The following is a 144179-nucleotide window of genomic DNA, read 5'->3' as shown; positions in this document are numbered from 1 at the left end:
TACCTCCCTCTCTCTGTGTACGTTACACCCCCCCCCCCCCCTCCCCCCCCCCCCTCCTCTCTCTCTCCATCCTTCTCACTGCTTCACTTGTTTTGTTTCTCAGATGCAGCTCGGATGGACTCTGCCCTGATTTATGGATAGAAAAGTCCACAGTGTAGTCATGGTGATCTCTCTCTCTCTCTCTCTCTCTCTCTCTCTCTCTCTCTCTCTCACACACACACACACACACACACACACACACACACACACACAAAGCACATGTCTGTTCCTTCATTCCACTGCATACCGTCTCAATCTGTGTGTGTGTTCTGAGCACACACACCCTCTCTGACTCTCAGCGAGGTGATGGCTGTCACACTGCTCAATGTTTCCTCTGAGTCAGCAAAAACAGGAAGAGGAGGAGAGTGATGGAGAGGCTGAAAGGAGGGAGAGAAAGAGAGGAGGAGGAGGAGGAGGAGGAGGAGGAGGAAAAAGGTATTAAGAGAAAATTTAAATTTGAGGTGAGAGCTGTGTTTCTCCCCCAAAAAAATTAATCACTAAGCAATTTAATTAGTTTTTGAAGTTGGTCAACAAAAGCACTACAGACAGATAGATAGCCAAACTTTAACGATCGTGGCGAGAAATGTAATGTCTTGAAGTAGCATGGCAAGGCGCTTTGGGTGAATTGCATAGACACTAGATCGTACACAAGCATACACAGGTGTGTGATATACAGGTGAGCAAGTGTATGAGAAAATATAGGAGCGGAATGTAAGTGACAACATGAAGGTTTAACATCTGTGCTGACAGATAATTTTATGGGACAGAAGTGTTTGAAATGATGTGTTGCAAGGAAACAAATGAAGATTTTAATAATTATATTTTTTGGAAAGAGGAAGGGGTATTAACTAAAATACACCTGTCTCTCTGGCTCTGTCACTCACACTTACACACACTTAGTGACTGTTATTCAAGCACCTAAAAGACTTGAAACAAATAAAACTATTACATTCAACAGTCTGGGGAGTCCTATACTAAGGTAATAGGTAATATAGAAAAATTATTATTTTTTACATCTCAGTTTGACACATTTTCGTGGCTGACATGTTAAAATTAAGTATTTAAAAATATTAAGATTACACACAGCTACAAACATCAACAGACTAAGTTCTTGCAGAAGAAATACTGTAACACTGACTTTAAAAAAAAATAAAAAAAAATATTGACATCTAACCGTCCACTGGCCGTCGCGTGCGTGACCCCGCAACACACACACTCTCAGTCACACACTCATTCACGGTGAGTTATGATATGTGTTTAAAGTGAGCCACCACCCACCGGGCCTGACACAGGCGGTGTCACATCAGCACCAACGCGGGGTGGCATCTGTCTCAAGCCGCGCTGGAGGAGGAAAAGGAGGAGTAGAGGAGAGACCACTTAATGCAGTTTAGGGCACGAGCGCGCGCACACACAAAGTGGACACCGAGGGTATCATCCGAAGCTGCCCTACGGACACGTTCAAAACACACAGAGAAAGAGAGTCTAGCTCATCTGCCTCGCTGTTCGGTGGTGGCACAGAGCAGGCCGGCCTCATCCATCCATCACCGGCTGATGGAGCGCGCAGAGGCCCGCTGGTGCTTCTCATACACAGACAAATTATAACCGAAAAATATTAAAAAATAAAAAGTCGCAGGAGGAAGAAAAAAATAATTAGAGAAAACACTAATGAAGGGATTGAAACGAAGCTGCATTTTGTTCTCCGCCTTTAAAAAATAATAACAACAATAATTATAATGTTAAAAATAAACATTCGCTGTAAAATCTTCATTACATTGTGATTTTTTGACACGCGTCAACATGGCTCGTTACAACTCATTATAAGGGATCGTTTATCATTATTTAATAAAATTCATTTGGTATATTAACATTATGCTGTTATCATTCTAATAGCCTATATATTTTAAAACCTATATATTTTTTACAAATCGTAAAAATGTTAGTTGATGCAGGTGAAACCCGTACCTGAGTCAAACTTCTTTTTTTATTTTTTTTATTTTAAATTTTCGTTCACAAATATGATCATCATTTAGTCTATCATAGTTAGTAATGTTATAAATAAAAAGTGTATTTAACGGGCTGTTGGGATGTGTGTTTTTAAAGCCGCATTGTTGCGACGGGGTTCAGCTGGCCTAAAATAAGAAACATATTCATGCCATTCTTACATAAAGCCAGAGCTTCAATAATTTAGAGGCAGGAAGCCTTCTTGTTTTGTTGTTTGTTTGTTTTTTCAAAATAAAACCTTTTTCTGCTAACAATGACGGCAGCGGCAGTCTGACAGATTTGGGACAGAACTTTTTATTAAACATTATGAAAACAAGATTCTCAACAACGTTCCACTTTGTAGGTTTTTCACTTGTTGACACGTTAGGACACGTTCATTGAATAAATATAGAAATTATATGTACAGATATACATTAACAGCACTGTGCAGAAGTTTACTTTCCTTTTTATCTCCTGTTTATTTGTCGCAGTCTTTAAAATCAAATTAGGATTTTTTAGGCTGTAATTGCTTTTGTAAAAATGACTAAAATTTGAGGTCATATCAAACCTAAAAAAATCAAATTAAAACAAAGTTACTGCAGGGAGACAGTGGGTGCCTAATTGTTTTAAAGAAAAGATTAATTTGCAGATGTGTTGCAAGATTCATTTTGATCGTTTTTGTTCTTTTGGCTCCCATAACAGATCGAGCATTTGGAGAGCAACAAATAAAAATATAAAATTCACATTTATTTTGCATTTTCAACATGTTTTTCTGATGCATTTGGATTTAAATGTTATAATCTCAGCCTCTCTCTTCCTGCAAGTTTTCGCCATCCAACAGGTAGTCTGAGCGTCGGACACTTCTGCACAATATTGCACATATATCTAGGCAGCAGAAAACACACGAACCAGGGATTTCTTGTTGACAGAATAATGCATCGAGTTACTCCAAGAACAGTAAGCTCTACCACAGGCAAAGTCTCCTCTTTTCAAACAATCAAGCATCCTCCTATCAAGATCTTATTATTAAGACACCGGGCTGCACAATAAAGCCGCAGGCCCTAAAAATTCTCGTCTACAAATAAAGTAAAAAACAAACAAAAAAAGAACCATGGAACTAAGTCTTTTTAATCATCAGGTTGGTGCATAGAGTTTTAGCAGCGAATGCAATCCTTGTCCATCTAATAAATGAAGCTTTCACCTCATCAAATTTACATCCAGGTTTTTAAAGAGTAACAGATCAAAGGTCCTATCGGTAGAAAACAAAACGTTTGTCCAGTTTGATCTCTTCTTAGTGCAGTATAGGCTTGCCTTTGACATTACACATGTTCAGGAGGAGGAGGATACCATAGACGATTTGCATGCTGTAACATACAAACATTTGTATTAAGACATTTCGAATAATCCAAGCAACAAAAGCAGTTTTCTTTAAAAAGAGAAAAAGGTAAAATAACACAGTTAACTGTTTTTTTTTCTCTACACATTATGTACAGGTGGAAATAAATACAGTCTAAAATCTGGCTCAGTTAATCTCTTTTTGTCGTTTTTCTTTTCTTTTTAAAACAATAGAAAAATTGATTGAAAATAGCAGTTAAAGACGCATCCATTTTTACGCAGTAGCAGATTGTTTTGCATTTTTGTCCGCAGTCCTTGCACCTCTCGGGGGGTCATGGGGGGGAACATTTGTGTGGCTTTTTGCATACCCAGGCCTTACTGATGGCAGAGGAGAAGGGAGGAGGAGGAAGAGGAGAAGCGTTAGAGGAGGAGAGAACCATGGGCCATGCTTTCCATACATGTGGAAGGATTCTGGGAGATGACTGGAGGTTACCATACATGTCCTGCATGCAGGGTTGCAAATAGGGATGGGAAACTATAGACTTGCAATATTGAAAGGTCTCTTCTCTGCATCACAGACCGCCTCGCTTTCACACAAACAGTCTGTTGAGTTTTCTGGAGCCAGAGGAGAGGCGGTGTATTGCTTTTTCTGCTTCTATTTCAGTCCAATCTGTCTCTTTTAAAAAAACATTCTTTCCCCCAGTTTTAAGACAAAACACAAAAAAGAAAAAAAAAAACACCCCTCACTCTGAATTATTAAGACAGTCATGTTATATGTGGTGTGATTGGTTCAATAAGACATCTGACCAGTTCTGTTGCACCAGAGAAAAGTCTACACGCTAAGTGATCCCATGTGCTCACCTGACAGGTTGTAGTGAGCGTACAGAAGTTTTGCCAAAACATCGTTAAGACTCAAAATGCACACACGGATTACGTTTGTGCGCGGCTAATGTGTATTTGTTTTTAAGTCTTTCTCGAGGGAATAACTGTAAACAAAATACAAACGCAGAAAAATATAAATTAATGTAACAAGGGTGTTAAAGTGGGGTTGTAATTCAGAGTCTATGCTACAAATCATCAGTCTCTCACATGAAGAACTCGTTGTTGGCCTGTTTCCCGGACGGATCTCTCGTGTTCGCGGGTCCACCGGCAGAGTAGGTCCGGCTGGCCAGCTTCTCATACTTCTCCTTGTAAAGATCCCTCTCCTTGGCAAGACGCACCACGTCCTGCTTCAGCTGCTCCACTTGGGTCTGCAGGGTGCACTTCTCGGTCTCCAGCATGTGCCTCTGTTGGACGCGTTTGAAGCGGCAGGACTGCGCGTAGCCTCGGTTCTTTAGGGTGCGTCTCTTCTGCTTCAGGCGGATCACCTCCTCCTTGCTGAAGCCCCGCAGCTGCCGGTTCAGCTCCCGCACCGTCATGCTGACCAGCTGCTCGTCCGAGAAGCGGTCTTCCAGGCGGGCGTGGTGGCCGTGGTGGTGGTGATGGTGGTGGTGATGGCCCTGGTGATGGTGCGCCGCCGAGGCCGCGGACAGGTCCTCCCCGACGTACTGCTGCCCGCGGAAGCCCTCGTAGGCCTGGTGGTGGTGGTGATGGTGGTGCGCGTTACCGATGAGGGCCTCCACCGCGTCCTCCGGGGTCAGGTTGAGCGCTTCGGGGTTGATGTGGTGCTGGTAACTGGGGATCCAGTACAGGTCCTCCAGCTGAGGCTTGCCCGCGTTGCTGTGATTGTTGTTGCCGCTGCTGTTGTTGCTGCTGCCGCTGCTGTTGACCCCGCTGGTGAGGCTCTGGTTGGGCTGCGCGCCCGGACTCGGAGCGCAGAAGCTCGGCGAGGAAGGCACGGAAGAGCAGGGTGTGCTGATCGGGGTGGAGGACAGAGAGCCCGACGGGAGGCGGTGGCAGTAGCGGTCGGCCTCCGGTGGCTCCTTCTTCACCTCAAACTTCATAAGGTCAAAGTCGTTGACGTATTCGATTGCCAGAGGGCTGTTTGGCAGCTCTGCGCTCATGGCGAGGTCGGTGGCCATGTCAGTCCATGCGACGACTCCTGCCCTCACAGCCAAACCGACGGCGGGCAGCCCTCTCGGATACAGATTGCGAAGAGCCTGTATGGTGTATATATAGACACGCGCACACGCCCGGTGCACAGAGCTGCTGCAGGGCCGGCGGGTGGGTGGAGAAACTTATTAAGGCTGCTCGCCCCTAAGACAACTTCTATATATAGTGGCGTGAATATACATATGCATGTAAATGAACTTGTACACCTGCCAGTTTGCCTCCGTTCGCTGCTCTTGTTGACAACTTATCCCAGGTCAAATGCAGGCTTTAATACCAGGAGCCCCCGGGGCGACTGAAACAGGAGCCCGGTGAATTTGGAGACACCAACCTGTCTTGTCCTCGCTTCACCTCTGCAGCCCACTTGCCTCCCTGTGATTTACTGTCCTCGGTTCTGCTCGATCAAGTAACAAGAACAGACTTCGTCTCCTCCGCTCGCTGTGTTATAAATATTTTCCAAGCATCCTTCTTCGCCTGCTGCTGTTTACAACTTGATCATGAAGTCCCAGGCTGTGTGCTGAAGTCACTGCAGCATGGCCCGGATTAAAAGTTTCTCACACAATCAGATCAGACAGTGTGACAGTCACAGTGCGCAGCGCAGGCGTGCGTAAAGGTGTGCCAAAAAGTCCCGGGAATCCAAAATGGAATGACACGTGCAGAAGTTTTCAAAGTTAATTTGCATCTGAGGTGAGTCTGAAGTTGCAGGTCCTACTTTGAGGGACAGGAGAGTCTGGTCCCTGTTGTTGTGGTCAGTCCAAATACTTTACACAACGGCAGATTACTGACAGCTTCGGTCCCCACGGTCCTGTCCCCCCACAGCGGGGCGCGCTGACCTTACGTGTTGACTGTGTCTAATGTTATGCAAGAGGTGATAAATTCCAGTTGGTTTTCTCTCTAACTGCCCTAAAATTGTTTCTAAGAGCCTCGCGGTGCAACCAGCAGTGTCACTGAGGCGCTGGAAGGCAATCTGCTCTTATAAAGACAGCGTGGCCCGCGACCCTCCCACACAGAGGTGTGACGGGCCAATGGGAGGAGATCATAGCAGTGTATTTGCATTCTCCTATAGACAAGCCTCCACACTGGCAGCGACCGGCCGAGTAGAGCCGAGCGGAGCCGAAGTGGAGCGGAGCGCGCAGGGAGAACAGGTGCAGCAGATTCCCCCCTCTAGTGACCGAGCAGATGCTACTGCACGGCGGAGCGGAGTAAGATGAGAGCTCCTGGAGTTTCTCAGAGAGAAAAAAGCTGTACTCGGAAGAGAGGAAAACACTTTTCATCATTTCAGAACTGCGTGTCAGTTATGTAATGAGGCTGTCAGCATGTGTTTAGATTCCACGAGGAAAGAACATCCAGGTTGTTAATTCGTGGTATTTATCAACTAATGCATTCATAAGGACTTAAAAGTGAATATTTTTAGACTTAATGATTTTATGCAACAGGGACCCCTTCTAATCCATATCAAATGCTTTTCTAAACGTTTTAATCGCCAACATATTCATATATGTGAGGAATTAATTGGTTTACATGTTATCATGGTCCACACTTAAACAAGTATTATACTTTGGCTCATGCAATATTTAATTTCTGCACGCCTAAGGAGATTTTCAGCGAGCTACAAACAAATTCCAGGGTGTTTTTTTTGCAGTTATATATTTTGGGTTGTGAGACCACTCAATTAAATCACAGTTACACCTTTGATCTGTGAAAAGGAACCATTGAGTTTACAGTATGATCAAGTTAACTGGCCAAAACTGCTGAAACATTGGAGGAATATGACTCTGGTAGCTGTGCTGTAGGAATAAAAGGATAAGGGTATGCACATCAAATATAAATTTGTTTTTAAACTTATTAAAAATTAACTACTTTATAGCTGAAAAAGAGAAACTATCAAACTACTACTATAACTACTATCAAACTATGAATACATGTTAAAGTGTTAGTGTATCCTGTGTATACAACATTGTGTCAGCCTGGTGTCAAATTGAACACAGAGCTTTAACTTATCTGAACTTATAAAGGCAAAAAATCAAATATGGCTAAAAAATCAAACACATTTTGCCCCATTAACTTTATTAAAAGCAGCTTAAGGTACCTGTTTGACTCGTTTAGGTCTCAGAGAGGAAGCCCGAGGACGCATCTGACACCACAAACTACCGAATCTATCAATACTGATCGATTTAAGGCCGCGCGCCCCTCTGCCAAAAAATCAATCCGCATTTCCGCGAGGCTCCGAGGAGGCCGCGCTGTGGCTGCGCGCGGGTTAAGTATGATTGGATGGTCCTGGCGGTGGTCTGCAGGGTTTTCATTCGCAATTAACCACAAATTGCATCCCGTCTCATCTCCGCGGATCGACGGATAATTAAGCCTCGCCACGTGCGTCTCCATTCTGGACACATACGTCTTTTAGGCTGGAATGAGACAGAGAGGTATCACGGAGGGGGGGAGCGGAAGGTTGGGCAGGATGGTGATGGTATCATGGGAGCGGGACTTTAACCCGGACACCGCTGCACCACCTGACCCGTTTAGCCTTTTCAGCAGCGGCCGCCCCCCGGGGTCCCATCTACCCACCGATATGTGAGTGATATATCTGCGGAAGAAAGTGCCTATCTGCGGGAAAATAAACAGGTGGTAGTAAGTTAAACTTGGTCAGATGTGCACAGGAAAACCTTGCACAGCTGCTGAGCTAAACTTCCAGTCCGAAATGGCCATGAAATACGCGCGCCCCCCCTGCCTCAAATCTGCTGGCGAGGATGAAAAGAAGAGTACGAGATGAAGGGATGGAAATCATATCAAGGTATTTTAAGTTTAGGTGCGCTAAGTCATTAGGAGAGGTTTTTTTTTTATCAAATAAGCAGGAACTGGCCCTCAAACGCCAAGCTAAGCAGTCTGCATTGAAATGGCACATTTAAGAAGATCTGCTGTGGTCCATTCATTGTCAGGGGAAGGGGAGTGTCTGCGGCCGAGGGCTTGAGACATAAATTTTTGAAGTCAGGGTTTTCATTGTGCCTTTGCATATTGGGACTTCGCTGCAAGTGCAGTTCTACCGATTTAAGCAAAATGGACATCAGCAAGGTGGAGGATCGACGGCGAGCTTTGAGCCAAGGTAGCCAGCATCCAGCCCAAAGAGAGCGGCTCCGGGAGGTGGCTCGGGGTTATCTGAGGCCCGGAGGTTTTTGTCACCGCCGTTAAGTCACTAATGCCGCTGTGGAGGAATCAGCTTTAATTGTGCAGGGATGTGACACGCACGCATGCATGTGCACAGGCAGTAGAAGTTAACAGGGAGGCTTACTTTAGAAATCAGGAGTTTCACCACATGTAGGAGGCCTCGCTTGTATAGAAATCATGTTTGATCACCGGCGTAATGAAAGGTTTGTGGTGTTAGAGATGCAGGAAGTGAGACAACACAGAGTCTGGGCTGAAATAGAAACTTAACCCAAAGGATAACTGGTTTGTTAGAAACTGGACACTGTACGCACCAAGGATCTGAGAACAGGCCTGAAGACTACGTGAAACCTGCAAAGACTGAACGAAGAAAACCTGATGTTTCCACAAACATACTCAGACTGTTTAGTCTTGATCACCATAAAGGAACACACACTAGTAAAGACAGAGAAAACACACCGGACGATTCGTAGATGGCTGCTGCTGAAACTGTGAAAACACAGAAACACATTAATCAAAAAGAGTTTATGCACTTGACTAAAAGAAGGTGAAATATGTGCAGGGTATGCAATAATTGGATGAGATGGTGGATGATGAGATGAGGATGACATCGATGGTAAACTGCAGAGAGCTGGAGGAGTGCTGTGAACTTCAGGTGAACTTTGACTCAAGTGTTTTTGGTCAGTTTTGATTTTACAAATGATGTTAAAGGTCCCGATTTTGAAGTATCATACATGTCTAAAATAACCTTAAGGCATGGCTGGATCAGAAGGAGTGGTGGTGTGGTAATGGGTCGGCACTGTGCTGGGTTGATGTGGGTTAACTCAGCTGTAGACTGAATCGACAGACAACCCAGTCACCATAAAATGTGTTTGCACTTTATGTTTCTGCAAACCACGCATATATGTGTAGCGGATGTGCTGAAACCTTATGTTTTATAGCGCTGTGGTTACTGTGTGGTCAGGTTTAGGCACAGAAACCATTTGGTTATGGTTAGGAACAGATGATGTTTGCTTTTAACAAATCTGGTTTTGGTGGCACAGTCACAGCTGGAGAAGCTGTCAATGTCTAGGTAAAAAACAACCACATTTTGTAGCAGTATCCTGGCAGGAAACAGTGATAACTTGGTGCTTTTCGTGGCACTATGCTTGGTGAAAAAAACAGTGATGGGTCACTAAGACACACCCATGTTTGGTGGCTAAAAAGCCGCTGGAAACATGGCGATGACTTGATAAAAGAAAACAACCCATTTTGTTGTTTGTTGGTCTTGCTGCAGCTTGACAGGTGTCTTGCACTGGTGAGATGTCATCCTTCATCTTGTTCTCCTCCTGAAGATAAAGTCAGCTTGTATACTGTCACATTAGAAAAAGTTGATATGATACATATGAAACCAACAAATATTAATGTACTGTATGTGGGGTTTGCTGAAGTGTAAAATGTCAACATTTTCTTCTGGTGACTGGGCTGCGACAGAACTAATCAGCACTGTCCTGAAGATGAAAATAGAAGGGGAAACAATAGTACTTATAAATCCTTTCAGCACTGTGTGATTATATCTCCCGACAGTCAACACTAACTTATACTGGAACATGCTTAGTCCAACTTGGTCAGATTAGTTGGTACAATCGACTCATATCTAGTTTTGACATGCAATTCATTAGACAAGGTTGTGGGGGAGAGAACCAGGAGGAAAGTTCAAACTGTGGTGTATCTTCAGTAGCTTAAAGTATGTAGATTGTCTGAACACAGATGCTTTGACACACCACAAAACATCTTAGGACTTTAATGTGCACAACTGGAAACTTATGAATGACTTGATATTTGCATGTTTTCTGTGATACTGAATGTGTTTTAAGGTATCCATCTATTCATCTAGATGAGTACAATGCTGTCATAAGCAACAGGAATGACTGCCAACATGCTGAGAATAATACACTGGAGTTATTCCCCAGGAGTAAAGCTCAAAAGGAGAATCCTCATAGAAAGACAAGAGGTTTCGAACACATGTAACACACACACACACAAACCACCTTTTCCAATCTCTAGAACACACACTCTCACACAAACACACACACACACACACGATGAAGAATCACAGTTGACCTTTCTTTTTGTCTCTCTGAGTCTACGTGGACAGATGATTTCTCTCCCTCTGTCTTCTCTCCGTCTCGTGCGCTTTTACTAAAAATTGAAATATTGATCTTAATTAGAGTTTGCCGAGCTCAGCAGCTCGCGTTGAGGGTTTTAGACAAGAGGCAGCAGACATCTGTCTAAGGCACTTACGTCTTCAGTGCAGGAGAGGAGCAACGTGGGTGAGGAGGAGGAGGAGGAAGGAGGGGGAAAAAAAACGTGTAGTGAGAAGAGAAGAGTGATGGCTCCCTGTCTCCTGCCTTTTCTGAGAAACATGTCGAGCTCTCCATCTCTGCTCCCTGCTGTCAATACATCTGAGAGAAAATCGAGTTGAACAGTCACACACACACACACACACACACACACACACACACACAAATCAAATATCCATCCTGACTAAATGTATTCAACTGACATACGTGAAAATCTGTATATGAAGTTAAGTTTTCCAACTTGGTGCACAATTATCAACCGATTGATCTCTGTCTTCTGTTTGTCATCAGGTTCAAACACAAAACATTTATTCTTTGATATCAGCTTTGTAAAAAGCCAGTGAGACTGGATACTTCCTAAAGCACTGTAAACTAGAATTACCGTCTCATGCTTGCAAGTGATTGTTGGATACAGTCCACGTTGGTAAATAAATTGGAAAATAAAATTGATTCTTACATTTGTTACACAATGCTGATTCACTGGGATACATCTTGTTTACTTTCACTTTTAAGTAGTGACACATCCTTTATTTAAATAGGAGTAAAATGCTGCAGCTTACTTTAAATCATATCAGATTATGTCACTTGCTGAGCACCAGTAAATATTCATGTTTCCCCAAATTCCTAATGAGGGCTACCCCCATTTCTGTCCCCCACTCAGTTCTAGACTCTAGACCATTCTGTGCTGACTAATTCCTGGCTAATAAATGTCTGATGAAAGATTGACAGTATTATCAATCTCATGTCTGTGCATTTAGTACAGAGCTGAGGCCACTTTATGAGTTAGACGGGCTTAGCATATAGACAGGAAGACAGGGAAAGAGCTAGCTCTGTCAAAAGGGAGAAAATACACCTACCACCACCTCTAAAGCTACGCCATGAACGCCAGATGTGCAAAAATTACAATCCGTGGAAACGAAAATCAGCTGTGTGCAGTGATTGTGTGCAGCTTCATTAAGGCACGTCGTCATAGCGATGTCACCAGGTTTGGTACCATCGTGCCTGAACAGAGACCACAACCAAAATTTCAGACAGACTGTATCTGGCAACTCGCTGTTGTTCATCAAGAAATGGTTACAGTACATAGTTTCTCCCAAAAGTCCTCCTGAAATTGTTTATAAATTCTATACATAAAGTTTATGTGCAGAAACACTAAACAGGTGGCCATTATAGAACTATTTCTTGTTTGCTGATTGAAAGAGAAGAAAGATAAAGAAATTAAACTTTGTTCATTGTTTTGGCGTTTTCCTATGAATGTCAAAAATGTGTGTGTATATATATATATATATATATATATATATATATATATATATATATATATATATATATGTATATGTATATATGTATATATATACATATACATATATATATGTATATGTATATATGTATATGTATACTTTTGGCCTGTACTGTATATATATATATATATATATATGTATATATGTATATATACATATATATATATACAGTACAGGCCAAAAGTTTGGACACACCTTCTCATTCAATGCGTTTTCTTTATTTTCATGACTATTTACATTGTAGATTCTCACTGAAGGCATCAAAACTATGAATGAACACATGTGGAGTTATATATATATATGTATGTATATATATATATATATATATATATATATATACAGTACAGGCCAAAAGTTTGGACACACCTTCTCATTCAATGCGTTTTCTTTATTTTCATGACTATTTACATTGTAGATTCTCACTGAAGGCATCAAAACTATGAATGAACACATGTGGAGTTATGTACTTAACAAAAAAAGGTGAAATAACTGAAAACATGTTTTATATTCTAGTTTCTTCAAAATAGCCACCCTTTGCTCTGATTACTGCTTTGCACACTCTTGGCATTCTCTCCATGAGCTTCAAGAGGTAGTCACCTGAAATGGTTTTCCAACAGTCTTGAAGGAGTTCCCAGAGGTGTTTAGCACTTGTTGGCCCCTTTGCCTTCACTCTGCGGTCCAGCTCACCCCAAACCATCTCGATTGGGTTCAGGTCCGGTGACTGTGGAGGCCAGGTCATCTGCCGCAGCACTCCATCACTCTCCTTCTTGGTCAAATAGCCCTTACACAGCCTGGAGGTGTGTTTGGGGTCATTGTCCTGTTGAAAAATAAATGCTCGTCCAACTAAACGCAAACCGGATGGGATGGCATGTCGCTGCAGGATGCTGTGGTAGCCATGCTGGTTCAGTGTGCCTTCAATTTTGAATAAATCCCCAACAGTGTCACCAGCAAAACACCCCCACACCATCACACCTCCTCCTCCATGCTTCACAGTGGGAACCAGGCATGTGGAATCCATCCGTTCACCTTTTCTGCGTCTCACAAAGACACGGCGGTTGGAACCAAAGATCTCAAATTTGGACTCATCAGACCAAAGCACAGATTTCCACTGGTCTAATGTCCATTCCTTGTGTTTCTTGGCCCAAACAAATCTCTTCTGCTTGTTGCCTCTCCTTAGCAGTGGTTTCCTAGCAGCTACTTGACCATGAAGGCCTGATTGGCGCAGTCTCCTCTTAACAGTTGTTCTAGAGATGGGTCTGCTGCTAGAACTCTGTGTGGCATTCATCTGGTCTCTGATCTGAGCTGCTGTTAACTTGCCATTTCTGAGGCTGGTGACTCGGATGAACTTATCCTCAGAAACAGAGGTGACTCTTGGTCTTCCTTTCCTGGGTCGGTCCTCATGTGTGCCAGTTTCGTTGTAGCGCTTGATGGTTTTTGCGACTCCACTTGGGGACACATTTAAAGTTTTTGCAATTTTCCGGACTGACTGACCTTCATTTCTTAAAGTAATGATGGCCACTCGTTTTTCTTTAGTTAGCTGATTGGTTCTTGCCATAATATGAATTTTAACAGTTGTCCAATAGGGCTGTCGGCTGTGTATTAACCTGACTTCTGCACAACACAACTGATGGTCCCAACCCCATTGATAAAGCAAGAAATTCCACTAATTAACCCTGATAAGGCACACCTGTGAAGTGGAAACCATTTCAGGTGACTACCTCTTGAAGCTCATGGAGAGAATGCCAAGAGTGTGCAAAGCAGTAATCAGAGCAAAGGGTGGCTATTTTGAAGAAACTAGAATATAAAACATGTTTTCAGTTATTTCACCTTTTTTTGTTAAGTACATAACTCCACATGTGTTCATTCATAGTTTTGATGCCTTCAGTGAGAATCTACAATGTAAATAGTCATGAAAATAAAGAAAACGCATTGAATGAGAAGGTGTGTCCAAACTTTTGGCCTGTACTGTATATATATGTGTATGTATACATGTGTTATATATATATATATATATATATATATATATATATACATATACATATACATACACACACACACACACATATATATATATATATATATATATATATATATATATATATATATATATATATATATATACACACACATATATATATATATATATATATATATATATATATATATATATATATATATATATATTAAGGATAGACCGATATGGATTTTTTAGGGCCGATGGCGATACCGATTTTTTTCCATCACCCTTAGCCGATGACCGATTATGGACTGCCGATTTTCTTGAGCCGATATTTGGGGCTGATACTGCTTTTACTCCCTCAATTTATCAGTCAATCAAAAAAATGACACAATGATAACAAATATTACAGGTCTCAAGTTTAAAATAAGAAACATTTATTGAACAGTAAAAAATACTAAAACAAGATGGAAAGTTAAGGTAGAACAGGTAGAATATTATGATTATTATTATTATTATACATTCAAATAAAAAAAAGAGTTCAGTGCTCTTAAATCGTCCAGTAATATCTTTATAAAATAAACAAATATTTAAGCTAAAGCATAAATAAAACAACAACTACTGTACACAGTAGGATTCGCTGCATGTGCGCTGCAGGGTCTTCCGGCAACACAGAGCTGCTCGTGGATGCCTGTCTGTAAATCATGCCAGGGAAAAATAAATCCGCGAACCCACACGCGTATCGGCCAATGCCGATACAAGTAAAAAACTCAAATATCGGCCTGATATATCGGCCGGCCGATGTATCGGTCTATCCTTAATATATATATATATATATATATATATATATATATATATATATGTATATATATATATATATGTATATGTGTATATATATATATATATATATATATATATATATATATATATATATATATATATACAGTACAGGCCAAAAGTTTGGACACACCTTCTCATTCAATTCGTTTTCTTTATTTTCATGACTATTTACATTGTAGATTCTCACTGAAGGCATCAAAACTATGAATGAACACATGTGGAGTTATGTACTTAACAAAAAAAGGTGAAATAACTGAAAACATGTTTTATATTCTAGTTTCTTCAAAATAGCCACCCTTTGCTCTGATTACTGCTTTGCACACTCTTGGCATTCTCTCCATGAGCTTCAAGAGGTAGTCACCTGAAATGGTTTTCCAACAGTCTTGAAGGAGTTCCCAGGGGTGTTTAGCACTTGTTGGCCCCTTTGCCTTCACTCTGCGGTCCAGCTCACCCCAAACCATCTCGATTGGGTTCAGGTCCGGTGACTGTGGAGGCCAGGTCATCTGCCGCAGCACTCCATCACTCTCCTTCTTGGTCAAATAGCCCTTACACAGCCTGGAGGCGTGTTTGGGGTCATTGTCCTGTTGAAAAATAAATGATCGTCCAACTACATGCAAACCGGATGGGATGGCATGTCGCTGCAGGATGCTGTGGTAGCCATGCTGGTTCAGTGTGCCTTCAATTTTGAATAAATCCCCAACAGTGTCACCAGCAAAACACCCCCACACCATCACACCTCCTCCTCCATGCTTCACAGTGGGAACCAGGCATGTGGAATCCATCCGTTCACCTTTTCTGCGTCTCACAAAGACACGGCGGTTGGAACCAAAGATCTCAAATTTGGACTCATCAGACCAAAGCACAGATTTCCACTGGTCTAATGTCCATTCCTTGTGTTTCTTGGCCCAAACAAAGCTCTTCTGCTTGTTGCCTCTCCTTAGCAGTGGTTTCCTAGCAGCTATTTGCCCATGAAGGCCTGATTGGCGCAGTCTCCTCTTAACAGTTGTTCTAGAGATGGGTCTGCTGCTAGAACTCTGTGTGGCATTCATCTGGTCTCTGATCTGAGCTGCTGTTAACTTGCGATTTCTGAGGCTGGTGACTCGGATGAACTTATCCTCAGAAGCAGAGGTGACTCTTGGTCTTCCTTTCCTGGGTCGGTCCTCATGTGTGCCAGTTTCGTTGTAGCGCTTGATGGTTTTTGCGACTCCACTTGGGGACACATTTAAAGTTTTTGCAATTTTCTGGACTGACTGACCTTCATTTCTTAAAGTAATGATGGCCACTCGTTTTTCTTTAGTTAGCTGATTGGTTCTTGCCATAATATGAATTTTAACAGTTGTCCAATAGGGCTGTCGGCTGTGTATTAACCTGACTTCTGCACAACACAACTGATGGTCCCAACGCCATTGATAAAGCAAGAAGTTCCACTAATTAACCCTGATAAGGCACACCTGTGAAGTGGAAACCATTTCAGGTGACTATCTCTTGAAGCTCATGGAGAGAATGCCAAGAGTGTGCAAAGCAGTAATCAGAGCAAAGGGTGGCTATTTTGAAGAAACTAGAATATAAAACATGTTTTCAGTTATTTCACCTTTTTTTGTTAAGTACATAACTCCACATGTGTTCATTCATAGTTTTGATGCCTTCAGTGAGAATCTACAATGTAAATAGTCATGAAAATAAAGAAAACGCACTGAATGAGGTGTGTCCAAACTTTTGGCCTGTACTGTATATATACACACATATACATATACACATATATAAATATATATATATATATATATATATATATATATATATATATATATATATATATATATATATATATATATATATATATATATATATACATACATACATATATATATATATATACATACATATATACAGTACAGGCCAAAAGTTTGGACACACCTTCTCATTCAATGCGTTTTCTTTATTTTCATGACTATTTACATTGTAGATTCTCACTGAAGGCATCAAAACTATGAATGAACACATGTGGAGTTATGTACTTAACAAAAAAAGGTGAAATAACTGAAAACATGTTTTATATTCTAGTTTCTTCAAAATAGCCACCCTTTGCTCTGATTACTGCTTTGCACACTCTTGGCATTCTCTCCATGAGCTTCAAGAGGTAGTCACCTGAAATGGTTTCCACTTCACAGGTGTGCCTTATCAGAGTTAATTAGTGGAATTTCTTGCTTTATCAATGGGGTTGGGACCATCAGTTGTGTTGTGCAGAAGTCAGGTTAATACACAGCCGACAGCCCTATTGGACAACTGTTAAAATTCATATTATGGCAAGAACCAATCAGCTAACTAAAGAAAAACGAGTGGCCATCATTACTTTAAGAAATGAAGGTCAGTCAGTCCGGAAAATTGCAAAAACTTTAAATGTGTCCCCAAGTGGAGTCGCAAAAACCATCAAGCGCTACAACGAAACTGGCACACATGAGGACCGACCCAGGAAAGGAAGACCAAGAGTCACCTCTGCTTCTGAGGATAAGTTCATCCGAGTCACCAGCCTCAGAAATCACAAGTTAACAGCAGCTCAGATCAGAGACCAGATGAATGCCACACAGAGTTCTAGCAGCAGACCCATCTCTAGAACAACTGTTAAGAGGAGACTGCGCCAATCAGGCCTTCATGGTCAAATAGCTGCTAGGAAACCACTGCTAAGGAGAGGCAACAAGCAGAAGAGATTTGTTTGGGCCAAGAAACACAAGGAATGGACATTAGACCAGTGGAAATCTGTGCTTTGGTCTGATGAGTCCAAATTTGAGATCTTTGGTTCCAACCGCCGTGTCTTTGTGAGACGCAGAAAAGGTGAACGGATGGATTCCACATGCCTGGTTCCCACTGTGAAGCATGGAGGAGGAGGTGTGATGGTGTGGGGGTGTTTTGCTGGTGACACTGTTGGGGATTTATTCAAAATTGAAGGCACACTGAACCAGCATGGCTACCACAGCATCCTGCAGCGACATGCCATCCCATCCGGTTTGCGTTTAGTTGGACGAGCATTTATTTTTCAACAGGACAATGACCCCAAACACACCTCCAGGCTGTGTAAGGGCTATTTGACCAAGAAGGAGAGTGATGGAGTGCTGCGGCAGATGACCTGGCCTCCACAGTCACCGGACCTGAACCCAATCGAGATGGTTTGGGGTGAGCTGGACCGCAGAGTGAAGGCAAAGGGGCCAACAAGTGCTAAACACCTCTGGGAACTCCTTCAAGACTGTTGGAAAACCATTTCAGGTGACTACCTCTTGAAGCTCATGGAGAGAATGCCAAGAGTGTGCAAAGCAGTAATCAGAGCAAAGGGTGGCTATTTTGAAGAAACTAGAATATAAAACATGTTTTCAGTTATTTCACCTTTTTTTGTTAAGTACATAACTCCACATGTGTTCATTCATAGTTTTGATGCCTTCAGTGAGAATCTACAATGTAAATAGTCATGAAAATAAAGAAAACGCATTGAATGAGAAGGTGTGTCCAAACTTTTGGCCTGTACTGTATATATACACACACACACACACACACACACATATATATATATATATATATATATATATATGGCCAGGGTGCACGTGGTCAAAATTTTTCTTCTATATTTCAAGCACTGTAACTTTTTAAATTTCAATCATGTAGAGTTTTAAAATAACAAATAAGGAAAAAGGGCCTGAAGCAAAAGTCTGGGCAACCTGACTGGTCTGTGCTCAGTAGCGCCCCCTTTGGCAATTATCACTGCCTCTAAACACTTTTTGTAACCAGCTCAGAGTCTTTCAGTTCTTGTTTGGGGGATTTTCACCCATTCTTCCTGCAAAGGGCTTCTAGCTCTGTGAGATTCTTGGGCTGTCTTGCATGCACTGCTCTTTTGAGGTCTATCTACGGATTTTTAATGATGTTTAGGTCGGGGGACTGTGAGGGCCATGGCTAAACCTTCAGCTTGAGCCTCTTGAGGTAGTCCATTGTGGATTTTGAAGTGTGTTTATGATCATTGTCCTGTTGTAGAAGCCATCCTCTCTTCATCTTCAGCTGTTTTACAGATGGTGACTACCTGTGAATTGTTCCCTGTGCCACTGGCTGCAATACAAGCCCAAAGCATGATCGATCCACCCCTGTGTTTCACAGTTGGACAGGTGTTCTTTTTATGAAATTCTGCATCCTTTTTTCTCCAAACACATCTTTGCTCATTGCCTCCAAAAAGTTCTATTTTAACTTCATCAGTCCACAAGACTTGTTTTTAAAAGCATCAGGCTGGTTTAGATGTTCCTTTGCAAACTTCTGTCGCTGAATTTCTGGTGAGGAAACAGGAAAGGTTTTCCTCTGATGACTCTTCCATGAAGGTCATATTTGTACAGGTGTCGCTTCACAGTAGAACAGTGCACCACCGCTCTGATAAATCTTTCTGCAGGTCTTTTGCAGTCAAAGGGTTGTTTGATTTGCCTTTCTAACAATACTATGAGCAGCTCTCTCAGAAAGTTTTCTTGGTCTTCCAGACGTCAACTTGACCTCCATAGTTCCTGTTAACTGCCATTTCTTAATTACATTATGTACTGAGGAAACAGCTTCCTGAAAACACTCTGCTATCTTCCTATAGTCTCCTCCTGCTTTGTGGGCATCAGGTACTTTAGTTTTCAGAGTGTTAGGCAGCTGTTTAGAGGAGCCCATGGCTGCTGATTGTTGGGACAAGGTTTCAGAAGTCAGAGTATTTATGAAGCTTTGAAATTTGTATCACCTGTCACTTCCTAATGGTTATTGTGAACAAGCCAGAGCCCTAACAAGCTAATTAAGGTCTGAGACCCTGGTAAAAGTTGTCTGAGAGCTCAAATGTCTTGGGGTGCCCAAACCTTTGCATTCTAAAATTGTACAAAACAAAAATAACACACTGATCCTGTTTAAAATGTTGAAAAGCATGTTTCATCTTTAACTTCATGCCTTTCTGAGATCAGTTCATATCTTACTTACTTAACTATTCACAGTAAACAAACTTTTAACCAGGGGTGCCCAAACTTTGACCGGCCACTGTACATGTTCAACTTTTGACATGGACTGACCCCAGACTGACGCATAAACTGTGTTTTCAAATTTCTATACACTAACATGGGCATAACATTGAGAAACCACAGAGGTCTCATGCACACACAGACTGTTTCTCTAAGCTGTCAGGGGCCCTTATCTTATTAACATGGAGGGATATAGGTTTGTGTGTGTGTGTGTACTGTGTCCTCTTAGCTGTGTATTAATGTCATGTTGCTCCCCTGAGTGTAACGCTGCTTGTTTGTCTCTGTGACAACGCCTCAGTTAAATAGCGTGGTAATGCTGCAAATATGAGGCTACACACTCTCTCTCTCTCTCTCACACACACACACACACACACACACACACACACACACACACAGCGTGTATTAATAGTTTTATTAGCAGAGCTCTGAACTCTGCAGAGCAGTGGATGAGTTACCCGTCTCAGCATCCTCTCTGTCCCACTCTACACTGACAGCCATGTCTATCAGCACAAACAGAGATGAAGAGATATAAATGACAGGGAAATGAGAAAAACAAAATGAAGGATAAAGGTAAGTGTGGAGAGGCATTAAGGTAAAGTTCTAAAGCCAAGTTCATGTGATGTGAATATATCTTTTAAGATGTCATGTCAAAGAGAATGGTGAGATTAGTCTCAACAGTTAAACACCAACACAACAGGAAACCTAGTAAATTGACCTTGAGTTAGTTTTCAAACTCAAGAATGAACTTCCATGCTTAATTATAAAAACAGTAAACTCGCTAAAGACTAAATAGTAGATTTTGGGTTACATCACATTAACAAACATGGCAATCGACATGTTTCATCCCTGTTTCTTTTTTTTTTTGTTATATATGGGACAAGAGTAAATCATATTAGGGCAATGTGGGTTAACAGGTGACAAACTGATATATGCCAATAAGTTAGCTAACACAACAGGTGTTTTCAAAGGTACCCACACTGAAGAGTGTTGGGAAAAATGTCAGTTTTAGGAAGGCGACTGATGTGCCAAGACCCATTCAGACTGGATTTATTTCTTTAGGGGACATGGGGTGATTTTAACATTAAATGCAGTGGTCAGTGATTTTAGCTTGGAATGAGTGTGATGAGTTGAGAGTTCTGTCTGATGTCAGGCAAGCAAAGTATACGTAACTTGAAAACTTTACCCTCTTGACATGTTTACAAGTATTTTAAACATAGTTTTTTTCAGTTAAGTGTTATTGCTTTTAAAAAGTGCAGTAATTTGCCAAGATTGTTTTAAGCCCCTGATTCCTGTGTGTTTGGTTGTGTTTTGACATGTTTTTTGGTGATGTTATCTGTCCCCTTTTCTACTTGTATTTGAATTTTGTTGCCCATTTGAACACGACTCACTGACAGAAGAGATTATGTATCTTAATGGGACATTTCTGGTTACACAAAAGGACAAATAAACCAATGCAGCTTGCATTGGTCAACCTGACCCCCATAGGGCTACAGTTTTTTTTTTTTTTTTTTCTTCCAGGGACCTCGCTTGGGAACAATTTGGGGTTCAGTATCTTGTCCAAGGTCACTACAACATGCGGACTGGAGGAGCGGGGAATCAAACCGCCGACCCACTCTACCTCTGAGCCAAAGCTGCCCCATCAGGACAGCAAGAGCCCATCAAATGTGCTGCTGTAATGTCAGCTACAGGTAGATACTGGTATGATCTGTGGACAGTCCTGCAGACTGTCCATGTCTATTACAGACCATACTCTGTAATTTTGTGATGGTTAAAAAACAAGCCTCCAGGAACAGCGCCAGGCTTGAAGCCAATTTGACACAGTCCCCAAACCATGGAATTACATCTTCCGGGTTAGTAACTTGACTCTGTGAGGCCCAAAAAGTATTTTTCCCAAAGACCAGCATTGTTAAAGAGAGTCATTTTTTGAGGTACATCAACTTCACAGTACAAATACTTTACGATCCAGTGTGCAGGATTTAGTAGCATCTAGTAGTGAGGTTGCAGATTGCAACCAACTGAAATTGCTGAGTATGTAGAACTAAGGTGGCTGATGCAAAAACACTAATGGGCCTTTCTAGAGCCAGTGTTTGGTTTTTCCGTTGTGGGCTACTGTAGAACAACATGGTGGACTACGTGGGAGAAGACCCACCCTGTATGTAGATATAAACAGCTCATCCTAAGATAATGGAAACACAATTCTTAGTTATAGGTGATTATAAACTAATTAAAACATAGTTGTGAATATTATATTCCATCTCTGACAGTATAGCCCCCTTATTCCAACACACTGGACCTTTAAATTGTTAAAATCTGTATGTCCTAAAACTTCTAGAATTTACAGCTGAATCCAGAGTTATTTTCCTACCTTCGTTGATGTGAGTAAGCCTGAGATCAAGTGGTTGGGAGGTGGGGTTAAAAGAAATGCTGGTGCACGTGCTCTTTGGGCCCATGAACGTGGAAGATCTGGGTAAAATTATACCCCCAAGTAAAATTTTTAGGGCTTGATGTGGCACTGAGCAACTTTTATAGGGATGAACTGGACCTCACCTCCAACACTGTATCCAGTTCTCTTTATGCATCCATGTTTAAGTGCTGTCTGTAATAATGAGTTAAAATACCTCCCTTTGTAATGTTACTACTATCCGAATTGGGGCTAAGGGTGACTGGAAGCAAAGGAGAGAATATCTGTTTTTAAATATACTGTATTGGATTCAATACATTTTTTTATATTGACAACACATATAAAAAGAATGGCATATATACATACATATAAATAATATATGCACTGCCTCTCCAGGAGGCATCACATCTTGATACAATTATGTCAAAAGGATAAAACACAAAAAAACCAAGAGTGATGTGTGTGTATGTCACTTTGTTGTTTTTGATACAGAGTAAAAAAGACACTAATCTCTGCGTATGTATGAATTTCCTCAAATCACACGCACACACACTCTCAGCATGGTGAGAATGAAGTCACCGTCCACTCATGTGTCCGGTCGTCCAGGCTTTTAAAGTGAGGGGCACTGCTGCTTCTGTCACCACCTTCCAAATGAAAACTCTCACAAACACTCGGGTCATGTGACGCCGCTCCCAAACAGAAACACACTCACAGCCTATAAACACTCTCACAGCGCTGACTTCACATGTCAAAAAGAGTCTATGAAACAACACACAGTAAGAGCTGATATTTTATTTGCCAGTTTAAAATTTACAAAACCTGATGAGTAAAAATCTGCACTGTAAACACCCAAATTGATATGTGAGATATGCGACAGGTTTATAGATCATAGTCAGTAAAACTTTCAGGCCCTGAGTGAAGAAATTCAAAGGGAGGGGACACCTGTTAGGACAAACCTGGAGAACAGAATTGATCGAGGGGTGCTTTTCAACTCTGGTGCTGCTGGTCTCTGTAGTCTCACAGCCGAGGCTTGATCTGCAGTTTTTTCTCTGCTGAAGAAAAACAGGAAATTAAAATGAAAAGAAGAGTATTGGCAGAAGTGAAATGACAAAACGACACGGTGTGTGTGTGTTCACTCATGTGTAACTGCCTCTGATCCTCTGTGTGTTGAATCCTGCTGAAATGCTGAGTGATGACATCTCAGCTGATGAGTAAATGAGGAAGAGAACAGGACAACAGGGATGAATGAAGGTGTGTGTATATAAGTGTGTGTGTGTGAGGTCGCAGTCTGGCAGTGATACATTGCGTCTGAGCTAATTTATGCAAAGTGAAGAGGAGCTTGTTTGGCTGAGTTCCACCTTTAATGAGGCTCTGGGCGGTGCAGTGTGTTGCTGAAGGACCGGAGTGTCATTAGTAATACTTAACAGCACAAACCAAGCGGACAGAGTGGGCGGAGGGACGGCAAAATGATCATGTGTGTGTGTTTGTGAGCATGTATCACAGGGAGAACATGCTAACTAAACAAAGAAAAACTGCGTGCTGCTTCTTACGTACATATTAGGTATTAATATTTTTCTGTCCTGTGAGCAGACGCACAATAACCAGAGAAAGGTGCATCATGTCATACTGTTGAATATAAATCTGTCTTATGCTGTCATCTCTGCTGGTACTTGGCCCAGAGAAGTGTTTCTCTAAAGTAGGAATCCAGCGTTCTGGCACACTTTGGTGGACTTTCACTTGGAATTTTGTTTTGCTTAGATTCAAAATGTTGCAGTGCACCTTTTGTTAAACTTGTGGCACGTTTGATTACTCATTCACAGAGCACACACTTTGCATCTTTATCGTTCAATCTTTTGAAGTATTTCCACAAAAAGCTGGCGGCAGACATCATGTTGTCAATGGTGGTGGATATAGTGAAAAATGTTGAGCAGTGTTTCCTAAGGCCTAAAATGATATCCTCTAATGTCTTGATTTGTCCGCAACCTAAAGAAATTCACTTCACTGTCATAGGGGAGTAAAGAAACCAGAAAATATTCACTTTTAAGAAACTGAATCAGATTTTTTTTTTCTGATTTTAAAAATCTGATTGATCTTAAACTGATTTTTTTCTGAAATTGATTATTAAATTAGTTTGCAAATAATTTAATACGTGATTATTAATACTTTAATCATTGATTAATCAATTAACCATTGCTGCTCTATTGTACTATACTAGGTCTTAGTTTGGATGTTTGCTCCTGGAAACCTGTATGTTGTACATTTACACACAAAGCAATATACAGAAACATGAAAATAAGTTCACAATTTAACACCTAACTTTCACAAAAGAAGTGTTTTCCTGTCCTGGAAAGTCTATAATTGCCTAGGTTTTACAGGATGTGAGGGAACCCTACTAGGAGACACCAGCTGCTGTGAAGAAACGAAAGACATCCTCCCATACTTGCTGGATATAGGCTACACAGTAGGCTGAAACACACACACTTAAATACATAAAAGAAGAAAAAACAAATGGAAACTGATGAGTAAACTTAAAAAAACATCTACTGTGACAGTGTTAGTAGAAATGTAGGCTGCGTGTACTACATGTGAGTGGAGAAGGTCAGAGGTCAAGATGACTGAGGTCAGGTCAAAGGTCCTGTTCATTTCCAAGCAGAGGGGAGTAAATATAAACCATGACAGAGGAGGAGGATTACCTAAGAACAGAAAAGTAACAGTGAGCAGAATAGTTTCTAACAAACTCTAATTTTGTCTTTGTTATTTATTTATTTAGAAACGGATGAGGTTTGGGAAACCCTGGGTTTGTTAACTCAATAATAAAACATTGAGACACTACAGTATTATTTACAAAATAAACAGATTTACTCTGGAAACATCAGCTAAGACTGACTGGAACAACAGTTTGGCAGTTAAGATGAGTTTGATGATCCGTGTCCAGCTTTTCCATCCAAGCAGATACAGCTGACACAAATTTGTTGTCTCTCAGCAGTTTAAGTCTCGTGGGACATTTTCATTTTGTTCATCAATAAAAACACCTCTGCCATCTCTTTAGCCAAGATAAAGTGTAGTCTTAAGCCCCTTTTACACTGCCTGGTCAAGCCTCGCCGTTTAGTACAACTGAAGAATGGGGGACAGATTTGTCTCACCTCTGAGCCGGGGATGGAAGTAGTAACAGCGCTTAAAGGATGTCTGTAATGGGACTGCCGGCAGGACCAAACCATGGGCAGCACGGGTGTGACGTTTTGGCATTGTGTTATGTGTGTGACCCACCATGGGAGATTTAAAAAGTAGCTGTTAGCAGTTAGCAGCTAACTCAAAGAAGAAGATCAGCAGCCAAAAACTACTGCAAATTAGAAAACAATGATGTCCCTGAGCTCCTTATCCTCCGAGCAGAGGACAAGATCAACTGCAATATAACAGTGACGTGACACTGAATGTTATTGCCATGTTAATGCCATTGTTGTTGTTTATACGCTGCTGACACATGTTAAATGTCACTCTAGAGGCCGAGGCTGTTGTGTTACACGTCACGTCCCTCACGCCTCTTTTGATTCCGCGATGCTGGTATGCTGTCTAAAATCACACACAGGAGTGGCATGATGTTCTGTGTAAACATGCAAAGGCGGCATGTAGGGATGTCCCAATCCAGCTTTTTCACTTCCAATATTACAGCCTTGAGTTTTGGCTGATACCGATACCGATCCGATCTAAGCGCGTATTATACATATTCACTTATTTTGTTGTCAGTCATGTTAGAAAAGGTTTGATCAAGCAATATTACTCTAACAAGAACAACTACTTAATCGGGTTAGTTAGAATGATCCACAACAGTTGGTATGAGAAACTGACCTGTTTATTGTTAACAGGGTTAAATAAACAAACTTTAAACTTGAACATTAACATTAAATAAAAAATACAGCTGGTTTGCTTTGGCTGCTTTGGCCCCTTAATAAATAGAAAATAAATCAACACAAGAAACCTTTAAAATGTCTAACATTGAAATTAAAATAGCAGCAAGACTCCAGAGTGCCAGTTTGGTGCTGCTGTTTCCTGTGTGTCTGCATGCTGGCCTGGTGGATTGATAGTTAAGTGCTGGAGCGGATCACTGGAATGGACTGCTTGAATCACGGAGTGCTGGGCTGGCCGGAAAACCTGGATCGGAACCTGGATTCCATGAAAAACTGGATCGGAGTTCTTGGATCGGCATTTTTCCATGCCGTCTGATCCGATGCCGATGCATGTTTTTTGCTAATATCGGTGGCCGATTCGGATCGGGACATCCCTAGCAGCATGTAGATGGGATTTCTTTATAGCGCGATGTCTGTTTATAAAGAGTTTTATAGACGAATTCGGCGAGCGATTTGTGTATGCCGTCATCTTGTGGCGGCGCCATTGCTGCGGTGACATGTGTCAGTCATCAATTCATGATGCTGTCATTGTGAACTGACTCTCTACAATGACAGCATCATGAATAGCTGGATTGATGATGTTAGACAGTGGCCTCCGGTAACTGATGAAGGTATCTTAAATGCGTACTGATATTAATATAGAAATTAATCATTTGTTTGAGCGATAAGCAGGAAAGATTAGAGTAATAGGAAGATAATAGACTGTATCATTAAACACTGTGTAATATAACATTAGCATACGTTACGTGTGCTGACGTTAGCAAGCTAGCAGTGTGACATTTAATCATTATGGACAGGCTACGTGACCATCACATCACATTGAAGGTGATGAATATTCATCGCCTTTAATATGATGTGATGGTCGTCTAAAAGGCGGTGTAAAATTTGCCTGACCCATCCGGAGCTCAGGTAATTTTGACCCTCAATCAGAGACCTGTAATTGCCGTTTTTCTGGTCATTGGAGGCCAGGCGATCAATAAAATATTCTTGAATACCTAAAACAAAACACAAACACGTGTTGTTGTTGTTTTTAGCCACGTAGTCTGTCCATAATGATTAAATGTCACGTTACAAATTGATATATTTTGACTGTTAATCAGCCAATGATTCACAATCAGTATGTGAGTATCTGGTGAAACACATGATAAAATAACTTTTTTTTTTTGTAAATTTAGTCAATAGAGAGAGAAAATCTGAAAAAGTTTGGTAAAGTGGTGCCCATTAAAACAGGTTGACCACAGGTGAAAGGGATTAAGTGTTGCTTTGCAATGCCAGCCAGCATGTGTGTGTGTGTGTCCAGCAGGCAGGGGCAGGTGGATGGTCGAGCCTAGTGGCAGGAGGAGGAGGATGGGGGAGGCAGCCTCTCTCCTAATCCTCTATCTGTCACGTCTGTCAACAGAGAGCTCAGCTGTGCCTCCGTCCAGCTCAAAACCTAAATATTATTACCTCTGTCCTCTGAGCATTATTACTCCTCCCCTGAGCATCATGGCACTCTGCAGCCCAGCTCTGATCATCATTATCTGTCTGCAGCTCAGACCAATCACCACTCCCCCGTTCGCCTGAACTCAGGAATGCTCCTGTGGCTTTCATGACAAACATGATCCTTCCACAAAACATCTCTGCACAATATGTCTGACAGTCAGCACTTTTACTTTTACACTAAGTAAAGTGCAGTTAGTCCTCTTAAGGAACATTGTGTTTTTTTGATAACTTAGATGTAATTTTTTCCCATAATTCCTGTTAATAAAAACATTTTACTTTCCAGAGCTGGAGATGGAGATGTGGGGTCCAACAAGGGAAGAAATTCAAGACAAGTTGTAAACAAACTACAGATGTTCCAAAACCATTTTAAATAAAGAAATAAAAGAATGAAAAAAACTAACCCTGTATGGATGTGAAATGATTGCTATTGTTGCTGTATGGCATTGCTCAAGTAAAATCCTATACAAAACATGGACATACAGAAAATGAATGCTGTGAAGCTTTCTTTTATTATCTAATCTGACATGTTGCTAATGGCTGACATTAAACTGGCTGCTGGAAATCAGTTTTTCTTTGTCGCTCTAAAACAGCTGTTGCCAGCCCAACTTGCTGTGTAGGTTACTGTTTAAAAGCGACAAAGAAGAACTGATTTCTGGGAAAACTCCCTTTTTAACCCATATAGGAAACTACTTTAAAGTTTATCAATATATTCCTTAGTATCAGATCGGTGCATAGACTTGCATGTACACTGATACCTGCTCCAGCATTTTAGGCAGTATTGGAGGCATTGCTTTTACTGCCATCAGTATTGGAACAACTCTAAAACAAACCACAGATTTACCAGATTATCTAAACCTCTTATTTAGAAGTGACAGGAAAGTTAATGGCTTTCCTGATGTCAGTAATAATCCCTCAAGTAAAGATAAAGTGTTTGAACAACCATGGTACGTTCAGTATGCCAAAGTTGAACTAGGAGGTTTGCAAAATCAGACAGAACAGACTGTACAAAAATTTAAACATTTGTTATTTTTCTCATAAAACTGGAACACTGTGTACTCCTGTGTACACTGTGAGACACTCTGAGGTGCTCTAGGTTTGTTAAGTCGTGTATTTTCATACCTTTAACCTGTGAGGTCTCAGCTGGCAGTGTGTCTGGTGTGTCTGCCTCCTCTGGGGAGCTGGAGAGGGAGATGTAGGATGGGAGTTCCAAAGAACCTTTGGTGGACGTCCTTGGAGCTGCCTGAGAGTCCTGCGGCATGACGACAGACAGGCGGGGCCTAGAGGACAGAAACAAATATTAAACACAACGTTAAAGGATGGTAAACTAGTACAGTGATTGAGCTCTGTACAATCTGCCTCCTTGACCTCTTTGAGGGCTCCTTGGTTCGGGCTCTCTTGGCTGGGGTGGAGGTGCTGCTGGTGCTTCTTTTGGCTGGTTGGCGGTGCTGCAGCTTGCAGCGGGCTCCTCGAGGGCAGGATCCCGTCTTAGAGAAGTCTGGACACACCAGAGTGTGTTTCTTCTTGCACTGATAGTTAGAGGAATAGAGACACAAAACCACAGGTTTTATTTGTATCAGCTAATACGAAGAAATTTAAGGCTGCAAGTCAATGGCTGCTTTCATGGTCTTTATAACTGCTGAGAGCTATGAGGCTGTTTACAGGTCCAGGTGCAAACAACAGAGCAAAATGATCATGATCATAGCTCTGTCAAAAAATACAAAAGAAACTCAAAATTGGTTTCACAATTAAAATGATGGATGTAGCGCCTTTTAAAGTCAAAGATCTAAACATGTTTAAACCTTATGGGAAGCTCTAGAATAGATAATGTTCTTTGTTTTTCCTCAAAGAGATGAAACTTTTCTGGCTTCATTAGTGCTCTGATAATTTCACCACAAACAAGGTCAGAACTTGTGTGACAGCATTTCAAATAAGCAAAGGGAAAGGGAGGAAATATTCTGACTAGGTACTTGATATTTTCTTCTGTTATTCCATCCACTCTTTTGTAAGCTACTACTTTTAAGAAACACCCTTTTCGTCACCCTCTCCTTTAACATGCAAGTTGAGCAAGTGGGTCACAGTTAGCGTCATTCTGGGGAGCATTGTGCATGAGAGAGCGAGCTTTCACATGCATGTTTGCAACTGAGTGTGTATGACAGTGTAATACGGGTGTAAATTGGTAGCTTCATTCTCCACGAGATCCGATCCCTCCCACCTGTCAGAAAAGCTAATTATATTCACTCTGGGGTGCAGGCTGCGAAGAGTGTGTGCGTCCGTGTGTGTGGAGGGGTGAGGAGTGCGGGACCAGGGAGCAGATTGGGTCTAGAAATAGAGTGTGTATCGGGGGACGAGTGTGTGTGTGTGTGTGTGTGTGTGTGTGTCTGTGGGGAGAGGGACTTGAGATCGATTTTCCATGAATGCAATGGACTCTTGGTTGACGTTCTCTGGAGCCCAGCAGTCCTGACTCGCTGCCACCAGAGCCCCTCTCATCGCCCTCACACCCATGTTCCTGCACCCCTGGGTGCCAGGGCGACCCAGGGTCAGCTCGCTGTCAAATGTTTCTTTGGATCATCTTATAGGGCTACGGTTTTGACACAACATTTCGCTCAACAAATCAGATCTGCTGCTGGTGTCAGTAATGTTCATCTTTTTATATTTGGTATCTGACATCACCCGCCAGCTCCATACAGGGCTGAGAAATACACTCATATACGTACATCACTTATTGTTTTCATTGTGCTGTGTACATTTTCTTAAAGTTATGAATTGTTATGCATGATTTTAGGGCTGTAACACCATGTTTTTCTTAGAGATGGACAATATTGGATTTTTTGCTGATATCTGACATGCCAATATGCATTTCATATTAAAGCCGATATTTGCTGATGCCAATGATGTACTGATATTATCAGCATGTTGGACAATGCTGATATTTCATTTTATAGCCAATATCAGCTGATGATGACTGCAATCCTGACTTTTGCTTATAATTTCACTTTACAGCTTCTGAGGTGTATTAAACTGAGCATTTCCTATCAGCAGGTAAACTGCCTGACCAATCACCCTCACCATCCTGACACTTTGAGCACTCTCTGATCATAGCTGTGGCTGCAGACTAGGCCTGCAAGATAATGGTCAAAATTAAAATCACATTTAAGTAAATAGAGTTCTGCTTTCACTTCCATCTCGTGCTATATTCATGTTTATGTACAAATCTTTGCCTCAAAATAAAACTGGTCCTTATTCACAGCGCATCTTCTTGAAGCAAAATTAAAATTGTACCAAAACTTTTTATCTGATATTAAATCAACAGAGCACTGTTTTCACTTTCACTTTATGCTACATTACGGCTAATTCACAAATCTTTGACTCTAAATAAGGTTCTTCTTCATCAGAGTTTAGTGCATCTCTGAGAAGCCAAATATAAATTAAACTGTATCAAAAATATAGGCCAGGTAAAAATAAGTAGGATGCCGCTACAGAATGCTAGAAAATTAAAACAATGTTTGCTGGACATATCTTTTGCCAAATGCAATCTTGCATTCGTTATTCCATCTTTGGGAGCTGGATAAATACGGTGAGAATGTCTGATTTGACACTGGATGAAGGCGGGATTCATTGAGATAATAAAAGGTAACATTAAGGACGTTATTCTTCTCGGCCTTTAAGCATTCATCGTACTGCAGATTGTGGTGTTTTTTTTTTCAGGTGATTTATCTAGTTAGTTCTGTTGCTTTGTGGCAAAGACACGTCTAATACACCCTTGGCAATTGATTTGTTCTTTCCTGAATCCCAAACAATACTTCCAAACCATTCAAAATGAATGTTGATGAACAAATAATTTTCAAAAGTTTCTCCACAGGCTGCCGCTGCAGGGTGCGTGCATACTGGCATGACAGCTCTTCAAAAGGGAAGGCTGGCCGTTAGTTTAAGAAGTGCCTAATTTGATATGCAGCAAAGTTTTCTACAAGTGGAGCACACATTTAAAATGTTACTATCGCAGTTGATTGTACTCATTTAATTGTGGGTAGCCAAAGTTGTGACTGGGATTAATATTTGATTAATTGTGCAGCCCTACTGCAAACCTGCAAATGTTACTGCGTTCTCTATGGAAGGATATATCCTTTAGGGGCCGTACACATGCCGCGTTTTTAACTGCCTGGAAAACACAAGGTCAGGCTCTGCACGCTTATTTACTTGAAATCATGAGTGCAGAGCTGATCTTCGTCCGTTAGACAGATGTAAAGCTCTGGGTAGCCCAGCACCAAAATGATCAACATTACCATATTTACCACAGACTGATATTTACGGAAGAAGGGAAAGATATCTGTTGGTTGTGATTGCTTGTCCCTTGTCACATGACGTAGTGTGCGCTGCTGCGTTCAAAAAGTTGAACTGTTGAACTGTTTATCTTAGAGTGCAGCTGTCGCACCCTGAAAAATGGGCGCTCTGGAACTCGTGCCCACAGCAACGGCATTTGAGCACGCCTATCGCATGTATACATTGAAAACAATGAATTTGAGGGTGAAAAAAACGCAGCATGTGTACGGCCCCTTATTTAGATTACAAGCTGATGTGTTATTATTATTATTATCATCATCAAATCTCCTTTAAGTCATGTATGTGTTGAAGGAGAAACATTTGATTTGATGTTCATTAAAACATCTGATGACTACGGAGCCCCTGAAGTCCCAAAAGGTTAAACTAATTATCTTGTGCACACATGATTAAAAAATCTGGCCTTTTGGCACTTTAGGGGTTCTGTAGATTGCACCCTTTCAAAGATGGATGTGGTTTACTGTGCTCTCAGTACTGTGCTGAACTGTTAGAATAACCATTTTACTGATAATTGTGCACGCAAAACCATGCAGTCCAATGTAAAGCATGACAACTACACAATATTACATGCAATACTGCATACATAAACACATATTGTGATATACTGTATAGCATCATCAGTAGTGCTTATCACATTTATTCTATCCCATTTCCCTCAAGAGCCTTCTGCTATGCACACACCTTAAATATTTACTTCAGAGTTGTGATTCAGAGAAGAGGAAAAGTGTGACGGGACAACAGGAGTTAACAAAGCCGAAGCACTTTCAGTGTGAGAAACAGAAAGTGTACGAGAAATTGACTGTAAAAGCTCAGTCCACTCCCCACAGCTCCATACATCCTCATTTTCATAAAAAGTCAGAGAGACAGAGAGAGAGAGACAGAGAGAAAGAGAGAGAGCAGGGAAATGGGAGGAAAAAGCTAAAGTGGACAGAACATCTTTATTCCACACCAAGTTAACAATTTTCCACTTGATTTAAGGAATGCTGGGATGTCTCTGGGGCCTATTAGAGAGCTCTCTGCTGGGCCAAAACCAGGAGGAGTCAGCACATTTACCAAGAGACCGAGAGAATGAGCAAAAGAAGCAAGAAAGAAAGAGAGAGAGAGAGAGAGAGAGAGAGAGAGAGAAAGAGAGAGAAAGAGAGAGGGTAGGAGATGGAAAAGACAGTAAAATATAAAAAAGGGACATCACATGCATTTACATCTTGGGCATTACGCCGACACTCCTCCAGAGCAACTTAACGTGAGTAGAACAGAACATTAAATGAGCTCAGGTTGCTCAAGTGGGAACATAGAGAGGGTAATGTTAAGAAAATTAAGGTTCACACTGTCAGTAGATCTTAGGTCATGTTCAGACTGACATTAGCACTGGATTAAAAAAACACAGCCTCCTTATTTCAATGAGACCAAAGTGTGGGTCAGAAGAGATGGGACACAGACGGCTCTTTTGCAAGGATGTAACATTGTGCAGCAAAGTGTTGAACCTGCCTCAACATTCACGGTAATGCAAAGCAAGGTCATCAGGGAATGTACTGTAACAGCCAATCAAGAACAGGTAACAGGTAGAATACTTTGTACCATGAAAGATGACCTGTTTACCGGAGGTTTACCAGGAGCTTCATACAGACAGTAAAAGTAGTCAAGGTATTTCAGCCAATGGCGTGTCAATTCAGGGAACAAATATGATAAGGTTCATGCTTTTCTGGAGATCCCAATGTTGGGAAATAGGGCAGTAGCCTATCCTGAGTAGGGTTTAAACAGTATGAGATTTTAACGGTATTTTCTGTCTCAGAATATATCACAGTTTAACTGTATATGGTTTTACACAATTATCAGAGGAAAGAAAACAGAAGAGTTTTTTGGTAAAAAATAAATAAATAGCATGTGATGTAACTATAACATGTTACATAAGGCATGTTAGTTTTCATGTTAGCAGCACTGTTGCATGTTCAAATAATAATGATAATCAATAAGTCTGTACTTCCTCCCACTCCTTTCTGGACATGTAAATCAATCATTATGTTGTTTTCAGTTTTCATGCTTCCTTCAGTAACCTGATTTTCTTTATGTCTGTTTACCACTGTATTACTATTTTGTTTATTTGCTATTTACATGTTTAAAATAAACTGCTACTAACTAACTGACTAAATTAACTACTAAATGAAAAATAAGCTTTAAACATAACGTCTTATAGTCATTAATAATAAGCATATACTGTGTGGGTGCACTTGGCACAGCCAGATTGCTCCCGTCTGTACCTTTAACTCACACACACGCACTCACTGATGTCAGCCCCTCGAGCATGCAGGGAAGTTCATATGTGTGTGTTTCTTTACAGGGTCAGATAGGGTCAGTGTGTGTACGTGCGTGTGTGTGTGTGTGTGTGTGTGTGTGTGTGTGTGTGTGTGTATGTGTAAGTCAGGGGTTACTTAAAGGACAGATAACACAGATGTAGCCTGGAAGCAGAATGAGGAAAATGATTTCAATGCGGCACTTTATGAGCAATGTTTAAATGTTGACATCTTTTCATTATGGATTACAGTTATAAACAGGACACATACTTTGCAAAGTAGATATCCATCCTCAAGGAAAAGCCCTTGTTCGTTTTGGGATATTCAAAGTAATCCCACACTGTGGGGGATGGATATTAGTGATATCAATTATTTAACAACTCAGTTCAGTTTTGCTTGGGGTGAAAAATAAAGAGAACTTCTTTAACATGGTGAAACCATAGATTCATTTGGCTAAACAGCTGATCAGACAGCTCTCTGTTACCGACTGCTGAATGAGCTGAATGGCCATTGATAAGAGCCAATAAGAGTTGACTATAGCCAGCCCCACAAAAACTATGGGTGACAGTTAGCCACAGACTTTTATATGGCCCACTGTCCACTTATCGTGAGCTAATGGAGAAAAAAAAAGGGAAATAATTAAAAACTGCTAAAAACTGATGCTGTGGAGTAAAGAAACGAGAGGGACAATTAGGAAGGCAGAGACAGATCCTGCGAGGTGGAGGGTGAGTGTGAGACAAAGCCAGGATGAGGCAGGACGAGGATGGAGGCGAGGAGCAGACTTAACCCCTGAGCTGCTGGAGTGTCTGCCTGCCTGGCCCAGAGTGCCATCCTCAGCAGTTTTCCCATCTATAATTACTGCCTGCTATCCATCATAGAGCCACCAGAGCCTCACAGCACAGCGCTCCATAAACACACACACGCACTCAGGCACAAACACACACACAAACACACACACACACACACACACACACACACACGGGGGAAAATCACAGACCTAAGCACTTCAGCTAATAGAATAAATATTAATATCCCTTTTGTTTTCTATATCCTCATTTCCCCATGCACTATTTAAATGAGGTCTGACAGTGTGAAAAAGCATCTGTTTCACACTCGACGCTCAGAAACAAGCAGAGAAAGGAGGAGAGGAGGAGAGAGAGGGGGAGACAAAAGGGAGGTAAAAACACAGGAGGGGGAGGAGGGGAGGGTGTGTGTGAGTGGACGTAGGGACAGTATGTGTGTATGTGGGAGGGGGTGCTCGGGTGTCTCCAGTCATGTGTAGGTGGCTCTCTGTTACTCATCAGGCCCGCAATGTGTCACTCAGACACTACAGTTATGCCATTATGGACCACCACCCCCTGCAGCTGTTGCTGCCTGTGTGTCACTGTGTGTGTGTGTGTGTGTGTGTGCAAGTAAGCTTGGTTACCAAACTACTTGTTTACCTAAGCCTCAGTTTAACTTTGGTGGAACTTTATACATGTTGTACAATATAATTATACATTAAAATGCACAACAAAGCTTAGACAAAGAACTTTACAGTCAGTAATAGCATCAACGCTGTGCTAAATAAAATCTAGTGAGATCAAACCAGTGATGCAGTTGTTGGCGGTCTATCTGAACGGGTCAACAGGCGTTGGCTGAGCAGTGTCCACGATCCCAGTCTGACCTGGGCTGAACACTGGTCAGATGCTGCCTGGCTTTGGTGAACAGGTGTCTGTAATTGGGATAGACTTCTTTTGAAGATATTGATGCTAAAGTGTAAGTTAACTAAATCTGAGAGACGAAAGAGAGAAAAAGTGAAGGACATATGACCACGGGCAACAGCAAGACAACAAAGGAAGCAGAGTGAAGTGAAAGTGAAAGCTTATTTTATTTGGTGTTTACTCTTTATTATTCTATATTGAAACAGAGCAACTTCGAGATCTACAATTGCAGATATGACAACCACAAGTTACCAAGACTGGGACGATGCGCTTATCTCTTCAATTCAATACTATCACAATACTTGGGTGCCGACTTGATATGTTTTGCTATTCTACAAGTATAGTGATTCAATATTAAGATTTACTGCAATTTTTGCTTACTTTTTTAACACTAGACCATGAAGAAAAGTTGAATCATACACTTCCAGCGACTGTATATCATGAGACATTTCCAAAAACAATGCACATCTCATGCAAGTCAGTCTTTTTGACTTTTATATGGCATAGAAAAGTGGTAAAAAAAAAACTCACTGTCTTTGTCGTCCCAGCACTTTGTGACCATGCTCTGTAAAATGTGCTATATTAAATATATTTTACCAAATTACACTGATTAGTCAAATTATTAGATTAAAACCGCTGACAGGTGAAGTAATAACTTTTGTTCCAATGCATTGTTCTGCTGGGAAACCTTTGGTTCTGGCATTCATCTGGATACCACCTGACATCACTGTTCGCTCTAAGCTGTTTTACTGTGCAATTGCGCACTGCTCCCCACCTCTTTGCGCAGATGACAAAAAAGTTGCGCGCTCAAATATCCCCGACCAGTTTTTACTGTTTTTTTTTTTCGCCTCACATGCGCTGTCTTGTGACTTGAACAGTAAATACGTACTCCACTGTGGGCATTTGTCTGTGCAATGAGTGACAGATGACAGTGAACTGTCAGCCAGTGATGATTAAAAAAACATGCCCACCAGGTGCTGCCCAGCCAATACCTGCAACGGCTGTTTAGCTTGACAGCCAATCAATGGCATTATGTTGGGTATTCACTGCTGTCGTATTTGTTGTTAGCCGCTAGCCATAGCATTGCAGCTATGGCTAAACATGTGGGCCGTGGCGCCTTGTCCTCTGGAAATCTTAAGAAAAAAACGCGTGTCGTTTAAGGTGGAGTGGCTGTCGGAGTACATACAAACAGACGAGCGAACCGGTGAACCTCGGCGATATTTTTTCTTTTTCAAGCGAGAATGGAGTTGTTTGCGAGACGTGCAAGATGTGAAGAAAAAGTACAAGGCGAGTTTACGCACGCACGAGCATGCACGTGCACGCACGCACACACACAGAATATGTTTGCACAAACACTTACAACATAAACATATTCTGATATTTTTCTGCAGGCCAGCAATGTGTTTTTGCCAGTAAAAACTTCATCTGTAGTAGTAGCTCTGCTACAATTTTTGTTTACAATGTATGTTTACATGCACTCATTGCAATGCCTGGCCACTAATATTTTTTGCCAGGAAAATGTTTTCATCCAGTACAGTGCCACTTGCTGGTCTGTAGTAGTACAACTACAATTTAAGTTTACATTTTGTTTTTGATCTAGCATATTATATTTGTTGCAGTTTAGAGGCTTAAAGTAGTTGGCAATTACTATTAAAGAGTGTTAGTTATTTTGTATTCCAAAGAGTTGTTTGTTCTTTGTGTTGTCATCACTCTTAAATGTTTGTGTATTGTCTCCAAGTGACTTTTATGGAGCACATTTTTCTCTTAATTGTTCACATTATGGCAATAAATGCAAAATCTATTTTGCTAAAACAGTGTTTTGTTATTGTTAATTGTAACTGACCTAGATATTCAGTAGTTCATGTTGTTAAAATAATCTTATTATTAATCTTTATAGTAATATTCACTTGTAATGATATTTGGGGTGGGAGAGGTGATGACATGGCACCACTATGTGGATGTAGTGTGTACGCGTCAGATGTCGCCCACAGTCGCTCAAGTAGGTGATCAGAGGAGGTGAATGTCTGCTCAGAAGTTTTCAAAATTAGAGGGAACATTTCCTGACATGTACCACTCACTCTAACACTGTTGCAGACCAAGTACCCCCCCTCATGGCAACAGTACTCCCCAGTGGCAGTGGCCACCCAGCAGAAAAAAGCAGCATGCCACACTGCAAAAACTGTTTAGAAATGGACTGTGGAGCATGACAAAAAGCTCAAGGTGTCAACCCAGCTTCCCAGGTCCCAATCTGCTAAAGGATTCTTGTGACTGTGCCGGTACCTCAGATGTACCCCTAATCCAAGGTAGGGCCTCCTTGGATCGGACTTGGCTCTGACCTGTTGAGGCATGGACACAGGATATCTGGAAGTGTCTTGTGGTGTCTGGCACCAGTGTGTTGGCGGCAGATCCATTTAGCCCAGTGAGTTGTGAGGTGAGTTAATGGCACGTGCCACAGATGCTCATTCAGATTGGGATCTGGGGAGTTTGGAGGCCAGGTTGACACTAAAACAAATAAATGATAAATTCTTTTTGGATGGGAGTTTGCACACCCATCTAAATGTGTTTTGTAGACTCGGAGAAGGCTTACAACTGTATCCCTAGGGGAGTCATGTGGGGGCTACTGTGGGATTACAAGGTACCGGGGTCCCTGCTACGAGTCATGCGGTCCCTGTAGGACCACAGCAAGAGCTGTGTCTGCATACTCGGCGTAAAGTCAAACACGTTCTCGGTGGGTGTTAGCCTCCGCCAGGGTTGTCCATCGTCACCAATCCTGTTTGTGATATTCATGGACAGGATCTCAAGGCACAGCTGGGGGGAGGAAGTGTCTGGTTTGGGAACCCCAGATTTGCATCTCTGCTTTTTGCAGATGATGTGGTTCTGTTGGCTTCATCACAATGTGACCTCCAGCATGCACTGTGGCAGTTTGCAGCAAAGTGTGAAGCAGTTGGGATGAGAGTCAGCACCTCCAAATCTGAGGCCATGGTTCTCTGTTGTAAAAATGGTGGATTGCCCCCTCTGGGTTGGGAGAGAGTTACTGCCCCAAGCAAGGGAGTTCAAGTATCTCCAGGTCTTGTTTACGAGTAGGGTAGAGTGGAGTGTGAGATGGACCAGCGGTTTGGCGCAGCATCTGCAGTGATGCAGGTGCTGTGCCGGACCGCCGTGGTGAAGAGGAAGATGTGCTGGAAGGCAAAGCTTACGATTTACTGGTCCATCTACATCCCAACCCTTACCTATGGTCATGCGCTCTGGGTAGTGACCAAAACAATGAGATAGCCGATACAAGCTGCCTAAATGATTTTCCCCCCGTGGGGTGGCTGGGCCTTAGAGATAGGGTGACGAGTACAGACATCCGGAGGGAGCTTGGAGTAGAGCCGCTGCTCCTTCACGTTGAAAAGGGTCAGTTAAGGTGATACGGACATCTGATTAGGATGCCCCCTGGGCGCCTCCCGTTAGAGGTGTTCTAGGCACGTCCCACTGATAGGAGGCCCCGGGGTAGAGCCAGAACACGCTGGAGGGATTACATAATTCGTCTGGCCTGGGAACGCCTTGGGTTCCCCAGGAGGAGCTGCAAAGTGTTGCTGGGGTGCTTTGCTTGGCCTGCTGCCCCCGTGACCTGGCCCCGGATAAGCAAAATAGATGGATGGATAGATATACTTTTTGAAATAAACTTAAACTGCTACATTCAGCTGTCCCTGCAGTGTTTCCCTGACACTGATTTATGTGTGGCAACTGCCACAATATTGACATTGACAGCCACTTATTGATTTTCTATTTCTTTAGTACTTAAAATGGGTAAAGTCGGATTCCACTGTAGAACAGTGCATTGATTAGCCCAGCCCCTTGCCCTGTTCTAGCTCTCTCTCTGTTTATCAGACCACAAATGAGACAAGAAGTAGCTTCCCACAGTCCCTCCGCCTCACTCCCTGCCGCTAGTAGACTATTTGCCGGGATGAGAGTGGCAGAAGCTCCGCAAACAGAAACAGTAGCAACTGAAGGAATTCGAATTTAGCTAGCACCAGGGCTCACAGCGGGCTGGGTCTATTCTGTGAAATGGCAGCAGAAAACTTGATGATCCAGCAGGGAAGTTTACACTGCGCTGCACTTTGAGTTGCTATTCAAGCAGCTGAAGGTCAGCGTCCTCAGACCATCTGCCATTTTCTGCTTTCTGGCTTCGGCTTTGTTTTTCTTAAAAGGAATATGGTGTTGTGTTATTCACAGACTACCACAGTAAAAGTTGAATTATATCATTTCAGGCTTTAAAATAAGAAAAAAATAGCAATACTTAGGTGAATCCATTTTTTTCTTACCCATAGAGGTTACCCTGTGAAAGCTCTTTCATATAAATTGGTTAATCCAGGTCAGCTCTCCAAATTGACCTTACATCCTATGCTTTATATTCAGACTTAAAGGAGTCATTTATCTCTTGCTTTATTCGTTTCTCTTTTATCCCTCTTTGTTCTTGTTGAGCTTTATTGTTCTGTACACCTTCTCTGTGAAGCGCTTTGTTGTCAATTTTTTTGCTCTGTTCATGAGGGGGAACTGGATGTTTGTGTTTGTTCTTGTGTTCATGTTTTTTCTTTGGCTGTATTTAAAAGAGTGCTCATACAGTATAGTCACAAAGAGCCTGCCTCATTGAATGTCTTTGGTGTGTTTGTGGTGTACCTTCTCTCCCTCTGGACAGTAGCCTTTGACAAAGTCCTCACACACTTCAGCTTTGCGGGACACGTAGACGTGACTGTAGGGACAATCACTGTTGTTGCAGATTCCCTTCAGGAAGTAGGAGCACACAGGCATCTAGAGAGAGTCCGACACAAATATGGAAGCCACGTGAATCTTAGAAACGGGGCACAGTACTTGACAATGACGGTGAAAAGAGGTGTTAAAAATAAAAATTACAAAACATTTAACAGAAACTTTGAAAGGAATCTTCTTCTGTTACATTGTATCAAAATGTAATGATTCGTCTGGCTTGTGTTAGCGAGGTTGAAGCTGCCCAAAACTTCCAGATTATTGGCAAAATGTCCAAAAAGAGATTAAATTGATTTTGGGTATCAATCTGATCCGACTGAATCAAGCACTTTTGATCCCTGGCATTCTTCCTGAAAACGTATCAGACAATAAGCTGGGATTTGCTTCTGATAGCAAAAAAAAAGTCCCAAGGTTCAAACTGTGGCTTTAAAATATGGGGCAATAAAAAGAAAGGGTTATGGTGGTGTATGTCATGGAGTGTATGACACCAACACATCAGTGACAAACAGTGTTGCTGTTTTCTTTCCCTGTGTCTATCGTTTTTTCCATTCTGTTTCTGTTCTTCATCAAGATTGTCTCCCCGTGAGCTGTCCAGTAAAGAAAGAAGCCAATGAAAATACAGAAAACAACAACGGAGAGTGAGCGGGGTGATGGGTGCATGAGATTACATGAAACTGTATGAGTTTGTTAACAGACATGTGGCTCTAAAACCACCATCATGAACAGTTCAGACATGTCCCATGTGCCAAGCAATCTGTCACACTGAGCAGTTAAATGACCTTAATTGCAGTTGACAGCGGCAGAGTGAGAGTGAATGTGTGTCTTGACAGCACGTGTGCTGGGCGTCTGTGTGTGTGTGGTTGTGTGTGCGCAGAGAGGTCTACTGTTTGGTGTGCGAGGGTGAGCCTGGTGGATGCCGGTCTAAATATACCTCTGAGGGGGTTCGGTGAAGAAAGATGGGAGGAGGGTGGGGGGGAGGCGGAGTGTGAGAGGGACTCCACCTTGTTGGGATGGGATCAGTTCTACCTAATTAACTGCTACAGAAATATTTATCCAGGCTGCAGCTTGTCCAGCTCATGATGTGTTTATGTGCTCTGGATGTGTGCACAGACTGGGCCAGTGGTGGAGGGAGGGTGGTGTCCCCGGGTGTGGTGGTGAGGGGGTAATGCTAGGCTCAGGGGTATCCAGTTTCGAGGTATTTGTGGTAGTGGGGGGACAGGGGGCGGGGTGCAGGATTCTAGATTCGGGCTCACCTATCAACACTAGCGCTCGGATCAGGTTCGGAGAGATGCTGGGCACATAACCCCGCACCCCCCCTTTAAATATCAACTCCACTTCTCCCCAAGAGCCCATACAGTCCTGTTTAAGGGGTTCACATGAAATCAGAGCAGTAGTATCCTGTGGAGGGATGGGCCAAAGGTTTGGGGGTGAGGGGGGCTGTTGGAGAGGTGGCATTACAAACAGACAGCTGGGCTCTCAGCACTTACAGGCAAGTAGTGTGACAACTAACACAGGTGCAGGGCATTGTGTGTGTGGTGTGTGTGCGTGGTGTGTGTGTGTGTGTGTGTTTGGAGGGTTAGGCATGGCACCTGTTGTAGGGTTGTTTGTCTATGGGAAAAAAAGGAAAAAAGAAAAACAGCTTTCCCTTTTTAAGTGGCTACACTTTCCCTTAGACGGTCAAGAATACCTACTAAAACATAAACACACTCACAAACAAATCCAGCTGATGTCGAGGCTTAGGCCAACTGTGGCTACAGCTAGCAGGTAAAATGATGGGATATGACAGAGTAAAAAATAACTAATACATCCAAATTATCAGATATATTATATTTACAGTTTTATTAAAGCTACATGCATACTTGTATTCAAACAAATGCAAAAACACAATCATTGTGATGGGCATGAATAGTTAATCAGCTGTCCTTCAGCAAGGGTGTCTACAGGCATCACACTCTTACATTTATGCTTTTCAAGATAATTCTAAATTAAATTTAAGTCTGTTTTTTTTTTTTTTTTGCCAAATATTTTTTTCCTATTCAAGCATTGTAAAGGTAAGTATATATGTTGTCCTGTGCAGGGGCAGGAATGTGCAGGAATATGGCTATTAGAGTGAATTGGGGTAATCTACATTTTGCCAACAGGTGTCAAATGTAGTATAAAGTAAAAAGGCAGTATTAGGTTCAGTGGTAGGTTTAAATATTTCTAAGATCAGAAATCTGGACTTTCACACAGATCAGCTTGGCTCATTTTGACAGAAATTAAGACCTCACAAATTCAAATTTGAGACTATTTAATGACTTTTAAAGGATAACTACGTAATCTTTTAACCTGGACCCTATTTTCCTGTGTGTATCTGTCTAGAAGACTGATGTGAATAACAATTTTAAAATTGGTCCAGTGTTGAGTGAGAGGGTAGCAGCCAGCAGCTGCATAACAGGCCACAATGTAAGCATATGGGGCAACCGAACACTGTCGCTGGATCTTGATTTAAGTAATTATTTTTTTCATAGACAGGCTCAGATTGTTATTATAAATTATATAATAAGTTATTATAAGTGGCTGAAGTGTCTCTTTACCTTTCACTTGATCTGGTCTGTTTGACATTATCTCATCAAGTGGAAGTCTTGTTCTGAATTCTCGAGATGTCACTTGTTGCAGGAAGACAGCAGTGGAAACGTGAGGGACATTTGGAGAGAGTAGTAAGGGGAATAGTTTCTTGTGTTGAGTACAGAAAACGTAGTTCAGTGTTATCTAAAAGATTTTCAATGTCATGGATGATTATTTTACCTGATTGTGGATGAGGCCTTTCAAATTCAGTCGCTACCCACATTTATTTCAGTCAGAGTATACGCATGAAGCGTGGACAAGGAGAGACAGAGAAAGACAACAGACAGCGAAGGGTGCACCAGCTGCTGCTGTGAAGGCTGAGAAGCTCAGGAGACTGGTGGTGTTTCTGTGGGTGATGTGACTCTACACCCACAGAGGAAGAATGCCTATGTTGTAAATAAATATTGGTTTGAATTCAATCACTTGAGTTAGTCTTTCAGCGTGGGCATTATTATTGCAATATCAATATTTCATTATTACAACAAGTGACATCTCGTGGGATTTCAGAGCCAGACTTCTGCTTGATGAGACAATTACACACAGACCGGATCAAGTGAACAATAAAGAGGAATTTAAGCCACTTATAATAATAATCTGAGCCTGTCTGTGTCAAAAATAACCACTTTTAATGAAGATACAGTGACAGTATTTAGTGGCCCCATATGCTTACAATGTTGCCCGTTATGTGGCTGCTGGCAGCTGCCCTCTCAATCAGTACTGGACCAATTTCAAAAACTGTTGTTCGCATCAGTCTCTTATGCCCAGTTTCCACCAAACACTTCCGGTATGGTACCTTTGGAACCAAAATTACCCCACAGACATGGTACCAAGACCCTGGCGTTTCCACTGCAAACCGTACCCTTAAATGTGGGCGGGGTTGTTGTCACTCACTGCTCTGTCCAGCACTCACTGTATTTCCTCATTATTGGTGACAAAGAGGAAAGTCTGCACCTCGTTTATCATCCACAGAACGAGGCTGCATGCCGACATTTTAAGAACAAAATAGAACGGGCCGCAGTGACACTCTCTAGATGGGATATTTAAAAATAACAGCTTTGTGCATTTAGTCCTTCTCAGGCAAGCACAGGGGTTTGGTGACCCTGCCGAAATTAATACATATAAACACTTGAAGATCCACTCATTACTAAAAGTTTATGTCATAAAAAACTTAAAGGAGCTATATGTAAGAAATCTAAAGAAAACAGTCGTAAAATCCTCCTAATATGTCACAGAGACTAAGGAATAATGTTCATATAACATACTGATCTCACCAACAACAATAGTACAGCCAGAATATTCGCAATTAAAAAAAAATATTTTACGGTCCGCAAATCATGTTTATGTTTTGAATTTGTTTTGGCCTGTTGCACCACCCACCGCCGTCTACCAGTCACGCAGTCAGTAGAGTCTCAGCATCAGTTACAGTTACGACTGAGCTACAGCAGCACGGCAAGCAGCATTAGCAGTGTCCCGGTACACAGCATTAGCAGTCTCCTCAGCTGTATCCCGGGAGCAGCATTAGCAGCAGAGAAGCCGGACTTGCTCGAACGGTCTGCTGGAACACCGAAGATCAAGGATGCGGTGACGCAGCCCTGCCACAGCAGCCGCCCATGGGCAAACAAATCAGTCTCCAGTGTGCCGCTCTCCAGCAACCTCGAATCTGTAGGGGAGGGGGGGGCGGACACGACTCGCGGCAGTATTTTGAATTTGAGTGCAGTAACGTTTTGGCCACATTCTTACATACAGCGCCTTTAAGTAATGGTCAGAGTTGTAATATAGAATATTCAAGGTGTATTGATTGAGTTACGTCATCAGCTCATGCATTTAGGAACATTACAATTTAATGTTCCACCTTAAAAATCCCGGCAGTCGGCCCAGTGAATTAAGTTATTTTTTCTCCAAATCCAGCAGCTGCAAGAGGCAGCAAAACATCCTTATATTTTATAGTTACAGTCTACTAATTAAATTCTCCACAATATGAACAGTGGTTACATGAGCCTCAAAGCCTTTGAAAAATTATTCTTATTAATATTTTTAGGGCTCCAACTAACACATATTTTTTTTTATTGATAATCTGACAATTATTTCCTTCAGTCAATGTACTGATGAATGATTCAGTTGTTTGTGAAAAGTGCCCATCATAATTTAAAGAGCCAAAGTTAATGTATAAAACTTTGGTCATTTTGGAAGTTTGAACTAACATTCAACATTTGATCAGTTACCACAGTTGTTCCTGACAAATTTTCTGTCCATAGGCTGAATATCATGATATTAATTTCAGTCATATTATCACATAGTCCTGGACTGACTGAGTTGCTGCTGCTCCTTAGCTGGATAAGGTGCATTACCAAAGGTCTTGGGTAAACACTGTGTTTCATGTTACTGCTGAGAGTAAGACACCCGTGCTTAATTCACATTGTTACTTCTTTGTTTTAGTTTTTTTCCAGCTGTATACACTCACAGTTATACACACTTAGTAGGAAGGAGGTGATGAGGAAGGAGAAAGCAATGCACACCTTGATTCATCTTGCTGGTCTGAAGATTGAACAGGTGACCCTCAGTCACAAGCTCTAACCTTTAGGCTGTTTATCTACCCATAAGCCCCTCCTTAAACCCCCCTTCAGGTGAAGTCCTCCACATTCCTTCATGTGTCATGGAAAGAGGAGCCGTGCCAAGAACGCAAATACGATCCACGACGACTGTACCCAATAGTGTGTCATCTTATAGCTGCACACTGTTCCCAACCCTGGCCTTTGCAATGAAAACCCATAAAACACTATGTTGTCCAACACCTCTTCATGTGTGAGTGTATGTTACCTTCTCTTTAGCCACCTTATGGGAGAATGGGCAGGTCCCATCTGCCTGCTTGCACGTTCCTCGTAGAAACCTGCACATACACAACGGGAACAGGTCTGAGAAGGCAGAAGCTAATAGAGATGCAAAGTGAGAGGAGCTGCTGGCTCTGGGAGTTTTTTTATACCCTATTGTAACTGGCCATTTGAAAGTTTTCTTTTAATGACTTACTTAATGTACCTCAACATAAAACAACAAAAATGCATAATGTAGCCTCAAATTTAAATACATTTTTAAGAAGAACAAATCAGACACAATTTTTATTTTTAAAGCAATCCCTTTGAGACATGTTTTGTGTTGACAGGCTCTTTTCTCCTAATAATTTATCAAGAAAAGTTTTTTTTTTCCTTCAAAATTTTAGGGGCTCTTTTTGATGCCTTCATTGGAAAGTGAAAGTTGAGCAAATGACAGGACATTAAAGACACCCTCTACAGTGAAAATCAAGTATTTAACCTTATATTCATATGGTGTTTTTATATGCTACAAGACACATCATCAACTAATTAAGCAGTTAACTGCAGTGTACAAATGACAGTCTTAAAAACACGTATTCTGACTTCCATGTTTTGTTACATTAAAAAACCTAAGGAACCAATCCCATTACTGCTGCAACGAAATAAGGGATGTCAGAACAGAAAGCTGTATTTTGCAAGCTAAGTTTCACTTTCACTTCAACTTGTCAGAGCTGGCAATCAGGAACAAGGTTGCCTAAAATAAGCAACACGTCATTAGCTATTTGGTAACGTAGTCAAGCCAAAGGCTCATGTTATCTATTACCATTTACAGGCCGTTGTGTGTTTGATGAGCAGAGTCAAAGGTGGCCAGCTATGATCAGACTGCAGGTGAGTGGCTGAGGTGTGGGGTTATTTTGCATGCTCATAGATCTGAGCCATTTTAAGGAACTGAAGGGATTTTTTTTTTCATGAAAAAAAATTGAAATTTTGATGAATAGTGATGAGTTCTTATGGACTTAATTAAGAAAGAGGACCTTTAAGGGGGAGAGATATGAAGAATGACATGCAGCAAAGATCCCCAGCTGACCTGTGGACATTGGATGAGGTCCAGAGAAGCCTCTAAGTTCTCCAAATGCCAGTTATCTAACACTGAGTATCAAAAAACAGACCTTATATCTGAACCCTTGACGCTAGGGGTGTGCCATAAACTGTTTATGATAATACCGGTACAATTTTAATATATGAAAAATTCATATTGTGATATTCACAGTATTTTGACTTGCTGACATATTGACGTCATACTGTTACGCACGGCAACAACAAGCATGGCTGAAAGCAAAATTATTACCGACTTTGCAGTGATTCCAAAGAGAGACGCAGCTTCAGTAGTGTGGAATAAAGTGTGGCGCTGTTAGGCCTGGGCGTCCTTAATGTTTTATGAACAGCCCCTGACATCTCAGACTCTATTAGCGAGATACAGCTCAGAGGGAACTCATTCAGTGGCTCCTTCGGCAGCAGCACAGCGTCTCTCCCTCTCCTGTCTTGCTGTGCGCACACGGGAGGCGGTGTTGTCAAGTGCTTTTGTCATAAACGTTTGGTAACGTAAACCTATGAGACGCTCGTGGCTCGACAAAAACCTACATATACTACCCTCTCATTTTTGCAAATATTTCATTATATCTTTTCATGGGACAACACTACAGAAATGACACTTTGATATAACTTAAAGTAGTCAGTGTACAGCTTGTATAGTAGTATAGATTTACCTTCCTCTGAAAATTACTCTAAACATAGCCATCAACATCTAAACAGCTGGCAACATAAGTGAGTACACCCCACAGTGAACATGTCCAAATTGTGCCTAACGTGTCAATATTTTGTGTGCCAACCATTATTATCTAGCACTGCCTTAACCCTTTTGGGCATGGAGTTCACCAGAGCTCACAGGTTGCTTCAGGAATCCACTCCCACTCCTCCATGATGACATCATGGAGCAGATGGATGTGAAGACACCTTGCGCTCCTCCACCTTCAGCTTGAGGATGGCCCACAGGTGCACAGGTGAGTTTAGGGCTGGATACATACTTGGCCAGTCCATCACCTTCACCTTCAGCTTCCTCAGCAAGGCAGTTGTCATCTACTAGGTGTGTTTGGGTCAATATCATGTTGGAAAACTGCATTGCACATGCTGAAAGAGCACCAAGACAACTGCCCCTTGCCTACAGTCAATGGTGGCAGCATCATGGTTTGGGGCTGCATGAGTGCTGCTGCCACCACTATACTTGACTGTAGGCAAGGGACAGTTGTCTTGGTGCTCTCTCAGCATGTGTGGCACCTTGGTGAAGAGCACCAAGACAACTGTCCCTTGCTTACAGTCAAGTATAGAGGTGGAAGCATCATGGTTTGGGGCTGCATGAGTGCTGCCGGCTCTGGGGAGCTCGGTTCATTTAGGGAAACATGAATTCCAAGCAGAGCATGATCGCCCCTCTTCAGAAACTGAGCTGCAAGTTTTCATTATCAAGTTTTCCAACATGATAATGACCCAAAACACACCTAGAAGATGACAACTGCCTTGCTGAAGAAGCTGAAAGTGAAGGTGATGGACTGGCCAAGTATGTATCCAGCCCTAAACTCACCTGTGCACCTGTGGGCCATCCTCAAGCTGAAGGTGGGGTAGCGCAAGGTGTCTTCACATCCATCTGCTCCATGATGTCATCATGGAGGAGTGGGAGAGGATTCCTGAAGCAACCTGTGAGCTCTGGTGAATTCCATGCCCAAAAGGGTTAAGGCAGTGCTAGGTAATAATGGTTGACACACAAAATATTAACACTTTAGGCACAATTTGGACATGTTCACTGTGGGGTGTACTCACTTATGTTGCCAGCTGTTTAGATGTTGATGGCTGTGTTTTGAGTAATTTTCAGAGGAAGGTAAATCTATACTACTATACAAGCTGTACATTGACTACTTTAAGTTATATCAAAGTGTCATTTCTATAGTGTTGTCCCATGACAAGATATAATGAAATATTTGCAAAAATGGGAGGAGTGTACTCACTTATGCGAGACACTGTATGTGAATGTGCAACAGTTATCGTAGCATAACAGCCTGTCACATTTTGCAGCGTGATGATAAGAGGAGAAATGGCAGAGCATAAAGTTTCACGTGGAAAAACAAACAAACAATGAATTATAGCTGCTGCGCAGCTATGGGTCGGGTCCGGGCATTTTAAGGCAATTCTGAGCAACCTCTGGAACCTACGACAGTCATCTACCACTCTGAGCTAATTGGCAAGTAGCAACTCAACAGTGGCTTCACAAATTGAGTAAGCCTCTCACTGTTGTGTAGGAAACCAGCCATCCGTGCATGGAAAGGCAGATTTGAAACCACTGTAAAAAATTCAGTTATTAAGACAAAAATCTGAAAATACACATATTGCATCTAGACAGCATGGAGATGTTGGTAATTTGTTTGTAACAATGATTGATTTGCTCCATAAGTGAAAAACTGATGTTTAAAATTGCAATTTTTACATTGACTCCAATTGTTCACATTAGAGCAAAATTCAAAATGCTGTCAAAAATTCAGTTTTTGAGATAAAATTCTGAAATTTGCCACACATCATCTACCATGACTCTAGAATTATGTCATTTTTTTCATGAACATTGAAGATTTATTTAGCAAAAATTTGCATGTATATGTTTACAGTAACGTTACAGTCAAACATTTTGATGCACTGTAGGCTCAATTTTTGATAAATCAAAAATCTGAGAAACGTAGTTTTTGTAGGACAGTCTGAAGGTGCTCTGTAGCAAGTTTGGTGTCAACTGAGCAAAAATTGTGGGAGGAGATAGGTTTAAGAAGTTTTACAGTTTTTGAAAAAAATAAAAAAAAAACAGAGTGATGAACTTCATAATTTTTAATAGGTTTGAACATACAAAAGTTTCTTCAGTATTGGGGCTACAGTTTGATGAAAGTTGTGAAGTTGTAGCACGTATGGTTGATTTGTTATGAATTTTCAAAGTTTTGTACTTCAGACACTTGCTGTAGCGCCACCATCAGGACTATTGGCTTGAGTTTACAGCTGAGGATATCTGGCATGAGACTGGACCTTTGTGCAAAGTTTGGTGAGTTTTCACCCATGGGAAGTATGATTTCCTCAGAAGAAGAAAGAAGAAAGAAGAAGAAGAAGAAGAAGAAGAAGAAGAAGAAGAAGACCTAGGATTACAATAGTGTCCTGGCAGCTTAGCTGCCCAGACCCTAATTATTTAGGATTTTGCTAAAAGAGAAGGAAATCACCTGTTGATTTATATATGTAGATCCAAGGGTACATTTTTTTGTATTTGGGAGCTGTTAAATGTGTAATTTGACATAGATTTTATTTTGTTGAACTACTGATATTGTATACAGGATCTGAATATCTCTCTGAGTTACTGTTGTTTACAAACTAAAGAAATGAAAGATAATTTTCGTTTAGTTTTTACTGAATATTTGAAGGTAAACTGTCAGGTTGACATGTAAAACTATATCGCTTATTTTGTTGCAATTCTCTGTTCTTGAGTTAACAATAACACATTTTTTTCCATCAAGAATATCATTAGCGCAAAAATACCCTGAAATATCATAAAGTTATTTCAGGGCCATGGCCTTGACACCTGAAATAACACCTCCCACTTCACAACTCTACTGGGTGTACACTGGATGCAGTGGCAATGGAAGATTATCCACCTTTACAGAAGACTAATCTCCCCACCCTGAGCCTTCACATATGACAAATGGCATATTCTTCTGTGTTTACTGTATGTTACCTAGTGCAGACGGCGACCTTGTCTGGGTCATGGATGTAGGGACAGCTGTTGCCACGGTTACACTTGCCGAAGCGGTTGTAGTACATGCAGTACTGCTTTTGCTGCTTCTTCTGGCGTGCATGTCTGATTATGGCAAGACTTCGCTGGACTGCGCGGCTTGTTTGGAAAAACACAGACAAACCACAGGTATCCACAAATCAATAACAAGCAGCTTTAGGTAACCAAAGAGTACAAACTGTGCCAGGATTAAAGTTTAAACTCTCAGCCCTGTGGGGAGCTTCGGGGTAAAGGTATCCACCATATGCTAATTTTAATTTTAAAAGATTACTTCTGGCTTTACAGCACTCAGGTTGACAGTGGTGAAAGGCAGTTAATGTTGGGGGAGGGAGAGAGGAGGATCAAATGTAAGAGTCTTGGCTGGATTGGATTTCATGATGGTGATTCTGTATGAGGAGAGCCAGCAGGATGGCCCATATAAGTTGGATATAAATGTTCACACTACTTGTGCTTGAGTGCCTCTGCTGAGAAGAGATGAAACATGTTGGTGGTGTGAAAAGCTTACCTGGCTAAATGACGAGAACTGGAGGGTCGGTTGAAAGTAGGACTCATGGGTGAGACCTGGGCAGTGCTAAAAGACCTTCCTAAATGTGGAGAAAAGGGACACATGAGCAATTTGTTCTGTTTTCAGTTTAATCAAGCAAATAACTTCCAAAGTATATCAACAAAAACGGTGGAGTGATGAAATCCTTATAAACTATTTGGGTTTTAAAAATAGCTGCAGTCCCTGCTATCTCATGTCCAGATTCAATAAGGTCAATCCACTTGTGTCATTTAAGTCGCAAACCAACATAAAATCCAACATTTGGTTTTTCAAAACTGCTTACTTAGCAAAACTAGAATCACTCCCTGTCTGTCCAGGCTCATATAATATATGTGGTGAAGACTTTGAAGGAATTTGATAGGAAAGTATTAAGTGTATTTTTCGGCGAAACGTGAATGCTCTACTCACATTTTCAACCTGTCAGCAAAGAAGATTTTACAAACAGCAGTTTCAAGGTGGGCACCCAAGATCAGTGTCACCAATTCAGTAACTGACCAAATGTCTCCCCTTCGGTTCCTGAGTAATGGAGTTGAACAATGGCCAGAAGAGTGCTTTTGCAAAAAATTATGATGCCACAGTGACTCTGAACTTTGACCTTTCAGATATGAAATGTTATCATTTCATCATATTATTTCATCATATTATCTTATTAGAGTCTAATGGGATATTAGATAGAAGTATCTAACAATTAGACAATTGTATAAAATTTGTCATAATTAGTGTTTGAGGTTTTGGTCATGGCCAAAAACATTCTAACAATTCTAACAATCTATATATGCATACACGTATATGTATATGTATATATATGTACATACAGTACAGGCCAAAAGTTTGGACACACCTTCTCATCCAATGCGTTTTCTTTATTTTCATGACTATTTACATTGTAGATTCTCACTGAAGGCATCAAAACTATGAATGAACACATGTGGAGTTATGTACTTAACAAAAAAAGGTGAAATAACTGAAAACATGTTTTATATTCTAGTTTCTTCAAAATAGCCACCCTTTGCTCTGATTACTGCTTTGCACACTCTTGGCATTCTCTCCATGAGCTTCAAGAGGTAGTCACCTGAAATGGTTTTCCAACAGTCTTGAAGGAGTTCCCAGAGGTGTTTAGCACTTGTTGGCCCCTTTGCCTTCACTCTGCGGTCCAGCTCACCCCAAACCATCTCGATTGGGTTCAGGTCCGGTGACTGTGGAGGCCAGGTCATCTGCTGCAGCACTCCATCACTCTCCTTCTTGGTCAAATAGCCCTTACACAGCCTGGAGGTGTGTTTGGGGTCATTGTCCTGTTGAAAAATAAATGATCGTCCAACTAAACGCAAACCGGATGGGATGGCATGTTGCTGCAGGATGCTGTGGTAGCCATGCTGGTTCAGTGTGCCTTCAATTTTGAATAAATCCCCAACAGTGTCACCAGCAAAACACCCCCACACCATCACACCTCCTCCTCCATGCTTCACAGTGGGAACCAGGCATGTGGAATCCATCCGTTCGCCTTTTCTGCGTCTCACAAAGACACGGCGGATGGAACCAAAGATCTCAAATTTGGACTCATCAGACCAAAGCACAGATTTCCACTGGTCTAATGTCCATTCCTTGTGTTTCTTGGCCCAAACAAATCTCTTCTGATTGTTGCCTCTCCTTAGCAGTGGTTTCCTAGCAGCTATTTGACCATGAAGGCCTGATTCGCGCAGTCTCCTCTTAACAGTTGTTCTAGAGATGGGTCTGCTGCTAGAACTCTGTGTGGCACTCATCTGGTCTCTGATCTGAGCTGCTGTTAACTTGCGATTTCTGAGGCTGGTGACCCGGATGAACTTATCCTCAGAAGCAGAGGTGACTCTTGGTCTTCCTTTCCTGGGTCAGTCCTCATGTGTGCCGGTTTCGTTGTAGCGCTTGATGGTTTTTGCGACTCCACTTGGGGACACATTTAAAGTTTTTGCAATTTTCCAGACTGACTGACCTTCATTTCTTAAAGTAATGATGGCCACTCGTTTTTCTTTAGTTAGCTGATTGGTTCTTGCCATAATATGAATTTTAACAGTTGTCCAATAGGGCTGTCGGCTGTGTATTAACCTGACTTCTGCACAACACAACTGATGGTCCCAACCCCATTGATAAAGCAAGAAATTCCACTAATTAACCCTGATAAGGCACACCTGTGAAGTGGAAACCATTTCAGGTGACTACCTCTTGAAGCTCATGGAGAGAATGCCAAGAGTGTGCAAAGCAGTAATCAGAGCAAAGGGTGGCTATTTTGAAGAAACTAGAATATAAAACATGTTTTCAGTTATTTCACCTTTTTTTGTTAAGTACATAACTCCACATGTGTTCATTCATAGTTTTGATGCCTTCAGTGAGAATCTACAATGTAAATAGTCATGAAAATAAAGAAAACGCATTGAATGAGAAAGTGTATCCAAACTTTTGGCCTGTACTGTATATGTATGTATGTATGTATGTATATATATATATATATATATATATATATATATATATATATATATATATATATATATATATATATATATATATATACATACATACACACACACACACACACACACACACATATATACAGTCAGGACATTGACACAATTTTCAGCATTCCAGCTCTGTACAACACCACAATGGATTTGAAATGAAACAATCAAGATGTGCTTTAAGTGCAGACTCTGAGCTTAATTTTGAGGGTATTTACATCCAAATCAGGTGAACGGTGTAGGAATTACAACACATTTTATATGTGCCTTCCACCTTTTTAAGGGACCAAAAGTAATTGGACAGACTAACATAATCATAAATCAAATTGTCACTTTTTAATACTTTGTTGCAAATCCTTTGCAGTCAATGACTGCCTGAAGTCTCGAACCCATGGACATCACCAGACGCTGGGTTTCGTCTCTGGTGATGCTCTGCCAGGCCTCTGCTGCAGCTGTCTTCAGTTCCTGCTTGTTCTTTGGGCATTTTCCTTTCAGTTTTGTCTTCAGCAAGTGAAATGCATGTTCAATCGGATTCAGGTCAGATGATATGACTTGGCCATTGCAGAACATTCCACTTCTTTGCCTTCAAAAACTCTTTGGTTGCTTTCGCAGTATGCTTCGGGTCATTGTCCATCTGCATTGTGAAGCGCTGTCCAATGAGTTTTGAAGCATTTGGCTGAATATGAGCAGATAATATTGCCCGAAACACTTCAGAATTCATTCTGCTGCTTTTGTCAGCAGTCACATCATCAATAAATATAAGAGATCCAGTTCCACTGGCAGCCATACATGCCCACGCCATTACACTACCACCACCATGCTTCACTGATGAGGTGGTATGCTTTGGATCTTGAGCAGCTCCTTCCCTTCTCCATACTTTTCTCTTTCCATCATTCTGGTACAAGTTGATCTTTGTCTCATCTGTCCATAAGATGTTGTTCCAGAACTGTACAGGCTCTTTTAGATGTTTCTTGGCAAACTCTAATCTGGCCTTCCTGTTTTTGAGGCTCACCAATGGTTTACACCTTGTGGTGAAACCTCTGTATTTCCTCTGGTGAAGTCGTCTCTTAATTGTTGACTTGGACACAGATACACCCACCTCCTGGAGAGTTTTCTTGATCTGGCCAGCTGTTGTGAAGGGGTTTTTCTTGACGAGGGAAAGGATTCGTCTGTCATCCACCACACTTGTTTTCCGTGGTCTTCCAGGTCTTTTGGTGTTGCTGAGCTCACCAGTGCGTTCTCTCTTTTTAAGAATGTACCAAACAGTTGCTTTGGCCACACCTAATGTTTTTGCTACCTCTCTGATGGGTTTGTTTTGATTTTTCAGCCTAATGATGGCTTGCTTCACTGATAGTGACAGCTCTTTGGACTTCATATTGAGAGATGACCTCACCAGATTCCAAATGAATATACCACACTTGAAATGAACTCCAGGCCTTTAATCTGCTCCTTGTAAGTGAAATAACGAGGGAATAACACACACCTGGCCATGGAACAGCTGAGTAGCCAATTGTCCAATTACTTTTGGTCCCTTAAAAAGGTGGAAGGCACATATAAAATGTGTTGTAATTCCTACACCGTTCACCTGATTTGGATGTAAATACCCTCAAATTAAAGCTCAGAGTCACTTAAAGCACATCTTGATTGTTTCATTTCAAATCCATTGTGGTGTTGTACAGAGCTGGAATGCTGAAAATTGTGTCAATGTCCAAATATTTATGGACCTGACTATATACTATACTAATGACTATATATTTTATTGGAGTGGCACTGGTGCACCATAACATGCTCACTGAAACTTGCTGAATGAGTCGGTTATTGATGTATAGATTCTTATTACGTTGCCTAAAAGATTTGACAGTATGTAGGAGCTTATTTTTGATTCGTAAAATTTCTATATACGAACATGACTATGTAAACAGAATTTCAAATACTTATGGGCTTCTTGTGCTCAATAGCAGGCAAGGACTTAACAGTAGGAGAACACACAGTTTACTTCAGCATTTGTGGAATGCAAATGTGTGAGTGGTGATAAAGTGAAGTTTATGGAGTATAATCAAGCATTTATAGCTTAACTAATACTCATCTGCAGCTGTTTGTGCTTTTACATAAACATGTCTTTGCCTATCTTGCCAGTACCAACATGATAGATTGTTTAGGAACAAGTCCTACAATGCATTAACTCCTCCTTACCGATTCATGTTGTGAAATGTTACCACAATATTATAAGCAATTAGTCTGGCATGGTGAGGAAGACATGGATACATATTTGAAAGGAGAGTGGAGGCCCATTTTTGTCTGTTCATCTTGCTTGTCATCACTGTGTCATCTTACATCAGTCTTATCTAAAATAAAACATTTTAAAATTTACTATAAAACCCATTCAGGTCAGATATGACAGAAGTGAAGCTGTCTGAGTGTGTGTTTGTGCAGCCAAATGCAATAACAACCTGATATGTGCCTGGTTATTTATACTGTGGTGGTTTGACGTGTTGGTGCCGAAGCCAAACGTGACGTCCAACCCTGTCTGAGAACATCAAAACACTATGTACCCAATGCACTTCACAAACACTGGAGGGAAAGGTGTGTGTGTGTGTGTGCATGTGTGTGTGTGTGTGTGTGTGTAAGTGTGTGTGTGTGTAGGGTTGTTGGAGGCCATGAGAGGAGTGGAGAAGTGGGCAGGGAGACGAGGAGGTTGGGGTTACAGATGGCAGTCGATCTTATTCAGACCTCTAATTTTGGAACTCTTTTTGGCTGTTAAAGCTCTCATCAAGTGTGCGCTCTGGTGTGATTTAAGCAGAGCAGGGTTACAGGCCTGTGGCTACAGACCAAGAACAAATGTGAAGCTCGCTGGGGGAAGATGTTGAATCACAAGTCCTCCTGCTGGGGAGACACCTGAGGTGTGTTTCTAGAGGATGCAGGAATCTGTAGGTTGGGATGCAGGTCACGAGTTCAACAGAATGGAGCTCTTCAATTTCACCTGCAGGTGTAGTTGCTACAGAATGTGTATAAGAAGTGTGAAGGAGTTAGGGGCAGATCCGGGCTTTAATCTGCACCGTCCAGTTCTCCAGACCCTCCCCCTCTCTGCTCTGACAGATGACAACTTTATTATTTCAGATGGCAAATCCAGCCAGCTCCTGTAAGTCTATTAGAGTGCATGTGGGCAGAGCTGCAGCCACAAACATGAATAAACACTCCTTTATCACCTCGGGGTGCACACGCACACTTGTCCTGGGTAGAGCTGGGTTTCAAACCTCAGTACATTTTTGGTACCAACTGACGTGTCTGTAGCACTGACTATCAAATGCTAGTATTAAATAACAGGTCAGATTCTTACACTTGTTTGCTTACAGTTCCTGATTTAGATTGAAATTTTGCTAATTTGAGACTGTGTTATCCCGACAACGTTCTTGTACAGGTGCCTGTGTGCAGACAACACTGAAAAGGTCTGTACAGCGCCCAATAACCCCAAACCCCTTTAATTTGATGTCCTTTTACTGAAATAACAATTTAAAAAGTGATGCATATACTATACTTTCAGATTTGAATCCAAAGTCGCTGTAGATTCCAACAACATAGTACGCTTATGCACTATAAGTGAATAAATGAAAAATATAAACAAAAAAGACAGAGGATCATTAACAAACTTGGCTACAGTGTCTCTAGTGTGGCTACTCTTTATTGTGCCTATTAACTTTGCCCAAGAAAACACTGTTAAAGGGGCAGTTCACCCCAAAATTAAAGATACATATTTTTCCTCTTACCTCTAGTGCTAATTATCGGTCTTGATTGTTTTGGTGTGAGTTGCAAAGTGTTGGAGATATTGGCCAGATGTCTGCCTTCTGTCTAATAAAATGGAACTACATGGCACTCAGCTTGTGGTGCTCAAAGCACCAAAGAAATATATTTGTCTCTTTCCAGAAATCATGACCCAGTTACTCAAGATAATCCATAAACCTTGTTGTGAGCAGTTTCATGTGGGAACTATTTTATTTTTAAAAAAAACTACAACACCCAAGCATGCATCTGATCATGGACATGAGGCTTGTGGCTGCGTGAAAACATCAATGGCGTTCTCCTTGGCTGAGCTGTAACATCAGCTAATGCAGTGGTGGTAGGTAAGCTGGCAGTGGATGTACGTGTCCTTTTCAAAGGTGGTTGGGTTAGAGGGTGTAGTTCAGAAGAAAGAAAATAGTTCCTGCATGAAACTGCTCACAACAAGGTCTATGGATTATCTTGAGCAACTGCGTCATGATTTCTGGAAAGAGACATTGCTCAAAGCTATTTTTTGGCGCTTTGAGCACCACAAGCTGAGTGCCATCTAGTTTCATTAAATTCAAGTGAAGGCAGACATCTCAACGGCTGATATCTCCATCACTCAGCAACTCACACCAAAACAATCTACGTTGATAAAAAGCACTACAGGTAAGAGGAAAAATATGTATTTGTGATTTAGGGGTGAGCTGTCCCTTTAAACTGCACAGGATTTAAACCGGAAGTGCTTATATCAGATGACCTATGTGTTACAATGTGAGTGTAAAATGACACTGATATGCACGCACTGTGGTCACAACCTGCAGAGTTCTACTACATAATATCTAATACTACTTATATCATTATGCAGCTGAGCCTTTGTGTATCAGAGGGAATGCAAAAGGAATTGCAAGGGAATGCCAAATAATTTTAGAAAAAAATGCCCACCAGAACATTGTGGGGCTCTGTACAAACTTGATGTGCAAATTATTAAATTTCTCATCAAGGATTTGAATTTAAATATCCACGCCTACACTGTGAATTATTACAGTTCTTTATCATCTTTGATGGAGAAAGTCAACGGTGGGACTGCACAGAATCTGGACAGTCAGAGTTGTCAGAGACCACTGGAAGTGATGGTCAGAGTACCTGTTCGGTTAATCGACATGTTGGACGCCACCGTGCGGGACAGCTTATTGGCTGACACCCGGTACAGGGAGCCACGGATCCAGCACATGCTGCTTTCCCTCCAGTGCTGAGCGGATGATGGGTGTCTGTCGTGGGGAGCTCGCATACGGCTCTGAAGGAAACTCCTGAGAGGAAGAAGGACAGAAGATGAGCAACAGTCAACAAAAATAAGCAATAACAAATCTGGAACTTACAGTTATACAATTACTTAGAGGACAATTCTGGCTTATTACACCTTGGAAAGATTAGAATCATCTGTTATGCTCAGTTTACAAACTGTGTGAAATTTTCAGTCATGCCGTTCTCTGAGCCTGGACAATATTATCTGCTCATACCCCCCCTCAGTTCCACCCCTCTTTTGCCTGTCTTCCCTCAAGCTCCTTCACTATGTCTCCCCTCCTCACTTTATGTTTCCCATCCTCTAGTCTCCCCTCCTCCCTCCCTCTCTCTCTCTCTCCCTCCCATGTCACAGCACTCTGTTAAATTGCTCCTCTAATGGAAAGGACGGCAGTGTGGAAATGGAGAGAATTGAAAAGAGGAGAGGAGGAAATCAATGAGATAATAGGCAGGGCAGGGGGCCAGAGCAGTGAGGTTGGCCCCTACACTAGAGCGAAGAGACCGACCACACACACACACACACACACACACATCCAGTATCACAATACACTCCTGCTACAGTATGTACAGTACACACGATCAGAGGCCTCTACACACACACGCTCACCATTCAGAAGTCACTCAGTAGTCTTGTGTATGTGTGGGGTGGATATGTGCGAGCCTGCAGTGTGTATGGGGCTGCTTGGTGGTGGTGGGGCGGTGCAGGGGTTATGGCGATAAATTGCGCTGTCCTGTCACTTCTATTTGGGGTGGATTGGGGCTGGTGTGCAGGGTGCCGCTGGAGGTAATTTGCTGCCGTATTTCAGATGGGCTGGAAATGGGTTTGGAGCGAGAGTTCATGCCTCCCATTACAGAGAAAAGAGAGGGTTACCCCGAATGCACGCCGCGCACAAAACAACTGACACGGACGCTTAACGCGCTGCAGCTGGCGGAGAGCTGCTGCACTGCTGCAAATAGGAAAAAAAACTGAGCAAATATCAGCCATCAGCTGCGTTCATGTACACGGTCTACCTGACTGCGCGCCATAACTCAGCAACACAGACACTCAGTTTCACTGATACAAGATCAGTGGCTGCCCTACACAGGGCAACTGCAGCCAGGGGAGCTGTAATGGAGGCTAATGTTGGAGCGCTGACTGCCACCCAGGGAGGCTTAAACAAGGACCGGGCGGCCTGGGGAGCCACAATGGAGGTTAATGGGGATATGACATGAACAGTTAACACAGACGGCAGTTAACCCTGAACCAGGGCTGCAGTCAGAGGGGGGGCAGACTGGAGGTGTAACACCCAGTCTGTTAGGATGTTTTCTCACTGGGGTTTTTTGAGTCTGAACATCAGAGTGATTGTCCTGCTGACAGGTTGTGTTAACTGCCAATTCAACTTCAATTCAATTTCCTCATCAAAATGCAGTTGTTCATTATTGTTGCCAGGAAATGTTGATGGAAGTGTTATATGTTATTGATCGATATGAACACCTCTGCGAAGGTACATGTAAACAACTGGGAGTCACAGAAGCTTGTAGAGGAGCCGACACACTGGGGCTGTCATATTGCAATTCTTTCACAGATACTGCGATTGTGATACGAGTTGTGATTTTAAAGGGAATAGTGATTTTTGCATAATTTTCGCAGAGAAAAAAAAGTGATGATGTGATTTTTTTCTGGGTTCTGTACAAAACCAAGGATGTTCCCTCATGTCTGGAATATGATTTATAGGCCGAGGCATCTCTGTGGCACCACAGTGCTTCATCTGTAATGGCATGTTGTGACACATTTTACCTTTATCAAAAATTGCAGCTCCTGCGATTTGGATATTGCCCCTTGCCATATTGTGATTTCAATAATATTTTGATTAAATGTGCAGCCCTACAACACACTAACACCTCCCAAATCTCATCTAATATGAATTGAACAAAACACTTAACACATAATTTGTACAAGTATAAAAGAAAACAGCCATGCAAAAGTAGAGAGTCAAAACAGATTCAGACTAAAGTGCCAGGTTCAAAGTACTGTCAACATGTAGAGAAAAACTGATTTGATACAACAGTAAACATATCAGTGTTTTTACTTATTTGACTTTTTTGGTCAATGTGTCCTGCAAGCCTCATTTGTGCATAAATGTTCTCAGACTTCTGTGCGACTGTATACACAGTCATGTGAATGAGTTTCACCCTCAGGCTGAACACCATTAGAGAAAACAGCCTCTGTAGGAGCAGATTACCTTTACAATATGGTAATCTGCCTGTAATGAGAGAAGGGGAGAGGGAGGGAGAACAGAAGCAGTGTTAGCAACATAAGAATCAAACCATCAAAAAAGTCGTAATATCCTTCAAAAAAGGAGTAGGTGTTTTTTCTCTCTGTCTACAGACTCTCCTTGTCCAGTTCTCAGTGATGTCCTTGACCTCCAGAGGAATATCTGTTATCAGAGACCCTCCAGGCCATTCTGATGCACAAATCCTCCACAGCTGGACAACCAGGGGGGAGCTCTTTCAATGCTGAACACACACTGTGCACTACTACCTTCCTTTCTACTACACATCCTGAGGGACAACTCCTTAGAACCATCATACAAACTGCTGGACTATTTAAAGCTGTACTAATCAATATTTTCTATATTGACAATGGATAAAACAACATGTAGTACACAAGAGGCCACTCATAGTGATGGACCAATGTGGCATTATCACAATACTTAGTCTTTTAGCTTTGTTTTGGTTTAAGATGGATAGTTCAGATTTTTTGAAGTGTGGTTATGTGGGGTACTTTTCAATAGTCAGTGTACTAGATGCAGTGGATGTTGGTCGGCACGCCTCCAGTTTGTAGAAGCTGGCTGGAGCCTGACATGGAAGCAAAGTGATGTACTGCTATGACTTGGGAGCAGTAACAAAATGTATTTTAGTCAGCTAAAAAAAGTCCCACCTAAAAAAGTCAACATTAGCTTAAGTGTTTGCTACGCTGAGAATATTTTCACAGCTCAGTCAGACAGCCCATTCCTATGGGAGAGACGTAAATGGCTTCAGGTCTCCATCAATGCTCTCATCAAAGCCACCAGACTCCACTGACAAAACACAGTAATTTAAGTTCACTTACTGTACAACGGGAGCTGCTGGTCGTAGGCCTTGTTTACATGGATACCGATACAAATAAAAACGTATTTTTATATCCCATATTAAAAAAAATTCCGGGTTTACATGATAAGTTGTGAAAACAATATCCCTGTTTACACGAACGCAGAAACTGCAGCTTTTTGCTGCATTTAGCATGCCAGACCAGTAGGTAGCAATACGACGTATGTCAAACACCAAAGAAGAACGTTCTGGGCAAGCACAGTGAGTTGTTTTCCTCTTGGCACTAGTGATAAAAACAATGCTGAACTACATTTTAACCTTATGTAGCATAGTTAGCTACTATGCACTTACTAATATTGGGCACAGCAGACGTCTTTGTGTGCTGATGTAGCGGTGATGTTGATGCAGCAGTGCTAAGTTCATTTGTAAGCTCGTAAGTAGTCCCAAAAGTGCTAACTAAACGTAAACAACCCGGCATATATCCGCCATTGTTGATGTGGTTCCTGGGTGCCTAATGGGCATGCGCAAACTGGATTACAACATCATCGTTTTCCAAAATCTCCCGTCTATTCTGTTTACACGTCTCCATAGAAACGGATATTTTTAAAAACTTTCACTTTGGAAGCCGTTTTTGAACATCTCCGTTTTCGTCAAGATAAATGCCAGTTACATGTAAATGATGGGTGCAAATGCAAAGATAAATAACTGTTTTCAGAAATATATGGAACCATATAAACAGGCCCTTACACTGCTTCAGTCACTTAGTTAGTTTGTATTAGTGCGTGACTTCAGTGAATCCAAACTAACCCATTAAAACATCAAAGTCACACAATAACACAAACATAGTTATTGTCTGAGGCAGTGGTGTACCAGCAGCTCCTATGTTCAGCATTGTTAAATCACTGTTTTTCTTGATGGAGTCTGGCTATGAAGAGAGCAATATAACATCTTCATTTTCATGTTGGACATCGCTCTCTGACAGTTAGCTAATGTGGTGAAAATATGCTTAATATACTGAATATTTGAACTGATATTGATGTTTTTAAGTGGGACTTTTTGTTAGGTGGCTAAAATACGTTTTGTTGCTGACCCCCATCCACAGCAGTAGACTGCTTACCTTCCGTGTCAGACTCTAGCCTACTTCTCTGAACTGGGGGTGTGCTGACTGACATTACTGTATATAATATACTGTCTATGGACAAGTGCTCTATATAACCCCACTTCAAAAAATCAGAACTTTCCCTTTAAAGTACATTTACTCACAACTACTTGATTAGTCATTGCAGCTCTACTGTTCAGTCAGGTTCAGTTTAGTCTCAGAAGCTTGTTAAGGCCACTCTAGATTATCTGTTCATTATCAATTAATCAAAAAGACTTTTGCTTACTAATGTAGTCGTAAGGAGTTCTACATCAGTTCTGGTGCCCACAGGCACCCAGCAGGTGACCTACAAGCAAGGTGATTCAAGGGTGGTATTCTGTCTTAATGTTATTTCCAGGTTTGGTTCTGAGTTAAACAAAGGACATGCTGGTTGGACTGCGGGTGTTGGATAATAAATATATGTACAAAGGCAACGTCCTTGCTGCAGTGGCCATGGGTTCAATTCAAGCCTGTGGCCCTTTGCTGAGTGCCATCCCCTCTCTCTCCACCCTCCAGATTTAATACTGTCCTATCAATTAAAGGCAAAAGGCCCAAAAATGCTCTTAAAAAATAAATACATAAAAATTGGATGATGATAATTAAATGTAATGTTTTAACGCTGTAACCTGTCTGACTGCTGACTTTGTGTGTCAGCTTTGTTTTCTGTGCCACCTGAAATAAGGGCTGTTTTAATCAGGTGTGTGGATAACAGACATGTTAACTGTGGAGATGTGTTGCTCAATATTAGGAGAATAAGCAAAAATATTCATTTGAATTGTATTTCCTGAATTTCCTTTGTTTATAAATATATTCTTTCAATTCCATATGTAAGGTGTCTCCCAAAATGATCACTTAAAACATGCTGCCTAACCAAATAATTTGATCAACGCAAGGTTAATACAGGATTTGCGGTTACGAGTCGGGCCGGAGATCTTATATCGACAGGTCATTTCTGGTTGTGGAACAAATATGTGCATGTGGTGGGGTGCAAGCGGTGCTGCATGTTACAGTGTCAGCTTGGGAGTGGGTCTTGTAAATCAGGACAGTGCAGGACTCTGTAGACATTTGATCCATGCAAATGGCAATAAAACAATAGTCTTCAGATATCTTATCTTGGCTGACCAAAAGTCAAATAACAAAAAATCTTCAAATTGCAATGATACGTTAATGATGCACATAGTGGAGATGTTGAAATCAGAGAAAGTTTGGCATTTTTGCGTGACGAATGACTGACTTTCTGTCAGACAACTAATCCATTAGTCACCTAGTTGTCTCAGCCCTGAAATGTAATCTCTGTACTTTCCACTTAATTAGTTGTGTTGTAAAACATAAAAAGATGACTGGAGGTCAAAGTAAAACAACATAAACTCCCCAAAAAGTAAAAATATGTTGAGAAAAAGAAGAAATGAAGGAGTGCGCAAGGGCATGCAGAAACTCCCCTGTGACTAGTCTGCACGCGTATGCACGTAAGTGTGTGTGTACACAGGCAGGTGTGTGTATGTGCACTGCTCTGACCATGCGATGCACAGATAAAGGAGAGCGCGATTCAGCACTACCGCCGCTGTTGATGAATGATCCGACTTTTGTTTTAGTGACAGGGAAGAATTTGGAGGGTCGCGCGACTGCTCTGAATAATGCTGCCCTTGTCTATTTGTCTGCAACCCAAGCATTAGTGAGCTCATATTGGGAAACAGTTACCCTTGAAACAGAGCACAGCAAAAGCAGTCATCTGGCTAATTCCAACAGTAAGGACTGCTGCTCTTCTTCAGGCACTTAAGGAAACCAAAGCAGTGTCGTTAGGCATCACAATCCTATCAAATCTAACTTAAAAGGAGCAGGCTGTAATGAAGAAAATCTTCTCTTTGGGTAGAAAATAACATTAAGAAGTACCCCGGAGAGGATCTGAGAAGAGTACAGTGTGAAGAGCAGCAGAGGAAGCTCCCAACACATGACTGTAGGTGACGGGGAGATGACTAATGTGATAAGTAATGAGCAAATGAATGAATTGGGGTATAAAGGGGGATGAATGGGGGAGTGAATGCGGGAAAAGGAGGAGAGAAGTGAAGAAGAGGGAGCGCTGCTTCACTTTATTGCCCAGTCTCTTACATCCTGTACTGATCGATACTGAAGCACTAAAGGAGATGAGCGCCTGGACTGAGTGTGTGTGTGTGTGTGTGTGTGTGTGTGTGTGTGTAGATGAATACGCTCAAAAATAGTAGACTTATTTGGGGGTGGAGGGTCCTGCCATGTTGGGGGGTTTAACATTTATGCCAGAAGTAAGTTAGAAAAAGATAGATGCAAGCAGAAGCCAAGAAATTAGATAAGACTTTGATGAATTCAAACAGTTTTATGTAGGATGTGACACAAAACTCCTATTTTATCCTATTAAACAGGAAGAGAGAAAACAAAAACAAAGAACAGAGCAAATAAATGGGTATTAAAGAAGGGACAGCAGAGAGAAAAATAGGGAGGGTGTGAGAGGGATGAAGGGAGGGCTGGGCTGTAATTTATCCTCCAGTGTGCATGCTTTACGGCTTTCTTAATTCAACTCCTGCTACTATTAATGGAGTTAATGTTGAGATTATATCTATTTTCTGGTGGCGCGGGTTGAAATACTGCAGCCGATTCCCCCGCTGCTTCAAACTGCCGTGCAGCACTAAATCACTGAAGCACTGAAAACAGGTAAGAGCTCGGCATGCTGGGTAGGGAAACCTCTTCTCCTGTGGGCCTGCAGGTAAATGTCTGCGGCTGACTGGCTGCGAGGGTTTAGATTGTAAACTTGGTATGTGTGGTGGGAAAATGTACAACTGACTTTATTTTCCTCTTTAATGTTTGATTTGATCGATCTTTATCTCTTTAAAATTCATGCTTTTAAATGATGTTTTCGTGCATGTTCTTGTATACAGCAGTTTGAATTACCTCTGTGTTCAAAAGGTGCTACACAAATAAATTTGCCTCACCTAATCAGGCAGATACAGATCAGACTGCTGTGGATATTGATTTCTGTTTGGTTATAAAATAATTAATAAGTTGCTGAGGGTTTATGTTTTACATGTGTAAAGAATTTCCTCAGATATGTAACAATGGAGCAGTTAGTTGTGTTAGACATCAATTTACATATTCTAAATGTAATCTTGCATGGACTTGCCATTCTGTGATAAATATATATACATAAAGAAAATATTAATATCATGATATCCATTGAAGCAATCTCACTCAGTCTCATCTGTACTTGTGTTGCCCTGTGAGGGTGTCTATGCAAAAGAGATGTTTCGTTTCTTAACAAACTATGATAAAAAAAAAAAAAAATTTACCCCTGGAGTGTCAAGCATATGACCCAGGGACCAGAACCAGACTGCCAAAGTGTCCAATCTGGCCCACTGCATGACTTCGCACAGCCGATATTGATGCACTTGGGAAGGCTAGGAGATGCCAGGTTTCAGTTATAACTTAAATAGTGAGTAGCCTACTTCATGTAAAATGACCAGAATACATACTTAGAATAATAATCACAGTAATAACAATAATAATAAAGATAGTAATAACAATACTTATTGTGGTCTTATTTAGAGATATCTAACACTGTGCAAAATATTGAATCAGCAGCTTCAGTAAAAAAGAATCTGCATCAGCCTTCTGTCTTAAACAGCATTGGTGGAATCCTATCACTACAGACTACCGAAGGTTTAGATTTGTAAATGGTTTGCAAGGCAGGGGACAACTTAACCTGTTTCCTCAAAGGCTTTCACTTTAGTTTGGTGTGGTGAGGCCAGCATTACTACACAGGAGTTGTGACAGTAGCCTAGCTAAAGGAGCAGCAGTGACCGACATCACCACTGTCTTGTTCACCACTGGCGCTTTTTTGAGAGCGCCGGAGCGCTCTCAAAAAAAAAAAGACGCTGGGAATGGCACTTTTTCTGTAGGCTCTCTCCTCATTGTCAACGATTGAAAAAAGACGCTGGCGCTGAGAAAAAAAAAGCCATGTGGACACAGGCCCTAAAACCTACACATAGGACCTTTAAGACATCTCAGGCTGTGCATCATCTGATTCTGGATTGTACATTTTCAGAATGTACTTAAACTGTTTTACACTCAAAGAAGGGGATGTGTTATTATTATTAGGTTATTATCCAATGGCTTTACTGGTCCGGATCTCCTGAGATCAAATTGGACAGTACGTGGCCCATGCACTAAAATAAGTTTGACGCCCCTGTCCTAGAATCTAACTTTAAACATGATGCAACTTAGAATCCATATAGGCAAAGAAGACATTGGAAACATCTGGACCACCATGTAAGGGCTGTGGGCTATGTGCTGTTTTTTTTTTGTTTTTTTTTCTTTTAAAGATGCATGGCCATGAGTGAGGGGTTCAGCAATAAGCAGGCTCAGAGATAAGAGCAGAGAACATATGAGGACAGGGATCAGTGGGTCTGATAGGCCAAAGATGAAGAGCAGCACTCAGTAGTTAAGAGCAGAGAATATGAGCTCATGCTCCACTCAATAGCCCCAAACTGATAAAAGTGGAGGGTCTTTGGAGTTAAACAGATAGATAAGCATGAGAAAGGAGTGCATGGGTGGGTGAGGGAGGGGGGTAATCCACCATCCCTGGGGACCCGACCTGTCCCCCTCCCTCCCTATCTCTTTCCTCACTTCTACACATTTGGTGATATTTCACAAGATGTCACAGGGCTCAAATTGAAAATCCCTTGATGAATCAATATTTACTGCAGCAGCTAAATGAATAGTAATAAGTCACCAGAGGCTGAGTCCAGCCACAGTCCAGGCCCCTCTGGCTCACCAAATCTGGATTACACAAATGAACCCACACACAAACACACGCAAAACACAAACGCACAAATGTACAAAAATGCTTTAATTCCAAATGGCTAGTTCACCCAAATTACAAAAAAGACATATTTGATCTCAACGGCACAGCTATTTGTATTCTTATATGGTCAGGTTTTGTAACATCTGCCTCTAAAAGATTTGATGCCACTCCAGTTTCAAGTGATTGCGTGTAATTTTCTTTGTCATGCTCACAACAAGGCTGGGAACCTTTTGGACTCTACGCATTCAATTTTAATTTTGATTTTAACTTAGAACTCATGCCGGTTTAAACCCTGTGTAGTTTGGTTGTGTGTGTGTGTGTGTGTTTGTGTCTGTGTGTGAGAGAGAGTGAGACAGTTAAGTCATACCACAGTCAGTTTCCAGGAAGAGCATCCTGTTAATTCTCTACACATTAACAGATCATCAGAACCAACCACAACAACCTGTTCAGAGCTTTCACAACAAAGTCCCAACAGTATGCAGGCAAAAAAAGCTCACCACCACTTGGTTAATAAATAAACTGTAGTGAGCCTTTTAATAGTGATAAAGCCATTAATAAAACCTTAACTTAACATTTGTCACCCAGTAATGATCTCCTCATAAACTTCAGTTAGCTCTCTACCCTCAGAGATTACCTAACCACCACAACCAGCCATGTCACACAAAAAAGATCCGAAAAAAAAACAAACAAAAAAAAACAAAAAAAACAAGTCAATCTTATACCACTCCAGATTCCTTAATTCACAAATTTGTGCTGAAATGTTTTTCTAATTTATTGGTAGTTGATACCAGAAAACTACAACTTTGCTGTTATATGCCCGCAAACCAGTCAAGCTGCATTTATAGTTTATATCCATGTCTGTGAATACATTGTCTCACACACATCTTCCCTCTGGCAGCGCAGAGGATCTGTGCAATCAACACAGTTTCAAGATGGACACCGAAAATTAGGGTCACCAATTTAGTATCTGACCAAAAGTCTCCCCCTTCTGTTCCTGAGATATGATGTTGAATAGTGTCCAGAAAAGTGTTTCTGCAGAACATTATGATGTCACAGTGAAGTTGACCTTTGACCTTTGAGGTATAAAAGTCATCATTTCATCATTTTATCCTTGTAAACATTTGTGTGAAATTTTGTCATAATTAGCAAATTAACTTCTGAGTTATGACCAAGAACATGTTTTGTGAGATCACAGTGACCTTTGAGTTCTGACCACCAAATTCTAGTAAGTTCATCCTTGAGTCTAAGTGGATGTTTGTGCCAAATTTGAGGAAATCCCTCAAGGTGATCTTGAGATACCGTATTCACGAGAATGTGAAGGACAAGGTCACAGTGACCTTGATCTTTGACCACCAAATTCTGAACAGTTCATCCTTGACTCAAAGTGAACATATGTGCCAAATTCGAAGACATTCCCTCAAGGTGTTCTTGAGATATTGTGTTTACGAGAATGGGACATCCTTGCATATGTGTGTAAGACACAACATAATCCCTCCAGCCACAGCTATCGCCAGCACAGATGCCTCCAGCATGGCTATCGCTGGCTCAGAGGCATAACAAGACAACCAACTAGTCATTTTTCAATGAAAAATATTACATATTCTCTGGTCCCAGCTTCTCAGATGTGAGAATTTGCTGCTTTTATTTGTTTTACGTCATTGTAAAGTGAATTCATTTGGATTTTGTCTGATAAAACATGCAATTTGAAGATGTTATTTTGTTTCACTATCTTAAAACATTTAAGAGACTAAATTTGTCAAGAAATAAAACAATTTAAAGATTAACCATTAATAAATTATCAGCTGCAGTCTTATTTCATATACTGCATTCACTACTACTTTATTTAGTATGTTATCATTATTCACTCATTGGTGGATTAAACCTGAGAATGTGAGAATGATAGAGGACTGAGACAGAGGGATGGACATTAGATAAATGAAGGGAGGGGAAAGAAAGAGGAGACAGGAGTCGTAATGGCATTAAGAAACAGACCCACCCACCCTGCCTCTTTCTCTGTATCTGTCCTGGGTGAGATGCTTTCCCTGCTGGTGTAAATTAATGTGAGGAGCACAGTGGTGTAAATGGTTTATTCTCTGGGATATCTACTGTGTAAAAATGAGCGCCATAAATTTCCGACCTCTTCCACTCATGCTGCACATGACAGTGACATTAAAGACAGGGCGCTGCTCTGCACTGAAGGATATTAGCCATCTAGACACATTAAAGGCAGACCTGCAGGTGGTGTGTGTGTATTTGTCTTTGTTGGATTACCTGGCAGATTGGATCCTTTTGGCTCTCCAAGAGAGGGCGGGGTTGTAGTGGAGGGTGTGGGAGGGGCTAGAGCCCGGGCGGGTCACCATCTTGTAGCGTGTCCTAAACACCCGCTGAGAGGCTGGGCTACGGTGGGAAGAGGAGGAGGGACCTGAGGACAGCAGAGTTGATTAATCAGTATGAAAGTCGGCTAATTAAAATCTGATTACACACAGAAACAAAAGCAATATTTAAACATCCAGTCAGTTTGTGTACAAATGCACATTCACACATTATTATGAATGCAGAAAACCGTGCAAACACACACAGACACACACAAGTTTGTCTGAGGACTCTGGCAGGTGTGCTCTTTAATAAGCTTCACATATAAAAATGAGAGGGAATAACAAAGGCAGAATTTTTATGAGCCTAATAAATCATATCCTCTGTCTCTTTCCTCGCTGCCTTCATCCCTCCTGCCCAGCCTCCCTCCCTCCTCCTCACTTTAAGTCTCATTCGTTATATCATTTTGCAGATCCATCAGAGAAGAGGAGCACGAGTAGAGAGATCGGAATGGAAAAAAAGAGGACAAAGTGTTTTTCTTTATTTATTTCTTTGGCTGTGTATCCATCATGTTGTTTTATGATGGCCTATTCTGGCTGACATACCCACACAAAGAACAGAATTTGCATTGTGGGTCCTCTAATGCCGCATTTCCTCTGCATGGTAGGGCTCATTTTTCTCGCTCATTTTTGTTTTCCATTAGTAAAACTTGTGGATAGTACCTGTTACCTAGTACCACCTCCGTCAAGTTTCCAAGCGAGCTGAGCCGATACTAGAAGGTGGAGTTAAAGCACTGCTGACCACTGATTGGTCAGAGAGAATCGTAACTAGAACAATCACTTACACAGTACATCCTGCACAAACCCGCCATTTTTAGATAGCGATGCTACAGTTATTGTGACTACAATTTCGTCATTCATTCAACCAAGATTTAAAAAAATAAGGGATGCACTGGTTGTGAAATTTTGGGCTGATTCTAATACCAGTGATCAAAATAATAATTTGGCTGCTAGTCGATACCAATGTTTTGTTGTTGTTTATTTTGTTTTTGTTGTTATCTATTCCCCCTTTTGTACCAGGGAAACAAAGAAATCTTTATTATTGAAAGTTGTCTTATTTGCCGATAGGCCGATGGCAATCAACAAGGTGAATATCTGCTGATACCGATGCACGGCCGATAAATGGCTCAATTGCAAAAAAAAAAACCAGACAGCCCAAAAACTATACCGTACATCTGACGAAGTGCAGATGTTCCTCTATTTGCTTGCCAATAAAAGTATTCAATGAGTGCTGCATTGATGATGATGTCACAGCAGTTTCACACGGAGTTGCTATAGCAATCTGCTGAGAATCCTGCCTATACTTAGGGGATACTATTTGTAGTGGAAAACAGATAGAGAAAGTGAGTTGTGTCAAGTCGACCTAACAATGCTGTGGAAATGCAGCATTAGCCTCTATTTACATCAGGTCAAACACCAAAGACTACACAGGCCAAGTGCCTCTCTTACTGAGGTAAAAAATCCACAACCATCGTGAACAAATAAAAGAAGTTTGTGTTGAATACAAATGAAGTTGAGAAAAAGCTCAATCCAAATCAGTTTAGCTTAGCAAAGGCAATAATACTTTCACTTCAAGCAATCAGATTTTGCCATAACCTCTGTGAGGAATATTTGTACACAGCTCATGGCATGACCACCCCCATAGAATTATGTATTCATGACGGAGTCAATGACTCCTTACATATCAACATATGTCTTCAACTTTTTGTCCTATGGTGCTCGCGATATCAAAAAAATTATTTCTAATAACCCTTTAATCTTGCCTGATGTAATCCAATCTAGATACCCTGGTCTGATGACAACCTGTCTGACTGCTTGTGTTTCGTGACCCATCTTGAGTGTATATTGCTATTACCAATAGACATAGTGGCAAAACTGACAGAAATAAGATCTAAGATATATCAAACCAGAAATATCCTCATCACAGAGCTTTCATAGACATGGATTAAAAGCTTTGTGGAAAATAACATTTGTAAAAAGCCTTTAATAGACTTATGTGCCATGGGCTGCATGTAGCTTCATAAAAAGTAACTACCACTGCAGCCTGAAAAGCAAGATTTAATGCAACATGAATCAGCTGCCCTCCATTTTCATTTAAATTACTCCACCCCCTCAAAAAAAAAAACCTCTTGCATGTCATTATCTGCACTCCATCTTCCCCTTCAACCAATCATTCACTGTGGTGGTCAGTGACAGCACTCTGTCTTCCTAATGAGTGAAGAAAAGATAGAGTGAAGAGAGGTGTGAAAGAGGGATAAAGAATGAGTTTACGCATCCAATGAGGAGCTCATTTCCTATCACCCCTTTCACAAGTCTTTAATTGCCAATTGTCAGGATTGTTGCCGTTTTAATTAGCGTCCAATAACAAACCGTGACCATGAGGGCCGCGGTGACAAACAATAAAATGATTCGATTTCCACTTCTACACATTCCAGCTTCTCTCTCCACTCCCCCCCTACCCTCCTCACTCTTCCTCCCCTCCAGGCGCTGGTTTCATTTGTCAGCCGGGATGCAGCTCTGGATCAGCTGGAGAATTCATCTCAGACAAACATTTACTGTTGAACAAATCACTGCGAGCTGGAGGGCTGCCGAAATACTCACTGCATGTTTAGGACACACACACATGCACAGAAATACACACGTATCACATGTATGTATAGAGGATATATACAGGGTTATCATTTTATGTTAGACAACGCCTTTACCATTTTCACTGGCTGGATGTCCATTCAAACTGTGTAACAGGACAGCTCAAACAAAGATCCACTCAACAGTTTAATCACAGTCTTGTATGAGAGCGCAAGGTATGATCAACTGCAGGCAACTAAAGTAATCTCATTTCATTGGTCTATCACAGGAAGGGCTGGTTATTGTTTAAAAAGTACAATATCAGTACCAATACCAGTACCCTTTAAGTGATACTGATACTTCATGCGATACCCATTATGTAAATGAGGTGTCATGTACTTTCAAACGTTTTAGTGGCACCTCGGCACGCTGAACTGCCAACTCCTTCAGATAGACTGCCCCCGACTTCATCCCACCACAAACTGTATGGATTGTAGTTGCTGCTGCGGGAGTGTGAGTTCCACACCGAGGACAGTAGTGAGAGCCCACCCAGTTTTTGGGGACTGCTTAATGGCTCAGTCAGTGGCATTTGGCAGGAAGTTCATCAAAAAAAAAATGGAAGCAACGGAGAAAGAAATCAGAAATGCACTGTCGGCCTTAAAATCAAACATCTGGACTTACTTTGGATTTTTTTTTACATGGAAGGAAAGAAGGATTTGGATATGACTCATGCCATTTGCAAGCAATGTCACATGAGAATAAAATACTCTGGGAATACTACGAACATGAGGGCTCACCTCACACTCCACCATCCAGACATAGCGTTAGCTACTGACTGGAAAGCTAACAAAGTACCAAAAATCAACAACATTGGAGACAACTAGCTTGACAAAACTACCATCCAACTCTGAGAGAGCAAAGAAATTAACACAGACCTTCACTTTCACCTTCTTCATGTAAAAAGATCTGTGTCCATACAGGACTGTTTCAAATGAAGGCTTTTGTTTACTTGTGACCCCTGGACTTCAAGGTCAGTGGATTCATACGTGACTATAACAACACATTACCTCACAGAGAACAGGTGACTGTTGTCTAACGTTCTCCAAACTAAAGCAATACATGCAAGTCACATCAGAGGAAACCTTGTCTTGGCAATGCTTCTAAAATGGGTGTTGTCATTCAGTTAGCTGGGTGGGTACCTGCATGGGAAGCGTTTTGCTCATGCGCTTTATTGCTTAAAGGAATTGTGACAGTGCAAGAAACATGAGCATTCAGACGATCAGATGTGTCTGAAACAATCCCTTAAAAAAATGTATTAGGAAGAGAACACATAAGTGAATGGTACAATGACTGCCCAAACTTATTTCTAACTTTCATTGTAGTTTACAGGACGTCATCCTGGTTCAACTTTGGCTTTGATCCTAGAATGTTTTCAGAGCTGATAGAAACAATGGGACACAACTTTGAAAATAGAACCCAAGTTATGATAAACTGGTATCATCTTAACATGAACCTACATCAGTGGATATTGTACATTAATATAACGTCAGAAAAAATATATATAGTTATTGATACAGCGTCAGTGATTTCGACCACATCGCTAGTTCTGTGGGTGAAAAGGGTGTGTGTTGGGATATGAAAGAGAAACCTAGTTAAAAAAAAAAAAAAAAAAAAAAAAAAAAAGAGAGAGAGAGGCAGCACATGAGAGAGCAAGAGAGAGTATATGGGTGGAGGTGGGGAGGGGGATTGTGCAGGATTAGTTGCCGGGCTTGTAGTCACTTTTTCTCCCACAATCCATCCGTATTGCAGTCAGAGCTATTTGGGCGTCCTGGCAGATGACAAATAGGGCTTGTCAAAGGTGCTGCCACGATTCCCACCCTGCAACCTCGCACATCCCCCTCACACCCTCCCCCCTACATCCCTAACCCGCACCTCAATCTACCTCTTAACCCTCGGTCCAACATCATGACACCCTCCGTGTCCATGACGCTGTCACACAGCTGTTCCACCTTGCCTGCTGTTTAATGACATCTATAGTGAGCTGTACTGTTGGTGTGTTTCCCTCTGTGTGTATGTGTGTGTGTGTCAGCAGGGATGGATGGACGGTGTTGCTCTGATTGTAAACCACTGCAGGTTGTGTTGGTTGAGTGGCTCTGGGAGCAATGGGGTCTCAATCTTCCACTATAGGACCATGACCAATGAGCATGTGAACACACACACTCACACACAAACACACACTTACCCACACATACACCTGGGGTCTCAATCTTCCCTTAATAGACCTTTGACAGTGGCCTGCCTCGCAGTGTGGGGGGGAACAGGCGAAGTGGCGCCCTGTGCTGTGAAGACACCGTTTGCAGACGCATGCAGCTCACATGCCGTCCATCCATCTCTCGCTGACTTGCTGCTGTGAATCCACAGATAATCTACTCTAGTCGCCACATGCTGCACATAGTGCTCCTGCCTCCCAGCCTCAGAGCCACATTAAAGGATTGATTCAACATGTTTTCTCAAGCTATAGCAGATCTATCAATGTAGATAGTTATGATCTTTATTATTTTGGTCCATAAATTCCCATCACTGTTTCTCAGAGCCCAATGATCCCAATCTTAAAGATATTCACTTTGCTAAATTGGAAGACTGAAAAACCAGCAAATATTTACATTAGAAAAAATGCAACCAGTGAATTTTGGCAACTGTGTTTTTAAAAAATGGCTTAAACAATTAATGGATTATTTTCTTTGGATAGACTTATCTTTAATCAACTATGCATTTCAGCTCAAGCCTCTTAGTTTCCTACCAGTTTATTAGTCAATGTCATTACAAATTTGGCTGTTTATATCACAGATCAATTTTATTCATTCAATAACACCAAGCTGCTGACTCAGATTGTAGTGCCAAAGCATTCCCTGTTTTCATGTTACCTTTCATTTAAAATAATTCAACAGAGTTGAACAATGAGGTATCTACACATTTCAATAAAAAGGAGCACTGGTATCAGATCGGTTCTCAGTTTTGGCAGATATTGGACAAGAAAGTTTGGACTAGGGATGTCACGATTATAGATTTTCTTTTCTTGTCAGAGAAATAATCACGGTTTTATGATTATCACGATTATTATACATTAATTAATTTCACGCTATAAATGTGTAAAATCACATGAACACTCCTTATAGATCTTTAAGTTTCATTTGTTTCCATGCCAACATAACAAAAATAATATAGCAACAAAGAAAAGCAACCAAAAAGTACAAGATTTAATAACAGTAATCCCACTGAAATTTAACAAAAATCACCTCTGTTAAACATCCACAGCAGGATTTCCCTTTTGGGGAAAAAAGGTTTCAAATGCTACATGTATTTCTTTACAGACTTTATGTAACCTATATTACAAAAATGTTTCTGAACATTTCTTTTGGACCTGAGAAGAGAATTTTTAAACAGGAAAAAAAAAACATCTAGCAAGCTTTAACTTATAGATGCCCTTTGAAACATAAATAATCCATACTTCATCACTTGGAGACGCCTATTCACCTGTACTGCTGGTTTAACTTTGTTTTCGCTCCGTGAGAGTTGCGCTGATCTGCCTACTGTATATGGTTACGCATCCCGGCATAATCTTTGGAGAGTGATGGTGTTGAGGAATCTTTACGAATAATTAACTGTGGCGTTTAAAATCGCGGTTAATCGTGACATCCCTAGTTTGGACCAGTGCATCCATACTCAAAGTGTTGAAAAATTACATTTGAAAAATTGTACAAGCAGACATCAACAGAACTACATTTGCGTCTTATTTGTGATTATTTCTATTTGTAAAAAATCAATTGCTGGATCTGGGAACAAAGTGGCTTTGCTATAAAGAATTCCAATAAGGCAAGAAACAGTCAGATAATAACTGTTTGAGGATTAAAAAAGGCCGACATTAAAATCATTCCCCAAACTGTCAAATGAACATTCATCATAGTTTCACTATGACCTACTTCACTTCAGAGTTTAGAGTGCTTAATGGATATTTTCTGACATTTAATATATACTAAATTTTGGTTTTCCCTCCAAATTTAATGATTTAGATAATCTGGATAATCTGTTTAATATCTTATTTGCAATCACGTGACTACTATGACACGCACAATTCAGATGGAGGGCAGGAAGTTATGAATCCATATGCTTTATGAACAGGATGTAGAGGAAAATTATTATATAAAAATGTTGGATGAACCTGCAGGCAGCAGGAATAGACAATTGAAAGTCATGTTGTTGTTTTTTTTGTTTTTGTTTTTTCACAAATTGACAGGTTTGCTCGATGTTGACATGATCGTCGATAAAAAATACCTCGTTCGTCAGACCCACTAACGTTAAATGGCGAGCCAATGAAATAGTACAAGAGTCCTGTGGACTGTAACTATTTTGTCTGTGGTTGGGTCCAAAACTGAAATGACTGCCATCTTGTTTTTGGTTGGATGAGTAAATGTGATAAATGAGTATAACTGCCTTTTATATGTCAGATCTGGTAATGGATGCACCTCTGTCAGGCTAACATTAGTAGCCAACGTTACTTAACTTTAGCTACTGTTTTCTACCTACTAGTTCAGCCATTCCCAGTTGTTAAGTGAAATGCTGTTAAAATTTTGGGTTGAGGCTAAAAACAGGTGTCACAGCACAATGTAATTGCATCCAACTGGAGGCATGTTTAACACAATGCTTTGACGTTAACGTTTGACATTAGTTGTCTCCACTTCTCTAGACAGAAGACAGAGGTTTTTGATCCACATCTGTCACTGTTTCCCAGCGAGTTTTTTTAAACTTCTCAACTCTACATCCTACTATTTTCTGGATTTAAAGCGGCCATTGTTTTTCCCCAATTTGATCAATTGGAGAATTTTTAAACTGTGCAAATCAAAAGGCATTTGTACAGTGCTGGTAGTCTTTGCCTCCAGTTGCCTGCCCTCCATCTGGACAGTGCACCAATGTGTGACATCATATACATGGAAGCTATTGTTCACAACCTGTCTGATTGTCTCACTGCTTGTTTCCATTCACCTCAACAGTAAAAGGGTGAGGGCAGAAATCAGGCAAATATCTCAAAACCCAGGCAAACAAAACCACAACAATCTGCATGGCAAGAGATCCTTAAATGTTATTTGTGTGAAACAACCCTTTTAAACAAAATCCAAGGTTCCTCATTTAACCTCTCTGCGATATATAACAAGTCTGATCCCCTTGTGTTAGTCCAATTTAGGAATCCACTCAAAACTTGACAAATCACTCATGTTGATGCTGCTTTATCAACATAAAGCAGCAGATGTAACATCACATAAGTGGATCTAGGAGTGTTGAACTAGAGTCACATCCCTAAGATGACTGAGCCTCGTCTAAGCAGTGTGGACTAGACTTTGAATAAAGTTGGCTGCCACTTTGGAGCTTTGATACTTCCAGGCTCTATATCTCTATATCCTCAGCCCTCTGACTGGGGCTACTGACAGGCCACTGCAATGCACCTCCCCTCCTCCATCCTCTTAGGGATCCCCCCAGTGATCCCCCCTCCACACCTGACGGGTAATTCCAGAGAACAGCGGTCTCCGTCTGCCCCCTCCCTGGGACAACCCGATGGATAATAAATCTTATTATTGACAGCGCCTGTTCCCCCTGCCATCCCATGTTCCCGTCCCCTGGGGCTCATCTTCTGACTCCCACTGCTCCAGCGCTCTTACGGAAGACAGCAGCACCATGCTAACATCAGACTTAACAAGGGAGTTACCACAATTTAATAACCTGCTGTAAGCCAGCGTGGTTATGATAATATGATCTCTGCGTGTTTGACACCCAGCGATACTTTCTGACAGACTACCCAGAGATGTCAACACAGTTTGATGCCCCACCCTGCCAATAGAGAACCGCGTTCCATGGTCTTAAAAATACTGTGTCCCGTAATTCATCGGAGTATATCATGTACTCCTGGAGTATGACTAGAATGTGAGCTTTGCAGGAGATGTTGCATGTGAACGACTTTAACATGCTGTTTTAGGAAAACTGAGGAGGACAGAGGAGATCGCAAAATGCTCATACACTTCCATATACCACTCCCCAACACTAGAGGCATCTCTGGGTGTTAAGTCTCATAGCATTCCTCCTTTTTCTTAGATGATAGACAAGGTCACTGGGTTCACTGCTGCAGGATGTGAGTCCATTTATAATTACTGACCCGCTGTCAGGGTCAAGATGTGTGTGTTTAATGTGTCATGAAGTGGCTTGATAGATATGCAACTAGTGTGTATATATATTGACCATTTGGTTAGAATTACATTTCTAGGAAAAAGCCCAGGTCCAAGTTTAGTTCCTGCTAGCTGCTGACATGTAATGCTGCAATGGGAAATGAATGTATTTCAACATTTATTAACATTAATATTGGCAGTGTTGAGCTTATCACTGATCAGCCCCTCCAGGATGTTCAATCAATACCTATGGATTCTGCACAACCATTGATTGTGTCCAATCACTGAAACTTTTGCCCATATTGGACACAAACATCTCATGTTTACCAAAAATACTACTGCTAGTACTGTGCGAGGCAATTCCCTGATGTCCTGCACTAAAGCGGGAGTAACTCATTTGCACCAAATACAATTTTATGATGGAACACAAGTCTCGATTAAATGTTTAAACCTAGTGTGGAGCCTTTCTTTAGCCTTTTTGTTAAGGACTCTTGGAACACTCAGAACAGTGCAGTTTTATTCTCACTGGAACAAGCCGCCTGGGTTTTTAATGCATTATGTAAAGAAAAAAATGCAACAAATTTTTGTCATTTTTCTTGCTCCTGCAATTTCATTAAAAAAAAAACCCAAAACAAACAAAATAGAACAAGAAACATAGCAACACGCACTACAAACGCTGCCATGATAACAAGCATCTTAGGCCAGATCAATCTCAAAAAAACACCCCGCAAAATTGTGGAGGGACCGATGCATAAAAGTAGTTTTGATGTCTGTGTATGGTGTTTAGTGACAAGAAATTGTAATACAAAAAGCTCAACGATGTGTATAAGGTAGTAAACACTGACATTATTACAGAGTTTGTCCACCAGAACACTGACAAACCTATTCAACGTAAAATGTCCCGCTCAGTATATATCTCTGGCAAAAAGGCTAAAAGCTCCACACAGCTGCGGAGTACAAGGTAATTCTCTAAGGGTTCTTCGCTACAAGTGACGCTTTTAACATAACAGTCATTTGATTTAATTTTAAAATTAAAAATAATGAGCAGAGGAGCTTTAAGTTACAGTAAACAAATCCTTTAAGTAATACGGCATATGACCTTTATTCATTCCTGCAGACTAAAAACAGAACTGCCTTCAGAGAACTGGCATAACTGTAAGTGTGATGACAGACAGATGGCTTAACATTAATCAATTGCTCTTCAATTCTATACTTTGTCATGACCAAATTAACACCTGCCTGCAAGTTAGACGCTGGAGAATAAACAGTATTATATTTAAAAAAGTATTTCTGTATGATAGAGCTCCACTCTTTTAGAGGAACACTCAGAGGCTCCATTAGTGTGTACGTGGATGAAGAGTTGACACGAACTGACAGGCTGATAGCTGTGTGGGGGCCACATACTGACACAGGAGGCCCCTAGTGCGTGCCATCAGCTGTCAGCCAGTGTGGTGGTGATGTCACCACAGAGAGGTGTGTTTGGGGGGAAGAGTGTGTTTTGGGAAGGAGGGTGGTGGTGGTGGTGATGATGTGGAGGAAGAAGGGGGGGGGGAGGGCAGCTACTGGCTTGTGGCCTCGTCCATCATCACAGTGGAGCCATCAGCTGTAACATACACCAGCTGACCCAGGGAACCCTTAGGGTGACCAGAGGAGGGGGGTTCTTCCACTCAGCCACACACACACACACACACACACACACACACACAGGCAAATGCAAACACAAATGCATGCTGGTAGGTTTCTGCTAAGGCCATGGTATATAGTCTTGATGATATATACACATAAAGTCGGTTTACGGTAAGACTGGCTATTGGCTATCAAATTACCGTGCTTCAGAGATGTTGGTTGTAATTTTAAACAGAGTTAGCTAGTCGATCCTCCTGCCTCCAGTCTTTGAGGGGAACTACAGCCATTTTCAAAATTCATACATGTTATCCCTGTGGTCTAAGACAGTCTAAAAATATTCGTAAACATGAACAGTTCTCTCCTAAATCTAAAAAAAACAATGACACTGAGAGCAGCCAGGTGAAAGTTGTGAGTATATGGTACACTTTCTGCTTCAGAACTGAGAACACTACAACAGAATAAAGCTCAGTTGGTTATAATAAAGAAAACAAACATTTTGTGGGTCCACGGAATCAGGCTCCCATTCATTGTCTATGGAGCAGCTCCAGAACTTAAACCCTATCATCACAAGGTTGAGACATACATCTCTGGTTACATTAAAAATAGTATTTCCCAAAATGGCCGAAAATACTTGAACAACAGAATCATTATTAATTGTTGAATGTTGAATACCCAGCTCTCGGGGGAGGATGACAGTTTCATAAAGGTCAGTAATTTCTCTTAGGGCCACCCATAACGTTTTTACAATGAAGAGATGAGAAACTTTCCATGTCCACCAGCCAGGTCTAAGTATTTTTCCAACTGTTGAATGATATGCAAGGAGACTTGACAACATCCTTGATGAATAATTAAATGATAATAGCCCCTATGTGTGCTATTCCAGAGTAGCTATATGCTCTTGCAGCCATAAAGTACATCAATAACGTAAATAAGACATGATGAAAACATGCATTTCCTGTGAACTCAACCTTGACCCTGACCCCAACCCTGAGAGCTGACAAAATCTGTAGCAGTGATCAGGAATCCGTCAGGTTGTGATACACCACAAACATTTCATGTGTGTCCCATGACATGTGTGTCACACACGCAGTGTCGTGTTTGGTCAAAGGCATGACTGTGGCTGTCAATCAGCAGATCCCATTAGACGCATCAAGAAGAAGAGCCTGGGGCTTTGTCCACTTAAGGTATGCCATTATTACATGCGTTATATATGCATCTGTTTGCAAGTATAGAAAGTATGTGTGTTTGTGAGCGAGTGAAAAGCTTTGTGGGGGTAAGCTTGTCTCAGAAAACCTTTTTCCAAGTGTGACCAGGGCACTTGAAGGTTAAGTGAGTGCATCCCTAAAGGGCAACACAAGATTCCACATGGGACGTGAACCTCTGCCCTGAGTGATACACGTCAAGACCCCCATGCGAGTAAGCTGCCGCGGGGGCAGAGGGGGGGTGGGCAGCAGAAAGAGGGCACACTGTGAGTAAGAGAGAGAAAAAAAGAATGGAAAGACGTAGATAAATCAGTCGGCTACCAGTTGGTCAGATGACAGGTTGTTTGTTTTTTAAAAGTTATTTGGGGATTTGCTGTATTGACTATGACATGTAGGTCCTTACAAGATCTAAGAATGGAAAATGGCACTGACATCAAAGCTATTGTCAACAAGGCAAAGAGAGGGAATGTTTATTAACTTACTTTTTTTAAAATTTATTTCTAGTTCATTTTGATTTGTTTACTCTGTTTTCCTCAACATTTTATCCTTTGACTATTCTTTTATCCCAATATTTTAATTTCCAACTTTTTTTCAGTCATTCATTTAGCTGTTTCAGTATCTAGAGCTTTGACATGGCAGATATTACCAGCTGATTTTAGCTTATAGATATATTGATTCCATGACACAAAGATATTTGGGATGCATCCATTTATTGGCCGATATTCGACTTGTTGACAGCCAACGGCCAGAAAATAAGATGACATTCACTGCTGGCAGTGGCCAATGTTTCTCTGCTGTGTCAATTTTGCACAGGCTAAAAAGCAGGGTTTTAGACTCAGTGTCCTGTCGTCATAGGGACAACAGAAAATGTGTTCAGGACAAACAGAGATCTTTGTCAGGATGTCATCGGGACAAAAAATAATGCAGTAAACTCAATATCGACGCACCAGTGGAAGCACCCAATTGTTTCCCTGAAAATGCTACATTGTGGACAAATCAGCGTTGACATCAGCTGGAGTACAGCTAGTTAACATTAGCTGTTAGCAGCTGGAGTTCGCAACTAACTGTTGACAGAGGTTGTACTGAGTTACATTATGATACATTCACGCTGTATTCAGTAAAAATGAGCATTGGGCAAAGGTAAATTATAACGTTCTCATGATGTATTTAAATATAATCTAGCAAAATGTAGGTTTTGGTGAAAAACTTCAACAGGCAGTTGTTTGAAGGGATACATTTGTTGATGTTTTTCCAGCAATATGAAATAAATATTAGAGAGGGAATTATGACATATTATATAAAGTAAAAAGAGCACTTCATTTTTCAACTGAGCTTTTCAGTTCTGAGAATACTGCATCTTGATTACAATTCTTTACCACCCAAATTTAAGGGGTACTTGTCAAAAATGTTAATTAAAAAAAAAAAATCCAATACTGGCTAATATATCGTCTAAAATACAGATATCAGTATCAGCCTTAAAAAAAATCTAGTTTTCCATTTACTATCAGACATGTACTCCTTTGAACTGTATCAGTGTTTCGTTGCGATGTGTTGTTGTTACACCCCGAAATAGTTTGTGTCTTGGATGTCTTGGTTGACAACATTCTTGCAATGGAATAAAGTAATATTAGGAAAGAGGAGCTGGTTGACTTTGTTTCATCATACTGAGTGATGGTTTAAAGACACATGCAGGACCCTGCAGTACTGTATGTCAGTCACCACACACACACACACACACACACACACACACACACACACAGGGAGCAAAGGTGGCTCAGTGGTGTAGATTTAAACCAGGACTGAGGTTCTGGTTGCAGATGCCAGCATGGTACTCATCCATCATTTTGCTGATTCTTTTGGGCCAGTGAGTGATGGACCCTAGTCAGCCGGTCGAACACCGGCCCTCAACTTCTGTTTCAGCCACTGAGTGAGAGACAAGGAGGTGATGTACAAGCCCGCCAGGGAGGACACACGAGCATCACAAATGTGTCAGAGTGTTAAGAGGAGAGGGGGGGCGGTGGGGGAGCTGGAGTGTCGAAAAGAAAACCACACAAACAGGACGGCACTGCTCGTATGGAGTATTTGGGTGTTCTGTACACTGGGCTGTGAGCAGCAGAGGCACGTCTATCAGGGTATAAAGGTTAGGCTCAGATTCAGCTGCAATCCTTCAAGGTCAGGGAACGAAAGCATTGGCAACAGTTCCCCACGTAGCTCTTACACTTCCAGGCCATCATTTCCCTTTACCATGTGTTTTTCTTTAATCTAGAGCTGGGACAATTAGTCAGTCGCCAAAAAAATTTTTTGATAATGACTTAATTAAAATTAAAGACTAAAAAACTGTTTGATTTGATGCTTCCAACTTCTCCACTGTGCTTTTCTTGTTTGCATTTTCCTTTCTTAAAGCATATTAAATCTTTGGGTTTTGAAGTTTTGGTTGAACATTAATAAATCATCTTGGGCTCTGGGAAATACTGTAATTTTTTTATTGTCTCCTGATGCTAGACTATTTTATTCATACACTAAATGATCAGCAGATTAATATGGAATAAAATGACAAGTTAGTTGCAGCACTATTTTATTCCAAATTGATTTTGCAAAGAAATAACAGGTAAGATGAAGCTTATTAGATGTGTTAAAGCGATAGTTTTACATTTTTGAAGTGGGGTTGTATAGGATACTTATCCATAGTGGGAATATGAAGAAGTGGCGGTAGTTCCAATATGAAAGCTAAGCAATGTGTGTATGGGGGGCAGCAGCAAAACAAATTTAAGCCTCCTTAAAAAAGTCCAACCTAAAAAACTCACAACTCGTTAAGTGTATACTGTAATGAGAGTACTTTCGCTGCTTTACCTTTCCATCAAACAGCCCATTTGAACGGCAAAGCTGTTAACAGTTTCAGTTCCTCATCTCTCATCAGAGCTACCAGACCCCATTGACAAAAAGAATAACTTTGGCTCGCTGAACATGGGAGTTGCTGGTCTACCACTGCCTTGATCAGATGGTAAGGTGTATTACTGTGTGACTTTGGTGAGTCCAAACTGACCCTTTTAAATGCCCAAGTCCCACAATAACACAAACAAAACAACTGATCACGGCAGCGATAGACCAGCAGCTCCTGTGTTGAATCACTGGTTTTCTGAATGGAGTCTGGCTTTGAATACAGGAACATACCGCCTTCAGTTACCTACTAGAAATCACTGTCTAATGGCAACGTTAAGAAGTAAAAATATTCTAAATATAGTGTATCCCTAAAGTGATATATTGTTTTCGGACATGAAAATACCAGGGATCATTGCTGATCCCTCCACAGCGATACATTGCTTAGCTTCTGTGTCAGACTCCAGCCTGCTTCTCCACCATGGGGTTGTGCCAACTAGTATCGACTGTAGGTAATGGAACTACCTCATTCACCCCACTTCAAAAGATCCAAACCACCCATTTAAGAGTAGTTTTCTCTGATCACCTGTACATGATATGGACCAAAATATGAAATGACATGTTCAATCCCATAGTAGTGTTATGTCTGGGTGTCCACATACTTTTGTACAGCGTATAGATACGAGTCAGTTTGCTTTCTCTTTTACTTCACATTACTCACTGAGGCGCTCTGATCAGCTCCTTTTTATTAGTCCCTATAGCCTATAACAAAACTGGAAAAAGAGCTTTTATGTTTATGGCTTCTTCTGAGTGGAATAATATACCTGTACCTAGTCGATCGTTGTCCTCATTTGGTTTATTTAAGAATGCTTTGTTTTCTTATCTAAAACCCAAATTGATTGTTGTCTCCTTATTGTGTGATCACTTTTATGTCTTGTTCTTCTTTGTGGCTATCCTGCGGTTATCGTTTACTCTTAGTTGTTTGTTTTAAGCAGTTCGAATTATTCTGAAGTTGATTGCTGGTTGTTCTACTCTTATTGGCGGTGTTGTGCTATCAATGCATATGTAATGTTGTTTATTTCTTTCTGTTTGTGTGTCTTTATGGGATACTCTCCAAAACAAAATGTTGATCTTAAAGAGATGCATCCTGATGTATAATACATCAGAACAATACATTATTGCTTCTCTTTTTCACGTCTTATTCACTGAGCAATTAAAAATGCATCATGGCGTTAATCACTCCTATGTTTAGACATATGTTACCCCTCTGTTTTTGTTTCTTCTCCTCCTGTTACATTAATGACAACCTTTTTTTTTTTTTTAAGTGTCATGTATGTAATGACAGCATTTAACGACAGCCCTAGAATAAGAGATTGGTCTCCTTGTGTAACTGTGAAGGTTTGCATGTCCAATAATTTATAGAGTATAGATTTACAGATGACCCTTTGCAATGACACTGATATTTGACCTTTGAGTCTCCATGTAATGAAGAGGGCCTGCTGGAATAACTGCAGAACTTGTGTCTGATGGTTCACTCTGGCCCCAGGCCATGGTTAGCTCAGTAACAGGGGGGCCTGGCTCTTGACATGGCACTGCATTTACCAGGGTGAAAAGTGAGGGTTCAGGGGCTAAAGGTCAGGAGGGAGAAAGTGGGACGACGGCGTGATGAGGGACAGTCAAGTCACTTGTCGGCTTGGGTGCTAATTTGGTGAGGGCAGGGGGCCACAGGGCTTTCACTCCCCCTTTCTGATCTTTTAGAGGAACAGCAGGTGCTCTGAAGAAGACAGGCTTCAAATAAACAAACAGCCCCTCTAACTACTTTCCACCTTTTTCCTCATCATCAGCTGCTCTCCAGGAATTGGTTGCTTTCTGCTCACATCAAACTATCCTTTCTTTCGACTCAGCAGTGAACCCTTTCTGTAATAACTCAGTGATGTTACTTTTCATGTCTGCAATGCATATGTGTGTCCTCAGCTCTGTCTGCCCTTCTCTTGTGCAGCATCCTCACCCACCCACAGCCCCCTCATTCCATGGTGGCATTCTGGGTGCAGCTGCCAGGGCCTAATTAGTCCCTCTGGGCCAGTGAAGAACTGGCAGCAGCCCGCTAAATTGCTGATCTTCACCAGGAGGAGCGGGCATCTGCTTGGAGCAGACACCGCTGCTAAACCGCTGGCATGGTCCGCTCACAAACACATACACAGAGGCATATGTACTAATAAAGGTCCTTCAAAGTCACAGCAGCTAAAAGCCTCAGTTCAGTAAGTCTAAGCTTAGACTAACAACAGTCGAGTTTCACAACATAAAGACTTGACAAGACTGCATCTACTGTATTGTCATATGTCAGTTTTAGGCTTTGCTTACTGACTATAATATCAGATAACTGAATTGGAAAAAGTAGAAATATAAAACAAAAACATTACTTCCTGAAAGTATGATGCGTGAAGGCATATTATAGTTAGACTATAAAAATGACTGCAAAAAATGACAGCACAGTTCTGTAGTTTTCAGAGAAATAGACAACTTTTCTGCGTTTCCAAATCCAGACATTTTTAACAGCAATTCTCCAAACTGTATGTTATCTAGCATAGTTTTATATATATCAGCACTTTTCCTCTTACCTATAGGCCTATTCATCAGTCTAGATTGTTTTGGTGTACGTTGCAAAAAGTTGGAGATATCAGTAGTAGAGATGTCTGCCTTTGCTCTAATGTAATGGCATTAGTGGTGCTCACCCATCAACTGTGTCACACCGCAGAAAAAAGCATGCATCTGTTGCTAGCTAACCTAGCACCACTGAGCTAGCTTGAGTTAGAGAGAAAACAGTTCATACATGTAACTGCTCACAACAAGTTCTGAGGATTATCTTGAGTCTTGATTTCTAGAAAGAGACACTGCTGTTGAACTTGGAACTTCTAAGGCCCCAAACACACTGAAAGTGCTTTAGCAGCTGGAGGCGGCTTTTTGTAATTGTTTTTAATGGGAATGATGCTTTTTGCTCGCTGTTTTTGTATCGCTACGCACCTGCCATTTCTGCGCTCTAGGTGCCTGGTGTTTTTGGCCGAGTGCTCTAAACTCCTTGACTTAAAATAACTTCAATTTAGAGCAGAAAAGTGCCCAACATCATTGCCGCTTTCTTCCCATTGTCCAGTGAAATGATTTGAGAGGAGGCCTTTTGTGGTGGTCACGACAACAACTTTACATTTGGTAAATAATGGAGGAGAAACTGGTGGTACTCCTCGTGATCCACCCTCTTTTTTACAGTCTCACGTACCCTCACAAATCTGTTTCCCTGTGCCTAACAAACTACTGGCTGACAGCCTCATACCCTCAACCAGAACTAAGAATTACATGGAAAATAAGTAGGTAGGTATAGCTAGCCAAAATAAACATTAGACGGGTTACATGGGAAGGTTAGGTTAAGGAGGTGTTGGGGTAGTTGCCTGGCAACCATAAAAAGGCGCAGCTAGCTACTTGTGGCATTCAATTTTTTTAAAAAAAGGCAGTGCAGTGTGCCTTGCATTTTGCAACCTGCAAAATGCTTTTTGTGTGATCGTGGCCTAACTGTAACTGATGCTGCAAGGTTTTCGAGGAACTGGTATTAAAAATAACTGGAACAAAATTGTCACGCAATCCCTGTCATTGTGGAAATTTAACACACACTCCAAACTGGTCATTTATAGCAGTATGGTAAAAATAGACCAGGGGTCATTAACATCAAGTACACAAGCTGAAGTGTATGAGAGCAGATATGTTAGAAAGTATCCCATGCACAGATGCACACATGTAGGCTTAAGATGGGCTGCTGTAAAAAGGAGGTGTTAGCAGGATCTTATATCTCTGTGCAAGAACAGGAGACAGAAACAGGATGAAAGTATGTGACTTCTTTATGTTACTATATATACCTTTTAGTTTAGTCATAGTATTATGTGATGGTCATGCTCTTTCTGTGACATGTGGGCCTAATCATTTAGCCCTAGTCTAGGTCCAAATACCTGATGCATCTTCTCGATGTTGTGTCCGAAGGTAGACAGGTTAGGAGTCATTTTAAGGGGGAAAAAGGGGGGGGGGAATCACCAAACTTGCTGTTTTCCTCACATTCACTAGGTTACACTGCTTTTAATTCTCTCTGTTTACATCAGACTTTAAATTGTTAATGGCTGCTATTTGGTAATCAGTCCAGCATTACTGTCATCGAACAAGACGGTCAATGATATCAGTGTGTGTCTCCACGGTGACAGAGTGAAGTATTTAACAGCTAAGCCCCCCAAAGACAGGACACAAATTAACCACACACACTACAGGCATTAACACGTGGTGCTCACACACACATAGAGAGAAGCCCCCCCAGACAAGAGACAAATTAACCACTTCCCACAGAGCAATTCACAAGGGAGCAGGGGACAGTAAACGGCAAATGATCAATATCGCCTTCTTCAGAAGTGCCCACACAATATTAGCCCCACACATAGATACATTTAACACGAGTGTATGTGTATGCACATAAACATAAACTAACATGTGTTCAGGTATGTCCAGTGCATAAACATGATATTTTAATCCCAAATCAGTGCATGGTGTCCTGGTGTTCCTGTGTGACTGAGGAAGTCTTTGTGGTCGTGATGCTCTTGTCCTCAATAGACAAGTGGCTTCCCCCCCACCTCTCTCTCTCTCTTTTTTTTAACTCCTCTTTAACTCTGAAGCTACAATGACAGGAGACAAACTAGCTATTTCCCCCAGAGCAACTCACTGGGGACAGCAGAAAATGAACTGCCCCAGATCAATACTGTACTCTCTCTCACAGTCACTCTCTGCTCTCCTCCACAGATACGCAGCAAGTGTGGCCCCCAGGAAAAAGACACTTTTAGGTTTGAGTCACAATTTCAGAAAGAGAAATAAGAATGCCAGCATTAACTTGCAAAGTGTTCATCAAAAAAAAGTGTATGTGTGCAAGTTTAGAATCCTGGACACTGATGAAGATGCAGGTATCCTTTGCAAGACCATTCCTGTATGTTTACATTCATTACACAGCCTGGCTCTTTGTCATACTCTAGTTAAGGTCAACCTGCTTACATGCAGCTTTAATACGGTGCAACTCAACATCCCTACTTCCATGAATAAACCAATTTACCTGGAGCAACATGCCCACAGATAAAAAGATCCACCTACAGAAGAATCATCTCAGAGCAGTGCAGGGGAAATGATAATCCTGTAGGTGTACACAATGCTGCTCTTCAACATGTTTGTGTTAACACAGATAATACTTAATAACTACATCTTCCTCTGTCCTTTAATTACCTTTTAATTTGCTAGTTATGTATCATATGTAATAGTGTCAAGTAGACCTGCAACAATAAGTCAATTAATCAGTTAGTTGATCAACAGAAAATTTGTTGGCAACTATCTTGATAATCAAATAATCGTTTCAGTTACTTAAGCAAAAAAGCTAAACATTTGCTGGTTTCGTGCTTCTTAAATGTGAGAATGTAATGCTTTTCTTTGTCAGACATGATAATAAATTCAGCAGCTTTTTTCCCAGATTTTTGGAATGTTGGTTGGATAAAACATATCACCTGAAGACATCACCTTGGGCTCTGGGATACGGATCAGAACAATTCATCAAGAACTGATTATTGGTTGTTAAGAATTTTATTGAACATGTAAATTTTAGCAAATCAAATAAAGACCTGGTTCTGAAATATAAACAATGTGTAGTCTCCTATTATATTCTCGCTAATGGTGTATTTTGAAAGCATGTCTAAGTGACCAGCATTAGCACACAAACAGCACAATCCAACTATTTACTTATAAGGAAATCGCCACCTTAGGGTCTGGAAAAAGTATACAGCAGCGACATTGGAAAATAAAGCTGGCAAGGTGGAGCATTATTAAATTATATTCAATGTGTTTTATATGTGTAGGCCTCTAAATTTGCAGAGTAAATGCAAAATCTTGTTGTGAGCTTTGAGAGAAAAAATACATTTTTAATTTTAAATAAATTTATCTAATTGCTAATGTTACCAATGAACGATTAAGGAAAGTGCAAACAATTTGCAACACTACTCTGTGTAATTACACAGGGCTTGTTTCACTATCACTATGCAAACTATGCTGTACATTGTTTGCCCTTTGTTCTTCTTAGTAGTATACTATTTTTAACTCTTCATTCTTTGACGCATAAATGCCAATTAGTCTGTACTCTTCCTAAAAAGGGGGCAAGATGTCTACTTGCTACAGTCGTTTGTTGGATACTGGTAGAATGTTAATCTGTGTGACCCCTGACGACCCAGAACCAAATAATCAAATAGCTGAAAAAGTTGAGGTATTAAAGTCATCTTTCTAATAAAATCGAAAACTTTTTGTTTCAAGCTAGGCAGTGATTTGCATCTTGTTTGCCAGTGAGGAACTCTAACGATTAAAAAAAAAAAGAAAAGAAAAAATAAGTGAAAATTTCAAGGCTGGAAACAGAACTAGTAGTATATTGTGAGGAAAAAAAACTGCATTCACATTTCCTTAAAATAATTTTCCTTGGTCATCATCTTCCAAAACTGAATCTGGTTAAGTGTCACACGGAACTCTGAAAAAAGTTGACAAGGCTGCCAGTGATTTTAAATGCCAAAAGAAATGTGCATACATATGTATCAAATACACCTCAGTCTGAATTTTCTGTTAAAGTAATGCTTACGTGAACAGGGGCAGGAGTTCACCAGTTGCTCAGGTTGCTGAGCCAGCAGTGAACATGTGCAGAGCCCCCTCTGCAGCTCACTGGCAGGAATGCAGCAGCAGGTTCTGCTGGTGCTCATGCACATGTGCGTACATGTGCAGGTGTGTGAGTGTGCGTGTGAGTGTGTGCGTCTTAAATCTGGCTGTACACCCTGACCCCACTAACAGGTGAGTATAAATAGTACTGACCCCCGATTCTGAGTTTTCCTGCCAAGTCTCTGCTGGCCCAAGAAGACGTGATGGAATCAAGACCAGCAGCCTCCTCTGAGCTCAGTGCTGCTGTCTGCTGTAGTCTACTGTTTCCCAATGTGGTATCACAGTGAAACCATTATCACTGCCAGCAGACTCCAACTGGTGATAACCAACCACCAGCCAGGCTTTAAATTAGAAACAGCCCAACTCATCATCAAGACATCATCAAATTATTACATTTACTGATGTTCATGTTTATGTTTGTTGAGCCATGTGGCGCTGAAATGATTGGTTAATTAAAGCAGATCACAAACAAATCAACAGGTAATTAATCACTAACAACTTTAATAGCAGAGTAAGTGATTCAAAATTCAATGTTTCCAGTATTTAAAGTGTGTAAATACACAGCTTTTCTAAAATCTATCAACTATGATCGCTTATCCTTAGAGGAGCACAGGGTGCTGGAGCCAGTCCCAGCTGACACTGGGCTAGAAAGAGGGTATACCCTGGACAGGTCGCAAACTCCATACGGAAAGGCCCCAGCCAGACAGTGGGTTTAAACCAGGCCCCCAGGAAGTGTGCCGGGCTTTGAGGCCAATTTTCATTGTGCCATTGGGCCCAAAAATACTTTTCCCAATAGACTTACATTGGGAAAGAGACTTCTGTAAATCAGTGGATACATAGAGGAAACAGAAGTTTTTGGGCTTCATGCACGACACAGAAACTTTCATAGGAACGGGGGTCCCACATTTAATGTTTTATCCAGGTCTCTTTATACATTCATGGTCTAAACCCACAACCATCATGCTGTGAGGTGACAGTGCTTTTTTCTTTAGATAATGTAAATCCGGTATCAGGTGGTAGGGCCCTATGAACACAGACAAAATCTTGGAATTTGATAATAAAAATGGAAACAACTGTAAAACACAGAATATTGTGGAATTTGCCAAAATGAGTATGCAATAAGGAAGGGTATCAAAATTCAGTCTTAAATGAGCTATGAGACCATATTATGAGGAATGGTATTATTGGTAAACCCCAACATTATTAGTTCTTTTATCGTAATTTTTCAACGCTTTGGTGTAAGTTATTATTATTGCCTGTGTTGGGGCTGACCTCCCCATACACACACAAAGCAACACAGAATGAAGTCAGCAAATAGCAGAGCAGAGAGGCCACAATGGAGAGGAAGTAGTAGCAAGTAGTCACTCTCTTATTACACGTGTTAAACAAGCATAAACATGTAAACATGTGGAGAGGAGTTTTTCAATTTGCTCTGTCTGCAGTGTCTCCATCGCCCCAATGTTTTACACAATCACAGCAGGCTAGGATATAATGTTTTGTTTTATAACTGTATTGAGGCACTTGCTTTGATAACTACTGCTTCACAGAGGACAGGTGTTCTGAACACTATCAACCTTTTATTGACATGTAACAGATGAAAAGCAGACTCAAAAACTCAGTGGAAAAATACAGCTGGGGTCATGAACTGTAATAGCCAACTAACTAATGGTGCAAACTATAAACTAACACACAAATTACAATAATAAACATAAACCACCATGTTCTGAACAGACACACTATGGACAGTGACAAAAAGTGACATTTGCGTTATGGAACATAAAACAGCAAACTTAACTGCAAACTATTCAGTCCAGCTAACGGGAGATGTGGGCATCATTACAACATTGTTTGAATCTTGAATATTTTCTTCATCAGCTGTTGAAATTTTATTCGTCTACCCCGTCAAATAGTTAGACACTATTTCTATTGAAAAAATATGTTTAAATTGTAAAACACAACATTCAGAAAAATTAAAACACGGACTCTGGAAAAAATTAAAACATATTTCACTGGACCCTGAGTTGGTCTAGAAAAAAAGTAATTCAAAAGCATCCTCTTTGACACTGAAAAACTTGACACTGAATGACATTTCATACTATTTTCAGACATCTGCTTAAAAAGGGGTTCAATACTAAAAATGTTCAGGAGTTGATCACATGCCAGCTTTGCAAACACTAAAAATCTGTCGTATGCAAGTCAAACCCTTAAATTCTCACATTTACGAGAGAATATTGTTTTTTGATGACTGATTGACTTTTTGGTGCCTGCAGTGGCATTGCTTCAGTTTAGATGGTAAATAAGATATCGCTGTGCTGAACTGAAATGATCATTGTCTCACAAAAACAAATGTCACAGCAGCCAAACTTATGTCCAAACAGAGCACTGTGATTCCTAGAATGTTCAGCGTCAGTCTATTCGATCAGAATGCAGGGTGTTGTGTGTGTGTGTGCAAGTGTTGAGCCTCAATTACAACACCAAAGATGATCAACAAATCCTTCATCATTATTTTGGCCTCCACTACCAGTTATTAATATCACAACTAGAGCTCATAGTCTGAGCTCTCCACCTATCACTGCTAACCCCCTCTGCCCTCCATGCCAACCCTGCTGGTATGACGGCTGCTGGAAAGGACCACGGCTTCCAGTGCCGGAGTTGCCATACCAAACCGGTCACACCTCCACTACCACAAATGCCAACGGTGCTAATGCCAACTCACTGACAGTCACGTAGAAGCCACAGTGCTACTGTAAATCATACGAGCTGTTTCAACTGAGAGTGCAGGAGGAAGTGAGCCGCTTCATGCTGCGACCACGGTACATGCGACGGATACACACAGACATGCAGATAAACACAAACACACTTCCCCCAACCACACACAGAGTTGAGGACTCAATTACTCTGCTTCTGTTCAGAGCAAATCTCACTAATTAAATAGGTTAAGCATTAATTATTCAACCAAAGAGAGGGAGAGAGACCCTTGACGAGGGGGAAGGCGAGGGAGAGGGTAGTGAAGGAGCATGGGAAGGGTGATGGAGGGGGATGCAGCGCTCTTCTTGGGCTATAAAACAATCCACACCCAGCGAGGCTAATCAATACAGCCCTGCTGGAATTAGCAGTTATCTTAAAGCCCTTTAACAAGAGCGTGCTGACTGACAAACACAAACAATCATCCATTATTAAATACCAAAACACAACAAGGCCCTGTGGAGGAGGAGTGGGGGTGGGAGGGACACATGAAAACACTGAGGGTATGAGTGGAGGAGGGTGAGAGGGTCGCAGGCTGAATGGAGGGGCAGTTAGGTGAGTCTGAGGAAAAGGAAGAAAGAAACAACTCAAATAGAGAAAGAAGGACAAATTAAAAGATAATTCCGCTTTCCAATGTTACGGCCATCATTTATTGTAGTTGTACACTGTACAGACCAAAGCAATTTCTGAGGTCTGGAAATAAAGTTCAACGGAACAAGAAATTTGAGCTGCTAATCATCAGAGTTTGTGTACAAGCATTCAGTTTATCCACATTATATTACCAATATATATTAGGGGTGAACTCTAATTAAACAAACCCAAAATGTGGGTATTAGTCTGTTACTGTACGGGAAAATTGTGTATGTAGAACTTTGTACAGTAGGACAAAGTCAGTCTGTGAAATGGGCTGATTGGAAAAGTACCCTTTTAAGAGATTATTACAGACATTTTTTTTCTGATGAGGCCATTTTTACCAAATTTACAAATGTCTGAACTAGGACTACAACGATTAGTCAACTAATCAATTAGTCAATCGACAGAAAAATAATTGTCAACTGTTTTGATGACTGATAAACTGTAAAAGTAATTTTTCATGCAAAAAAGCATAACAGATGTCAGTCTCTCAAATATGGAGATTTCCTGCTTTTCATTGTTTTATATCATATTAAATGGAATATCTCTGCATTTTGGACTGACAACACAAGACAATTAAAGGCATCCACTCTGACTTAGAGAAAAAGTTTCTGTCATTTCATAGACCAATCAATTAATCGATTAATCTAGAAAATAATTAGCAAATTAATTGATAATGATAATAATTGTTAACTGGGACCCTGGTCTGAACACTTCAAGGTCTCAGGGAAATAATGAAGATCTGGGTGCAATATTGCTTTAATAGTACTAGTCCATACCCATTGGTAGCTTTGTCACCTTCTACCTATGTCAATCCTCAATGCCTATGTACAGTTTCACATAGATTGACCACGTCAGTGAGTAGAAAAACGTGGGACAGACAGAATGACTGACAGACAGAATGACACACTGACAGTTTCCGTGATTATGTACAGCATACCATACCATGACTTAGTCATACCAAAAATTAGAAAAAAAACATTCGGCCACAGGGGGAGCCACAGCGATCAGTCACATTTTAGCCATTTTTAAGCATTTTTCTGTTGTTGTAGCGCCACCCAGTTGCCAATTAGAGTTAAATTTCTCCAGTCACCTTGAGGCGTCCTGTTCTACATCTACCAAGTTTAGTAATTACAGTAGTAGTAGTTCCTCATGAGGAGAGGCATCTCTGTGCAAAGTTTCAGGTCTCTATGACATACGGGGCATGAGAAAAACAACCAACCAAACAAAATTAAATTCTACACATTATGAAGATGTAACTATTGCAATAGCATACAGAATAGTTAGAACACTGCCATATAATCACACTGTCAGCACTGTAAGACTGTTAGCACTGCTGATAGCGTGGCCTCATCGTGGAAGTGTAAGGGCCCTGACACACCAAGCCGATGGTTGGCCGTCTGTAAATGTTTGGATGTCTGTTGCCCACATCTATGCAGTATGTCCCACACTGTTGTTGGCCCTTGTCAGCTCTCGTCGCCTTTTTTTCAGCTGATTCAGTTCGCTGAATGGGCGTTGGAGACTGTGGAGGCTGTTGGTGAGTGAAATCACTGTGATTGGCAATTCAGCTCAGCGCATGGGAAGAGAACCACAAGCGGGGAAAATAAACAAACAGCTTAAGTCAAGAGGGAGTGAGATCAAAACAAACTTGCAACATAAGATACTGTAAGATTATTTTTCATTAGCCACTAAGCAGAAACGTTTCATGATTCTTTGTGTTATTGTTATATTGGTACATGGTAAATATGCTTTGTTCTTTCAACAGTGGATTGTGTTGTTAATGTACTAACTGGCTAGTTAGGATATTACAGTCTTCCAGTTTTACTTTTTTAATGATGAATACAGATTACTGCCGTATGCTGTTATGGAGAGTTATTTCTTCTCACGCAGACATTAAACATACATGATAGTTGCCTGTCAGCTTTTATCTTTGTGGTGTACTGATGTGGACGTTTTGGCCAAGACACAGCCAATGTCAGGCGACGCAACATTCAGCTTTCATCACCGCTAGTTTTTTGTTTAGTTATATAATGTAAATTTGGTGAGTCTGGGCCTTATCACCCACCTTCTGGTTACCCCACAGGCTGCCCTGGTGACTGTGAGCTAACCCCCAACAATATTGTTAGCTCTGTCAGCACTGCCATTTTAAGTAATGTTAGTGCTATTAGCACCCATGATAATGTTGTGTTGCTCCATGGTGGCAAGTTGGACAATATAAGCTATTTGATGCCATCTGTGTTGGCTTTAGGAATTGTTTTAGAGGCATTTTTCACCACTTTCTAATATTTTACAGATCAAAAAAATAATCAATTAATTGAGAAAATAACTGCCAGATTAGTCAATAATGAAAATAACTGTCAGTTGCACAACTACAATAACATGTATAAACATCTTACATAAGGCCCCATTAATACAAAAATAACCAGAATCATATACTACAACAAATAAAACTTTTAGTATCCATTCCAAAATTGGTAAAAGGACACTGTTGATGGCCCTTTCTCCTCTGGTTCTGTTGATCTGCTTTATTAATGTTACACTCTGCATTTAAGACCAAAGATCGAATAAATCCTGCAGTGAGACTGTATGAGAAAAGCCTTATATCTTCATATCAAAATATTTCTCACGATAACTACAGTATGTTTTATGTTTGTACTGTAACAACATTATTTATTTGTGTGCTTGTTGCAACAAAATATTATTTACATGTTGCTGGCTACAAACTATAAGACCAATGTTGTAATGAACTGGAATTATCCTTTGAAGAAAAGCCGAAAAGAAAGTGGCTGACAGGACCAATCTATCATTCAGTTTACACCTGTCCATCATGTCTCTGCTAAAGAATTTGCTCCACATTTGTTCCCAACACCGACAACATTATTCCTAATGGTTAAATCTGGGAGACACCTGTAGGGAGGTTATGGTGGGCTTAAGAAGCCTACCCTCTGTCTGCAAGCAGGGAGGTCAGGGATGTAAGGGAAAGCATTGAGCTCAGAGGTTTGCATGCCAATCATGGCTGGAGGCGCACAGTCAAAATACCCGGAGGGCCTGAGAGAGTGGACAAACCTAAACTTTCCCCATGGGAGGGACAATGACGTAAAGGAAGGGACAAATGGTGACTGAGAGAGGAAAAGGGGTACTAAGATAGGAGGAAGAGTAGTAGGGACCAGAGATAGTAAAGGGTCACTGAATAACTCAACAAGACCAGAATAGACTTGGGGCGGTTCGGGTGTCCAGGCCGGTATGACTGAAATGGAAAGTTAGAATAGTTGGAGAAGAAAAAAAAAAAAAAAAAAACTGCAAGAAGATACAGGCTCAGATTTCTCTTCAGCCTGGGACCTCGACCTGGAGCTTGGCTCTAGGGTTTGGACGGAGAGCCAGGTGGAGCAGGCGGGAGAGGGAGAGCATGAGACTGAAAAGGGGGACAGACAGAGGGAGACAGACAGAAAGACAGAGATAAAAAGCTAAGAGCTTATGGTCATAAAACCTGAGTACTGAGCTAGAAGGGATGATCAGTTCACACGACCATACAAAATTCACTAGCATTACAGGAATATGGGTCTTGGCCCCTACTTGGCTCTACCAGCGTACTGAGACTTGCAGCCAAGACATTAATTAGGGGAATACGTTTAATCCCTGCAGACAGGGAGGAAGTAGAGAAATAGAGCGATGGTGCAAGGGAGCAATCACAGAATGTGACTGCAGATAGAAGACCAGAAAGAGCAATACTACTGAGAGAAATGTGTGGAAAGTATTCAAAATAGCTTGTCCACTGTGAGTGCACGTGTGTGTGTGTGTGTAAGTGTGTGTGGTTAGTGTGACCTCTGTAGTGCTGGCACAACAATGTACATCCAGTGCCTAGACATCCCTGACCACCTTAGAGCACTGATCCCAACATTTTGTCAACCAAGTGCGAGGACCACACTGGGAGCAATTTTGGCAGAGAGAGATAGCTGTGTGATGCATCTACATAACATCACATCGTGAAAAAAGTTACACATCTAGACTTTAATTTATAGTTATCATACTGCCATAAATTTATTTAGTTCTGATCCAATTCTGATACCTGAATTTGGATATCTACTGATATTAATACTGATACCAGAGCTCTTTTTGCATACAGTTTGCATTGCATTGCAATATTGCATTCAATTTAAATGTATGACAATGCAATTTATTGGAACTGTAGATTAAGTAGACTTCACATACAAACAAGAGTAGGAGTGCAAATTGAAATGTCAACTCCTTTTTCCCACTGTGCAACTGCTTGCTAACTTTTAAAACACTGCGTACTGTAATGTGATGAATATACCTGCATACAGTGTGACTCTTGTCCAGGTTCCTTTCCCATTTCCAATGCTTTCATACTCTAGCTTTTAAACCAGGGGTTGCCAGTCAGATTGTATCTACCTGTGGCTGTGCATGCAAACCCATTGTGAGGTATCTATGCCAGTGTACTGTCCAGTGTACTGTCCACCTGAAATACCATGCAGTTCATGTACTGTTGAATAATTAATGATTTGCAGCGTTTATATTTAAAAAAAAAAATGTAGCTGCATTAATTAATTAATTAATTAATTAATTAATTAATTAATTAAATAAGTAAGTAAGTAAGTAAGTAAGTAATTTGAAAGCACCTTACAGTTTTCTGCCTGTATAATAATAATAACATGATGAGGGGGAGGCAGAGCCGAGCGCTCAGCTTTGTTGTTATTAACGTTATGAGAGCAGACTCTCTGGTGCATATTAGTTCCAGGTAAAGTCAAGATGCTGAGTGGGCCGGGTGCGAAGTTTATAGGTGAAACAGACTAAGCATAGAGTTATTTTCTTCACAACAGAGGAGCTTTAAGTTGTTCACTGCTGCAGTGAGTGTTGGTCAGCTGGTTTCGTTTGTTAACGTTACTGCTGATCCAACGTGCTATATCTTAGGCAACTGGACTTGCTCAAGTTTCTTGAAATTATACGATACAGTACGATACGATGCCATACGATACCATAAGTTAAGATATAGCCTAGCACTTAGGATTACGATGACCTGGATGACTGAGAATCTTCACCAACATGTTACTGCTGATTGCTGCTCTGCTCTGTTAACATTAGCCTCTGGGTGATAGAAAGTATTCACAATATACTTCACAATGCCGAATCATCCATGTTCCCATTGTGATGCATCTAAGAAGTGATTATTTCCCACAATTCTATTCTTTAATGTTTTGAAAAACTTGAACAAATCAAATGTGCAGCAATGCATTATCAATTAATAGTGAGTAGATTTCTACATGAGTTCAAAGGCAATAACATAATTTCATAGAGTGCAACGGCAAATTATCAATTCCTTTATAACGTTTTTAAAGTGAATATTTGAAATAAAAATACAACAATTGTGTAGAGAGATATACATCTGCACCATGAAATAAGTTCTGTGGCTGCTGTTAAATCTGCATTGTCACAAAACAGTGTACAGTATGAGCCCCAAAGACAAACCATATGTTTTTATACACACAAATTAATTTTGATTAAGGAATGAAAGGCCACGTCAGAGGTCTGTTGGTGTTGGGCATAAACAAAGTTTTGAGTGGTTGCAATGGGTTCCATGCAGAGTTACAAATCAGCTGGAATAGCGGTAGATCCGGTCTGAGCAATATCTGCCATCAGCCTTATTGCTTGCCTAGAGCCAGAAAATCAGTGTCAATAAATACATGACGGACTAGATTATCAATACCCACTCAAAGTAAATGTTGAGGTAATGGTTTAGTAAGAGCACTGCAAGTGACTAGCACTGTTCGTTTAAGGAGTCAAAAGAGATAAGCTAGAGCTAGAGAAAAGTTTGCTAGAATCTTTATTGAGAGCTGGTGAGTGACTCTCACCGCCCTATGATATAACAGGCAGGCCATATTTGCTGGGTTGAGAACCACAGCAATTCAGCAATATGTTTTTGTGGGCCCTTGAGTCAGACTCTCCTTTACCTAGTGTGTGTGTTGGAGCAGCCAATCCACCTCCATGCTTATGAAACTAGCATAGCTAACTAGTTTCCTGCAGCCACCCCAACACAGCCAGAGGGACATTTTCCCAGCACTTTTAAACTGTGATTGTTTATTTGAGTTGGTTGTGGTGTCATGAAGTTCTTCTCAGATGGTAAGCGATTCTCCGTCTGCATATCCACTTGTATCTGTGTGGACTCACTGCACTCTGCATGTGAATAGACAGGCAGACATGCACTCTGCATGTAAAAAGCAGAAGCTTGGAAAATTGCTAAAACTGTGGCTTCAGAAGTATTCCTCCATGCCATTACAAATTCATGATTAAATAATCAAAAACTAAAAGAAAATACACTCAAAGTCTGAAAATAAGCTAATTTGTTTTATCCGGACTTAGGTGTGGTTTGATAATACTTGATTGGCAGTGTCCAAAAATGCCAACAACCCCATGAATGTCCTTATCATTTAAATGTTGCTCAACATTATTAGTGGTGCACGGAAACAGGTGACATCACCTTTTTTCAGCTAAGCCCTGCCCACTTCAACTTAGTAGAGAAGTAAGGGCAAAAACAAGTTACACACCAAAGTCTCATGTGAAACAACCAAAACTGTCTGAAAATGTGTATTTATGTAGGAGTCTATCCATCTGGATGAGACAATTCATGGTTAACAGTGGTTTTTAAGGGCCTTTGAATGACCATAAGTCTAAGAAAAGTCTCTAATTTAACAGCTAGAATGACAACCATCTACCAATGATCTACCATCTACCAAAAAGGAAAAATTGAGCAGTTTTAATCGTAAAAAGGAACTAGAGTTTTTAACAACTGCTTTGGATGAATCCACAGTTCAACTTTGGCTCTGTAAAGCTAACACAGAGGTCCCAAAGTCCCAAAGCCCTTATAAAGAACACTACATTACGTAATTAAACAGAACAATTTATAAACCTCCTAGAAGTCCTCAACATGACCCTGAAGTAATAAACCATCCCTGATGTCAACAGCCATGCCCAGTGCCCAAATAACTGTGCCCAGGCTATAATGACCAATCAGTGACCAACCCCTCCACTCCATCAGTCACACAATCCCTGCTCTACCATGTGTCTGTGCCTCTGTGTGTGTGTGTGTGTGTGTGTGTGTGTGTGGAACATAATTAACATGCCAAGCACTCCTTGGACTCTTTGCTCGTCTTCCCACGTAAACGGCAAACCCCCAATGATTATTATGGTAACACGTCAGTGTGTGCAGACATATGGAGGAGAGCTGGGGGAGATAGGGTTACTGTCATAGGGTCGCGGGTACAGCAGGGTGAGGGGCTGGGCAGTTATACCAGCATGCTCTCCAGCTGACAAAAGGTGAAGATTTATGGAGTAGCTCCTAATGGCCTTTTACTTTCCCCTCCCTGTTACCAGAACACACATGCTTTAAGTAACATAACAAGACCAAAACCACACAGGACTGATACACATTAAATAATACAATTAAAGAAACAGGTCAAAAATGAACAGTTTAGATTTTGCTCAATGGCTGTTGAATTTCAACAGTGGAGACTGACTGATTTAAATAAATGATTCTTTACATGAACTGGAGACAACGATTGGGCATGTGTCTCTTTAAATCCTGGAAAGTTAAATTATTTGTAGGATTAATACCCTTATAGCTAAAAAACGGCAACATCCCCTACAGCAGCCAAGCCATTTACCAATAAATGACACCATCATTGCCTGCCATGTGTTCTCAAATAATTAGTAAGGCTCTGCCTGCATCCTGTTAGGTTTCTGATTTATTCAGACAGCCTGGCACAAGGGCCACTCCTCTGGATACCAAGAAAACATTTACCTCCTTAACTGGGAAGGAGGCACAGTCATCGCAGGCTAAAGTTTCTGGACTCAATAGTATTGATGACACATTTCAACACATGCCGCTCAGCCCCCCTCATAGATACGGAGGACAAAAACACCCCCTCAGGATGGCAAACAGTACTCTGAGCTCATCTTGGAGTTCAGTCAAAATAACACCAAAGACTGCTTAAACATCGAGAACCATAAGCCTGTCATGTCTTAAAGGTAGGGTCTGGAGGATTTTCCAGTTGCTGTTTGTAAACACACATTCAAATTCGGCCCCTCCTATCAGGCTCAACTCTCCCGGGTGTACGGAGCCCGGAGGTACGGAAGAAGGCTTCACAGAAGAGGTCCAGGCAAGGCTCGCGCTGGTGCACGCTCGGACACGGTCGGGCACGGCACCTGCGCTCTCTCATTGGCTGGGGAAATCTCCACCCAGAAGTGGTCCGAGCTCACAAAAACATCAAAATACAGTTAAAGGGCAGGAGCACTGCAAACAGAGTCACCACCACACATGAGTAGAAGCCCATAGGTGATGATTAAGCAGGATTTCATTTGTATATGTCTATATTTTGTTTTGTTTGAAAATCCTCCAGATCCTACCTTTAAGTAAATTATGTAAAACTTGTTGTAGAACTTTTTCAACAGAAGGCCTCCATTCATTTGACCAGGTTTAGTGTGCTTACTACTCTGTGTGGGTCCTCGAAGCCAGCAAGGTCCATCTGCATGTTGATCTCAAATGAGTCAGAACTTTAATTATGGCCAGTTGACAGTTTGATGAGAGCCGTGGAGCCAGGAGGGGTCTTACAACACAGATGGGCAGGAGTTACTCATGTGAGCATAGTGTAGGTACAGCGGCCTGATCGCTGCCCTGCACTGCTCCCTGGGTCCCGAGAGGTTGATCAAAATGCCACTGTGCAACAAGGCAGAGAGCTATACTGAGCCTGTCCTGCACAAGACACCATCTAACATGAGAAAGTGAATCATTCCCACAACCAAATAACCATACTGTTTATAGCAGGCACAAAGATAAATGCATGTGTGATTTGTTTGCATGTGTGTGGGTGCACATGTTATGTAGAGCGTGTGTGTGTGTGTGAGAGAGAGAGAGAGAGAGACAAATGGTGACAGATATAAAGAGAAAGAAGAGAAAGAAAGACAGACAGAGAGACAGACAGAAAGAGGACAGAGGTCCACCTGTTTGACACAGAGAGCCTGAGAAAGTGCAAAGGAATGAGCAGAATGCCAGTCTGTGTGTGTGTGTGTGTGTGTGTGCGTGCGCGCGCATTAGGTTAAGGTCCACTCGCAGTTAATGTGTGTGTGTCATCCAACTGATAATACTATGGGACACTAGAGAATGGCATTCAGAGAACGGTATGTAAAAAGCAGCTGATGGGAGAATCATACACACCAACACACACATACACACACAGACAAACAAACTAATAAAATCATTTGACCAATAAAAAGTTCTGAGAAAGATCAGCACAAACATACATTTGATATTGAGTGGCACTTCCAGTATGTGCATAGCAACACCAGCTGTGTGCTGTGATGTCCAAATAAACAGTGAGTTAATGTCCTCTATAAGCTGCCTGTGTGTATGTGTGTGTGTGTGTGTATGTGGGGGTGTGAGGCAGTGAGAGGAGAGCGCAGGACAAGTGGCTGCGGTGTGAAGGAAAAGTGGGAGAAACTGGAGCAAGTGTGAACCAGAGAGTGATGCAAAGAAACAAACAAAAATAAACAAATGTGTTTCGTGCCAAGCTTAAGTCAGAAAAGGAAAAGAAAGGACAGACTGGGCTTTAGAGTGAAGTCCAAAGATAAAGTGGCAGTGATATTTTTAGTGTTTCTGTATTTTCATATCAGCATATATACATATCAGATCAAAAATATAATGTCCTAGGCTAAAAAACAGCCAACACCTAACCCTAACCCTAACAAACAAGTGGGTATGGTTTAGGAACTTGAGGATATAAAGGATAATCCACTAATAATACTCTGAATCAGATTAGCACTGTTGTAACAAGACTATGAGAGGACCAAGACAAAGAGAGCATCCAGACAAGCAACGTAACAGTAACAGTAGAGTTAGATGTACACAACTTGGTCTGCAAACAGCAATGCAAAAACCTCTCTGCGCAGGTGTAGCAGGTAAATTAAATGCACATTTTAACTGTTGATTAAAATCATCTGACAATCTGGAAGTCTCAAAAATTAAAAGGTTATTGTTAAACCATAACTTCCCACCCTGTTTTATAATGCACTATTCTTTGATTTTTTTTCAGTGGCCCTGAGGGTCAAAACACATTTCAGAAAACAAAATGAAACTTCACAAAACACAACCACATTTCAGAAATCATAACCAAAATTCACAGAACAACACAATATTTCACAAAACACTACATCTGTGAAATGTTTTAATGTTTTGTGAAATGTTGTGTTTCATGAAATATCATTTTGTTGTGAAATGATTTTGTGTTTTGTGAAACAAAGTTGTATTTTGTGAGGTGTGGTTGTGTTTGTGAAATGCTGTTACCTTTTGTGTGAAATGTTTCCTTTTCTGAAATGTGATTGTGTTTTCAGAAATATGGACAGTTTTGTGAAATGTTATTTTGTAAGTTAAATGTGGTTGTGTTTTCTGAAATAAGGTTCTTTTGTTTGAAAAGTGCTTGTGTTTTCTAAAATGAGTGTGTGTTTTTGAAATATGGTTGTGTTTTGTCAAATGTTGTTTTGTTCTTTCAAGTGTGGTTGTTTTTTTATCAGATGTTTTGTTTTGTGAAATGTTTTATTCTCTGAAATGTCATCATCTTTTGTGAAGTGTGGTTGTGTTTTGTCAAATATGGTTTTGTTTTCTGAAATGTTGTTGTTAAAACATGTCAAGGGTCTGGCTAAACTACATTTAAGTCAGCAGTGCATGTAGTAAATGGCCAGATGGCAATTTAATTTAAGGGGAATATTCAGAACATGGACAGCAAGCTTCTGCTGTAATTGCTGACATACATTCAAAGCAGCCCTGTTAGATTGGTAGCATATTTTTTTCATTAACAAAATCAACTTTAGAGAGCAAAACATTAGCCCAACAAATATGTGATGCATCCTGGTGCACTGTGTTATTTGACACACATCAACTAGCTTGTGTCAACCTTCTCAAACGGAAAAAACTGTCATTTTTCTGAAGAGTTGGTGTGCAGTAATAGGGTATGTCCTGATGCGTGATAATGAAACAACTAGCAATGATAAACATTGAGTCACTGATGTGTAGTGGTTTACGTTGGAAACCTTAGATGCATGTGTTTTGATGCGTGTCAGATGCTGTTAATGTGTGTCGCTTTTTTTGTAAAACAACATCACTGTCTTCCCCCCTTTTTTTTTTTTTTAAAGAAGATGCCATTACAAAGTTAATCAAAGTGGAGGTCTGTTTTAAAGCAGGACAATCAACATTTTCTTTAAGTGCAACTTTCTATTAGTATCTTAAAAATGGTGATAAACAAAGATTCTCCTCGCACTTCTGCACAAATGTTTTTGAGCTCTTCAGATTATCACACAGCACGGTAAAGCCCCTTGTTTGTCGATATCCATCTGTGTTTGCATGTGTACATGGGCACATACAGTAGTGTGTACATGCGTATCACTGGAGAAGGTGGAAAATATCAGAGAGAGCAGGACCCCGATCCAGAGCAGAACATATGATTTATGGGTGAAATAAATGGGATCACTGTAGGCTCGGTAACAGGATCCCTGAAGGAGGTGGGGGGATTCTTTGTGGTGGTAACGGGCTCACTGGTACCAGTGGGGGTGTGTGTGGGTGTGTGTAAGGGGGGGGGCAGCATGTTGGTAAGCTGATGCTGAGAGCAAAAGGTGGCAGCAAGAGAGACACTTCTACTACAACACATAAACAATCTGACCCGTGTGGGTGTGGGTGTGTGTGTGTGTGTGTGTGTGTGTGTGTATTGGGCACTAGCTGAGCAGTAAAACTTGAGTGGCCAATGGATACATCCACTTCTACATACTAATTTAAGAGTAATAAGAGAGAGATGGGCTGCAGTTAGACTGAAAACTGCCCTGTAATGACAAGCTAAATGAGTCTGTGTTGGTGACGGCATGTTGCTGCGTGAAACTGAGAAAGATGAACAATACAACACAACACAGGTCCAAGTTCTGTATTAAGAGTGAGGTTTAAGGTGCATGAGACACCAAACCACAGACAGGATTTTGCAAATCTTTAAAGTTATCACAGCAACAAACATTTTATCCATTGTTTTTACAGCTGCAATTGTAAACAGCTGAATTAAGCCATTTATGTTACAGAGTAATGTACCAGGAAAATGCACCTGCATACAGTATTTGCTGAATTGATAAGGGATCAGAAGGCAGAACTGCACCTATTTTCAAAAGACACTTGAATATGAAACAGACATTACATATTATACAACAGTTAGTTCCGGCCCTGCAATCTGATTGGTCGAGAGACAGTAAAACCGTGATGATACTGGAGTACAACATCACGGTTATTTCACTGTGTATGTATCACTCCGCCTCACAGCTGATTGCAATCAACAATCAAATCTAACTTATGGTTAGTGTCAGTTAGGTCAGCAGTTGCGTTGTAGGCTAATTAATTCATCCACTGTCAAACAGCCAAAAATATGGATTTATTTCCTAAAATAAGTTTTGAATTGAACTATGAATGGTCATCAGAGGAAGATGAGGGAGAGGAGAAGCTGAATCCATCTGAGCACACATCCAGGTTTGTCAGTGTTTCCTCAGCGGAGCTCAATGACTTGGAGAAAAGCAACATACTGTCAGATCAGAAGGCAGAGCCGGCTGTGCCTGTGAAGCGACAGTCCACCTGCAGTCATCACAGACTTATTTCACCGGCTGCACAATTAATGGACATGTGCAGATAAATGTGTATAAAGAGTAAGTGCCTGGCGCACCATGTTTGTGTTACATAGCAACGGTGACAGCAGAGTCCTGAGGGAACTATTTTTGTTGGCGGAAGACAAATAAAATGCTTAAATTATCTATTTTGTCCTCATTTTTCAACATTTCTTAATCAGCCTTGCTTATTTAACTGTTGAACTGTTGTATAAAGCAATATCACACTTGAGCTTGTGATGTTGTACTGTGATATCGTAGTACAACATCACTCCCTCTCGTGTAATATTGCTTAATTATATTTAAAATTATCTAACAGCACCCGTGGCCCAGTCTTTACAGCTTACTTCAACAGGGCAACTTACACAACATTCACACAACCAACAACCAACCACAAGATGCAGTGGTAGATGGGTGCAGCGTGGATCAAATATGAATCATGAGTTTGTTACTGCTTTGACAATTTCTCACCCCAAATGTTTTCAGAAACATATTTTAGTTTCACTGTTCAGCTGTAAAATGAGAAAGCTGGTCCAGCAGGTGAGCAGTGCTCAGTACTTCAACTATTTCCAATTTTGCAGCAAAGTGACAAACTTTCTCATTTTACAAACAAACAGTAAGCTAAAGTACATTTCTGACAACATTTCAGGTGAGGGAAAAAAGGAATCTTGATTTACATTTTGATCAGCGCTGCCTAGTTTGACAGTTTGACCTTGGTTATGAGCAGTGACTGACATGACTGATAGCTGCGTTAAGCCCCGTTTCCACCAAACACTTTTTGGTATGGTACCTAGACCCTGGGTCTGTTCAGTGTTTCCACTGCAAACAGTACTTTTAAATGTGGGCTGGGTTGTTGTCACTCACTGCTCCGTCTAGCACCCGCTGTATTTCCTCATCATCAGTGACACAGAGGGAAGTCTTCACATTGTTTACGATCCAGGGAACAAGGTGGGCTTGCGCATTAAGTCCTTCTCAAGCAAGTGCAGGGGTTTAGTGTTGCTGGAGCCCACAGAACATCGCAACAACGCTTTTTTCTCCAAGTGAGGATTAGAATATAACCCAGCAAGCAATAGTCCTGATTTAAACGTATTGGCTATATTTAGCTCCGATTTAGTCTAGCTACATGTAACCCAAATCTAGCCGATTTAATTCTGAAATTGATTAAATGTAATTTTCGCCATTGCAGATGGCGTGCGGTATGATATTCAATCATGTATGGAGAGTCAACAGTAATTTAAATATGTTTATCTCCATGTTTTGGACATGGTCTCTACATAGCCGTATAATTGATGACATCTACACTTTGGCTATGGTTAGACGTCTACCAAATTTTCACTGACAGCCCAAATTCAGCCGTGATTTAGCCTAGACGTCAGGTCTTCATGTAGACGGCTATTTGACATTTTTTAAACCAAAAAATGCTTGCTGGGAAGCATCTCACGTAATCCGGTCTAAGCATTTTTTTTTTTTTTTAACGCTTGAAAATCTACTCATTACTAAATGTGTTTGCCATCCAAGAGAGACAATAGAAACTAATGGAATGGACAAAGTCATCATATTGAAATTTAAAGTGCGCTGATGAATTCACATCGCCAACTCACGCATTGATTAACATTACAGGTAAACGTTCCACCATAAAAGTTGATGGCATTTGACCCAGTGAAATTTTTTTTCTCAGTCTCCATCTGCTGTGAGAGACAGCAAAACATCCTTTCATTTTGTAGTTACAGCTCCATCTTTTAGCACCAGATCTGTGTGCTAGGTAGCCCAACAGAGGGGTGACCAAAAATGGCGACAGTAAGGAACGGTTCCATTGGTACCATCCATGACTTTTCACAGTGGAAACGGAAAAAATGCGTACCAAACTGAGCTGAATCGTATCGGACTACTTGGTGGAAACGGGGGCTTTAGAGACTTCATGGCTCTGATTGGCTGTTTTTGGTATGCCACGGTCAATTCTAGTGAATGCCATCTGAGCAGTAGAAAGAGGAGGAGGGGAATGATTTTTTTTCACAGACTATATGCCTCACTTAAAATATAGTGAGTTTCGGCAAATACGACAGTTATTCTTATTTTTATTTTATTATTCTGAAAAATACATGCACCTACAGCTCTGTGATTTTTAAAACTGATAGTTTTTAAAAAATAAATTGTCACATGTATTTTGTTTAATTTGTTGTCATGTTCACATAAGAGGTTTATGTTACTGATGGTGATTGTATAAAATCAGTAATTGTAAATTGCTTTTCAAATTCGAGGATTTGTTGATTTTCTTTGTCTTATATGATGGTTAACTTAATGAGGTCTTGCACTGTTGGTCAAACAAAGCAAGACCTGTGAAGTTAACTTGAGTTTTAGGAAATTATAGCTGGCATTTTCGCTATTTTCTGATACTTTATAGACTAAAAAATTACTGAGAGTAATCAGCAGACCAACCAATAATGAAAATAATTCTTACTACTTGCCACACTGTAACATTTCAGTATCTTGAAAAAAATAATTGTACTGTGATTTTGCTACATTAGCTCGTTTAATCTTATTTTTCATAAAGTGATTTATAAATTCAGATGAACTCTCATGACATTACAGCTCAGACCTTGAATAAGATTATACAGAAAATGCCTACAGTCTGCAAAGTGATATGCAGTACTTGGGCTTAGGAAAAGTCACAAGGCATATTAGCAGAGCGGCGAAGACAGCTACAGAGAGGAAAAAGACTGAGTGAGACTGGATAAGGGATGGTGAGGGAGGAAAGAAACCAGAGTGAGATAGAGACCTAAAACGCTCCAGAAGCCTGTCACATGGGGCCTGAAGCCGCACGGCTCAGCACTCTTCCTCTCTGTGTTCTGTCCGCTCCTGACATTTATCTGCTTTATTAGATTATCTGAGCTACATGGCTGTCTCCGGGCACATGCAAGCACACACACACATACACATATAGATATATACATTCACACACACCTCTCGATTCATTACAGCCCTAACTGCTTACTTAGGTTTATGCCCTCTTTAAATTAAACCACAGATAACCGAGCACCTCGGAAACCCCCCGCCCCCTAACGTGGAGAGGAGAGGCTAAAGCCGGCCATCGAGGAGGAAATTAAGAAACATTGTTTGTGAGTGTTATTATCATGCATGTGTGAGTGGTCATAAGGGTGGTTTTTAACGGGCTCATCTATAGGGACTCTGCTTCCCGTCATTAGTAATTCAATTTGCTCTTTATTAGCGGCTCTTATCAGAGGCACAGACGGCTACGAGCAGCTTTCCTCACTCCATCTTCCTCTGCACTCATCCCTGCTCCACCTTTCCTGCGTCTCTGATTCTGAATCCCCATCTTTAATTAGAGATGCATGTGTTTCTGCTGTAGGCCATTCAGGGCCTCCACATGACATAAAATACGTGGAGGAATGATGAAGAGGAAGGGAAGGGGGAAAGGAAACAGGAGGTGTGAGAGAGGACACGGAAAGTTAGAGAATCAGAAAAAGAGAAGCAGACTGATAGACGCAGAGCCATGGGGACGAATAAAGCCTAATGTTAATAGTGATGGCTTTTCTAATGTCTTCTGACTTCATTGAGTATGGGAGATTACACCAAGATGGGCATGAGGCGTGTAGGGTACACGCAGAATGACCGGAGGGTTGGAGGGGCAAGAGGAGGGAGGGAGGGGGAGAGAGAGGGAGGGGGGGGGGGGCTGTAAAAACAATGATTGCTTTCCATCAGGTTAGGCCTATATTCTACAGTTCGTTAAAACAATCCAATTTGCAAAAGGATAATTATGCATTAGCTCCTTTTTATCTACTGGAGGGAGAGCAGTGCCAGGGCTTGATAGCAGTGGCGCTGCCTGCCTCCACCTCTGCAAATTACCCGCTATCGGCACTTGTTCGCCATCACGGCTGAATTGGGCAATCAATTAACCTCCCCCCTTCTCTCAGAGTCTGCCTGTAAGCCTCTCCAGTGACAGCCAGCAACACAAAGCACCTACATGGACGACATGAATGTGAGCTGCTGCCCTCTACTGGAGAAAGCTGTAATAATAATTGCTGTCGGAGCCACAGCTGAGGGGCCAACAACTTGTAAGCTTTCCACCAGTTCCATACTACATTCCAATTATAAGCAGGTTGTGAGTCAGCGACATGTTTACACTAGAAAAATTAAAAAATAAAGTATATTCAGGAAAAAGAAAACACAAGAATCCACTTAAAATATCCTATCATGCAACTATCAACTATCAAGATAAACTTATTACTCAAAAGACTCTTTATTTGACCCAAAGATCTCTCCAATGGCACATCAAGCACTAACTTTGTGTTTGAAATCTTCTGTGCTGACTCTGACACATTAAAAACACAGTGAGACACGGTGATGTTGCAGCAAAAATAAAGGCCAATCCCCCAGATAGACTGTGCCTTCTCAAGATCTTTTCCATGTGTGAGGACACCAAAGCTGATCAGTGAATCTGTGTTTTCTTTGGTGTTTAAGAGCTAAATGTTAATCACACACAAACAAATTTTAAAAACGAACAGAACAGAGCACCTAGAATAACCTCTGGCAGAGAGAATACGGCAACAGACGACAGCTTAACTTCGATTAGATTTGTGCCACATGTGTTGTGTTAAATCTAGTTGACATAGTGGATGTAAATGGCAACATACAAAACATGAGACAAAGCACTTTGATGATTCTGAGCAACTGCAGACAGTACAGACCTGTCAGGTTTGCAGAATAACCATCATCAGTGATTTTCAAGAGAATATGATAAATCCCTGGACTAATTGTGACTAATTTGTTCACAATCTGGTGGAAATGTCAGGTGATCCTACATGACTTGAGAACTTAATGGGGAAAATAAGGTTTTGGATTGCTTGATGGACAATTGATGAGTTGCTCGCTAAAACAAGTTGTCATAGCACCACCAAATGGCCGTCGAGTGTAACTCTAAACTGAGGATTGTGTGAGAATTTGAATCTATCTAGAAAGTTTAGCTGCTGTGGGTCTAACTGTATGATTGCTGAGATCCACATGCTTTTAAGTGAGGGAGAGGCAAAGGAATATTATAGAGACTAATCGAAAATAAATACATGGTTCCAGAATTTCTATTATAAGAGCCAGGCCACAAGCTGTACTATGACTAGCCATATTAGGTATGCTCCCTCTTAACCATATGATTTCTTTTCCATGGTTGAACACTTAGTGAGGGGTGACCCAAAGCAGTAGGCAATTCAATTATTCGATCTAAGGAGCCTGATTTGACTGCAAATCTCACAGTCTAATAATCTCAGTTGCAGGAAAATGAAGTTATGACACAAAGGATCATTCCATTTGGGAAAGATGGGGTTGCTGACTGTCTGATTTTACATAGATATTGCTTGGTTTCTCCCAATCAATCATAGTCTGTTTCAGAATAAATTCATTATTCAGAGCACTCAAATAACAGCACTGCACTCACAGACAGCTAAATATTTCTTTAACTTATGAATGATGTACAAACAGCTGTTTGTTGCTTTTATACCTCTTTTTCGCACTCTCTGAGAGAAAGTCGAATGTTCTCTCTACAGCTACTGAAAGCAAGCAGGAACCAAACTGAGTGACGTGCTCTGTCGGCCTGTCTGTCTATCTATCAATCTCCCCTGCTCCCTTTCAGTACTATGGACAGCGCCGCAGTGACACCTACACACATATCCCCGAGACACAACAAACAGCGCTGGATGACACGTCCTCTTATAAAGTAAATTCCTCTGCCAACTCAGGAGGACAAATTGTTTAACTGTGTGTTTCAGCTCTTTTTCTGGCGTGGAAAAAATGGAAACTAATGTGGCAAATGAGAATATGGATCAACGTAGAAAAAACGAACATAATTGACTATCAGTCGACAATAGGCAACACCTGACCATGTCTATCTAAATCCTTAGTTGGGGACAACTCCCCCTGGTAAAGTCGTGACAGGAAAACTGTGTAAAATAATAGAATACTCAACAACACTACAGTCTGAATTGTGTGCTTACCTGTTCTTGATAAGGTGGGGGAGAGCCGCCTCAACTTGTGTCTGCCGAAAGACACAAGCTCCCTGGAGGGTGTCCTCCTAACTCCTGTGGGAGACCTGGTCGAGCTGTGCACGCGGCCCCGTGGGGAGTACTTTACTGCTGATGGGCTGGTCCCCTTCTCTGACCCACCTCCACTGTAGTCACAGGAAAGAGGACAAAGGAACACAGTATCATCAGTAATACACTAGAGGCTACGATTTAACAAATGATACTGAGAAAAATCTATTGAATTCAAGTAGTTTGCCACATTTGCTGCCACTCTCTGGCAAAAGAGTTTCATGAAAAATCCAAAAGAAGAGAAGATTTCAGAGTAGTGATACAGCGAATGGAAGGTAAATCAGATCGTGTGCATGTTTCCATTACTTACCTACTAGCAGACTTCCTGATGATTTTCATCCTGCTGCGGAGCTTGAACCCACCAGAAGAGGGGGAGGGTGTAAGAGAGGTACGTTGGGTTACAGATGGGGAAAGAATAATCCCCCCTTTTACTCCTTTGTTGCTTTTTTCCGCTGTCCAGTGAAAGGCAGATCTACGACGAGCCACTGTCACCCCTCCTGTCACTGCTGCAGAGGTACTTTGGCCTCCAGCCTTCCAACGATAACGGCTGCTCGGTGAGGAGTTGGTAGAGGAACCTGCAATTCCCTTTTTTATCCTAGCAGAGGGAGTGGAGGCTGCTCTGAGTTTCTTCGGAGCCTCTCCCTTCTCCATAGCTCTCTGGGAAAGAGTCAGGGCTTTAGGTGATGGTGACTTTCGAGGTATTTTAACTTGGGCTCCAGCAGAGGAGGACACCCATTTGTACTTGGAAGTCTTGGGGGCTACAGTGACTGGGCTTAGCTTTCGAGGTAACTTCTTGGCAGGGGCTCTCTTACTGACTGAGGAAGAGGGGGAGTTTCCACTGGCTACACCAGCTTTTGACACAGACAGTGGGGCAACAGTCACAGCTTTGCCTGTGGGTGAGGATATGGAGCTAGCTTGCTTAGATTCCACTCCTCTGAAGGTCTGGTTCTTTACCCAAGTGAACTTGGATTTTTTCAGAAAAGATGCTTGGCCCTGGCTGGTGTAAGAGGTGGGATTGATGGAGGGCTGATTTGATATTTTAGACAGAGCAGAGAGAGGTGGTATGGTATTACCAGTTGTGAGATTTGCTGGAGTTGTTGCATTAATGGTCAGTTTAATGTCAGCGCTGGTTTTGCTTGTCAGGGAAGGTTTGATCTGTGCTTGAGAGCTGCTCTGCAAACTAGATGCGGTGTTGGCTGTAACTGAAAATGGCACTTCTGAAGAACCACTGACATTCTTTTCAGGCTGGACTACACGCCTGCTTTCGGTCTGCTGAAATATCTGAGTCTGTCTGGGAAGCATCTCATGTTGCTCACTAGTGCCTGTTGAGCCTGAATCTCCTTTTCCGTTGTCATGCTGATACACAGCTGCTCCTGTTTTTATAGGAGTCTCTGGTTTTTGTTTCTCTGTTGCAGCACTCCCTGTGACACTGTTTACATGTCCGTCTCTCTTCTGCTGATGGATCCCTGATGATAAAGTGGCAGTTGTGACTCTTTCACTCTCCTCTCCTTTGCTGTGGCTGGGCAGTGAGGTGCTATGAGATATGCTGTGGGAACTGGGCTGATGAATAGAGGAGGTAGAAGCTGAGGGATGTCCAAAAGAGGGCTGGTGGTTCTTGTTGCTCAGAGAGTACTTTTTCCTCCAACTTCCATGGCTGTGAGAAGCATAGTGTCTTCCTCTGTGGCTGTGAGGATGGACGTCAGATGTGCTATGACCTCTGCCGCTGGCTGATGTTGGTGCTTCCGGACGCCTCTGCTCATCTCTTGGGAACGGGATATCGCCATGGACACTCTTATGCTGATTGATGAGATCTGGGAATTTGACAATAGGAGGTATTTGGTTGTTAAATCCCATTCAGAGTGATAAACAATAATGAAAAAAGACACCATGTAAAAGAACTGGTTCACCGAACAAAACACATTTCTCACTTTCCTTCCCTGGCATTTAGTCACGTAGATAGTGTTGGTTTAGTTTGAAAATGAAAGGAAAGGCATCTGTGGTGCTCTCACCATCAAAAAAATTCAATAAAAAACAGCGTCCTTGTTACTTTGGGTAATCCACACAACTTGTTGCAAACAATTTTTATTGGGACTCAAGATAAGTTAAAAATGAAAGGTAAAACCCTAAAAAGTAGGTGCAGAAATTTAGCTAATTCAGATGATTCCATACAAGACACAAGGACTCACTGAAAGATTTGAGATGAATGAATATAAATGACAATATGCTTTGGACTAGGGATGACAACAATTAATCAACAACTTATTAATCAGTCATTAAGAATTTGATATAACATTTGAAATTTACATAAACAAGGTCTCATCTCCTATTGCATTCTAGCTATCTGTAGTGTATTTTGAAAGCATGTTTACAATAATTAGCATTAGCAAACAAAGGGCACAGCATAAGTATTTTAGGACGAGGGGGCCATCTTGGGGTCTGGAAGAGAAGCACAGCAGGGACATTGGGATATGAAGCAAGCAGGCAAAGCGAAGCATTAGTCAGTAATATTAAGTGTTTCATAAAAAGTGTTTCACATGTCTAGGTCTCTGTATCTCAATATGTTTCACAGGCTATGTAATGCTGTCAGAGAAGATGCAATATGATGTGAGTTTTGATTAAGAAAAAAAAAGTACATTTGGTATACTTTGGTATAACAAAATTTTTTATGTTATTTTGAAATCCCGATTATCAGTCAATTTATCATTAATATTACCAATGATCAGTTAAGAAAAGTGCTTACAGTTTGTAACCCTACTTTGAACTTAACAGTCAGTATAACTCCATAACCCCCACACTCTGAGAAGGTAAAAATCCTGTCCCAAAGGAAGCAACTTAAACTCAAACACCAAACTCCATACAACAAAAATCATTTGTTTCTATCAGGTCAGAGGCTGTATTTTCTTAGGGGTGGCACTAACAGATGTGAGATCCTCTAATCCATCAGAAAATTGGCTTTTTAAACAAAATATATTCTAGCATGTATATATTTTCTTTTTTGTATTCACTGGCTGCTATCTGTAAGCACAACTGCCCGACTGGGACATCAAAGCTCTACTCGACTGTCCTCTACACTCATGGGAGATCTTGGACACGTGAGACTGCATCAACATCATCATCACCAAATAAGAAAATATCTCTCAAAAAAACGTTAGTCATCTCTCTAGAGGTCCAGGCTCTTGTAGAATATATTATGCTGAGGGGCACTGCAGCTGCTCTGGTGGATCGCACTAGACCAACACCTTTCACTTTGTGTTGGTTTTTCATTTGTCACCCACCGGTGCTGTGGCCACGATACCGGGGCACAAATTACTGCGTTAGCTAAATTCTGCCAGATGTAACGTTATATATTCAAAAACTTGTTTTTCTTAAACGTTAACTCAATAAGTTGGCTGAACCGACCGTTTATTTCGATTTTCTCTCGCAGTTGAACAATTAGCTAAGCTAACCTGTTGACAGTATGAACAGTGACCCTGTTATATAATTACAATGGAAATGTCATGTAGAATATAATAGCTAACTAGCGCCTCGCATTTCTACATGCAGTACATGTGGGGTAACTAGATATAGTATCAAACGGCTCTTCTCAGATATGTGGGTAGTTTGAACAGGAGGCTAAGCTAACGGTTAACGGTCGTTTTTAAATACTTAAAACGCGGGCCCCACACCCACACCACGGCTCTGAATGTACAGGGCGCAACATTTCGAAAGTGCCCTCTAAACTGCCTGCGACAAAACAAACTGTCAACATTTAACAAAAGAGATTTACTTTGTAGAAGTTCAATTTGCCTCTTCAGTGCTTCTCTCTCCTCCATGTTTACAACTGATTCGTTCCGTCATCAAATTGCGGCGAAAGCAGGCTCTTGCGGATGATGTAACTTTATAACGTCCAATCACAGAACGCGGTCTGCGGTAACTAAGGTGCCAGAGGAGCCCTCAGTCATGTCTCAAAGGCCAGAATGTAATAATAAAATAGGCAGTGATCGCATTGATACCACCTAATATCATTTTATTGATATTTTCTTGTATTTCATTTGACAGACTCAGTGGTTAGGACAGGTTTGAGTCTTCTGTGGAGACTCAAAATGTTAATTATTAGTGAGTGACACACATAAGACAGAGTGAAATAAAAATATCAATAATCAACTACAAAAGAGACAACAACCCTAATATGTAAACTGTAAAATCATGTCAAGTATTTAGACAAGAGTCATAAAGAAGTGACAGCAAGTGCGCCACCCCCAACCAATTAAAAAAGCTAGCCTATGCTTGAATGTGAAATGCTCAGTTGTGAAGTGCACTTTTGGTCTCTCGTGGCGTGGTTAGGACAAAACGCAGACCTTGCTTTCAGCACTCCTGTAACCAACTAAAGAACGAACCCTCAAAGACAGCAAACGGGAAGATAATCGTTTGTACAAACTACGGTATGCACATTACATAACGGGATTTAGACAGACTAAGCCTGCTTGCAGCTTGTCTGAAAGACCTTACAGAGGGGCTTAATTTCCTCAATCGTATCGAGCGACTGCTGCTGTCAACAGATTTAAAAACAAGAGCGTCACTTTGAAAATATTCCTGACATTAATGTCCTCTTTCGAAGAACTGCGTTATTGCCAATAAGTTGTTTATGTGGCTTACACCAAACTGACATTGTTATCATGAGTGTGAAAGGCTGATGACGCCGCGGTGGTATGAAATGAAAGGGGAAGTGAAACTTATGGCAGCAGGTTCGGACATTAACTAAAAAGAGCGAAGATAAAAACAGAAAGCAACGTTTAAAGTTGCTTCACAAGTCAAGGTAACGTTAACTTTGTCACAATTGCTCGAGAAAGAAAACAATATGAGAGCTATTCTATGTTGAAGTTATGACGCAACATTTAACGTTTGTTATGATTTCTGTTTGACGTTTTAAGTTACACTAACGACAGTTAACGATAGCTAGCTTAGTTCAGTGTTGTAGCTAGTTAGCGAGCTAACGTTAGCTTGAGTGTGGGCTACAAAATTCATGACAGGCTTATTGTAGAAAGTTAACACCTGTGTGTGTGTGTGTGTGTGTGTTTATTGTACTTGTGTTTATGTACAGTAACAGTTACCTTGCTCAGCACCATGACGTCAACAGACATCCTATACTTCATCATAACAAGAAAACCTGAACACCCAGGACACATTAATGCTGGCCGCATATGCTACATCCGTGAATATAGGCACAGATTAGAGCTCAAAAGATCTCATTCGCCCACAAAGTTGCCTGTCTTCTTCATGGACTCCAAGTCAGCAATAGATTATAACCTAGAGGTGAGTAGTATGGAACCTCTGAGTGTAGAGGAAGCCGAGCTGTTGCAGGCCCTGCCTGAGGACGCAGAGAGACTGAAGTGGTTCAGAGAAAGAGATGCTCTTAAAACAGCAATGGGACTCACTGTAGGTACTGCAGTGACTGTGGACGAAGGAGGAGAGAAGCTGAGAGGCATCATTCGCTACATCGGAAAACTTACACAGCCATCATATTTCTGTCCTATATCAGGAAGATTCTTTGGCATTGAACTGCAGGTGAGACTTTAAAGAATGTTTGTGCACCCACCAAATCAGCCCCTTTCTCCTAATGTTATCTGTCCAAGCATACATATACATATATATATATATATATATATATATATATATATATATATATATATATATATATATATATTAGGTTTGTGTTATTCACAAAATGAAAACATGGTGTAATGTGTTATTTTGAACCTTAGATCATGTTTAAAAAAGCATTGATCTGGCAGTAATCGGAGCTAATAATATCCGCATGGCTAGCTCCACTAGATTTGACCTGAGCCTTTAGAACAATGCCTTATTTGTCATTAATAGTAAAATGTACGGATTAATTTATCGAGACATTGGATTTAGAATGTAAGTGACATTCATTAAGGGCTGCTGCTATGCTTCTTTTACCCCAGGGAGAAGACAGGAGGAAGGGGATATGTGATGGGACCTACCAGTCTACAACCCGCTTCTCTTGTGCTAAAGATTGTGGCATTTTTGCCCCATTCTCCAGAGTCAGGCCTCTAGTTCCCAGCTCCTTGTCCCCCTCTGTCCCCAACAGCTCCTCACAGCCAGAAACAGAAGAGCTGACCACAGGAGATAGAGTCACTTACTTCATCAGTAATGAATGCCGGCATGGAATGGTGGTTTGTGTGCAGGAAAAGGATGGAGAACAAATTGTTCGGATCTCCACGGTAAGCGATATTCAGTGATATTTCAGTGGTCTCCAATAGAGTACAATATGGTATTTGGCTCCCTTAAATAATGTTTTAAAATACATCCATTTGATTTATAAATGTATTTTTGCAATGACACAATTGACCTTATTTTCTAGATATTTTTTGTGATTAATATTCAAAAGGTTTTAAAGGAATACCTTCACCCACAAAATTATCTTTTGTATATCAGTTGCTGATTACACTGAATTTGTGAATAAAACTCAGTTCTTCTCGCATGCCACCAAGGTGAACAAAGAATCCTTGAATGGAGAATTGGAGTAAAAAGGTCCCGTGTTTAACAACAACAAAACCAAATTTGTGAATTTGTTAATTTTTTCCTTGGTATTTGTGCTTCTACTCTAAGTGAGTGAGTTAGTTGCTAGTTAAATTTTTTCTTTTTTGGTCTATCCTAATTGTTTTTATTATCTAGTTTATTATGCTGTAACCTACAGCAAAAATTAATACCATCAAATGTTCAGATATGAAAAACATGGATCAAAGATTTATGGCTATGTTTAAGTTATTTAAAATCAATTCATGCTTATGAGTTATATTGTATCTAAATTTCAAATACTGCTGTGAGCAGGAAAACTCAATTTGCTATGTGCAACACCCTGCGGATCTGTAAAAAATGACGAAGGTGCGTATTTTATTAGATAGTGCGTCAGTTTCTGCTGAAATTGTCTAGCCTTGCCGTGATCAGCTCAGACGCCCAAGTAGCAGCCGGATTGTGGCTGCCTGGCAGAGATCTGTGCTCTGCTGAGTGCACTTTTATAGTTGGATTCTGCATTCACCATGGTGGCAAGCAAGAAAAACAAAGTTTTCTTCACAAATTCATCACAACACGGGCTGAGTAATTGACGTACCGGTGTAAATGATCATTTTGGGGGTGAAATATTCCATTAAACATCTCAAAATGTAAGTCAATGAAACTTGCAGAAAAACCTCTTCTGTGAATCAGACTTTGTCTCTTTCAGTTGATCACATGATCACTGTTAATTCCTATCTACATATAAAGCCTTTTCATTTGAGCCATTAAACACAATGCTGACAAAGTTTGTGTGCTCCTGCTCATCCTTGACTTCTCTTATACAACCCAAACTTTCAGATTTAAAAGTTGATTTGTCTCTTCCTTCAGTACAAAATTAGCAGTTTGCAGCACATTCATAATTTGTCTTTGTGTTTTAAGGACACAGATGAGAATGGAAAGAGAGGGGGTGAAGTTGATGTTCCACTAGAGTTCGTTGCTAAGGGGGAGGTGCCTGCAGGTTTGAGCAACTTTTTACATGATTAAGTGAGAAGTTATTTCCCACATACGTAAGAAATCTTACCCAGATATATTCGTCACTGTAGAGCCAGAGAGCATGGATGTTGATACACCCCCAGTGGAACCAGATACTGATGATCTGTACATGGATCTGACTGTGAACTCTGTGGTGGAGGTGACCTTGGCTACGGGCAATTCATATGGTATCATCCGCTGGATTGGCTTTCTGCCTGGTGGAAAGGAAACCATGGCTGGACTAGAGCTGGTAATATTTATACCAACATGTCACTGTGCAGATTAAAGTCTAATTGTAAACTGCACAATCATAGCAACATGTCATCTTATAGGTTAGGTGTGCCATTGGTTCGAGTCATTGTTTATAGTTGCGCTAAGCCATCGCAAATTATTGCTTTTCAAATTATTTTCATTTTCCTTTAATCTTGGATCAAACTGCATTGTTATTCTGTGTATATCTGTCTCCAGGAGGAAGACAATGGAGTGAGTAATGGCACCTTCAAAGGTGAGCGTTTCTTCGATTGTCCCCCCAAGAGAGCGCTGTTCGTGAAGCTGAGGTCCTGCCGTCCAGACTCACGATTTCAGAGCACATCAGCCAATCACAGTGAGAGGATGCTAAAACAGGAAGATGCAGGTCAGAACAAGATCAATCAACACAGTCCTGTTGAGTCTTGAGCAACTCCCTCTTACAGTTATGTTAAAGAAGCTGTATACAACACTCAGAGCATATCTATGATTCTGAGTCTGAGTCGGGATTGTCTGCACATGGTTCTCAACATGGAGTTGGCTGAGCCAGCTAACAGCTGACAATGCTAACAGTGTGAAAAGTGCCAATAACGTCAACAGTGCTGACAAAAATATCAGTGTTAACATGGGGTTGGGGGTTGGAGGACTAGAGGATGGGCACTACACTTATGCAATGACGCTGTTATCAGCAGTAATTGCCGTAACTGCTGTATGAGCCCAATGCAGAGCAGTTGCAACTACCTAGCCAGTGGGATACACACACAGGGACTCAAATGTACTAAATGCATGCACTGTCAGCATGACCACCACAACAACAAACAAAGATGCCCGGAATACAGTTATAGTTAGTGACTTAATTCTCTGCTCAGGACACCATTACTCCACTATATCTTTACACGGCAAATAGTTGTCTGCTGCTATTTTAATGTCCTGAATGTCGTGTACAGGCCCTTTAAATTGTGTGCTGAAAATTCTTGTGTTCTTACAGAGGACAACTTTAATAGAGTGGGCAGTCAGTGCCCCCTTGTGGACACAGTGGTGCTTTGACTGGTTTTAAGGTTATATTTGTTTTATTTTGATAAATGACATTGTCTTCCAGGCAAATATGCTCAGATAGATTTAAGGATGTAAAGAAGAACAAACACTACGTATATGGATGAAAAAATTATGGCCAAAAGTATGTGAATACCTGCATATTAACACATTCCACCCACACAAGAAAGTCAAATGAATCATTCCAAAACTCATAGAATTGAGGTCAGGGCTTTGTGCAGGCCAGTCAAGTCTTTCCATATCAAACTGGAAAAAATGTTTCTTTACGAAGCTAAAAACGACTGAGGGGCCATAAAAAACAGCCCCAGACCCAAAAATACACTTACTTGTGTAGAGAGAGGTGTCCACAAACTTTTGGTAATGTGCTATATATAGTACAGAATACACATCCTGTATTTTTATTGCTTCTCTAATGACTGTACGAGAGGCAACACTACACCAGCTGCACATGGATATTATGTAAAATGTTTTATGTGTTTACGCACGTAATGTGTGTACTACTTCAGAGGACGAGACGGATTGCATTACAGGGAAGCTGGAGACTGTCCCTCCTATCAGCACAGAGCAAGTGAACCAGATATTGATTGGACGAATGAAGGGGATCCAAGGCCACTGCAACTCCTGCTACATGGACGCTGCCCTCTTCAGGTCAGGACAAGAACATACAGTATAATAAATAATATGCATATTAAGGCCTTTAAGGAAGTTCAGCTGGTTTTATTCTATTGAATATTATTTATTATTAGTTATGTTCTGTGGACTGTAACTCGCAGACTTGTACGGCTGTCCCATTCTTGTAAATACGATATATCAAGAACACCTTGAGGGAATTTCTTCAGATTTTGTGCAAATATCCACTTGGACTCAACAATGAACTGATTAGATTTTGGTGGTCAAAGGTCAAGGTTACTGTGACCTTGCATTCATCTCATTCTTGTGAACGCAATATCTCAATAAAGCCTTGAGGGAGTTTCCTCAAATTTGGTACACACGTCCACTTGGACTCAAGAATGAACGGATCAGATTTTTGTGGTCAGAGGTCAGAATTTCAAGGTCACTGTGACCTTAGTGTTTTTGGCCATAACTCAGTAATTCAATTATGAATTCAAGATCAAGAATTTAATTATGACAAAATTTCACACAAATGTCTAATTGGATATAATGAAATTATGACATTTTATATCTAAAAGGTCAAAGGTCAGCTTCACTGTGACATCATAATGTTCTGCAAAAACACTTTTCTGGCCATTACTTAGCATCATATCTCAGGAACAGAAGGGGAGACGTTTGGTCAGATGCTGAATTGGTGACACAAATTTTGAGTGCCTACCCTGAAACCATGCTGATTGTATAGATCTTCTGTGCTGCTGGGGGGAGATGTGTGTGAAGCATCCGTGTTTTCACAGACATGGGTGACTGTGTTGTGGAAGCATACAAACGTGAAGCGATACTTCTAGTTTATAGAAAACAGAAATGAATCAAAACTGGCTGCTTGCAGTGTGGGAAACTAAATGAAAAACTTGTTTTAGAACATACTGTAATAGTTGTAATTGTGTCTATCTGTGCTTTCAGCTTGTTTTCCTGCTCCTCTGTGTTGGACTCCATGCTGTTTAAATCAACACAACCTCAAGATGCCCCAATTCAAAGAACACTGCTCCATAACATTGTTAATCCCCTCCGCAGGTGTGTGCTTTCATGTATTTTGCAAAATATTCAATTACTGTTGTGTTGATTACTCCAGATGTCATGCTCTCTATATGCTCTTTGCAGTAAGGGCTATGTGGAAGGGCGGCACATCATGAAGCTCCGACAGCAGCTAGAGAAACACGGCTACAGTCACTCCTTCACCACAGATGAGAAGGGTCAGTTTAATGTGGAGGCTTCAAAACAGCTGATTTGTGTTTTTTGGTTTAAAGTGACTGTTGATGTGACTTTGGTCTTCCAGATCCAGAGGAGTTCCTTACTGTCATCATGCACCATATTCTTGCACTGGATCCTCTACTCAAACTGTACTGATACAACATTACCCACCAAATACTATTTCCCACTACATACAGATAAACTTTTAAAGAGTGCTGCACTCACACTTTACATTCCTCTCCCATTTAGCTCAGCAGACGGTAAAGTGCAGGAGAGTTACTGCTATCAGATCTTCTTGGACCAAAACCACAGCCTGGTGCTGCCGACAGTCCAGCAGCTGCTGGAACATTCCTTCCACACTGCAGGACTCAAGCTGGCAGAGGTGAGATTGTATGGATTTTTGTTACACTCCTCATATCTTGTATCACTAATTAACTACATTTGTGTTAACAAGGACACAAGAATGGTGATTACACTCAATAGATAAAAAAAAAAGTTTAACAAATATAAAACTGAGTTATGAACACTGGTGTGTGAGTGTATGAATTTATGTTGGGGACTTTTGCGTGTAAATATATAATATACATATGTTTTGTTTTGCTTGTTTTTTTCATTTTTGTTTTTAAGGGAACAGGACTAAACAACTAATGTAGTAAGGGTAGGTGAAGTAAGCTAAGGCTTTAGCCCATACCTTTTTGGTCTACTAAATTTGCTTTGATTTGTCACTGCTTCAAAACTAATGGCTTATTGTTGTTGCTGATTATTTTTTCTTGTTTGTATTTGAGCTGTATAAGTTGGAAAATGATAGAAATAAACTTAACTTATTGGATATAGTGACTAGCATTAGCAGTGGCATGGTGCTTCTCAAAGAGTTCACGCATTTGTTATCTGTTTAACAGGTTAAACTTAAAGTTAATTAAATTGGTAGTGATCATTTCATCATACAGATTATTTCTTCAATTAATCAGCCATTGTTTTTAACATATTCTCAGAATATATCCTAAATAATTGACAATGATAGCTTAGATCAGAGATCAGAATTTCTGATCTTGTTACTTTCTTAAACAACAGTAGCTGATGTGATAGGCTAACTAGATGGCATGTAGAGTTAGTGATTCTGTTTCCAGCTTTCCTAAGAGCATGATGTCAAAGTGTCTCTAAACTATGGAACTATAATCCCAGTTTTTTATTGCTTATTCTGTGTATGATGTTCTCTTTTTACATTTTCTTTTAAGCACCTTGTAACTTGTTTTGGAAGGTGCTACAAATATAAAATTTATAAGTAGTACTCATTAATTGTAATACAGTTGAAATGAAGCTCCCTAATGTTTAAGTTTTATTAATCTGCAATTAGCAATTTTTCTTTGAACAATTATTTATGAAATAACCAATTAAGCAAGTATTTGTTTCAGTAGCATTATATTCCTAAATCTAACGACTAGCATTTATGCTTGTTATGCCCCTGTCTAGGGAGGTAGGGGGCATGTAACATTAAAGTTGAGAAAGGCTGTTCCCTCCTTGTCCCCAAACCAAAGTTGGACCACTGAATTTCAGTTTTAGGAGAATAATTTATTACTAAAACCCAGTGACATTGAACAATAAACTGAGGCAGTATGACTCAGGGTGAACCAAGACAACAACAATACAATCTGCCCCAAAGTGCTGGTTTACCTAACTGAAATAAACAACATTTACTAAATCTGGCTCCCTAGGATACAGCAGAAACAGGAAGAGGAATACAAAATAAAATGGCAGCTCACCCCTGCAGCTTTAGCAAACAAAAAGTTTATTATATGTGCCAAGTTCAAACAGATTTTCACAAAGCAAACAAGGGTATTGGGCCGATGACACTCCCCAGGCTGAACCCACAACTCCACCAAGATTGAGAGACCCACCTATAGTTTGAGGACAAAGATCCTCACAGGACAGAGCACGCACTCTCACACAAAATACAGCCTCACAAAACAGGAAAAAACATACACATCAAAATATGTCCAGTGCCATGACATTGCTGTCAACTCAACTGATCTGCTATTTCCCTCTCTTGGGTTGACTCTCCAGTAGATGTCTCTGTTGGACAGTTTTCTCAGCAGATCCTTGCATATCCTGGAATGAGTTCATTTTTGTGTTTCCTGTCTGTGTGGTGTGTAATCTTCATAATTCACCGTCTCATACTTGCAGGTGCCATCCTGCCTCATCCTCCAGATGCCTCGCTTTGGGAAGAAATTCAAGATGTTTGACAAGATCATTCCATCTCTGGAGCTAGACATCACTGACCTCCTCTCTGAAGGTACAGTTAAATACAAATGCACACACACACACACAAAGTAACATGATTTAACACAAATGGACTCAGTGAATACAACCTGTGGTGTGTGTTTTAGGTCCTCAGCAGTGCATGCTGTGTGGAAACCTGGCCCAGTTAGAGTGCACTGACTGTTTTACAGATCCCCTCTTCAGCCAGACGGGATTTAAAATCTTCTGTGGGAAGTGTTCATCTCAGGTGCAGTTTGTATCATTGTCAGGAGGCCGAGTCTTTTTTGTCTTTTTTTGTCTTTGTCTTTAAGGCCTGTTGAATTGTGGGTATGGATTGACATCACTTTCCCATGTGATACAACCTACCTCATCACCATTTCACCAGCTCTGATGAAATATATATATATATGGCTGAATTCTTTGTGAATCTGTTTCTATGGCTCAGTCTGTTTGTGAAGAACATGTTGTTGTGTTTTTTCTGACTATCACAAAGTGTTTCCGACAGCTTTTATGTCTCCTTGCTGGTGACAGCAGTGGCTGATAGGCACTTTGCACACAGTGACATCACACGCATACCCTCTATTGATAGATTGCTGGGTGTAGGATATAATCCTGAAACCCTGGCAACAAAAAGACAGAAAAACAGAAAATTATCACAACCATATTGATAATCAGTTTAATATTTTCAATTCAAATAAAATTCCTGAACATTCTCCTAATACGATTATGAAAATAATTTTTAGCTGCAGCTCTAACTGCATGTGTTCTTTTCCAGGTGCACTCTCACCCTCAACGCCAGTCCCATCGACCAGCTGCTCTGGACATCCCCAAGGGTTACTTGGGTCGCGGCACACATGCTCTGATCAGAGACAAGCTGGAGCTGTTTGCTGTGCTCTGCATCGAGACGAGCCACTACGTGTCCTTCATTAAGTACGGACCCAACAGCCAAGACTGGATCTTCTTTGACAGCATGGCAGACAGAGAAGGTGAGTGGGCTGTTTTTATGCATTGTATCATCACATCCACCATTTATACATGTATTCTTTAGCTCAATTGTATGTTGTGCTTAGGGGAGACAGACGGCTTCAACATCCCAGAGGTTCACGCCTGCCCTGAGGTCGGCAAGTACCTGGAAATGTCTCCCGCGGAGCTGGCCAATCAGGTGCCTCGAGAAATGAAAGGTGTGGCCAAACGTCTCTTTTGTGACGCCTACATGTACCTGTACCAGAGCACCAGCATGTGTCTCTATCGCTGAGCAGTTTACTCATTGCACAGAATGTCAATATGAAAATCATATTGTTGCCTTTGCTGTTTGTGTAATTTCCTTTGTGGATTGGTTTGTTATTTTTGTAGGAATGTGTGGAAGTACACACATGAACATTAAAAACGTGTATATATCTATATTTCTATATATATATAATTTTCTGCCCTGGTGTCGGAAAAAATGATCAGGCTTGAATAATTTAAAACAATGTTATTCTACTGCTGTAGTATTGTATGAAGAAAAAGTAGAAAACTGACCTTGTGTTCAATCATTTTGCACTATAAAGACAAAAAATTGACAATCATTGGCGTGTGTTGACATAAACAAATGTTGCACTGATGACTTCGATTTTATAGTTGAATGCTTCCTCTTGGTTTTTGATAATTGTCATGGAAATTATATGCAATCTTTAAACCAAGAGTGAATAACAAAAATTTACCAAAGGAGAGCACAGTAATGAACTCAGTGTGGCCTGTTGTAATAAATGCTACTTAACAGTACTACTGTAAATACAGGTTATTAATTTGCTTAATAAGCTCACCATTGAACCATACTGTTTTCTGGTTAATTAGGGTTTAGGATGGTGTTTGGACCAGTTCCTTTATATATTTCAGGAAAAATATTTCAGAATCTTTTGAATGTTGAATATTGCTTTTTATGAAAATGCTTATTTGTATGTGTTAGCATCTGAACTGATGTGATGTTTGGGAGAAAGCTGGGAAAACTGCACTTAAACAGTGGGCTCCTGGCTAAACTTGTGGCCTTTTCCATTTATGCTGTGCATTTATTGCAACTGGTTTTGATTATGATTTCATGAATACAGTAAATAAACAAAAGTAATAAAACATGTGCCTTGTCCTACACGTTTTCATGGAAATAGATTATTTCCATAGATGTATAGCTAGACATAAACCTCAAAAAGGCAAAAACAAAAGAATATTTGATGCTCTCATATATAAAGCATCAGCATTACTTTATTTATCATTATACTTTCAATGTGACCTTTTTTTGGATTATCTGATCATGCAACTGTACCCACTTATAACCACCATTATATTTTGGACTGGATTATTTCCAGACTTCTGTTCATCTTTGCTTTAAGTCACATTAAATGCTTTATTCTTTAACTCCGGATTTTTTCCTTATCAAGACAAAATTCTGTCACAAGGAGGAGGACTCTGTGGGCTGTTTCAAGACACTCTGGGGGCCCCAGGCAAGAGGCACCTTGGAGGCACCTTACTGACTTATTCATACTTCAAAAACAGCATCAATAAGTGATTAACATAGGGGGGATCAAAATAAAATAAATAAATGAAATAAAAATCAACCAGCCACCCTCCTCCCCTGACAGGTAAAGAACAGTCCCTTCATAAGTAAAGAACAGTCCCTAAAGTGTGGTGAGGTTTGTGGGCCGTTACCTGCCACAAAGAGAGAAATGTGAATGGCTCGTTTCTCCTCTGACACATCACATACCTGTGTGCCGCCATGACTCGGCTGTTCAGGTATTTCTTGGCAGTCATGAAAGCAGCATATTGAGTGCCAGGTGGCCAGCACGCGCCACTATTGACCAGCGTGGACACCCTCTTGCAATTGGACTTTGAACTTATCCCACAGTAGTGGTACCGTGAGGTACCGTAGTACTACAGTACTCCAACAATGCTAGCACGGGTGGCAACCAATCATGTGGGACATGGTCTCAATTTGCGTGACACGTGAAAAGAGACAGAAATGCTGTGCAGTCCCATGCAATGCAGGATGTCTGGTCACCCTACTTAGCCACTCGCAAGCAGCAGCTAGTAGGGGGCCCCATTAGGGGGGATTCCAACGTGCTGTCGTTGTTGCAGTGTCTATAGGGATTCCATCATATTGTCAGCCGTCTCTGGGGGCCCCGTTCCAGCTCGAGGCCCTAGGCAATTGCCTAGTTTGCCTGTCCGGTTGCGACGGCCCTGACTCTGTGGCAGTGCAGTTGATACAGTATCTTTAACTACTGTTGGTGACAGTTTAAACAATTTCCATGAAGGACCTGCTTTAAAGCTTTAATAGAGTATATTGTCTACCATCAAAAAGCTTGGGGTACTTTAACTCAGAAAGTAAACTGACCCAATGGTCATTTTTCAGAAAGATTGGTTGTAAGAAAAACTGTGGTCCTTATTAAAATAAAAATAAAAACTTCACCTGCAAAATGAAAACTTTGTTTTTCCCACATGCCTCCATTATAAACGGAGAATCCAAAAAATATTCGACTAGTCGGATAGGAGCCAATAAGCCAGACAGTGTCATCTGGCACATGCCAAAACCAAACCAAAAGTTTGTGCTTTTATTTTCCATGGTCCCAGCCAACCAATCACATTTAGTGATATCAGATTAAGTTTAAAAGAAAGATGTGATTATCTATAGGGCGTTATAGTCTTAAAATAATATTTACAGGTACTGAGGTTCAGATCAAAGCAATAAAAAATCTAAAGTGATGGGAACATAAAACATAAAGGCATTTGACACAATCATTTTAAAAAGATTGAAACAAATGGTGCTCATGAATAAAAGATCAATGTGACTGAGGTTTGCTTCACAGGAAAATGTCATGTTGGTTTAGCAGCTGAGTGAAAAGACCCTGTCAGCAGGTGAGGTGTGTGTCCCTTGGTGTCTGTGTGTGTGTGTGTTTGCCTGTGAGGGATAGCCTGGAAGAATGACGTGTATATTCTTGGAACTAACCATTGAGAGCAAAATGATGAAACAAACAAGATGATGGCTTCTAGTAAATCATGATGCTGCTATAACCCTAATGAAATCATTGCTGTGAACACTGTAATAATAATAGGAGCAATAACAATTCTCTGGCTGTTGTTGCAAACAAATTAAGAAATGATACTGAAAGGTAGTTATACATTTGTTTATAAATGATTTGTAGACATACTCAAACTGATTTTTCTGAGTCTGTCTCCCTACTAAACATACGTTTGGGGCGTTGGTGGCTTAGTGGTAGAGCAGGCGCCCCATGTACAAGGCTGTTGCCGCAGCGGCCCGGGTTCGACTCCAGCCTGTGGCCCTTTGCTGCATGTCACTCCCTCTCTCTCCCCCTTTCACGCTTGTCTGTCCTATCCAATAAAGGCTAAAAATGCCCCAAAAAATATCTTTAAAAAAAAAAACATACGTTTGGCTGCTTGGTTAAAAAGGAAGCCAAAACTTTTCACCGATTATCCTGTTGAATTATGTCCATGTTGGACAATTCTGCAGAACAAGATTTACTTACAACATCAAAGCATCAGCCATTATGAGTCAGTGTAGAACACAGTTCTAAGTCCTGTTCTTCATGCCCTGTGTCCTTTCATGAAGGAGTAGTGTCAAGGGTCAGTAATCAAGTCATATATATTCCAATGACTAATCCCAAGTATTTGTGGGTGGGAAGCCAATGAAGGATCACAGTGCTGCTCTAGTGTCAATAGGGTGATTACATGAATCTGTGAGTGAAAGCATAAAGCACTTCACATAATAATGACCTGCGGCCTCGTGCCGAAGACAATTACAGCCGTGACGATATACAGTACAAAATCACGACCTCGAGTGTGATATTGTTTTATACAACAGTTCAACAACAGCTTAAACAGCAATGCTGAGTAAGGAAAGGTTAACAAAAGGTGATGAAATAAATTATTTAAGTATGTTATGTAGCTCTGCGAAAAAAAAACAGTTCCCCCAGTCTGTTGCCAGGCAACGCAGCACACACGCCAGGAACTCACAAGCTAGCCTACTTTGTATTTACATTGATCTGCAGCTGTGTAACTTCGTCCAGTTCGGCTAATGAAACGTTGGCAAACCTGGATGTTGGCATGGCCGGATTCAGCTTCCACTCTCCCTCATCCTCATCAGTACCTCATCAGATGATCACTGATAATTCCTGACCGTGTTCACTTAATTTTTGCTCCTCTCCAGTTTGTCGAGGTCGGCTGATGTTACACAAACACACCTGGAGGTCTGCACAGAAGAGTCCTGGCTTTCCTTTTCCTTGTCCTCTCCTGACGACCACTCATAATTTAATTCAAATGTAATTTTGGGTGTAATGCTATAGTGCCCGTTTGCGTCAATGTAGCGAGTGTGACAGTTGGTTAATTAACGGTTGTATTTATATTTATAACACCTGTGAGCGGAGTGATTTTACTGTTACAAGTCCCAGTGATGTTATACTCTATATCAGCACTCACGGAATGCCTCTCATCCAATCAAATTACTCGGTCGGAACTAACTGTTGTATAAAAAGACATAAGGCCTCAGGAAAACCTCTGTCAGACGTCACACTAAACAGCCTCAGAAAAAAAGTCATTGGACCAAAAGGCGTCAGAAAAAAAGACGTCAGACCAAAAGGCATCAGAAAAAAGTTGTCAGACTAAACGGCCTCAGAAAAAAAGTCATCGGACCAAAAGGCATCAGAAAAAAAGTCGGCAGACCAAAAGGCATCAGAAAAAAGTTGTCAGACTACACGGCCTCAGAAAAAAAGTCATCGGACCAAAAGGCATCAGAAAAAAAGTCGTCAGACCAAAAGGCATCAGATAAAAAGTCATCAGACTTAACGGCCTCAGAAATAAAGTCATCAGACCAAAATGCCTCAGAAAAATCAGTCTCATATAAAAATGGACTATATTTATTTCTTCAAACTTTGATTTAACAGTCTGCAGACCATAGGTGCAGACTAGTAATTTATCTATCTATCTATTGCGGTAATAAATGATGTCATCAAAACACGTTATTCTGGGTCCTTTTGGCTCAACAGTGTGAATTTCATACATGTGGTAGTCTCCTAGGCTGAAAAAACTGTGGATGCAAATCTTGGCAGGTAATAAATACACCTCTGCCGAATAATGCATCCAGGCTGTAATTATATTTCAGGACGTCTGTGAATCAGAGGATTTTACCAGCTCATATTCTGGGTCCTTTTGGCTCAACAGTGTGGATTTCATTCATTTAATAATGACCTAAGCATAAATAACAGGGGATACATTATTCGGCAGCAGCAATCAGTTCTGTCGAAAAATGCATGCACCCCTTAACACCCTAATGAAACTTGAAATCAAAGTTTGATAGGAACATCATCATGGCTTTATCAGCACGTAGCGTACTTTATTTGATGGGCCTTGACAGTGCGAATGACTCCCTACATTAATTTTCTGCATTTAAAAACCTTGTTTTCGTAGAGCTATCTGAAATCCCATGCTTAAAAATGCAGCCACACACAAAATAGTGAGGAGTTGGCATTGAGAAATAATGAGAGATTCATAAAGCAGACTATTCAGACCAATCGAGGAAACGCTACTTTACTGATTCTAATAAAACATTGATGACGCTAAACATTAAAAAACTAGACTTCAGATCAGTGATCATCACTGATGAACCTGACAAAGGAGATTATTTTGTTTTTAAACAGTACGTTTCCTTAAAAATCAAGATGGTAGCTTTCCTTTCAGCTGTGCTCGCGCGAGGTGCGTGCAGTTCTCGGCAGGCATGCAGATCTCGGCATAACACTGGCCAAGAAATACAGAGTTTTCACCAATACTCGCATCGGGTTTAAAGGAAATATCAGCAAATTTATGGATAAACTGTTCGGAGATCACAAAGGTCATTCATAGTTTTCAGTGACGTGACCCGCGCAACTGGAGGGCAAAACAGCGGTTCAACAACACGACCAGACACTGTACAGAGCAGCAATAAGGACTGTTAATTTCCCCATCTATCAACCCATGAATACTTAGGTCATCTCACTGATCATTAACATAGGAGACGACGTCAAACTACAAGTTTTGGGTGCTTATGATCAGTATCCAGCTCTCGCCGCTGTTTTTTTTTTTTCTCGCCGCTGTATTTCAGTCACTGAAAACAGTCCCTGTCCAGAGGATCCCTCGCCTAAAAGCCCAGATCAAAGCTTTAAAACTACAGCTGTCATTTGGGAGGTGAAGGCAGGGTTTCCCCCATCATTATAACACTTGCTCAAGTCGAATTAATGGGGAATATGAAAAAAAAACTCACGTATCCTCTGAATAACATCTCTAGCTATATCGCCGCCGCCACAACAACAATGACAACAACAACAACAGCAACCTCCCTCTACAAACAAATGTTGCTCGTCGTTCTCTCAGCATGTGTCAGTTAGTTCACAAAAAGAAACGTAATGACTCACTGTTAACTGGTAAGTTAGTTAGTTGGCTCCTTTGACCTGCTGCTGTTGCTGCTCATAAAACGTACAGTTCTTAGTGAATCCGTCTACGTTAGGACAATAAACAAATATAAAATAAGCCGCCCGTACGCACACCGCTTCGGCATATAGGCTACTGAAGCTTAGGCTACTGAAGTTTAGAGGGTGATGTTGAATTTTTAATGATTTTATATATAAATATATATATATATATATATATATATATATATATATATATATGCATTATATATATATATACATATATATATATATATATATATATATATATATATATGAAAATAGTCCGTTTTTATATGAGACTGATTTTTCTGAGGCCGTTTAGTCTGACGACTTTTTTCTGATGCCTTTTGGTCCGATGACTTTTTTTCCGAGGCCGTTTAGTCTAACCACTTTTTTTCTGAGGCCTTTTGGTCTGATGTCTTTTTTTCTGAAGCCTTTTGGTCCGATGACTTTTTTTCTGAGGCCGTTTAGTCTGCCGACTTTTTTCTGATGCCTTTTGGTCCGATGACTTTTTTTCCGAGGCCGTTTAGTCTAACCACTTTTTTCTGAGGCCTTTTGGTCTGGTGTCTTTTTTTCTGAAGCCTTTTGGTCCGATGACTTTTTTTCTGAGGCCGTTTAGTCTGACGTCTTTTTTTCTGAAGCCTTTTGGTCCGATGCCTTTTTTTCTGAGGCCATTTTGTCTGACGACTTTTTTTCTGATGCCTTTTGGTCCGTACTGTATGCCGTACTTGAGTGAGTTCTTTAGCAACAGGCAGGGTGTGACCTACAATGGAGCCAGAGGGAGCTTGGAATAAGGTCTGTGGTTGACAAAAGCTTAAAGGAGAACTATTATGCTTTTCCTCTTTTCTGACCTATAAATGTTGTTAGAATGTTACATACTCTGTTTACACTGTTAAACGATGCCAACGCGTCAAATAATGAGGTTCGTGCATTTGGAAGTGAGCCCTGCAAGCTGTTTCGGACGGCTCTGCACGCTGTGTTTTACAGTCTTTTTTTAAACAGTGTAGATCATGTGACGTTAAAGGGCCAGTGTGTAAAATGGGTTGAAAACAGTGACATCAGTGGTCAAATTCTAGATTGCAGGGCTCACTCGCTCACCCCTCCAGTCGGGTAAATGACGGTGGCCTCGTAGGGACACAAAGCCTTGCGCAGACAGTTTTTCAGGAGTAGGTCTATCTAGCGACGAGGTAAATGTTTATTTAGAAATCTAAACCATGTTACGATATTGTAATGAATCCCTCACGAGCAGGAGACCAGAGTAGCGTTCGGGAAAAAGGCCCGTTTATTTGAGCACTCCAGAAACTCTGGTAACACTCCAGGGGGTTAAAGACTCCGTCCCAAACTCTGACTCTTCTAGCGTAACACACACACTCCATACACACATTCTCGTTTACAATACCAAGCGGGTACCCCCTCCCCTCTCTGCTCCACCAATCTGCAGCCCGCACACTGACTGACAGCATAGCCTGTAAACAGAGCTCAGCTGTTTATTTAGCCTAGTAATATCTCCGGACTATAGTAGCTGCAATGGACGAATTTGAACGCAATTTTGAAGAGTTTCTTGTAGCGGACACAGACCCAGAGCCATACCTGTTTGAGCCGGAGCATACAGATGAGGAACTTGGATGCTGAGCGGGTGAGACGAGAGGCTGAATCCTCCGCTCCCATTTGGCTGCACAGAATGGGATTCGGTGCTACTGCTACCATCGCTGGGGAGATATATCACCAGGAGGAAAAGCGCCGCAGAGAGTGCATCACAAGGAGTGAAGTTGCGTCTTCTTTTCCTCGCAGATGATGGTTCAGGTTCATTCTCTCCTGTTGCGTGGTAAGTGTGGTCCATTCGCAATCTTTATAACTAAAAAAACTTTTCACTACTCTCTATCAACGAACTACTAACACTCTCTGCTGTTTCCTCCTCCTTCTTCCTTCCTTCCGCTGTCTTCGTTGGTTAATTTATACACGCGAAACACGTTCTCTGGCTGGTTGGATTGTCCACTAGGGCTGCCTAACATACATGGCGGCACAAGATGGCGACCTCTCTAAAGCAAGGCCCTTGATATATATATATATATATATATATATATATATATATATATATATATATATAAAAGCATAATTATAAGGCTACGAAAACCAAACAAATTTTACTTTATAGTGATTATACACTTATATAAACATATTAAGGGGTAGAATATTCAGATTCAGATTCAGATTTGACAATAAACCATGCCAAATATTACACACTGGCCCTTTAATGCGTGCCGGACTTACTTACACGGGCAAGCCCAGGCACTGTTGCCAACTCCTCAGTAAGAAAAGTAGCTATTGGCTGTCCTAAAAGTCGCTAAATGACGCCATCGCCTAATTTACATAATTGTCCATATGCATGTAATTGTAATGGCTGCTGTAGGAGAGAGGGAGAGACAAAAACTGAGTAAAAAAACACCCTAAATATGTTTAGAACTACAAATGAACCTTCTTTCAGTGATTTATATTAGACAAAGAAAATTTTACATTTACATCCCGCCCTGACTGTAAGCCAGGTCGGGATCAGAGCGATAGATCAGCCAGTGGCGGTTCCGCGCATGTGCGATTCACTTGCAGTCTGGACGTGGAGGGGTTAACGTCTCCTGCTCTGAGTGCTGCTGGGAGGGAGGACTGGGCCGTCTGTGAGTGATTTGGGGCGAGAGAGGAGCTCACGGTAGCATCCGCTGCCTGTTGAGAAGAATAAGAATGATACGTGCTCTCACAACAGTCTCCAGAAGTCTTCAATAACATCAGAAAAAGTCGCTAGATTTGTCGCTAGTCCCTTTTTTGAAAAAGAGTTGCTAGAGGGGTCTGAAAAGTCGCTAAATATAGCGACAAAGTCGCTAAGTTGGCAACACTGAGCCCAGGCATGCCGGCAGCCCTTCGGAAGTCCTCGGGAGTGTGACCAATCACAGCGGAGTGGGCTCGGCGGGAGGCGAGGGCCGGGGGGTGGAGTAAATTACACAGACCGTCTTCGCGGGATGCAGGAAATACAAGGAAGCAGTGCAGCGAGAGGCACAGCATCCTGAAGATCTACAAAGCTTTGTGTGCAGGTAATCATGTGTAGCTGCTCTGTTGGAGTCCAGAAATCAAATACAAAGGCCTGAAAATGAGTATAATAGGTCCTCTTTAAAGAGACTTTAATGTTTTGCTCTCCAGCATAAAATATGACACTAATACCCCACTTGTAAGTTTTTAAGTTTTATGTCTAATAAAAAAGGTGTGGTCAACAAAATGAAAAATGAAAATGAAACTACAGAACGCCATCATGCAGAACACAGCTTTACAGCCTTGTTGTGTCATCCAGGGATGGGCAGTAATGCGTTACAGCAGTAGTATTACTTTTCTAGTAACTAGTGTAAAAAGTAGTAAAATTTCGACCATTACATAAGCTGATTTATTTTCATAATTGTCGTGCTGCACACATATGTCACAAGCAGCAAGCTAGATTGGAAGATGGCCACACTTGAAATATTCCCATTACTTTAATTTTGTCACGAGGAAGGATGACAAGAACACTGTCGCTGCAGGTGGTGGTACTAAAACTCTAAAAACAAAACTAAAAACACATTCTCAAACATTCTGAAACACCCACTACGAAAGCACAACAACGCAAAGCTCCAGGGAATACACCCCACCCGGTGTTGCCAGGTGGGAAATGTAGGATTATCGTACCAGAGACTCAAAATTATCGTATTTTGAGGGAAATTATCTTACATCCGTCATAACCAAAATAACAATCCTACTAGTGCGCTATAGGCAATTATACAACACTTAGTTTCGACCGAGTAATTTGATTGGACGAGAGGCATTCCATGAGTGCTGATATAGAGTATAACATCAAAAGCAATATCACCCTCGAGGTCGTGATGTTGTAGGCTACTGTATATCATCACCGCTGTGATTCGGTCATAGGCACGAGGCCGCAGGCCGACAATACACAGTACATCATCACGACCTCGAGTGTGATATTGCTTAAATATTGTCACTCTAGTGTTTATTTTCCATTTTCCTTGCTTCTGTTTTTCCTCTTCTTCTGTTTTGAATCTCATTCTCGCTTGACTTCCTGATGGGTCCTAGCGCCTCATGGGGCGGGTACAGCTGACCATTCAGCTAATCGTGCTCATTGTTCAGAGACAAACGTCACCAGTATCATGTACCATGTCACATGGGAACAGATGCCTTCAGGGCTCACAAAAAAACTCCGGCATACTGATTACAACCACGCATTCATGAAACGGTCAAATTATCGTACATTTGGCCTTTTTTGGGATTATTGATTGTACATCATACAGAGGGCCAAATTATCGTACAAATACGATAATTATCGTACACCTGGCAACACTGACCCCACCAAAGGTGAGCCTTCCTAGGACGCGGAGGACGGCTATCACCCTAAACTGGCTGAACAACCAAAACTGAATTGTAACACAGGACAGCTGCAGGCTACAAATAAGTAATGAAGCTTGTGGCTCAATATAAAATAATGATAACACCAAAAAAAAAAACAAAAAAAACATTTGCAAACTATCTCGCATTAGCTACACTTAGCAGGGATTACCCAGACATTATAGAGGCACATGAGAAGTTACAGAAAGGTAATGTAATGAGTCTAATGAATTGATGTTGACAAGGTGTAATAAGTCAATTAAAAACATAATGAGCAATAACTATTGGCTAATATATTACACACGTAGAATAACGAGCCCAACACAGGTGTTGACGTTGAAGTTGTGCGTCCGTGTATTTTTTTTTTTTTTTATAGCCTAACGTTAGCTTTTTACTTTTTGGATTCATGTTCCAAATGTCCTTAAAGTGGTGTTCATTTGTGGAGATCATCTTGCTGAACAAAACATGTAAATCATATCATAAACCTTTGTTTGTTGCAGAGCTTATTTTCTGGAGTAATCCAAGATCCAATGGAAAAATCCAATTGGCTATTTGACAAGGAAACCAGGGTGAAGTTTACTTCTGCACTGTCCTACAAAAACCCATCATCCATGCAGCACTCTATTTGGATCGATATTCGAGCGCTGCTTAGGGGGAGACAGTCAGTATTTTGTATGGCCCGTCATTGCATCTCAACGGTAAACAAGCAAAAAATAGCGTGGCTGACCTGGCACTGTATTTCCATCACTCCCAATTGGAGCTGAGGCTGGTAAATACCCATGACTACTGCAGAGTCATTTGACCCAGGAGTGAATGCAGATTCTAACCTTTTTTATTAAATAGAAAAGCCAGATGTTAGTGTTGTTAGTCTTTTTTGTGTAGCAGGAAAGGAGCTTAAATGTGTCCTCTGCCACATTTGATCTTTTATCTGCTGCTACACACAGACACCAGTGCAGTCTGAGGGTTCGCCTCCACTGTTTCAGACTTCTCACCTGCTGCAAATACACATTTCACTGCTGACTTTGGCGTTTCCCTTTGAAAGCAAAGTGGGGAAAGATAAAACAAGCTGAGAAATGAACTATTGCACACTTAAAAGGCATACAGTCAAATTCATAAGCTTGCTGGGATGTGAAATGTCTGTTACACTTAAGGTTCAACAAATGCTGCTTTGTCGGCTTTGAAGTGTGCCTCAGTGTCATGCCAGCCTCATCTTGATCAGTCCAAACTGCGTGCACTTCAGCTTCACGTGATATGAATACACACCAGGGATTTTTACATTAAAGTGTGTCTCCTTAGCTCTCACTCTTTCTCTCATCTTTTTTTCAAACGATGCCTCAGTAGATATTTGTCTTCGTTCCAGATGCTTTTGATCCTGCTGTCCACTGTGCTTCCCCTTCGTCTCGCTGTGATCAGCTCTGTGGATGACCTCTACACTAGATAGGAGTGCTGCGCTGTGCTGTGCTCAGTGATGAGTTGGGTTCTTTTATATACCCGAGGGCACAGCCAGCTACAGCGAGCGGAGCAGCCTTGTCTTAATATACGGCCCTGCAACTCAACAGAGCTGCATCCCTTTAATCCAACAGGCTCAGCATTTTCAAGCATATTCATCATTATGCAAAAAAAAGTACAGAACCTGCGTGTGTGTTTACGTAAAGGGAATAGTTGTGCTTGTTTGAGCAGTTTGGTTGAACTTCTCCAGGCTTTGTTAAAAGAAGATAATGTCTGCATGATAAAACACAAAGAGCCAGAGACAGCAGACCTTTTCCTCGCCAAAGTCAACATGACATTTCTAGTCTTGCTACTCTGGAGAAAAAGATCATTTCAATTAATGTGCAGACAGTCTGGAGTGAGGCTGTCCCTGATATAGTGATACACTTACCTTCTTGTAGATTAAATAATTAAAATCATGAGTGTATGTCCCTTTAATTTAAAGAGCTTTGCAAAAGAGAAAAAAAAACACGGACTGACATGCTTTCCTAAATGACAGTATGTATGAGGTTGGCCAAAGAAAACCAGTTATTGCAGTTTAAGTTCAATAGAATAAATAATAATAAAAACTAAAAACACAACCCATGTGCTCAAAACGCCACAAAATAATGAATCAATGTCAAAGCAGATTACCGTGATGACTGCAGAGGTGTCAGCCAAAGCCACAAACAATCCACATAATAAATACAAATTACACATATGCACATGCATACACATACAGTACATAAATGACATGTATTGTTCATATGTATCTGCTAAACCCATGTGACCCTAGTATGTAACACATAGAGTGGACACCTCCTGTAGTGATCACATCTGTCTAGGTCAAATTGATCACCATAAGCAGATGATTAAAACCATTTTTTTTTCTTTATTTCCCATGCAGATCACCATCTTATTGTCATTTGTATATTTATTACATGAATTGAAGGTAATAAAACGGGCGGCTTCTTTACCATCATCAGTCAGCATTCATTACCTGTCTCCATCACAACAGCCATGACTGTTTCTCAGTGTGTGAGTAGACTAAGCAAGCTAGCAGGAGGGACACAAAGTTTCACTGCTGCATGTTTTTGGCATTTTTGGCAGTTTGTCATTTGAGGAGACTATGTTTTTTATTTAAAGAAAGTGTATTTCTTTTCCCGTCATTATTTCAATGTGCACGCAGCACCAGAGTTGGGTATAACCATGGACGTCGGAACTCTTTTCTGAGAGCGGGGCGGGATTTTTGTTGGGAGGGGCGGGGGAAGCACGCACACTTATCAATGATTAAGGATTTGATTTGAAATTATTTTATAATAACATGCAGTTATAAGAGAACTAGGATGGATGAACACGGCATCTTTATTGTTAAGAAAATGAAACTTTGATAACTAAATCAAGCCATTTAAGGAACATAATAACATTATTTGTAACCTTGAATGAAAAAAAGAAAGGTCTGCGCTCCTGACTCAGGGCTTTCATGAATTTTCAAAAGTGGACCTTCTCTCAGTTGACCTACTGATGAAGATTTTAAGCAGGGTCGAGACATCACTTTCATCCATAAGGTCACTATGAGCTTCCATAATGGCCAAATGTGTTAGTCTCTCTTGCGTCATGGTGTTGCGCAGCCAGGTTTTCAGCCTGTGCAAGGCTGAGAAAGAGCGCTCGGATGCCGTGACAAATATGGGCAGGGCCAGACAGAGCTTAATGAGCTTCTCCACCTCCGACAGCATGGAGCGGGTTTGGGGCTGCAAGGTTTGCAGGATGGACACAACATCCTGGATGCCAAGGCTACTGTATGTAGTCAGGCAGGTTGCATATCACATCAAAAGCATAGATCTATGTATTAATGATATGAAAGAGATAAATGTAAGTCAGACAAATTGAGTTTAAATTCAGATTCTTTATTTTTTTAAAGCGTAATACAGTGGGTAGGGAGGCTGGGGTGCGGATGGGACGGGGTGCAGCCGCACCCCCGCACCCCTAGTTCCGACGTCTATAGGTATAACACGTTAGTTTGCTGTTTGAGTAATCAGCTCCGAAACAGCAACGGCTGTCGTTTGGTTCTAATAACGGAGATAACGTTAAACCTATCAGTCTCAAAGAAGCCACAGAGCTTGTGGCTCGCTACGTGGTCGGAGAAATGCTGCCATTGGTCAATAGGTGGAGTAGGACTCGCTGACAGACATATTTCAGACTCAGGACTTGCATTATGCCTGGTACATGCTACACTCTGGTACTCACCAATTATCCCCGGTTGTCTTTCACGGCGTGTGTGATGTCATCGGGTTATTCTTGTCCTATTTTTATTTTACTATTATTTGAGTCACTGTGTGTGTTCATGTGCCAGCCGACATGTTGTTGTAGTCACCTAAAAGCGTCAGCAGATGGCAGGAGCTACATTTGAAGCGCCATAAGTGAACTATCAAGCTACTGTATCTTCCACAGGAAGGAAAAGACTATTTAGAAAATGGAGGAATTCTCTCAGCCGAGGTTATAAGGGGCTTTTAATTTGAAACAAGTGTTGAGTTTGAAATGACGGTGCGATATGTTAACTTTACAAAGACAACGGAGTGGATAAAAAGTAAATATATAAACACACAGAGGGATTAATAAATAACAGACCGTCTATAATGTAGTTTGTTTCAAATGAAGCTGGGAGCCTCTGCAGTTGTGGTGAGTAAAAGCCCCGCCGCTGCTTGTTAATGTCATTACTTTATGTCTAGTCTGAGTGGGCGGAAGTTCGCTGCATAGATCAGCCTCTCATTGGGCGGAACGAACCACCCGCTGAAGTCCCGCCCTACCACCTCCGGTTGTATAGCAATTTTCAACCGTTTTCAACACGTCCTTTACTAACTTTTGCGGTGTTTGATCTTGCGGGGATGTAGCCATTTTCCTGCCATGGTTTGCGTCCTGTAGGTGATATTTTTGTGGGCGTGTTACACCAAAACCTGTTTCCCCCCGGCAATATTTTTGCAAGCACACCGTTGCTGTGGCACCGCCCAGAATGATTGTGATTGGTTGAAAGAAATACAAGCATCTGGGGCGTTTTTTTCTCCAATCTTAAAGTGAGAGTCGGCCCAGCCAGACCTTTCTTTCTTGAGAAAAGTCTGGTGAGCGAGACTACTTTATGTCAGACCGTGAGGATGTACCATTGTTTGCTAGCTTGATGCTAATGACAGTAACGTTAACTCAGCGGGTTGACAAAGTGCCTCTGCTGTTTCACACCATCATTTCCCCCTTTTACTCTGTGTGGTAACATCCCTAGAGGAAATATTAAAAACGCTGGGGTGTTGTTGTCATACAGTTGTCTACGGCAACAGATCGTTCTGTGTTTCTACTGGTCAAAGTGACGGCTGTGATGGGAGAATTGGATCTCAGTGAAGGGCAAGTGGTCCATAACTTTAATTTTGGAGACAAAAAAATGTAGGCTTAGCGCCCTGTGGTCCATTGCCCAATAGGAAATGTAGAATACTCAAAGTACTTTAAAAGTGCTTGAGTTACTTTACTCAGGGAGTAACGCAGTAAAGTAACTGGTTACTTTTTTTAGAAAGTAACGCAGTAACGTACTTTGATTACTTTTAAAGTAAACCTTACCCAACACTGCGCAGCACCAACCTTCCATCTAGACGCAAACCTGTTACCGTGAGGCAATATCATTGGAGTAAAGTAAAAAAAAAAAATCAATTGTTTTTCCATATGTTGTTATGTGTGAAAAGACCTAAAATGAGCACTGTAAGTGGACTACTTGTTCACCATAAGTAAACTGTTTAAAGCAGATACTATTGGCACCCAGGTTTCTGTAGCCAACAATACCTTTTGTACCTG

The 144179-nt window shown here is 41.1% G+C and overlaps 3 protein-coding genes across 4 annotated transcripts; 1 reads left to right on the top strand and 2 right to left on the bottom strand.

Annotated features, from left to right (window-relative positions):
• Nucleotides 1-1674: 1674 nt before the first annotated feature.
• mafaa (MAF bZIP transcription factor Aa) lies at nucleotides 1675-6394 on the bottom strand. Its single transcript, XM_033622529.2, has one exon. The coding sequence runs from the start codon at nucleotides 5373-5375 to the stop codon at nucleotides 4440-4442; it is 936 nt and encodes a 311-aa protein (XP_033478420.1). The 5' UTR covers nucleotides 5376-6394; the 3' UTR covers nucleotides 1675-4439.
• Nucleotides 6395-23186: 16792 nt separating this feature from the next.
• zc3h3 (zinc finger CCCH-type containing 3) lies at nucleotides 23187-117901 on the bottom strand. Of its 2 annotated transcripts, none has more exons than XM_033622770.2 (12): nucleotides 117821-117901; nucleotides 114365-115865; nucleotides 113959-114131; nucleotides 70544-70694; nucleotides 59082-59245; nucleotides 51655-51733; nucleotides 51093-51248; nucleotides 46296-46365; nucleotides 40785-40916; nucleotides 29162-29322; nucleotides 28916-29073; nucleotides 23187-23461 (listed from the first exon to the last, which is right to left on the bottom strand). In XM_033622770.2, the coding sequence occupies exons 1-12, from the start codon at nucleotides 117864-117866 to the stop codon at nucleotides 23427-23429; spliced, it is 2826 nt and encodes a 941-aa protein (XP_033478661.1). In that variant the 5' UTR covers nucleotides 117867-117901; the 3' UTR covers nucleotides 23187-23426. The 2 variants fall into 2 exon arrangements, with proteins under 2 accessions (XP_033478661.1, XP_033478662.1); XM_033622771.2 differs by having other exon boundaries at nucleotides 23187-23458.
• A 669-nt stretch (nucleotides 117902-118570) lies between these two features.
• Nucleotides 118571-129110, top strand: cyldl (cylindromatosis (turban tumor syndrome), like). Its single transcript, XM_033622160.2, has 15 exons — nucleotides 118571-118849; nucleotides 119135-119598; nucleotides 120000-120278; nucleotides 121492-121570; nucleotides 121656-121834; nucleotides 122053-122218; nucleotides 123390-123531; nucleotides 124456-124566; nucleotides 124654-124745; nucleotides 124829-124892; nucleotides 124993-125125; nucleotides 126925-127033; nucleotides 127128-127246; nucleotides 127775-127985; nucleotides 128070-129110. The coding sequence occupies exons 2-15, from the start codon at nucleotides 119158-119160 to the stop codon at nucleotides 128252-128254; spliced, it is 2310 nt and encodes a 769-aa protein (XP_033478051.1). The 5' UTR covers nucleotides 118571-118849; nucleotides 119135-119157; the 3' UTR covers nucleotides 128255-129110.
• Nucleotides 129111-144179: the final 15069 nt, after the last annotated feature.

Source organism: Epinephelus lanceolatus, chromosome 6 (assembly GCF_041903045.1).
Source record: "Epinephelus lanceolatus isolate andai-2023 chromosome 6, ASM4190304v1, whole genome shotgun sequence".
In the NCBI taxonomy this organism is placed as follows: Eukaryota; Metazoa; Chordata; class Actinopteri; order Perciformes; family Serranidae; genus Epinephelus; species Epinephelus lanceolatus.
Note: the sequence above shows the minus strand (reverse complement) of the source record. Positions and strands in the feature narration are given on the sequence as shown.

Excerpts from the sequence above, each read along its gene's own strand:
- cyldl (XM_033622160.2), top strand. The coding sequence starts at position 119,158 with ATGACGTCAACAGACATCCTATACTTCATCATAACAAGAAAACCTGAA. Across the intron at positions 123,532-124,455 it reads ATGGACGCTGCCCTCTTCAG|CTTGTTTTCCTGCTCCTCTG; the intron begins GTCAGGACAAGA and ends CTGTGCTTTCAG. Across the intron at positions 124,893-124,992 it reads CTGGATCCTCTACTCAAACT|CTCAGCAGACGGTAAAGTGC; the intron begins GTACTGATACAA and ends TCTCCCATTTAG.
- mafaa (XM_033622529.2), bottom strand. The coding sequence starts at position 5,375 with ATGGCCACCGACCTCGCCATGAGCGCAGAGCTGCCAAACAGCCCTCTG.
- zc3h3 (XM_033622770.2), bottom strand. The coding sequence starts at position 117,866 with ATGGAGGAGAGAGAAGCACTGAAGAGGCAAATTGAACTTCTACAAA. Across the intron at positions 40,917-46,295 it reads ATAAGGTGGCTAAAGAGAAG|ATGCCTGTGTGCTCCTACTT; the intron begins GTAACATACACT and ends GACTCTCTCTAG. Across the intron at positions 29,074-29,161 it reads ACCAAGGAGCCCTCAAAGAG|GCCCCGCCTGTCTGTCGTCA; the intron begins GTCAAGGAGGCA and ends TCTGTCCTCTAG.